This window comes from Amphiura filiformis, chromosome 6 (genome assembly GCF_039555335.1).
Source record: "Amphiura filiformis chromosome 6, Afil_fr2py, whole genome shotgun sequence".
Lineage (NCBI taxonomy): Eukaryota > Metazoa > Echinodermata > Ophiuroidea > Amphilepidida > Amphiuridae > Amphiura > Amphiura filiformis.
Genome location: NC_092633.1, coordinates 16,373,686 through 16,517,864, shown reverse-complemented (window position 1 = coordinate 16,517,864; position 144,179 = coordinate 16,373,686). Strand labels below are relative to the sequence as shown.

General features: G+C 36.1%; 8 protein-coding genes and 1 pseudogene across 12 annotated transcripts; 6 read left to right on the top strand and 3 right to left on the bottom strand.

Moving 5' to 3' along the window:
- Positions 1-955: 955 nt before the first annotated feature.
- Positions 956-8,075, top strand: LOC140154082 (D-beta-hydroxybutyrate dehydrogenase, mitochondrial-like; annotated as a pseudogene).
- Positions 8,076-10,315: 2,240 nt separating this feature from the next.
- On the top strand, positions 10,316-14,196 carry LOC140155071 (D-beta-hydroxybutyrate dehydrogenase, mitochondrial-like). Its single transcript, XM_072177759.1, has 5 exons — positions 10,316-11,094; positions 11,921-12,049; positions 12,351-12,503; positions 12,910-13,043; positions 13,569-14,196. The coding sequence occupies exons 1-5, from the start codon at positions 10,815-10,817 to the stop codon at positions 13,950-13,952; spliced, it is 1,080 nt and encodes a 359-aa protein (XP_072033860.1). The 5' UTR covers positions 10,316-10,814; the 3' UTR covers positions 13,953-14,196.
- Positions 14,197-19,210: 5,014 nt separating this feature from the next.
- LOC140154378 (D-beta-hydroxybutyrate dehydrogenase, mitochondrial-like) lies at positions 19,211-21,287 on the top strand. Its single transcript, XM_072176944.1, has 3 exons — positions 19,211-19,366; positions 20,328-20,461; positions 20,904-21,287. Exons 1-3 carry the CDS (start codon positions 19,282-19,284, stop codon positions 21,285-21,287), a joined length of 603 nt encoding a protein of 200 aa, XP_072033045.1. The 5' UTR covers positions 19,211-19,281.
- Positions 21,288-22,162: 875 nt separating this feature from the next.
- On the bottom strand, positions 22,163-30,999 carry LOC140155070 (lys-63-specific deubiquitinase BRCC36-like). Its single transcript, XM_072177758.1, is given in 8 exon segments — positions 22,163-23,172; positions 24,114-24,292; positions 24,893-24,954; positions 24,956-25,047; positions 26,666-26,753; positions 27,911-27,964; positions 27,966-28,031; positions 30,787-30,999. Coding segments are annotated over 8 exon segments (795 nt in total). The 5' UTR covers positions 30,892-30,999; the 3' UTR covers positions 22,163-23,023.
- Positions 31,000-31,186: 187 nt separating this feature from the next.
- Positions 31,187-41,991, top strand: LOC140155069 (COMM domain-containing protein 2-like). The gene is made up of 5 exons (XM_072177757.1): positions 31,187-31,334; positions 35,711-35,788; positions 36,042-36,124; positions 38,465-38,638; positions 39,196-41,991. Exons 1-5 carry the CDS (start codon positions 31,268-31,270, stop codon positions 39,352-39,354), a joined length of 561 nt encoding a protein of 186 aa, XP_072033858.1. The 5' UTR covers positions 31,187-31,267; the 3' UTR covers positions 39,355-41,991.
- Positions 41,992-48,185: 6,194 nt separating this feature from the next.
- LOC140154377 (uncharacterized) lies at positions 48,186-64,043 on the bottom strand. The gene is made up of 13 exons (XM_072176943.1): positions 63,818-64,043; positions 63,267-63,375; positions 61,059-61,173; positions 57,270-57,406; positions 56,217-56,451; positions 54,922-55,113; positions 53,721-53,921; positions 52,959-53,054; positions 52,376-52,483; positions 51,395-51,511; positions 50,690-50,803; positions 49,863-49,964; positions 48,186-48,701 (listed from the first exon to the last, which is right to left on the bottom strand). The coding sequence occupies exons 1-13, from the start codon at positions 64,035-64,037 to the stop codon at positions 48,459-48,461; spliced, it is 1,989 nt and encodes a 662-aa protein (XP_072033044.1). The 5' UTR covers positions 64,038-64,043; the 3' UTR covers positions 48,186-48,458.
- Positions 64,044-79,570: 15,527 nt separating this feature from the next.
- On the top strand, positions 79,571-99,190 carry LOC140155068 (uncharacterized). 4 transcript variants are annotated; one of them, XM_072177752.1, is made up of 10 exons: positions 79,571-79,764; positions 82,046-82,116; positions 83,944-84,037; positions 87,925-88,103; positions 90,673-90,732; positions 92,545-92,684; positions 93,683-93,835; positions 94,346-94,506; positions 95,645-95,801; positions 96,451-99,190. In XM_072177752.1, the coding sequence occupies exons 4-10, from the start codon at positions 87,926-87,928 to the stop codon at positions 96,811-96,813; spliced, it is 1,212 nt and encodes a 403-aa protein (XP_072033853.1). In that variant the 5' UTR covers positions 79,571-79,764; positions 82,046-82,116; positions 83,944-84,037; position 87,925; the 3' UTR covers positions 96,814-99,190. The 4 variants fall into 4 exon arrangements, with proteins under 4 accessions (XP_072033853.1, XP_072033857.1, XP_072033854.1 ...); XM_072177756.1 differs by lacking the exon at positions 82,046-82,116; XM_072177753.1 differs by lacking the exon at positions 83,944-84,037.
- Positions 99,191-110,804: 11,614 nt separating this feature from the next.
- On the bottom strand, positions 110,805-114,960 carry LOC140154211 (uncharacterized). Of its 2 annotated transcripts, none has more exons than XM_072176816.1 (3): positions 114,535-114,599; positions 112,441-112,590; positions 110,805-111,433 (listed from the first exon to the last, which is right to left on the bottom strand). In XM_072176816.1, the coding sequence occupies exons 2-3, from the start codon at positions 112,577-112,579 to the stop codon at positions 110,994-110,996; spliced, it is 579 nt and encodes a 192-aa protein (XP_072032917.1). In that variant the 5' UTR covers positions 112,580-112,590; positions 114,535-114,599; the 3' UTR covers positions 110,805-110,993. The 2 variants fall into 2 exon arrangements, with proteins under 2 accessions (XP_072032917.1, XP_072032916.1); XM_072176815.1 differs by lacking the exon at positions 114,535-114,599 and adding an exon at positions 114,826-114,960 and having other exon boundaries at positions 110,806-111,433.
- A 3,049-nt stretch (positions 114,961-118,009) lies between these two features.
- Positions 118,010-127,024, top strand: LOC140155067 (uncharacterized). Its single transcript, XM_072177751.1, has 2 exons — positions 118,010-118,320; positions 124,975-127,024. Exon 2 carries the CDS (start codon positions 125,160-125,162, stop codon positions 126,312-126,314), a length of 1,155 nt encoding a protein of 384 aa, XP_072033852.1. The 5' UTR covers positions 118,010-118,320; positions 124,975-125,159; the 3' UTR covers positions 126,315-127,024.
- The last annotated feature ends 17,155 nt before the right edge of the window (positions 127,025-144,179 follow it).

Here is a 144,179-nt window from a genome sequence, read left to right as displayed (position 1 = left end):
GTTGAACTACCTCTGATCAGAGGTACTTGTTGAACTACCTGTAATCAGAGTTTTTGTTGAACTACCTCTGATCAGAGTTATTGTTGAACTACCTCTGATCAGGAGTTATTGTTGAACTACCTCTGATCAGAGATACTGATGATTGTTGAACTACCTCTGATCAGAGTTACTGTTGATCAACTCTGATCAGAGGTAATGTTGAACTATCATTGATCAGAGTTACTGTTGAACTGCCTCAGATCAGAGTTACTGTTGAACTATCTCTAATCAGAGTTACTGTTAGCACTATCTCTGATCAGAGTTACTGTTGAACTACCTCCGATCAGAAATACTATTAAACTACCTCTGATCATATAATGTTTAACTACCACTGGTCAATGGTACTGTTGAACTACCTCTGATCAGAGTTATTGTTGAACTACCTCTGATCAGAGGTACAAGTGAACTACCTCTGATGAGAGTTACTGTTGAACTACTCTGATCAGTGTTACTACATATAATGAGAGGTAACGTTGAACTACCTCTGATCAGAGTTACTGTTGAATTATCTCTGATCAGAGGTATTTTGTGAACTACCTTTGAACAGAGTTACTGTTGAACTATCTCTGATAAGAGGTGCTGTTGAACTACCTCTGATCAGAAGTATTGTTGAATTACCTCTGATAAGAGTTACTGTTGAACTCTGATCAGAAGTACTGTTGAGCTACTTCTGATAAGAGTTACTGTTGAACTATCTCTGATCAAAGGTACTGTTGAACTACCTCTGATAAGAGTTACTGTTGAACTACCTGAGTCTACCTCTGATCAGAAGTAGCCTACTGTTGAACTACTTCTGATAAGAGTTACTGCCTTCTGTGGTGTTCAAGATCAGGGGCGCAGAGGAGCCCTCTGGGGCCCATAGACAAGGAGTAATGCGGGCCCATGTACTGAACCTTTGGTTCCTTTGAGACAGACGATGTGGCTTTTCCCCAACATAGCGTCTTTCATGCCAGGTATATTCACGGCGGCAAAAAAAAAAAAAAAGACTCGCTTGTCTCTAGCACAATTTTTACATAGGCCTATTTTATAGATTTTAAAGTAGGCCTATATGTTTTTGTATTGGAGTGTAATCGTATTTAGGGATCGTTCATATTTACACCAGGGGGAGGGAGTTTTAAGGCGAATCCAATTGTTTTTTTTTGGGGGGTCTTCAGTGATTTGCTTTTTTTTTTTGATCACGAGGGGAGTGTTAAGTTTTAAATGCATGGAGCAAAAAAAGAGTAAAGGAGATTCCGAAAATTTTGAGCGGACGCGAAATCGTTTTTGTCAAAATTTCACCTCTGGCGTAAATATCGAACGGTATGATAATAATTATATATGTATCATATAGGCCTAATTATTCTCTACTTTTGCATAGAGCTTAATAGTATGTGATATAAACTTGTGGCCCTGCGTTATCACGTTATATAAACATCGAACTTACCCTTTATCAAAGTTCAAGCAATGTTGATTATTTTGTATGCACCAATATGGCTGCCGGCCTGTCACTTATTTTACCTGTTCATTTCTGCTTTTTCTTTTGGCCTATCTGGTCATTCTAGTTGAGCAGAGTATTGGTTCATATTTTATTGCGTTGTGTATTGCATGTGGTGGAGTATATGTAGCAGCTAAATTGGTACCTTGCGGACGGGAAACCCCCGCAGGGTCGGGCTGTGTTTATAACAGGTTGCGACACCGGTTTTGGTCACGAGTTAGCGTGCAAACTTGACAGACTTGGCTTCAAAGTGTTTGCTGGATGTCTTGTACCAGGTTAAGTATTTGTTATTGTTTGTGGGTTGGGTCTGTTGGTGTGTGTGTGGAGGGGAGGGGGGTGGCAGGCAAGTTGCTGCAACTTCAGTGACATACATGTGCAAAGTAGCTTACTAACTTTTCACATTCCAACTCGGGACATAACTAAACCGATTGTCTAAAAGCAAGCCAGTGCTAATACCCCCACCCATTTTTAAAATACCGGTTGATAAATATTAACTGTCACCATCGTACTTGGGGCATAAATATGTGTATCAACGATTTCAAAAGGAGTTTCCTATGTGGCAATTTTGTCATCATATACTATTAAACTCCGTCTCATCCTTGCAACATTTAATAGGACAGTTTATCACCACTGCAGCATATATATTTGCTAAGTTTTAAACAAGGGCGGTATTCGTACTCAAACCTTGAGACAAATAAAGCTGACACACAAGAGAAAGGCATGGTAGACCCGGATTCTATACTGCTCCAAGAAAGTATCCTTACACTTGGAAAAATAATCACAATTTCAAAACTGAACCATATTGGGTACATTTGTTTTTTTAATAGATGCACTATCTAATCCGGCACATTACATTTTGACACCATTGAATCCAATGTGACTTCAAGAAGCAAAGTTACAGCCATTTGATTAGACGAAGGTCCAGTTTTAAAGTGACACACTGATCTATTCAAAACTCCACGGACTAGACATCTTGTTTGAGAGTGGTAAATGGTTAGTTTGTGTGCCTTTATAAAAGGAACAAAAGAAAACTGAAATATAAGAGCTGACAAATAAATACTGCTTTAGATAAGGCTTCATTGGAGAAACTGTGTTGTCTCTTTGTTGCGCGTGTTGGAATCTTTTTGCACCAAGTATAGGCCAACTTGTCACTTTTAAAACTGGACCTTCGTCTATTCAATTGTAACTTTACTTCTTGAGGTCACATTGGATTCAATGTGGTGTCATGATGTGCAGGATTAGATAGTGCATCTATTACAAAAACAAATTTACCCCAATATGGTTCAGTTTTGAAATTGTGATTATTTTTCCAAGTGTAAGGATACTTTCTTGGCGCAGTATATAAGGGTGTCATTAACGCCCCATGTGCAAGATGAGCTTTCATGCATGATTTTTCCCTCTGGAGGGGGAAACGCCCAAAACTTTCGTTTTAATTAGCCTGAACTCAAACGATAGTATGGTTCAATACATTTTGGTTCAAAGTGGAGGAGGCAACCTGGGGGGGGGGGGAACATATTTGCCCTGCTCTGTGGTGAACCAGTTTGTCAACTCTGTCCATAAGCGTTCTAACCACTGACCGTTTATGCTCAAGATTGTGGTTGGTGGAGTCAAAATTTAGAAACTGATCAGTGCATTGCTCAAGTAACTGTACGTATATGGTGACTTTGGTGCTACCTCAGCAAACAGAAAACGTTTTCGACATCATTCGCAAAAGGTTATAAAAGGTTGTCAGAAAACGTTTAAATGTCGGGTTATATAAAGGGTATATTAAGAGTATAAAACGTTTTCATAACCTTAAAAACATTTTTGATAATCTACTGCTCAGCAAACAAAAATGTTTTACAGAAAACGTTTAAATGTCGGGTTATAAAAGGGTATAAAAACGTTTTAATAACATTCCTAAAACATTCTTGAAAATCTTGATACAAAACATTCTAAACAGAATGTTATTTTGGGTTGAAAAATATTTTGCGAAAAATGTTTGCCCAAAATATTTTCAATAACGTTTTAAAAACGTTTTCATGACCTTTTATATAACCTGACATTTAAATGTTATTAAAAGGTTTTGAAAAAAACATTTTAAGAACATTTCTGTGTTTGCTGGGTTCAAATATTTTAACATAATGTTATTTAAGTATTGACACAATATTTGGCAAAATGTTTGCAAAAATAGTTTACAATAACATTTTTTGAAAACATTTAAAAATATTGTTGTAGTGTGTTTTCATACAAAACGTTTTAAAACGTTATCATGACCTTTATATAACCCGACATTTTAATGTTATTAAAACGTTTTTACCTAAACCAAAAGCCAAAATATAACTTATTTAAAACGTTTTTAAAACGTTTTTGTGTTTGCTGGGACTGTCATCCTCATCGTCATGTGGATACATGTGTCCAAGAAAGGAGTTTATCCCCTGTTCAGGTTCGTTGGTGAACTTAATGTTCTTGTTGAGGCTATTGGTGTATATACGTTGAAACTCATGTCATATTCGTAGATGAGTACGGAGGTATCGTCGACATAACGAAACCATTTTGATGGGGTCGGGGCGCCGTACGTAGCAAGGACCTTGGTCTCAAAACTCTCAAATTGGTAACAATGGGGGAGAATTGTGAACCCATTGCCGCGCACCGTGTGTTTGCTTGCAGTTGTCCTTGGTGTTGAGGTAGACTGCGCTGCATTCCTTTTTTTTTTGTTAAACAATTCATACGTTTCCATGCATGAAACCATTTAAAATCGAAACACATCACATCTCCAGTGACTGCCCTGCCCAGAGAAAAAAGGACTGCGGTAGTTGGATATGACCTGTGTGACCCACCATATCTTAACACATAGACTCAACCTCTTTCATCCCGAATCTGAGATGAATGTTAATGAAGTAAAAATCAACGTGGGTGGTAAATCTTAACCAATAACAGATAGGCAAGCATACATGTTTATGCATTAGCCCAACCCACTGTGTTCACTGAACCCAACCCACGTGGGGTAGCTCTATCTGTGTCATTCAGATTTCCTTTGACAGCTTAACCATCGCGTATACGTGCGCGACGTCAAGCGTATACATGGACCTTGTGCAAATAATACGCGGTGGACGGCTATTCAAACGGCTTAATTGGTAAAAACCACAGGATATGTGCATAAACAGCCAAGACTGCATTTTTAATGAGGTAACATCATACCCACTATAGAGTGCATAGTTCATTTTATATTCGAAATACAGTAGACTAGTTTTCTCATGGATATCTGAGCTGTTGAATCAGAACAGGAATGATGAGTTTTCCATGGTCAGCTCAGAGAGATTAATTTAGAGAATGATAAATTAAACTGGTCTACTACAGTAGACTAGTGTTGAGGCAGAAAGTGCATGAGAAGTTCCAGTGGTTAATTTTGAGTGGAGTGCGATAGCGTGGCGTTCTTCTCCATCTCCCTTGATTGCTTTAACATGTTCAAAGGTAACTTTTAAAGCAAATGTCAAACAGTCCAATAACACACGCTGATATGCAGACCCTACTATGATATTGTTTCTTGTATTTATGCAGATGGTGCAGGTGCTCGTCAACTCATATCTAAATCTAGTGATCATTTGCTGGTCGTTCCATGTGATGTCACATCCAATGTTTCCGTCAACTCTGCAAAGGATTTCCTTTCCCAAAACCTCCAAGAACACGGTAAGATTGATACTGATCTGAAATCTATGGGAAGCTCAAGAGGAGAGGAGTCAAATAACAGACGGTCAAAAAGAGGGAGGGTCACGGAATTTACGGAACACTGTTACCTTTTTAATAAAATAATATGAAAACGTTCAAATAATATGCAAAATCTAGACCATCAAGTCTTGGGATACATGGCACCAAAATTTGACATGTGCAAAGAGGGTTGAGCGGGAGGAGCAGTCACAATACCTAGACATAGCTTGTCAAATTGGTTTGTTTTTAATCTGCCTTTGTCAAATCCAGAGCTTTGCGCAGTTGTTAACAATGCTGGAATATGGCGATGGAGTGAAATAGAATGGGCATCAGCTGAAATGTTTCAAAAAGTTGCCGATGTTAACATCTACGGAATGATCAGAGTGACAAAGGCTTTTCTTCCTATGATACGACGGAATAAAGGTAAAGGGCACTGCCAGTATGTACCTGAGTTAATAGATATTATGTTATGGGGGGGGGTGCTGGTGAGAATCTTCAAGCCGGGACTTCAGGAGTTAAATAATATTGTGATCGTGCATATTATCATTAAATGTATTGCGGGAAAAGGTAAAACCAGTATTTTCCATTTTTACAGTCCATGCATTTTGAAAACGTATCGCGATCTGATTTAATTTTATGCAGCCTGATGATTTTGTCTCTCTCTTATTAATTTTGTCTTCCTTCAATTTCGTTTCCTTCTCTTCTTTTCCTGTTTCATCTTGTTCGTCTAATCTTTTTCACCCTTCGGCCTCCGTCGTTAACTTCATCTTCTTTTTCGCCTGTTCATTTCTTTGCACCTCTTCTTCCTCCTGCAGGCAGAATTGTAAATGTTGGTAGTGACGCTGGTATTGTGACCATTCCTAACAATGCACCATACTGTATGACCAAATGTGCAGTAGAATGTTATTCGGATGCTCTTAGATACGAGATGCATAAGTGGAATGTTAAGGCAAGAAATTTTAACAACGCTATAATGCTTATAATGCTTTAGATTCGACTAATGAGCAGATATATTGATTAATTGTTAACATTTTAAGATAATATAAATATCTATTTATCAAAGAATCTCAGTCCAAGTTAAAATGCGTTAGTAGTTTGAATTATTAGAAGCAATGCAGATATATCAGGCCTTATGAAATAAAGCAATGAGCTTTCTTCAGATGGAAAAAAACCAAAAACTTTTGATTGGACACGGTGGGCCTCGACATGAGGAGGAGTGTGCTAATCAGTTCACATGCAGAAGATGCGTCAGGAAGAGGGAATGGTAGAGGGGCGTGCATGACTTTGCAATATTTCGATTGCTTGAAAGACAAAAAGACTTAATGCGGAAGCTGTTTAAGCTTATCTTCTTTAGCTTTCTTTTACACTTATTATTAAAGTACTAGGCGGTTACCCGTATTTGGCGGTTCTCGGCTGTCACGATTACCTGGCTGATGGTGACTGTACCCACCAAGTTTTATGCCCATAGGACAGTTTTTACTAATTTGACCTCAGATGACCCCTTATGACCTCAGAATGACCTTCCAAAATTTGGCTCTAAATGTTGACTGTACCCACCACGTTTCATGCCCATACAGTTTTTAGTAATTTGACCTTGGATGACCCCAAAATGACCGTCCAAAAATGTGACTCTAAAAGTTGACTGTACCCACCAAGTTTCATGCCTAGACGACATTTTTTACTATTTTGACCTCAGATGACCCCTGGGTGACCCCGGATGACCCCAAAATGACCGTCCAAAAATTTGACTCTAAAAGTTGACTGTACCCACCAAGTTTCATGCACATACGACAGTTTTTACTAATTTGACCTCAGATGACCCCTGGATGACCTCGGGTGATCTTGGCCCGCTTACCAAAACAAACTTGTTCTGTCTGAGGTTCAGATGCACCCACCCGCCAAGTTTGAGGAACGTGCAACCCCTAGTCTCCGAGAAAATAGGCGGAAAACAGTTTTACTAATTTGACCTCAGATGACCCCGGGTGACCTTGACCCACTAACCAATACAAACTTGTTCCGTCTTAGGTCAAGATGCACCTACCCACCAAGTTGCATGCCCATATGACAGTTTTACTAATTTGACCCCTAGATGACCTCTGGTGACCTTGACCCACTAACCAATACAAACTTGTTCTGTCCCGGGTCAAGACGCACCCACCCGTCAAGTTTGAGGAACGTGCGTCCCCCAGTATCAGAGAAAAAAACAGTTTTTACTAATTTGACCCCTGGATGACCTCGGGTGACCTTGACCCACTAACCAATACAAACTTGTTCTGTCTGGGGTCAAGCTGCACCCACCCACCAAGTTTGAGGAACGTGCGACCCCTAGTCTCCGAGAAAATAGGCGGACAGACACATAGACAGACAGATAGATAGACAGACAGATAGACAGACGATGCGTATTATTATATAGATAATACTTGGTACCCTATAGAAAAACTCCATACAGACTATAATTATACAGATATATTTCTTCTATTCAATTATATAGGTTGTTCTTGTCGAGCCAGGCCATTATGGTTGCAGTACAGCTATCTACCAATACCTTAAAGGCTATCCAGATCAACTCTGGCAAGCGATGGATGAGACATGCAGAGCAGACTATGGTCGAGACTACATAGATGCATGGCAAGAGGACTTCAAGGCAGAAATAGACTCCTGTGATCTTGATCCAAGTCCAGTGGTTGATGCCATGGTTGATGCAGTCACGTCAAGGCATCCAAAACATCGGTATCTTGTTGGCGATTTGTTGAGGACTTATTTGGATGCTTACTGGAGTAGGATGCTGCCTTCTTGGTTGACGGACAGACAGCATGTTAAAATTGCCGACTCTGTAGCCATACCAGCAGCACTTGCTAAATCTAAATCTTCCTAGTGACAAAGTAAAATCAACCTGGTCAGTTGCGTAGCCAGGGCGCAGCTGCCTCTCTGTAAGAAGGCTTGCCCCTCCTGTGGGCTGCTGGTGGCCTAATATTTAAGATTTTTTGCCTTCTTGCACTTTTAGCCCATTTTGACAATTTTCGTTGAAGTTTCCCCCTTAAAGTTGCCTTGCCCCCTGCCCCTCTGGAAAAGTCCTGACTATGCTAATGAACCTGGTACACTCATGCATTAAAATGTAAGGAGTGAGAGTGCGATCACACACCTCAGAGAACACCTTGGCTCATCCAGGTGTGGCAGGGACTGACTCCAACTGAGTTTAAGGTGTGCAAGTGCAATCACTCATCTCACAGCACTCCTCATTTATCTAAGGTGTGCTGTTTGCAGCACACTAGGTGTTTTCCAAAACTTAGTCCCTGTTAGATGTGAACAGGGCCTGAGGGCTGTATGCCTTTTTGATGCTTGCCAATATATTATATGTTTTGTGTGCACTTTCTTTGTGCTGCGAAAAAAAAAAGCTGGAAATGCTGTGTCAGAGTGGAAAACGTTGAGGAGAACAAAACCCAAAACAAAGCTAATCACTTGAGTGGAAAATTGCTGCACAAATGTAACAGACAATCAATAACATATTGTAGATCTATGTCACTCACTGTTTTGAATAGCAAACTTCTTTCGTTCAATAATTTGGTACAGTAAGGATACATTTTGGTCAACTTTCCAAACTTTTTTTTTTTTTTGGGGGAGGGGCAGAGTGACAGGGATAGAGGCCTAAACTTAGTCAAAACAAAAGTGGGTGGGGAAGGAATCAATACATTACAACTATAAGAAAATAAAAAACAATTTCTTTCTACTGCATATGGCATAGCTCTGTGAAAAGTGCAAAAGTTACAAAAGAAACATGTAGCTCTATTATATCTGGAAGGAAGGGCGGAGGCCCATATGATCAAATTTAATTGTCAGGGGTGACCACCACCCAGCTTTTGCCATTGTATCTATGACTTTGTTTCAATTGTTACTCCTTGTATGAAATTACTTGATAACAAACAATTATTATAAAAAAAATTCAATCAAAGCAAGCTAGATACTCCATTTTGAGCTGCACTGACTTTATATTGTTATTTCATTTATTTTACAAGGTTGCACTCTTACTGTTATGTTGGTAGCATTGGTTGTTGGGTGAACAATTAGTAAGCAATATACCATGATACTGCATGTTCATTGATTTGAGAATGTAATCTTATAAATACCGTACATCTTTATATGTATCTCTTTATAGCACAATGACAGGTAGTGGGTAAATATTAATTTTTCCTATATCATTTTATGAATATAATTATTTCATTACATTGTCAAAATGGCAGTACTTCAGACAATTTAAAAATCATAAAATTTGGTCATTTAGGTTCCACACCTACAAAATTTCTGGATGATAAGTGCAACACATTTAGCCAATTCCTGTAACTTCAAAGGTCCCAAATAAACATGGGAAAACAGTGGCATGATCAACCGTAGAAAGCATCTTGACAAGCTGATTTCCATCTGGGTCTGATCACTGGGACAGATTAGGTCAGTTCCCAACACTGAGTGCAAGCTACATGTACTAAGAGGTATTGCTCTTCTATACATGGGATCGACGGTTTAACTTCCTCTCCGAAGGACAGAATTCTCTCATGGTTTATTTACAAACCGTGTTAAGGGATCTAAAATGAGCGTTTATTGCGTTTCGACAGTATTTTTTGTGGGACATGAGAGCACCTCAGACCTATCGAATTGCATTCTGAATACGAAGCATGTCTTTCTGATATCAAATAATTTTCATTTTTGAAAATCACAATATAATACAAATTTTATGACAAATTATAAAAATTTGATATTTTTCAAATTTTTGATATATAACAGTCCTCGAATATAAATCTAATGACATATTCTTAAAGTGTATGTAGCAGGGAGGAAAAGCCGACGGTCAATTGAAAATTTTGACCTTTCATATTGAAGACATGGATTTTTTCCCAAAAGACCTAATTTTTTTTGGTGTTTTGGGAAAAAATCCATATCTTCAATACGAAAGGTCCAAATTTTCAATTGATCGTCGGCTTTTCATCCCACCTACATACACTTTAAGTATAAATCATCAGATTTATAAAGTTTACTTCAAGTACTGTTAAATATCAAAATATCAATTTTAATGATTTGCCATAAAATGTGTATTGAATTGCGAATTTCAAAAATCAAAATTATTTGATATCAGAATGACATTCTTCGTATTCAGAATGCAATTCGATATGTCTGATGTGCTCTAATGTCCCACAATAAATACTGTCCAAACGTTCATACCCCAGCCCTTAAGTCAACAATCATTATGTTGCTCATTTTCAAGAATACTGGTTAACAAAAAGCAGGCCATTGTCTCATTTCGTGAACAAAGGTCCACTACCATTGTTTCCTTGCGTTTCCTTTATAATCGGTTACCCAACTGAAGCTGTATTATAGCAGCTCATTGCTATATCGCACATATAAAACAGACACATGTGCACAGCCAGAGAAGATCCGATTTAATCAGTTGAGCTGTTTCAATGAGTGTTATCTTGGTTTAATAGCTTTTAATGGGGTTTAAGTCCTGCAAAGGTCGAGGTGAATTCTACTGTAGACATGACTGCATCATGCGGGGAAGAAGTTTGATTAATCTTGAGTCAATAGATTGATACCTATAGCTCAAAGTTCAAATTGATATACCAAAATGGCTGTCGGTCCTGTCACCTATTTTACCTGTTCATTTCTGCTTTTTCTTTTGGCCTATCTGGTCATTCTAGTTGAGCAGAGTATTGGTTCATATTTTATTGCGTTATGTATTGCATGTGGTGGAGTATACGTAGCAGCTAAATTGATACCCCGCGGACGGGAAACCCCGCAGGGTCGGGCTGTGTTTATAACAGGTTGTGACACCGGTTTTGGTCATGAGTTAGCATGTAGACTAGACAAACTTGGCTTCAAAGTGTTTGCTGGATGTCTTGTACCTAGTAAGTAGGACTTATTAATATTCTGGTGCACAAGCTGGTTAGGGGGGGTGGTGGGGGGGTGGATTTGCCCGGGTATCATACAGGGTGTCTCTGAAAAAACGGTACCGTCAGAAAAAATATTTGTTTGAGTATTGTAATGCCACAATGAAACAAAACCTGATAAAGTCGTCCGATGTGAGGGAAGAAATATTGTAGGGAGTAAAATGGACATACGTATAAATATAGTGTATGTGATTCATAGGCGTAAATCTGGGGGATAACCCCCCATATTTTGCCAGGGGATGGTCCATACAATCACCCCCCCAATATTGATGCCTGTATGTGGGTTTCGCGCAAATATATTCCGCTTTTGCACCATATTTCATCATTTTAGCCTCATTATGGCAAAATATGGGTTTGCGCGCATTTGTACCATAAACTTATAAATTCTGGATTACTAATTTTTCCCCAAACCCCATCCCACCCCCAATGTCAACAAGAAATCTTCGCCACTGATGTTATTACGAGACAAAGTAGCTGCCACATAATTTTAAATTTTGAAAATTGACCCCTTCGTCCTGGAATTATAATAGGGGGAAATTCTCCCCTGGCTATATGCAACATGATGCATCCCCTCCCCCATGACACCCATCCATATCCGCGAATGGACACATATAAAGCTCATACACGTCAACCCCGGCTTCCCCTGGCTATATGCAACATGATGCCCCGGGCATGATGCATCCCCTCCCCCATGACACCCATCCACATCCGCGAATGGACACATATAAAGCTCATACACGTCAAGCAGATGATACAATATGAGCTCCTTTCTTGCATTTTACAGATGGTGCAGGTGCTCGTCAACTATTATCCAAATCTATTAACAATTTACTGGTCGTTCCATGTGACGTCACATCCAATGTTTCCGTCAACTCTGCAAAGGACTTCCTTTCCCAAAACCTCCAAGAACACGGTAAGATTGATGTTGATTTGAAATCTATGACAAGCCCCAAAAGGAGAGGGTCAAACAATTTGTGGGCGAGCAAAAAGGGGGGAGGGTCAAGCAATTTTTGGAACATAATTTTGGCGACGAAAAAACACGTTAAAATGTGCAAAATTTATCAGACAATAAAGGCTTGGAATAAGAATGCGAGATGGAGGCAAGGACGTTTGAGTACAGCCTCTATGTAAGAGCGTTTACAATTCCTAGATATTATAATATTCACGTAATAATTGTCAATCCGTTTTTTCAATCCACCTTTGACATGATCTAGAGCTTTACGCAGTTGTTAACAATGCTGGAATATGGCGATGGAGTGAAATAGAATGGGCATCAGCTGAAATGTTTCAAAACGTTGCTGAGATTAACATCTACGGAATGATCAGAGTTACAAAGGCTTTTCTTCCTATGATACGACGGAGTAAAGGTAAAGCGCAAACAACCGCTTTGTACGTTTGTGATTTTGTGCGTTTGGAAATGGGTGTGTGGATAGAAAGCGGGTTCTAAAGCGTTAAATGTCTATCAATGGATACTTTCAATTCGAATATAAGGATTGGTAAATTCTTGACAAACTTACCAGGTTGAGCTGATTTTATATTCACATACCTTTATTTATCCCCTCCTAATGTATTTTCCTTTCATTTTTATTCCTCTTCCATTGTTTCTTTGTCTTTTCTTACATTTCATGTCTCCTTCATCTTCACCTTCGACTTCTTTTTTCTTCTTCGTCACCGTTCGTCATCTTCGTTTTCATCCTGTTCTTCGTCATCATCTTCTTCATCTTATTTTCTTTCTTCTTCTGGTCCTTTCTATCCTTCTTCCTCCTTGTGCAGGCAGAATAGTAAATATTGGAAGTATATCTGGTTTATGGACCATACCTACTAATGCACCATACTGTATGACCAAATATGCAATTGAATGTTATACGGATGCTCTCAGATATGAGATGCATAAGTGGAATGTCAAGGTAAGTCATTTGACTAACACTTATGATGTTAGCTAATGCGAATATATTCTAATAAAGTTACACCTGTCCCACTTTCAATTCACCAAATGGCAAATCAATGGCGAATTAAGAAAGGTGCGGATAATGAGAGGGCATAGCTTGTAATACATGAGGAAGATGGTTTTAGATTTTGAGTCCATACTATCTAAATGTAAAAACTCTCCAAAAGAGTAAAATTTAACTTTCCACACGACATACGTCGATATAATATGTGAATAAAGCTCATTCTTTTGGATGCAGTGGTTTGCACTCTTTTGCATGTATAGGATATGTAAGCCTACTTCAACATTATCCCGAGTCCCGACAGCCGATAGCTTCAGTAATTTTGCTGTCGGGCTAGCTGGTGACGCGACTCGCTGATAACTTTTATACAGTAAATGTTTGTATATCATGTAATGTTACCAATCCGACTGGCTATCCGACTGGCTATAGTATAGTGCCAATGTGCTTTCATGTAGGCCTCTAATACCATTTCTTCTCTTTTAGGTCGTACTTGTCGAACCAGGCCACTATGGTAAATGTACAGCAATCGTCAAACACCTTGATGGCTATCCAGATCAACTCTGGCAAGCAATGGATGAGACCTGCAGAAACGATTATGGGCGAGACTACCTAGATGCATGGCAGCAATACTACAAGGAAGCTATGATCGCCTGTTATCCTGATCCAAGTCCCGTCGTCGATGCAATGGTTGATGCAGTCACATCAAGAAATCCAAAACATCGGTATCTTGTTGGTGCTTTGTGGACGACTTATTTCGAGGCTTACTGGAACATGATGTTGCCTTCTTGGTTGACCGACAGACAGCAAATCAGAATTGCTGACTCTGTGGCCATACCAGCAGCACTTACTAAATCTAAATCTTCCTAATGACAAAGTTTCATTGTTTTAACATATTAAGAGGACTGTAGGTTACCTCAACTTGTTTGCCGCTAACTAGGTGTCACAGTGAGAAGCTACCACCAGCACCAGGGCTACCATGGCTACGATATAACAAAATGCCGATATTTGGATTATACTAACACTGATCTAAGAAAATCTTTACTAGCTATACCTGCTGTATATATAATGCGAGCGGGCACTTCTGAAATGTTACCAACACGACAGACAGTAAATTTACCCGCCCGCAATGCATACATTGAGATGAAATAAGACAATATTAATATAATGATATTACTCCGACCTAAATGTCAAAAATTTCAGATTCAGCTCAAACAAGATTATTGAATCACATGTCCCTAAATCATTTGATGGAATTTAGAGCACAAAACGAAGAGCGACTCTTTCAAGATGGACGCTATAATAGGAGTATACAATTTATAACATTTTGAAAGATAATTAAATCTTATCCAAATGAGGAGTAATAATAGGCATTTACGATAACGTATAACATGACCATAATAAAAAGATATTGTGTCATGCATGTATATTGATGCATTATGTACTGAAATTACAACTTACAGACTAGTTTTCTCGTATACGTTTTAATAGTCACGCGAATCAAAGATCAACAGTTTGGATCACTTCTTTCCGTTAATTTGTATTATCTTTAACCAAACTGAAAGTGTCCTTTGATCAGAGTTATTGTTGAATTATCTCAGATTACAGTTGCTTTTGATCTGTTGAACTACCTCTGATCAGAGTTACTGTTGAGATCAGAGGTTCTGTTGAACTATCTCTGATCAGAGGTACTGTTGAACTACCTCTAATCAGAGTTTTTTGTTGAACTACCTCTGATCAGAGTTATTGTTGCACTATCTCTGATCAGAGTTACTGTTGAACTACCTCTGATCAGAGACACTGATGATTGTTGAACTATCTCTGATCAGAGTTACTGTTGCACTATCTCTGATCAGAGTTACTGTTGATCAACCTCTGATCAGAGGTACTGTTGAACTATCATTGATCAGAGTTACTGCTGAACTATCTCAGATCAGAGTTACTGTTGCACTATCTCTGATCAGAGTTACTGTTGAACTACCTCTGATCAGATTAACTGTTGAACTACCTCAGATCAGAATTAATGTTGAACTACCTCTGATCAGAAATACTATTAAACTACCTCTGATCATAGGTATAAAGTTTAACTACCACTGGTCAATGGTACTGTTTAACTACCTCTGATCAGAGTTATACTGTTGAACTACCTCTGATCAGAGGTACAGGTGAACTACCTCTGATCAGAGTTATTGTTGAACTACCTCTGATCAAAGTTACTGTTGAACTACCTCTGATCAGAGATACTGATGATTGTTGAACTATATCTCTGATCAGAGTTACTGTTGAGCAACCTCTGATCAGAGGTACTGTTGAACTATCATTGATCAGAGTTACTGCTGAGTTACTGTTGAACTATCTCTGATCAGAGTTACTGTTGCACTATCTCTGATCAGAGTAACTGTTGAACTATCATTGATCAGAGTTACTGTTGAACTGCCTCAGATCAGAGTTACTGTTGAACTATCTCTGATCAGAGTTACTGTTGCACTATCTCTGATCAGAGTTATTGTTGAACTACCTCTGATCAGATTAACTGTTGAACTCCCTCAGATCAGAGTTACTGTTGAACTACCTCTGATCAGAAATACTATTAAACTACCTCTGATCATAGGTAATGTTTAACTATACCACTGGCCAATGGTACTGTTGAACTACCTCTGATCAGAGTTACTGTATAACTACCTCTGATCAGAGGTACAGGTGAACTACCTCTGATCAGAGTTACTGTTGAACTACCTCTGATCAGTGTTACTACATATGATGGGAGGTACCGTTGAACTACCTCTGATCAGAGTTACTGTTGAGTGTTGAACTATCTCTGATCAGAGGTATTGTTGAACTACCTTTGATCAGAGTTACTGTTGAACTATCTCTGATCAAAGGTACTGTTGAACTACCTCTGATAAGAGTTACTGTTGAACTACCTCTGATAAGAGTTACTGTTGAACTACCTCTGATCAGAAGTAATGTTGAACTACTTCTGATAAAAGAGTTACTGCCATTCTGTGGAGTTCAAGATCAGGGGCGTAGCAAGAGCCTCGGGGCCCATAGACAAGGAGTAATGCGGGCCCATGAACTGAACATTCGGGCCCCTGGACCTCGTCCATCCTCCGTCCTGTTCAAGTTCCTTTGAGACAGACGACGTGGCTTTTCCCCAACATAGCGCCTTTCATGCCAGGCTTTCACGGCGGCAAAAAAAGACTCGCTTGTCTCTCGCATTAATTTTTTACATAGGCCTATTTAAATTTTTAAAGTAGGCCTATATATTTTTGTATTGGATTGTATTGAGGGATCGTTCATATTTACACCAGGGGGAGTGGGAGTTTTAAGGGCGAATCCATGGGGGGTCTTCAGTGATTTGCTTTTTTTAAAACTTCAAGTGAATCATGAGGGGGGATGTTAAGTTTTAAATACATGGAGAAAAAGAGGAAAACAAGGGAGATTCCGAAAATTTTGAGCGGACGCGAAATCGTTTTTGTCAAAACTCTCACTCCCCTGGCGTAAATTTCGAACGTTATGATAATAATTTTATAATGTATCATAATAGGCCTAATTATTCTCTACTTTTTGCATAGAGCTTAATATATAGTACCGTATGTGATTATAAACTTGTGGCCCTGCGTTATCACGTTATATAAACATCGAACTTACCCTTATCAAAGTTCAAGCAATGTTGATTATTTTGTGTGCACCAATATGGCTGTCGGGCCTGTCACTTATTTTACCTGTTCATTTCTGCTTTTTCTTTTGGCCTATCTGGTCATTCTAGTTGAGCAGAGTATTGGTTCATATTTTATTGCGTTGTGTATTGCATGTGGTGGAGTATACGTAGCAGCTAAATTGGTACCCCGCGGACGGGAGACCCCGCAGGGTCGGGCTGTGTTTATAACAGGTTGCGACACCGGTTTTGGTCATGAGTTAGCGTGCAAACTTGACAGACTTGGCTTCAAAGTGTTTGCTGGATGTCTTGTACCAGGTTAAGTATTTATTATTGTTTGTGGGTTGGGGTCTGTTGGGGTGTGTGGGGTGGGGTGGGGTGGGGTGATTATGCAAGTTGCTGCAACTTCAGGGAAATACATGTACAAAGTAGCTTACTATCTTTTCACATTCCAACTCGGGACATTACTAAACCGGAAATTGTCCAAAATCAAGCCAGTGCTAATACCCCCCCCCCCTTTTTTTGTAAATACCGGTTGATAAATATTAACTGTCACCATCGTACTTGGGGCATAGAAATGTGTAGCAACGATATTAAAGGGAGTTTCCTCTATGGGGCAAGTTTTAAACAAGGGATTTTGAAATTTGTAGAAACTATTTACCTATCCAATTGCACGAAGCTAAGGTTGGTCTGCATGGTCTGAGGGAACATGGTCGGTATTCGCACTCAAACATTGAGACAAATAAAGCTGAAACACAAGAGAAAGGCATGGTAGAACCGGATTCTATAAGGGTGTCATTAACGCCCCATGTGCAAGATGAGCGTGCATGATTTTTTCCCGGGGGGGGGGGGGGGGGCCCAAAACTTTCGTTTTAATTGGCCTTAACTCAAATAATAGGATGGTTCAAAGTGGAGGAGGCAACCTGGGGAGGGGGCAAGAAAAATATTTGCGGAAATCCCCAGTACCGCCACTGAGGGTCGTATGGATGATGTAAACTATTTCGGCAATACAGGGCACATTATGCAGAAGACTGTTCAGACGATCAGGAGCTGTGATTTCCCGATGCATGCTACAACCACGTCCCAAATTAATAGACCTCTTTCCCCCTCCCGGCCCATTCCCTACCCCCAACATACACGTATTTAATAGGGCCTACATAGCTCGTAAACGGCGTTAACGTCTCTGATCTTCCTGGAAAGTGTTCGCACATTCGGGGCAGCTGATTCTATAAATTACACCACATTTCAGTCTTATCCTTCGTATGTACTAAGAAAGCCATGGTATCAGTCGGTTTGTGACGGAAGACACGAGATTATATAGTTTCTCTATGGCAGAGGGATGATGATGGTGATTTTACTTTTTTGTTTTTCATGCGATCTTTCCTTTTCTTAGGGTTTGAGAGCTTTTGAGGTTTGAAACATCTGTAGGTTGCCTGTCCTCTGTGGTGAACCAGTTTGTCAACCCTGTCTATAAGCCGCGTTCTAACCACTGACCGTTTATGCTCAAGATTGTGGTTGGAGTCAAAATTTAGAAACTGATCAGTGTGCGTGCGTGGCTCAAGTTCCGTCATCCTCGATGTGGACACATGTGTCCAAGAAAGGGAGTTTATCCCCTTGTTCAGGTTCGTTGGTGAACTTAATGTTCTTGTCGAGGCTATTAATGTGCATTGAAACCCCCGGGTTGAAACCATCAATGTCATATTCGTAGATGAGTACGGATGTATCGTCGACATAACGAAACCATTTCGATGCCGGGCGCCGTAAGTAGCAAGGACATTGGTCTCAAAAATCTCCATGTACAAAATTGGCAACAATGTGGGAGAATTGTGAACCCATTGCCGCGCACCGTGAGTTTGCGTGTAGTACAATATTGTCCTTTGTAAGTGGTGTTGAGGCAGAAAGTTCCAGGATATGGTTACTTTTGAGTGGAGTGCGATCCCTTAGCGTGGCGTCCTTCTCCAATTTTCCCTTGATTGCTTTAACATGTTCAAAGGTAACTTTTAAAGCAAATGTCAAACAGTCCAATAACACACGCTGGTATGTAGGCCCTATTGTTTCTTGTATTTATGCAGATGGTACAGGTGCTCGTCAACTCATATCTAAATCTAGTGATCATTTGCTGGTCGTTCCATGTGATGTCACATCCAATGTTTCCGTCAACTCTGCAAAGGATTTCCTTTCCCAAAACCTGCAAAAACACGGTAAGATTGATACTGATCTGGAATCTATAACAAGCCCAAAAAGGAGAGGGGTCAAACAATTTGTGGACGGTCAAAAGGGGAAGGTCAAGCAATTTTCGGAACATTTGGTGACACCTTTTTAACATAACGCAATATAAACACGTTAAAATGTGCAAAATCTATCAGACAATCTAAAAAGCTTGGAATAAGGGATATATTCGTAGATATGTATATTCATCATGTTCATGTAATAATTGTCAATCCGTTTTCAATCCACCTTTGACATGATCTAGAGCTTTACGCAGTTGTTAACAATGCTGGAATATGGCGATGGAGTGAAATAGAATGGGCATCAGCTGAAATGTTTCAAAAAGTTGCCGATGTTAACATCTACGGAATGATCAGAGTTACAAAGGCTTTTCTTCCTATGATACGACGGAATAAAGGTAAAGGGCACTGACAGTATGTACGTGGGTCAATAAATATCATGTTAGGGGGGGGGGGTGCTGATGAGAACCTTCAAGCCGGGACTTCAAGAGTTAAATAATATTGTGATCATCGTGCATATTATCATTAAATGTATTGCGGGAAAAGGTAAAACTACATTCCTGTATTATTTTAATGGAACAGTATTTTCCATCTTTACAGTCCATGCATTGAAAACGTATCACGATCTGATTTAAGGGACGGGGCATGAACGTTTGGACAGTATTTATTGTGGGACATTAGAGCACATCAGAGATATCGAATTGCATTCTGAATACGAAGAATGTTCTCTGATATCAAATAATTTTGATTTTTTGAAATTCGCAATGTAATTGCACATTTTATGGCAAATGATTAAAAATTGATATTTTTGATATTTAACAGTACTCGAAGTAAACTTTATAAATCTGATATGTAGGTCTTTTGGGGAAAAAAATCCATATCTTCAATATGAATGGTCAAAATTTTCGATTGATCGTCGGTTTTTCCTCCCAGCTACATACACTTCAAGAATATATCATTAGATTTATAAAATTTACTTCGAGGACTGTTATATATCAAAAATGTGAAAAATATCAAATTTTAATAATTTGACATAAAATTTGTATTATAACGTGAATTTCAAAAAATGAAAATTATTTGATATCAGAAAGACATTCTTCGTATCAGAATGCAATTCGATATATCCGATGTGCTCTCATGTCCCACAAAAGATACTGTCGAAACGCTCATTCCAGATCCCTTAATTTCATGCAGCCTAATGATTTGTCACTCTCTTATTAATTTTGTCTTCCTTCAACTTCGTTTCCTTCTCTTATTTTCCTGTTTCATCTTGTTCGTCTAATCTTTTTTGGCCTCCGTCGTTAACGTTATCTTCTTTTTCGTCTGTTCATTTCTTTGCAACTCTTCTTCCTCCTGCAGGCAGAATTGTAAATATTGGTAGTGATGCTGGTATTGTGACCATTCCTAACAACGCACCATACTGTATGACCAAACGTGCAGTAGAATGTTATACGGATGCTCTCAGATACGAGATGCATAAATGGAATGTTAAGGCAAGAAATTTATAACATTATAACAACGCTATAACGGCTATAATGCTTTAGTTTAGATTCGTCTAATGAGCAGATATCTATTGTTAACATTTTAAGATAATATAAAATAAATATCTATTTATCAAAGAATCAGTCCAAGTTAAAATGCGTCAGTAGTTTGAATTATTAGAAGCAATGGCTGCAGATATATCAGGCCTTATGAGATAAAGCAATGAGCTTTCTTCAGATGACATGGGGAGGAGTGTGCTAATCAGGTCCTCAACTTGATGGAAGATGGAATGGTAGAGGGGCATGCACCTGTGCTGTCATTTCGATTGCTTGCAAGCCAAAAAGACTTCTTTTACTCTTAGGCCTATTATTAAAGTAAAATACTTGGTACCGTATAGAAAAACTCCATACAGACTATAATTATACAGATACATTTCTTCTATTATTTATATAGGTTGTTCTTGTCGAGCCAGGCCATTATGGTTGCAGTACAGCTATCTACCAATACCTTAAAGGCTATCCAGATCAACTCTGGCAAGCGATGGATGAGACCTGCAGAGCAGACTATGGTCGAGACTATATAGATGCATGGCAAGAGGACTTCAAAGCGGAAATTACCTCCTGTGATGTTGATGCAAGTCCAGTGGTTGATGCAATGGTTGATGCAGTCACATCAAGGCATCCAAAACATCGGTATCTTGTTGGTGATTTGTTGAGGACTTATTTGGATGCTTACTGGAGTAGGATGCTGCCTTCTTGGTTGACGGATAGACAGCATGTTAAAATTGCTGACTCTGTGGCCATACCAGCAGCACTTGCTAAATCTAAATCTTCCTAGTAATGAAGTAAAATCAACCTGGTCAGTTGCGTAGCCAGGGTGCAGCTGCCTTTCTATGAGAAGGCTTGCCCTCCTGTGGGTTGCTGGTGGACTAATATTTAAGATTGTAGGCTTTGTTTGTACTTTCTAGCCTATTTTTGACAAATTTTGCCAAAGTTTTTCCCCTTGAAAGTTGCCTTGCTCCTGCTCACTCTGGAAAAGTCCCGACTATGCTGCTGAACATGGTACACTTACATGTGAACAGGGCTGTATGCCTTTTCTGAGGCTTGTTGCCAGTACGTTTTAAATGTTTTGTGCGCACTTTCTGCTGCGACAAAAACAGCTGGAAATGCTGCATCAGAGTGGAAAACGTTGAGAACAAACCCTGAACAAAGCTAATCGCTTCAGTGGAAAATTGTGCAAAAATGCAGCAGACAACCAAAAATGTAATGTAGGTCTATGTCACTCACTGTTTTGAATAGCAAAGTTCTTTCTTTCAATAATTTGGTGCAGTAAATCTACATAACTAATTTCTTAAACTTTTTCTTAATTTGTTTTTTTTGGGGCAGAGTGAAAGGGACAGAGACCTAAACTTAGTTTAAAACTTAGTTAAAAAGTGGGTGGGGAAGGAATCAATACATTACAACTATAAGGAAACAAAACAAATTCTACTGCATATGGCATGGCTCTGTGAAAAGTGCGAAAGTTACAAAAGAAACATGTAGCTCTATTATATCTGGAAGGAAGGGCAGAGGCCTATATGATCAGATTTAATTGTCAGGGGTGACCACCACCCAGCTTTTGCCATTGTATCTATGACTTTGACTCCTTGTCTGAAATTACTTGATGACAAACAATTATTATAAAGAAAATTCAATCAAAGGCAAGCTAGATACTCCATTTTTAGCTGCACTGACTTTATATCTTTATTTCATTTATTTTATAAGGTTGCACTCTTACTGTTATGTTGGTAGCATTGGTTTTTGGGTAAACAATTAGTTAGCAATGTACCATGAAACTGCATGTTCATTGAAAATGTAATCTTATAAATACATCTTTATATGTATCTCTTCATAGCACAGTGATAGGTGGTGGGTGAACATTAATTTTTCTTATATCAATTTATGAAAATGATTATTTCATTACATTGTCAAAATGTCAGTACTTCAGACAATTTAAAAATCATAAAATTTGGTCATTTAGGTTCCACACCTACAAAATTTCTGGATGATAAGTGCAACATATTTAGCCAATTCCTGTAACTTCAAAGGTCCCAAATAAACATGGGAAAACAGTGGCATGACTTCACCAAGAAAGCCTCTTGAGAAGCTTATTTCCATTTGGGTCTATTTGAACACTGGGACAGATTAGGTCAGTTCCCAACACTGAGTGCAAGCTACATGTACTAAGAGGTATTGCTCTTCTATACATGGGATCGACGGTTTAACATCCTCTCCGAAGGATGCAAATCTCTCATGGTTTATTTACCCAATTCTGAATGCACCACATAGAGAGCGGTAGTCTGATATTAATCTACGTATGTTGCTAATTAAATTCAGACTTATTCCATGTCAATATCCCAGCAAATTTTCTCACCCCCAGGAATTGAACTTGGAACCTCATGCACCAGAAGTGAGCAACGCTCTCCTCTATAAAATGGAACTGCTACGTACCCATTTGAGTATAAAAGTGCAATACATAATGGTTGGCATGGGTCAATTATAAAGCACTGACCCCTATGGGTTCTATGTTTAGTATCATTTTGTTTGTAATTCTTTACGAAGTTGTTCTTTTTTCATCTGTAATGCTTCCATCTTTCTTTGATTTCTTTCTAGTCTATTTTCCAAACTTTGCATTAATGGTCCACTCATTACATCCATCAGATGACATAGAGACTTGGTGTATACTGCAAAGGAGAAAACACAATAGAAATGACTTATTAAAAGTCTGCATAAAAATCTGCAACATACCAAAACATTAGTTTGTATACATTTGGTAAAACATAAGATTGGGTGTAATATATTTGTTGGATGTGTGTGTGCATATATAAAACGTGTGAAACAGGGATACATTTGCGATCTATTTCTTACAATGTTACAATATCAAATGCAATAAAAGCATCTGAAAATTCATTTTTCTAGAATTTGACCTGATCCTGATCCTTTCTCAGAACACTGACATTTCACAATTAAGATGTCTAAAATTTGTTTCCAATTTATAAATTTCGAATTTATATAGCGCCTCTTTCCAGATCTTGGAGGATTCAAAGCACTGTAAATTTGCTGCCATGGTGAATCATTACAATCAGATCGCATCAACTAGGTTGTGGCTGACCCTGGCACAAACCTATCCACACTAAAATTGTTACATTTGGTGAAGGAAGTTTTCGATAACCAAACAACTAATCACTGATTTTTTTAAAGCAAGAGGAAACCGGAGATCCCAGAGAAAACCTGCGAGAACGAGCATGGAATCGGGATAAACCAAGTGCACATACAGTCCTTGGGCACAGCCGGGCTTGAACCCGGGACCTCTGTGGTGCAAGGTGAGAGAACAACCGAGCGCCAACTTGCTCTCCCATTTGAGATTTGATCACAAATATACTAGAAAACTCATTTGAATGAATGCAGCTGTACTCAATTTGGTCGTGATCATATTTCAAAATACAACATCAACTCACACTCTTGCTACTTATTGAAAATAAATACTAACCAATCATGAGTGAATTGGATTCACTTTCACGTTATACGCATATACCGGCATTAATCACACTGTATGCGGACCATTGTCACACTGTGACAATGGTCCGCATACAGTGTGATTAATGTTTACTACAGTGAACTTTACCTGCTCCATTGTGTACTACTGTCAACAAGTCTTGGTCTCCGACACAGTTTTGTGCTTTACTATAGGCTTCCTCCTCTTCTTGTGAAAGGATTTTAGGGAGTTCAACAAGTGCATCAAGACAGGGCTTACTAACTGTGTCTTTGGGGATGATGTGCAGAGGAATTTCTAATCTCTCATATCTAGAAGTAAAGAATACAAACAAAACATCACTATTCCACTCGAAGAAATACCTTACTTTTATACTTCGTGAATGTTGGAGTGTGATTGATATTTTTGTGAAGATTAAAAAAAATAAAAACATCAAGTTTTCAGGAAAAGCGTCAAAATTAAACTTACACATTTGAAAAATTACCATTTTTAAATCTTCATGCTTATACAATAATATCAGTGTTGACACTAATCCAATAGTTAATATTTAGACTTGATATCAAATCAAAGCATGAAAATCAAGTTGGCTACCAACATTGATATGTTTCATTTCATACAATTATATCACAAGAATTCATTAAACATCCTCCATAAACTGGCCCCCATTATTTACACTTTTACTGCCTCATTGTTGTTGTTTTTAAAAGAATACTCTACATTCAGGCATGAGACTGCACTTTCCTAAAAAAACTGAAAATGCATGTGAAATTGGGCAAAAAGTACCAAAAACAGGCTGAAATTAAATAAAGTTACAAAAATTTTGACTTAAAAAAAAAATGAATTCAGTTTAAAAACTGAAAATTCTCATGCCTGTACATTTATTTCTTTTAAATGATTCCCATTATACTCACAAGGGTGCTTCTCCTTCAGGACTCTGATTACAAGATTGGAAACATATGACCTGGATTTGACCTTGTTTTACTGGATTTGTCCTCATTGAAACAAGAGAAGATAAGACCCACAAAACCGTCATCTAAAAGCTGGTAGGAAGCTTGCGTTCTTACATCTGAAAGAAAACAAAGTAGAATACACTGGATGCACATGATAAGGAACAGGATCATCAGAACAGGACATGGTAAATGAACCAAACCCTTAAAGGCTTTACCATTTCCTACAAATCAAATGAGAATTTTCATACATAAATGTGAAAGTTGGATCTTAATTGGGACACAATGATCACACTCACACTTTGACCTGGGTGGATTCATTGTTGACACATGCAAAAGCTTCAAAACTTTATAATTGTGCAAGCATAAAGGATAGAAATTGGTGGGCATTACTGTACTACAGATGCAAAGTCATGAGCACACAGTCAGCTACCTGCACAACCGATTCTTTTGTTCTGCAAGGCTCACTCAGTCATTTAATGAGGCAATACAAACGATCGAAATTGGTGTTGAAATGAGCAAAATTTTGAGTTACACCTTTTCAATGTAAAAAATTTTTTCTCAGCCAAATGAAAAGCAATAATTTTCATTTTTTCAGCAAATGGCTGGAAAAACTATAATGCTTGATACTGATTTTTTTTTTTAAAAACTTAGGCCTGAAATTCAGTCATTTAGTGTAAGATATTCGATTTTTATAGGCTTCAGCTCGGCCCATGAGCTTTTTCTTGGATCAACCTTTTAGCTTTTCAAAGTAATATAGTTCGCTAATGAAGGATTTTCCCCAACTTTCTAAAGCACATCACCGTGAGCTATATATCATAGTTTTGTCAGAATTTCCGTTTTGATTTCACCATCTTTCACTGTCGGCTGAAAAAATTTCTAAATCAACACATGAAATCTAAAGGCTAGTACTAGCATTTTGGATCGATATCCCTGGGTTTAATAGGAATACCGGCATGGCTATAGTGTTGCCAGAACTTCAATATAGCAAAGAAATTCACAGACCTATAGCGCTCTAACTGATCATGTTTAACCAGAACACCCAATTGGCTATTTAATCGCTGGTCGGGCAATTTGCTTTCAATGAAAAATTGACCTGGATAACAACAAAGGAAATATCGACTATTTCTGCTGGTTGCTCTCGAGATAAAAGTACTCACCATTGCCTACTTTTACTTAGTTTGACATTTTCGGACCGAAATGGAAAAAGGGTAAAACAAAAACGGAAATTCTGACAAAACTATAACATATAGACCCACACGATGTGCTTTACAGAGGTGGGAAATATCTTTCTTTAGCAAACTATGTTAGTTTGAGACGCTAAAACATGAATTCAGTAAAAAGCTCGCAGGCGAATTAAAGGCCTAAAAAAAAAAAAAATATCACACTAAAGACACAATTTGATGCTTAATTTTAACACCAGGATTTTAAAAAATGTATATTCAAGCACCAAGTTTTTAACTGACATTACTGAAGAAAAAAAATATTGCTTTATATTTGACCGAGAAAATTAATTTCATAGCAAAAGGTGTATCTCTGAATTGTGCTGATTTTCACATGTATCGATCGACTTTTAGCGCGACTAAGCATTTCTAAAGAATTGGTTGTCCAGGCGGCAGACTGCACAAGATTTCCTCATACATGTATATGATTGTAATGTTTTGAAATTTGGTAATTTATAAGCCCAGGACCATACAAGTATACAAACTAACAAATTGTTAACAAAAGTTTACTTACCAACATGTGATGGCCATACTGTGATATGCGGATGTGAATGATACCAGCCTATAACTCGTAAAGGTCAACCCATAAGTGTAGCTAACCTGTGTGCTATGTTAAAGAAATTATTCATATTACTGACACATTTTCTTTATGTAATGGTAGATAAGATCTTAGTCATCTTCTTCATGTGTAATCTCGGATACCACTTGGATAAGTTTAAATGGACATAAAATTTGTTGTCCAGACTGACCAGTTGGCAAGTATTATAATATACATGTACAATGACAACAAATATGCAGTCCAGTATGACTCTTACTTTTGAACCCAAAACAGTTTGCACTAAGGTTCAAATTAAATAAATGATTTACTTATGATCTATTGGTTTATTTTTTTAAGGAATCGGATAACAATGTTTGCCCAGTATTTTTGTGGGACCTGAGAGCACATCAGACAAATCAAATTCTGAATAGGAGGAATCCTTCTGATATCAAATAATTTTGATTTTTTGAAATGTGCAATTTGATATTTTTGAAATTTAACAGCCCTCAAAGCAAACTTTATAAATCTAATGATATGTACATAAAGTGTATGTAGCTGGGATGAAAGATAAACATTTTTTCCAAAAAGACCCTTTTTTGGTGGTTTTGGGAAAAAATCTATATCTTCAATACGAAGGTCAAAATTTTCATGATGGACGGATTTTCATGCCAGCTACATACCCTTTAAATACCATACATACAGTATCATTAGATTTGTATAATTTACTTTGAGGACTGTTAAATATCAAAAACATAAATTTTTAATCATTTGTCATAAAATGTGTATTTTATCGTAAATTTCAAAAATTCAAAATTATTTGATATCAGAAGGACACTCCTTGTTTTCAAAATGCAATTTGATATGTCTGATGTTCTCTCAGGTCCCACAAAAAATATGTGAAAACGTCGCTATCCGAGCCCTTTGGCTGATGCTCATCTTTTCTTGAAAAAAAAAATAGGACTCACAATGATATCATATAATTATAAAGATAAATGTGTAAAGTTACACAGCTACATGTACATTTAAGAATATAAAACTGAAAGAACAATCCACTGTCTTGATCATAAATCAATCACTTCTTGAAACTGGAGAATAAATTTAATGCGCCACGAGTAATGGATTCACATGTACTAACAGGGCAGACTGTTTGACAAATGAGAGAGAAAACATGATACATGTATGTTATAGTAGATTTACAAAGTAAAATGAAAGCAAGGATATCTCTGCTTCTGAAGCAGCAAAGGACAGTTGTTCTGGAGATATTTCTACTCTGTCTCTTCCTCTTATCTGATCTTCTCAGCATGATGACAGACACAATGTGAACTGCTCTGTTGGTATCAATCTGCAAGAGAAAATATCATGTTTATCAAATTGATGTACATATAAGACGTTTTAGTGAAAACTTGATTTGATGACTTAAATATAAGTAGTTACCAATCACCAATGCACAAAAAAAGTTCTGCAGTACATCATTAAAAATAGGAAAACAATAAATTGGCAATTAAGTCTGGGGGCACTCAGAATTATACTTGTAAGTATCCGTGTGAAAGAAAAATCTGTGACTGATTAGGGTCTTAAAACATTCATTTTACTGGAAGAAGGGGTGTTTTTTTAAATTTTTTAAATGATCCTCGATTAGGGTAGTTTTTTAATTTATCCTATTAACAGCCATTAGTGGTGACATATTATCAAGTTATTCGGCACAAAAGACTAGAGTAGTTTCCAAGCAATTTTACACACCAGATTTAAAAAAAAAGACTTCAAGTGAGCCTTCAATAGCCAATCATTATCACTGAATGACATTTATGCATGTACCGACACATGCAATGTCTATCCTTGTTTAGGAGCAAATTTCAAACCAATTCCCCGCTCATGGTGTTTTTTAATGCACACGTATCTGTATCTCCTTGTTAGGGGAAATTTCAAACAAATTCCTCTCTTAGGGTGTTTTTGTTTGAGTAAAATCCTTGTTTAGGGTTAGTTTGACAAAATTTCAACATCCTCGCTTAGGGTCATTTTTGAAAGTCAATTCACACGGATGCTTACAACTTTTATGTACATGAGTATTGTTGCATCCACCGATATTGCTGAATAGACCGACCTTGTTGAATTAACCGTTATGCCCGTACTGATTGGCTTTTAGTCATGCCGCTGCCGCTGAGTGGCGTGCCGCTCCATCCCACAGTGTCAACACCCTATATTATAAATATAAACTTAATACTCGTTGGTGAGCGACGGGCGAGTGGTATTTCACCGAATGCAAGAAAAGGAGTTCTATCTGATTGGCTAGCAATCGATCACTAGATCGCTTAGTTCCAGTAACTGTAACTCGTCGTACCTAGAGTTACAGTTCACTCTATTATTATCTTTTCCACAAATAAGAAACATCACAATATGTGGGCTCATTTTGGGCTCTAAGGATGCAGCTGAGGAACTCTCTCAAGGACAGTTTGGGCATGCACTGACGATTTTAATCCCATTGTACCAGGGTTTGGGCATGCTTGGCTGATTTTAATCCCACTGTACTAGTCTATACTCCCAAAGTTGAGGTAATTGATCAACATTGATCTCATCTTTTGGGTGGGTTCAAAATTCCCAGGGTTGGCAAAACCTGCAATCTTCATGGGAGTAATTTACTTAGTGCAAAAGTGGTCAAAATATTGCTCTGCAAAATGTCTTGATTTTCATGATTTGGATTTATCATATTGAGCAGCATTCTACTTGTGATGTTTCTACACTGTGTAGAGAGGGTCTACAGCATCTCTGAGGTAAAACTGACAAATACAAGGTATATTTCTTGATGCTTGAAGTTTGGATTTCTTAAACGTACAGTGCATCCCTATGTACCGCTGCAAGACTTCAGGTCAGTATATGTCATTATGTTTATGATAAAGACTGAAGTCTTGCTGGCAGGACTATAGATCGCTCTGTGGTGAACTACGAGTCGCTCGGCCTATCTCGAACAAAATCGCCATGCGTATCTGTTGAAAAACGAGAGGATTCATCGTACTATCACAGCAATTTTTGACACAAAGATATAGGGATGATGGCACTGTGCATCCGCTTGCAGAAAAATGATGAAGTGTCACACCGCTCTATGCCTGGTCGAGCACCCTCACAGACCCGAACGTAGTGAGGGTGCTTGGTACATGTATATCCGCCATGTTTCAAATACATGGATGGCAAATTTAAGCTTGATGAGAAGCCTATTATAGTTGCAAAATGAGAACACAGAGTAGCTTATCTTTAACCCACATTCTCAATCTCTCATGCCAGAGGTTAAAATAAAACGATCCCTAACTAATTATCAAAAGATCGTAAATTTAATTTCTTGAAACGTGCCGGCGAAACGATTTGTTTACAAGTAACAATCCTTGTTCCGACACCGATACCGTTCATTCGGCTTCATTCGGCAAACCACGTGATCACTCAGGTGAACTAGGATTGACGATCGATTATGTTAAATTTTATCCAGGTTACCGGGCCATGCCTAATGATGATACTGCGTCTTGGAAATATTTTTCAACCACGTTGCAAAATGATCGAAATACACCATCAAGGAGACTCGATCGGTAAGCATCATTCTTACGATGTTATGTTGAGTATTTCTTCTTTTGATTTTTCCGATAAAATTGTAGTTTACAGTTTTGATTAGTTTGATGAGAGTGGATTTAAAAACCAGTCCACTAGCAGACGTTGTAATTGACAGTTTGACAGTTCCGCCGGAGGATAATGTGAATCCATAAGATGTGGCGATCAATTTCACAATTAAAATCTTTCCTTTGGGGCGATTTCCATTTCTTGCTATCATTTAAAGCCTGAAAGCATCAATACTAAAGATAGGCTCTCAGTCGCTTGTGCAGATATATATAAACATTGGATTCCATTTCTTGTTTTTTGTTCACTGTAATCCTGTTCTGTTGTATCTTGTATTGGTTGTATTTCCCATGCATAACACCGCTCAGAGGCAAGCGGTAGAAAGTATGAAACCAGCATTAGGCTTGCTATCATCATGGCTATGCCCATCATGCATGCAATGACAATGCACTACATACAGGGAAATATTAATATTATTTTTGATTTTAATTTAAGCTTACCTCTCCAATGCATAGCCCCATAACTTCCTCCCTTTCTGTTGACAAGGCGTGAGTTAAACACACCATATAGGCATCAGCTGCCAGATAAACACAAGAAGCAGTCATTTTATCAAATTATTCAACATTTAATGAAGTAGAAGTGAACATAACATGAAATTTACATCTAAAAAGTTTAACCTGTGCAGTGTGTTTTCATCTTCTTCCCAATTAACCCTTGACCTGGCCTGAAAAAATTAATAAAAAAATTCTCTTTTTATATGATTTTGAAATTATTTTACATGTATTATCATTAAAATAACATAATAATGGTATTGTTTCACTAAATAAACAATTTGAAGACATTATTTAACCAGAAATTAATAATCCATGGGGATTTCCTTTTCTGACCTTTGAACTTGTGTCACGGGAATTGGTTTACGGAAGTGCTTGTGCTTGAAATCTGTGAAATTTTCCTCGTTTTGCTGAGCTAAACACATAGAAAATGTTGTTAGTACTTGAAGACGAGCATAAGGAGCATCTTGCTTTCCTAACAAAAGTGGAATTGTCAGGTAAGTCTTCTCTGAACGTTAGTTTACAGATGTAAATGTAAGCTTAAGATAAATTAGGCATGTAGGTGTTGAATTCGGCAACTTGAACTTGACTTGGCATAGGATAAACCTCTCCTGTGCCATTTTGCACCCTGATCTGAATTCTGATGTGGCAATGATGCGACGTCCACAGACTAAAGACAACTGCTTATATCACCTTAGTTCGACCCAAACTTGAATATGCAAGCTGTGCATGGGATCCCTACAAAGCGGGACAAATCAAGAAAATAGAAGGGGTTCAGAGAAAAGCAGCTCGCTTCTGCATGAGGAACTACAAGAGGGAAGCAAGCGTCACCAAGATGATAGCGGAGCTTGGTTGGGAAACACTCGAGCAGCGGAGGAAAGTGCTCGACTAAATATGTTACACAAAATTCAAGACAACTTGGTTGGTATAAACAAGGAGACGATATTAAGCCTTCGCAAATAACTGCCACTAGGACTAGGAAGCAGAAAGCAGAAGTGCCGTTTGCAAGAAAAGATGTTTTTAAATATTCATTTTTCCAAGAACATTGAAGAAATGGAACTCCATGGGAGAAGACACGTAAACTTAAAGCAGAATGATGACACTGTAAATTTAAAGCAAAATGATGACACTGTAAACTTCCAGCAAAATGGGGACACTGTAGACTTCAAGCAGAAAGACACTGTGGACTTCAAGCAGAAAGACACTGTGGACTTCAAGCAGAAAGACACTGTAGACTTCAAGCAGAAAGACACTGTAGACTTCAAGCAGAAAGACACTGTGGATTTCAAGAAGAAAGACACTGTGGACTTCAAGCAGAAAGACACTGTAGACTTCAAGCAGAAAGACACTGTGGTTTTCAAGCAGAATGACACTGTAGACTCCAGGCAGAAAGACACTGTGGACTTCAAGCAGAAAGACACTGTAGATTTCAAGCAGAAAGACACCGTGGGCTTCAAGCAGAAAGACACCGTGGTTTCCAAACAGAAAGGCACCGTGGTTTTCAAGCAGAAAGACACTGTAGATCTCAAGCAGAAAGACACCGTGGATTTCAAGCAGAAAGACACCGTGGATTTCAAGCAGAAAGACACCGTGGATTTCAAGCAGAAAGCAACTGCAGATTTCAAACAGAAAGACACTGACTTCAAACAGAAAGACACTGACTTCAAACAGAAAGACACTGACTTCAAACAGAAAGACACTGTGGACTTCAAGCAGAAAGACACTGTAGACTTCAAACACAAAGACACTGTAGACTTCAAGCAAAAAGACACAATAGACTTCAAGCAGAATGATGACACTGACGCAGACTTACAACAAAACGATGGCACACCTGCAATTTAAATGCGCAAGCAACCCACACAAGTTAGCGACTTTATGCGGAAAACCGCCCTGCTGACTAAACATTCAGAAGGTTCAGAAGGTAAAGCTGAATTTATACTCGATCGCTTTTGCAGAAAAGCGATTCTCACGCATGCCTCAGTGTTTACTTTCGTTTCCTGTTTCCAGAGCGTCGCGTCATTGCCGTCAAGCCGATCAATCGATTCAAATCGCCGAGGCAAAAACGATGTCGCTTTTGCAAGTTGAAGAAATCTTAACTTCCCAGCGATATTGCTTGACATGTGAATGCGTCAACCATCATATACAACATGATACAACCAACTGGATCTATTATTTTGCTAATTAATTTTAAATTTACCTCTTTGTCTTTGTCTTTGTTCGAATACTGGCCAACACTCCAGGTGGAGTCAGACGGTCAATCTCTCGATTAACTTTTGGTGATGAATTAATTCAAAAGTCAAAACAATAATTATTGACAGCAACTGATATGTTTTAAAAATGTATTCTGTGGCATTAAGAATATTTTAATTGTCGCCTGCAATTGTTATCGCTGTGATAAGTATACATTGTAAATGCAAAAACGACGGGCAGTGCATCACAAAATTTGGCGATTGCCCATCGCTTTCCAAAAGCGTTTCATCGCAATCGCTCGGCTATCGAGTATAAATTCAGCTTAATGCTTTTAATGCTTTGACACCTTAATTTGACACCTTAAAGCATAGAGCATCTCATCTAGAACTGCGTACGGTACAATGAAAAGGTGAAAAAAAAAATGTGGTGGTTTTTTTTTTTTTTGGGGGGCAAGTTGCTGCCACAAGTGAAATACCATATTTTGATAGAATTCGATAACAGTGTTATGCTTTATAATAAGTTTTATTTGTAGCTCTCTGACATTCAATGGCAGCGTTGAAATAAGTGGTTGTCCGGGACAACCACAATGAACGCCGGACAACCCAAAATGCTGACGGTAGTAACTGTTGTCCGAGGGACAACCATAAAATGTTTAGCAATGTTACCAAGTAAGCTTAAACATAAAATGCATTGCAAAAAACGTGAAATGTTCAGAAGAAATCATGACCAAAAATGTTCTTTTCCCGTAAATTTGTAGCAAGTATTTTATAAACATCATGATAAAATGCGTACCGGTACTCAATTCTAACCTTTGCCTTAGGTGTGACTGTGCAGTATCGATCGGTACACGAGCTAGCACATGGCCCCTGGTAGAAAAACCTGACCAGAGTGACTTGACCTCTGACTCCAAGTCTCTGACGTCAATTTTAGTTTCAAGACCCCCTGAAGCTATACACTGCAGACTGTGCATAAAAACAAATTAGTTTCAAAATACCCATTTTGTCATCCGGGGAAAACCCAATGAGCTCATGAATAATTAATGAGATACTTTATCAACATTTACGTCTTTTGACTTCTTGAAAAGGATGAATTCTGATGGCTTTAAAGCATAAAATCTGGCACAAATATGAATTTATTGATGATAAATAAATGATGGACATTAAACCTGTATTTTCTTGGATATATTTTGATGTTTTATAATAGCAACAAGGTGAGTTTGGGAAAGGTGCATGACATGTGAATACTGGCGGCAGTGTGTTTTTTAAACTTGCAACTTAATTTTTTACGGCTCAAGAAGTTCATATAAATTTCGGTCAACCAAAAATATGTTCGGACAACCAAACAAATTTTTATGGTTGTCCGGCGGACAATCTCAAAATATTTCTTAATTCGAACGCTGTTCATGGCATGCAAAAGTACATGAGTCATTTATTAAATTTATGTGCAAACCTTTTTGTGATGCTCATTTTTATTTTTAATAAGACTTCAGGGAGCCAGGTCAGGAAGTAATCAATTGATCAATCAATTTAGGGTCTGTATTGTAGGTCCCCTATTTACCGTATTCATTCCAATAACCGCCCATGGCGCTTAACAAAGTCATTTTGGGTGGGTGCTTATTTTTTATATTGTTTACATAATTACACAGGTAAAAAATGGCCCAAAATATGGATTTTATGTGTAGATGGTTCCATGTTTGATACATGTGTAGTCCTGTACATGATGGAGGATCATGTGTAGTAAAGTTGCTGGGTGGGTGCTTATATGGACATGGGCAGTTAATGGAATGAAATACGGTACATGTACTATATCACATCATTGCATTTACATGATGAAATTTTAAAATACATTAAAATCCATTGAAGGAAAATGATATGAGGAATATGGTGGGGCTATTATGAAATCTAAGCTCTTCCATTGTAACTTTGCATAGAAGACTAGTCTACAATTCTTGAATTTTGAAGAATATTTTCATGAATGCAATATGTGCTACAATACCATTTGCCTATTTGGTGCAGCTCCTTAGCATAACTGGAATTTTGTAGGCACAAACTTACTCGAGATGTCTAGCCACAAATTTGCTCACCGATAACTTCACTTTTGAGGCTAGAGATCTTGTAGAAATCATTGAAACAGGAGATTTTGTAAAGCAATGGAAGTTCAAAAGTAAACACAGCCAATAATAACAGGCGATCACATCAAAAACGTTGTTAAAATTGAACTTCAACTTAATTGTAGAATGTTCAAAATAGGCAACTTGTCCTAAAAGATACAGTTGACTCATCAAAATAACTACCATCCAAATTGAAACATGAACAGAATAACATGCGTTTCAAAATATGAAAATGCTGCAATAAATATACGATAGCTTCGGACTCTAGGTTTGAATGCATAACTGTTGTGTGCAAATTCGAAGCTGGACTCTGGAGTTCTCCTGTAAGCACAAATTATAAGTGCCCTCCTGTATTAAATCCCACCTGTAAAAATCCCTCAAGCAAATAAGGGCATGGACCTTTAATTTTTGTTAGGATTTTAGAAGGCTGAGCTCTCTAATTTGTACATGATATTTTAATTTACCCTGTTAAGGCAAATATTTACAGGATATGTCTAGCAGAAAAAGTAAATAACTGTAGAATTGACTGCACATTGTATGTGTTTATAATTTCTTGTACTTTTTTATCACCAGTTCTGCAGGAGTTTTGTCACATAGCAATGGAATTCATGAGGAAAGGATCCAATCCAAAGGTTTACCTGACAGCTGCACGTGAGTAGTAATAATATTGAAGAAAAGTCAATTTTAGGACTGGAAAAAACTACCTTTTCTTATAAATTTGTAAACTTTGATCTTCATTATCCCATAGCCATAAATATTTTTGCCTGATCACATACACATAGGCCTACTTTTCTTATTTACATGTTTTTGATCATCATTACCTCCTAGATATTTTTGTTAAATCATAATAGCCATATAGGCCTACCTTTCAATGTTTGACAGAAATTTACGTGATTCATTTCAGAGAAACTAGATGTTGATGCAGATACAGTAAGACATGGAGTGGAAGGGCTGATGTACTTATTAACTGAAAGTGCTAAGTTAATGGTGAGTCACATGTTTTAAATTTAGACTTGCAAACATGGTGTATAAGATAGCTAAATGCTGTTCTTACATAATCTGGCTCTGCTTTACAAAGGTACAATACAATACAATACAATACAATTCAATACAACCAAGCATTTATATAGTGCCCTCCAAGGACCACAGAGCTTTCCAAAAGAACACATTAACAGTAATACCACATACAATGGCATTTTACGTAAAACAATTTCCTGGTTTGCAAAATAAAAAAACAAACAAGTGAGTTTTTAAATTGGTTTTGAAAATGTCTGATGTTTTGGCCTGCCTGATGTTGATTGGAAGAGAATTCCATAGACGAGGACTAGCGGTTTGAAACGTTCTATCACTGGTGAGATGAGTTCCGGTTTTGGGAACAAAGAGAAGTATTGTGTCAAGTGATAAATGAGTGGCGTACTTTGGCTTGTGAATGGTCATGAGTGATCGGAGCTTGTGAATTGACACACTTGTATGTGATGACCAAAAGCTTGAATTTGATATGCTTACGGATCGGTAGCCAATGAAGATGGCATAGCAGAGTGGTACTAGATGTATCACAGCCAACTATTATTGTGGCTCTATTTTGTAGGAATTGTAGACTACAAGTACATTTATACTGCACCTTCTGCACCATTTATAAGTGATATGTTCATATTAGATTGAAAATGCTTTAATATTGTAGGATTATAAGCATTTATGAGTCATTGTTTCTTTGTAGAAGAGAAAATAATTTGTCATTTTGATTTTTAAGAGAGAAATCAATATTGTTCAAAGGAACTGTATCATGAGAATCTGGTTTAGGAAAATCAAAGCTACACCTTCTTCGTTGGCAGTAAGGTGAATGTCTTCGCACTTGCTCTGATAATGTTATTTCTGTGGCTTTATCACCTGGTGTATTGCCATATAGTTCTTTTATGTACTGTATGATAAAATCTTCATTATCCTGTGTCAATGACTGGGGTACATCTTTTATCCAAAAAAACATGTGTGCATAGACAGATCCTCGCTTTTAGAATTCATAATGAATAAAATAATCTTGAACTTCTCCAAGGGGATGGAGTTCTCCCTAAACATACTTGAATAAATGATCAATTCGTCTCTGGAAAAGGAACAGCTGTCAGTAGTGGATTTTTCAACATGTATACCAAAACTACATATAGTTTGTCTTTTAGCTTCTGTATGATATATTTTGTAATGTCTTGTAGCAAGTTCAGGCCAATGGTTATCATCAGCAGAGAGGGTGATAAATAAAGTAGGCGGGCCTAGTGTTTGAAACATGGCCAACAAGTCATACAGCTTGCCAAGAAAATATGCAATACTTCCTCTGATAAAGATGTAGGAATTTTACAACATTTCTGAGTTTGAAGACAAGTAAGTTTCTAATGTCCCCTGCTGTTAAATGTTGTTCTGGTGTTGTTATCTTCATATAAATACTTCTTTTCATGCAGTACATATGTTGTGTGCAGCAGCAGTATGTAACAAAATGTCATGATGTCATGTTTAATCTTCTGTGACTATCTTGCTTGTATTTATTGTTTGAAATACATTGATGGGTTGACTTTTATTGGTCATGGAGAATTGAATCCATTTTGTCCATGAACAAACAATGGTGAAATGCTTTTTCTTCCCCATCTTGTAAAGATAGTACATCTAGTGGTTGAGCCTGTATTCTTGGTCCCGGTAGTTTAATGGTGCTAGATTTGATTACTTGAGATATATTTATATCAGGTGTGTTATAGTTTAGGTGTGTATTAGTTTGTGTAAAAGCAATATCTTCCAGGTTGTCAAGGTCAACATTTCTGGTAACGATATTACTAATATCAGAGAAGATGTAGAATAGAGGTTATTATTGTTACTTTAAGCCATGTAAGTGCTTGGAATAGTTTAAAAGGAGAAGCCATGAAGCTTTTTTACCCATTCCTGTTCACTGGTGTGTGATATCTGTACAATGATCACGCATGCTCAATACAAGTAGTGTGGCAAGTAATAATGAACATGAACATGCTCAATACAATTAGTAAAATCAAGATCTATTCAGAAAACAAACACTAATTTTGTGTAAAAAACACTATTTTCTCCGAAATATTGAAATTTGATGTTTTTATACAACTCAAAATCATTGCTTATATATTTGTTTTGATGAAAGTATCATAAATAATTAAATTAAGTTAAATATAATTTACTTTGTTCAGGCTTTTCTTCAATTGCCTATGCTTGATTAAGAAGTGAATACTAATAACCTCCCCTCCCGGCGCGAGGAATAAAGGTGAGATTATGTATAATAAACTGTAAACTAAACTTGTTTTGCTGGTTTTATTTGACTTTCAGGTGAATGAGATAGATTTCCATGATTCCATTCTGACATTGGGGTTTTCTAAAGACTTGAAAGAAGAATTATTAAGATTATATAAAGAACACTGCAAGGAAATCAGAGCTATCTTATCAAAAATGTCAATGGATTTACCTCATTATCACAACCTGGAGTGGAGACTCGATGTAGAGGTAAGTGCTTTGTTTGTGTCTTTTTTAATGTGTTTTTGTTTGTTCATCAGAGTTTTCAGACAGACATTGACCAAATATTGTGTAGAGGACACCTGCAATTTCTTAATGTACATGTATCATACTTTACCTTATAGAGATATATGTAGGGGCACTTATTCATAATGTTGTTTGATATGAATGTGAAACTGAAGATTTGTGATACAGGATATTAGAAATAGGAACATAGCAAAACATATTGCAACTCAATGCAAGATTTATTTGTCTTTCTTACAAAGTTTTATGTTTAAAGTTCAAAAGGTATGATTGTGTTGATATGCATGGTCAAATAGTTTTATAACACAGATCAAAATTTCTCTCTATCAAATATATGAACCTTCACATCACTAGCTGTAGTATTTCTTTGAAGTATTCAGGCTGCCAAGGTAGTATTTCAGGAGCAGCCAACATGTGGCATCCCCATATTCAACAAACAAAAGAATCTCTTCAGCATTAACAAATATTGTTGGTATCACTCTCCTATGGATAACCTTTAAATCTTGTATTGTTTTCTGTTTCAGCTTGCCAGTAGATCATCAAGTACACCAAACCAATCCATCAGTTCTCCTCAAACTACACACAGAAGACTCAGGCAATATGAGTACACAACTTATGCAGACAGATCCTGTCAATTTAATTCATCTTACACAATCTCTAGAGGGCGCTTTAGCAGAAATTAAAAGTCAGCACTGCAGAAGGATAATACGGAATATCAATAAATGAAACATTTATAGAGTTATATTTTGTTTTAAGATTATTGTTTATAGCTATTGGACTAACAAATTAATTACACAATATAATTCCTGGATGAAGTATTATGGGAATTTACCATTTTGGTATGCATTTTTTCAAGATGGATCAAGCGAAGTGTTTAAATAGCTAAATTATGCAGGAAGTTCTTGAATTGCACAAATACTAACCTCTACAAGGACAATTTGGTCAGACATCATTACCAAACTCAAAGTTCACACAAAGCCTAATTAATTGTTATACTTTGAAAGTATATGCAAATGACTATTAAATAAGTTACATTGCATACTCTGGACCAAATTATGTATTGGAACACAATCTCTGTGTATTGAAGTTTGCTCGGAAGAGGGGGTTATGCGATTTTGTTTGATTCAATAGAGAGTGGTTATGTGAAATTGATTCATTGCAATAGGGGGATTTAGATATTTTTCACCCTTAAAGCAAGCTCAACATTCTCCTGGCCACCCTCTGTCATTAATAATGAATGGTCCCTAAAATGGAGATATCAAATGCAGATCATTATTTCAGCCCTCGAATTAAGGATCTGAAGGGCACGGCAACTTTTTAGGACAAGTTGATAATTGCCTTGGATTTTCACTGAAAAGGCAAGGCAGCACGGCAGTTTGTAATATTTCAAGAGGGCATATCATGGCAACTGTTGAAGATTTGAGAAGGGTACCAAGGCAATTTCTCAAAAGTGAAGAAAACACACACAAACAGTCTGATAGATGATTTTATAATGGCTGGGGCACTGACGGCAACTTCATTAGAGAGCACGGCAAATGCCTGACTGCCGTCGGTAAAGGACATATTTTGAGGGCACTACGGCAGTGGGGATGGGCACCCACAGCATTATGCCGTGGTCGCCATGGGTTAATTTGAGGGCTGATTATTTACCATTTTGGTATGCATCCTCTCAAGCAGATTATGTGTATGATAGTTTTACGCTTGAGAATCATTTCCAGTATGATTAATTACCTAATTTGCATCAACTAAAATGTTTAAAATCATTTATTATCCAAATATACAGGATATAGAGAAAATTCAAGATACTGTGAACATACCCCCAGTATCAAGAAAACCTCTACCAAATAATAGCATTTGCCTGAACAGTATCAGTTAATATGGGGTGACCTGTTGGAAAGCCCCATCCTCCACTGACTTTACCCAATGAGATTTTGGTATCTGGCAAAAGCTCATATTTTAGGCATGAGACATTTCCCTTGGATGGTATTCATGAAGAGTGTTATCATCTTCCTCTATAATCCCACAAGTCATTTTAAATTAATAACCATTTTGCTTCTTATAGCCAAACCACTGGAGCAATTTGGAAACTCAAAATTTGGTGATAGACATCTGTGTAAGTTAAAAAACAGTTTGAAAACTAAACCACTGGCACTATGTCTTATTAAGAGAAACTCAAAATGAATGTACATGTATAATGTTGTAGCGATTGTCAACTTGCTGTTCATATATTGTGCTGTATTTTGATTGCTGTTGGTACTGACTGCATAATGCCAGTAATGAAGCATTCACCAAATTTAAATTCAGTCTGTTAATTTTGGAAATGGCTTGAGGTTCTGTTTCAGCAAAATCCAAAACGTTTTTTTGTAAGAGGACCAGCCCAGGTGCCCCTTTTTGCATCCCATGGGTTCCAAGTTAACAAGGCCTGACTCCCCACTCTCTTGCAACAATTAACAAAAGAAAATGACAACTTGTTTTCTAAGTAACTGTTAAATTAATTTTTTATTTTCATAATCAGTACTGGATTATAAGCACATCTCTATACTATTTGCAATTTACAATTTAATATAATGATGTTATATAATTTTCAAGCACAATTTGGTTATAAAAAGTATTTGTAAAAAAACATTAATAGAATACAATCTTAGATAACTATGTTAATATTTCCCATATATTTCGCTAATTATTAATTGCAACATAAGTATTTGAAACAATCATTACACTCAATGTTAGAGTTCCTTGATGCGACCACTATATTAATAAGTTTCTGTTGCGTAGGACATAATTGTTTTATACATACAATATAATTATGGAATACCTTCGTAATTTCAGAAAATATGTTTACCAGAAAAACATGGTGACAGCACATTTGATTTCATAGAAATGGCACTTGAAAATGAAAAGAAAGAGTACGGTGTATCACAGATGAGTGAGATGACATGCCCTGAAAATGTTTATATCAGCCCTCGAATTAAGGATCTGAAGGGGCACGGCAACTTTTTTAGGGCAAGGTGATAATTGCCTTGGATTTTCACTGAAAAGGCAAGGCAGCACAGCAGTTTGTAATATTTCAAGAGGGCATCATGGCAACTGTTGAAAATTTGAGAAGGGCACCAAGGCAATTTCTCAAAAGTGAAGAAAACACACACAAACATAGATAGATAATTTTATAATGAAGGGGCAGGGCTGGGGCACCGACAGCAACTTCATTAGAGGGCACGGCAAGTGACTGCCTTGGGTTAAGGACAAATTTTGAGGGCATTACGGCAGTGGGGTTGGGCACCCACGGCAAAATGCCATGGGTGCCGTGGGTTAATTCGAGGGCTGGTTTATATCATGTTTTATATTATATCAAGTATATTTTGTACATAGACAATATTAATGTGAGAATGTGAGTTCATACATTCCAGTAACACTTGAAAAAGTATGCGGAACAGAAACATAGGCATATTTTAATTACAGTGTTTGCAAACATTCAGGCATTAGAAAGCAACTTACCACAAGGAAGCTTGATAGTACACTTAAGCTTGCTTAATTGAACTTGGCTTGTGTAATGAGGGATATAGGGGGGTGCAGATTACAGGTGTACAGGTGAATCCAAAAATAATAGCAAACAAGTAATTAATCTGCCTTGGTTTCAGTTCCTCAGACTGTTTCAACCTTGCAAGTTAATAATTATTATAGTATGTAAGAACAAATAAAACCATACAAAAAACAATGAATTATAGTATAGTTATTTTGTTGGGTGGTCATGGAATGGCAACTGAAGTTTCCTGTCACAAACAAAGTCTTTTTTGGGGAGGACAAAGGAAATAACAAGATATATTTTAATTATTGCCTGGGCCTAGGTGTAGTTCAAGTTGGAGATCATTACTCGCTGTAGAAGTAGTTATGTAACATGATTAATTACCGTACCAATGGGTTTACACTATCTTTGAATATGTTACCTCATGCGTTATAGCAGGATGCACTAATCTAGTGTATGTTTGCAATGATAGATTGACTATGATACCGCTCTTTTCTAAGACACCAATCTTACAGGTATGGTGTGAGAATTCAATAGAATTACAATCCAGGTCTTGATCCCTGTACAGTGTCATCTAGTGCAGGGCAATACATTCAAAAGTAGTGTAAACCCATTGCTATGGTAATTAATCCTGTTATATCGCCACTTCTCCAGCGAATAGTTACATTTGAAAGTTTGATTTAGAGTTAAGTTTTAAAGTTACAGTTGAACTCAGTTGATTCAAAGAAGAGTTGCTGGTGCAGTGGCAAGTTAAAATTGCCAGTGGTAATTTAGAGTTCCAGTAATAATGTTGTGGGTCAACATAATCACCATGATAACTACAACAACCTTAGATTGAGATACTTTAAACCAGGATATATATTTCAACGGTCTTTGGATATGCAACTACATAATTATTATGATAAATAACTCCCGGAAATAACTGCATAATATTATGCTTGATGATGCTAATTAATGGGTTGTGGGATAATTATGTGTACCCTCAGGGAAATAGAGGTAAGTATTGAGGTAAGCATCAGAGGTTTGAGAAAATAATTTTTGGTAGAGATTTGTTTTGGGCACATGTTTGGTATTGTGCCATACAAAGATGTAGAAAATATTACAAAAACTATTTTAAAATATTTGAAACAATAGTTAGCAATAGCAGCAGATGTTCCTGGGAGATTTTCATAGCACGAAAATACCTGTTAAATATCCAACTCCATCTGACATCATGCAACCAAAGTATTCTTTTATGCAACTATAATGCTAACATTCAACTATTTTAACTATAACTCTAAAATGCAACTCTAAAATGCAACTCTTAACTCTAAATCAAACTCTAAAATGTAACACCAACTCATAAAATACATTTACTCACTTATTTCAAGAAATCTTTTACAGTAATTTAATTTTAAGTATTGGCCATCTTGGTAGTATTTCAGTGTAGGTTTGAGTGAGGAATACTAGCAAAATGAAATCCAAATGAAATGTCAACTCATTCAGCGTTATGCTGTAGAACGTATGTACCTATCTGAGCTTGAAATGTGCAATATGTTATTTCTTCAATTGAATTTGAAAAACTAAAATGTTACTTAGTCAAAATTACCTTCACAGGAATGTTTCATAGGAATGTTTCATAGCAGAGGACATTATAGTTATATCGACATTGGAATGCAAAAAAGGTAACAATTTGACCTATAGTGTAGAATTCTGCCCAAATAAAAATACTGGCTTGTCACGGTTATTTGATTATTGACACTGACCCCTACTGAATAGGTAGGTGGCTTGGTGTGATAATTCTCTAATCTCTCTCTGATATACCATGATGGAATTCTGTTAACAAAGAGTTATTTCTCCACTATACACTTTAAAACCACAAAGTTTTGTTATTTTTCTCCTTACATACACATTATGTACACAATCTAAAACAAGTGTAAAAGCTAGTTCCAACAAAGTAAGAAAAGTTCTTTAAAATGATAGTATTCTACCATCAAATTCAAAGTGTAAAAATCACAAATATACAGGATGATTAATATCAGACAAATTGCACATCATGGTTAACCTAATAACCTTGTAAACGATATTCGATAACCATAAACACTTCTATGGCTTATGCTTTGGTAAGGGAGTCAAATCAGTTGGTCAAAAATATAACCTGCTGACGAAGTAATGCGTACATTTTATGACAGAAATCTGAAAACTGATTTTGCACAGTTTTAGTATCTAATATTTGCAATATGATTCGATGAATGGTCTGTTACAACCTCCCTTTAACTTAACGCGGCTGTGTACTCTAGACATTGTTTCTTTCGCAAAATTGAGTTTTTTTGAAATGCATTTACTTTGTTATGTTTTTTATAAATACAAGGAAAGAAAATCCAGATTTGTAAACTCAAACTGTTTCTATTTTATGGATTTTATTTCACTATTTCACTCGCTTCCACAATTTAAAAGGAAAGAAAATCTTTGTTGTACCATCGGGTACACGCGCAACAACAACGCCACGCTTTTGTAGGCGCGTAATTTGTTGACGCACAGATACGCTCATGACATGCAACGCTTATCTGCATGAGCGGCGATCTTATGGAAGCACTGATTTCACAAAACCTAGCGGTCAAATGGCTCCGTTTTAGCTGATAAAATGTGAATTTTTTTAAGTTCTTTACAACCGATTTAAACATCAAGATATAAATAGATTTCGTCCAAACTTCTCAAGGGGCTGTGGATTTACCCGATGTTTACGTAATGTAAGGTAGAAAAACGAGAAATGTCGCATTCTCCTGTGAGCTTCGATCAAAGTGCAAAATGTGGCCACTTTAAACTTCAAAGGCCTTTATTTCTATGTTCATTTTCTCGGTAAAATGACGATTTAGGTACACGATAACTCAATAAATACAGCATCTATAGGTAAGCAATTATGATCATCATAAAAAGCAGGATCGACTTCAGAAACGGTTTCTCATTTTCTTATATTTTGGTCTATTTCCGATTTTAGGCATCATTTTGTGCAAATAGGCGTTTGTGAATTTTAAAAAGTTCATTTTGATGCCTTATATGGTCAATAACCCAAAAAATAAGGCCAATATCAAAAAACTAAAAAAAAACGGTTTTGGTATGGTGCCTCAAGACTACGAAAAAAACAAAACAAAAATTTTTGGAAAGAGTGTTTTTTTGTTATGATGTACCTAACAAAAATTGCCAAAATTCACTTTTTTGTGATTTTCTTCATAATTGTTGTTTTTACACCAAATCTGTATTTATATTGAGATTCATTGATGTCTTGCCTTTATAAAAATGTATACTTTTATATGTCTTATGTGAATAATTGCAAAGTTATGGCACTTTTACTACATGCATGTCTGAGAGTACACAGCTGCCTTAACAGGCCTGTCGGAAGTTGTGTTGGCCTGCAACAAGTGTGTATGTACATTCATTTTCTTGTGGAATGCTTCGCTTTTCATTCCTAACTAACCCAAATAGCATGCACCATTTCAAATAAGTACCTTCTTCAAGGTGGTCAACACACATGCATTTTGCAGTAGTCGTACGCATTTTACTTCAGATTTCCTTAAAGCAATCAAAATCTACAACTTCACACATAATGATCTCACAAAATCTTATGTAATTTCTCACTTTCTTGAACATCAAAACATTTTCCCTATAAGTAGTCTATTCAACCCAAATTTTGTATAAATGGTACACCCAATGACTTCAATTGGCATTTCTGTTTTTAAAAAGCATTGCCAACTTCCCTGCTCAGGCGCCTCCCTGCAGGGCCGACTCATCAAAGTTGTGTTAGTGCACCAAAAAAGCACCATTTTTCAATCAAAAGAAAACCTCCAGCTTTGTCTTGCTCAAAAGTTGAGTCTGCTTCTTTCCCATATCTTTCAGATTAGTCATGTGAGAAGAAAAGAGAAAAATATTGCACATGTATGTTGGCCTGATTAACCAATGAAAAGTTTAAATCACCTCTAGAGGCAGTATCTATGAAGTATAAAATTAACACAAATCTGTGCTACATAATTTCATTATAACATATTCACATTTGAATTTGATTATTTACAAATTACTAGAATGTTTAAAAATTACAAAAATATATACAAATCATTTCATTTGTGAGTAAATATTTTGATAATAGTACAACCATTTAAAAGTACATTAAACCAACTTTTGTTATAAAATACAATTGTATAAATGGTTAATATTCTAACACCTTGATCATAAATTTAAAATAGAGCGACTTATTTGACAATTCACCGCCAAATGCTGCAATATCATGCAGTATTCAAAATAAAGATTTACTGTTGTAAATTATTTCAGCCACATGATAGATACTTTGTGTCATAAATAGACATGATCACATTTTGAACATGTGAGGGCGGGCTTCATTAAGCTTACTTGTGCACCAAGATCCTGTCTTAACTGTGTAATCCAATAGGAAAATGAAGAAAATTTGGATTTTGACCCTCAAAACTCCAATGTAGCATGATTTTAAAAAAATCTGCATTTGAATAATATTTGATACTGTCAAGTAATGAAAGCCACATTTCATGAAACATTTGCGAAGGGTTTGTAGAATGGCCCTTCGTGCTCAAAAATTTAGCCATAAAGTACATACACACATGTTATGACATAGGAAGCCATTGATAATGCTGGGACACACAATTTGGCCCATTTTGGGACATTCAGGCGAGCATACTTTTCCTCATAACATTGCCAATTATAGGCCTACATACATGATTGACCCCTCATTTTTTACGTTAAATGATTCTCTTTTTAATGAAAGCAATTTTAGATGAATTTATTAAATTTCAAAATTTTATGAACATGCCTGTCATAAATACACGGTAGGTAGTGAATGATACATATAAACATAATACGCACATACGGGACATTATTGTTTATAGACTGCTCAAATATGTATGGATCAGGCCTATTTAACATTTAAAAACCAGCATTAACTTGCAAAGGGTGAGTATCATTTTATTCAATAATGTTTAGGGCACTGCACACTTGCACTGCCAAGTACTGAAGTCCTGTGACACAGAGAACACTTTAGTCAGTACTACACCATGCGCAAACAAATGAATTTTGTTGAGTATTTTAGTGTATACAAGTTAAAGCATGCAACTGGGAATGCATAATCTTTTGGGATTTACATTCAGATTCAGATGGAATGGATTTTGTACTGTGCTTATAAAAGAAATCCCCACCTACATCTGATCCTGGCATCTAACATGTATGTATTTCCCATCTTTGTAATCCCCCTCTTGCATTGCAAAACTGGAGATAACCATAATTTCAGGTCTATCACCAGATACATGGGGTGTGTCCGTAGGAACGTAATAGATTCACATGTTTTAGAAATTTACATTCACAAGAACAAATCCGTACAAACAAAAATTCTCAGTAAGAATGTAGGTTTAACATACTGTCCTCAAAAGAATAGACCAGGAATGTATTACATGCCTATGAAAAAACATTGATTATAGCACTATGTTCTTAATACCTGTTGGACCAATCCATCCTTCAATTATTTGAGGTGTAACACTCGTAAGTAATTCCTCTACTTCCATCACAATAATTTGGGCATCTAATATGTGTAGGCCTATGTATCGTCTCAGAGGTTGTAGTCTTCCTCTTGCATTGTAAAACTGGGGATAGGTACATGGGGTGTGTCCGTAGGAACGCAATAGATTCACATGTTTTATTAATTTACATTCACAAGAACAAATCCGTACAAACAAAAAATTCTCATTAAGAATGTAGGTTTAACATACTGTCCTCCAAAGAATAGACCAGGAATGTATTACATGCCTATGAAAAAACATTGATTATAGCACTATGTTCTTAATACCTGTTGGACCAATCCATCCTTCAATTATTTGAGGTGTAACACTCGTAAGTAATTCCTCTACTTCCATCACAATAATTTGGGCATCTAATATGTGTAGGCCTATGTATCGTCTCAGAGGTTGTAGTCTTCCTCTTGCATTGTAAAACTGGGGATAGGTACATGGGGTGTGTCCGTAGGAACGCAATAGATTCACATGTTTTATTAATTTACATTCACAAGAACAAATCCGTACAAACAAAAAATTCTCAGTAAGAATGTAGGTTTAACATACTGTCCTCAAAAGAATAGACCAGGAATGTATTACATGCCTATGAAAAAACATTGATTATAGCACTATGTTCTTAATACCTGTTGGACCAATCTATCCTTCAATTAAGGTGTGACACTCATAAGTAATTCCTCTACTTCCATCACAATATCTTATCTTATTGCCATGGTAACTGGCTATTTGCCTCTTGACTCTTTGCTACACCTTCCAGTGTATCTTTGAGCTCAGTCAATGCCTCTTTAGACTTTTCAAATTGTCTATCTGCACATCTTGTTCTCAGTTGTAAATAGATTTGACCAACTATCTCTTCACTTCTCCTCATAAGGTAATTGCTAACGTAAGATTTGCCATAGTATGAGCTCCGGCTTCGAGATGGACGGACATACCAACGCTTTCTCTCCTGGTGAAAGACAAAGATACAATTTATTGTTAGAATTGAATGGCTCTGGTATCATTAGTCCTTACCATGAGTTGATATGCTTATTATTCCACACAGATTATCATATGCGATGTGACACAAGAAATGAAGGTAGTGCTGAAATCAGTATTTTTTTTGCTCAGAAATGTGCAATCAATATGGTCACCATTGGTTTATTTAATGATATTGCCCATAAATAAGAACATGTTTATTTTGAGTATTGGGTAATAACAATTTGAGCTATTCTTGAGCTTTTTGAGTAGGAAGCCATGTGACCGTTAATTTTGATATTTCTTATATAAATGATATAACATTAATATTTCAATTTTGTTTGCCCTATCTTCAATCCTCATTCCATTCCAACTGTGCCACATTCTCCCTCTTGTCCCCAGTACAACAACTTCAATTTCATAACATAATTCTTATTTGAATGAAATGATTGGGGTACACATTTGAGATATTATTTCCAAAAATACTTTCTCACCACAACATATGACCACTGCAACCTTAATACTTATGTTATTGTACATGCCCCAAACCCAACAAATCTATACCAAAAACAGGATTCTGAATAATATTATGAACAATACTGATACTTTCCCAACATCACACATTGCCATATACAAATATTGTACCATGCAAACATTTCAGGTAATACTGACATGCAATATTGGTTTACCTCATGATGATACCATAGGTAATCCAAAGAAGCTCTGGATATACCTCAAACGCTATAATAAAAGAGCCAGAAGTATTTTGTCAACAAAATGTATTAACTCCTGATGAGGTTGATCGTGAACAGGGATTTTGTACATGGGTGAATTTGTTCCAAAAATTTGATGGATGGAGCACCCAAGTTGTTCCTATGTCAGTACAGTTCCTCAACTTCATCCACAGTTCAGTTCTGAGATGCGATTTACCACACTATCCTGCTATAATTTGACATTTATTTGCTTCAAATTTTGTAGATATTGTTCACAATTACTTGTATTGATGCAGAATTAGGTTCTGATATATTCTTGATGATAATCAAGAACTTTTAAAAAAAGTATCAATTTTATTTAGAAAATTTTGTCTTTGTCTTAACTAATTGTGATGACTTATAACTACATGATAATTAAGTGTGTTGCTCTTGATACTTACACCGAGTTGAGTTTTGATGAAAACATCCAATGCTTCTTTATGTTCCTCCCATGCTTCTTTACCACGCATATCAACGTTCTCTTTCAAATCTGCCTCGCACACCTGCATAAGTCAACAACAATGTGTATACAGCAAATGGTTAAATATATTTAGAATACAATAATAACCCCTGAAAGTATTGATCAACAAGTGTTTATAATTACTGCAACCCTTCACTAATTATTGTGCATATTTGAAAAAAAAAATAAAATAAATAACATAAAATTTGATGTGCATGCATTAAATGGTCACAAAATAAAATCATATCAATTGTTGGCTAGTGATTCTTTGTATTTCAAAATATTTCACCAATTTTCATGTTTTTGACAATGCAATTTTGCCAAGCTCAAGACAAGTCCAACTTTCAAAAGAAAACCCATCATTAAACATTTTGGGAAAAAACAGAAAATGAAGCAGGAATCATTGCAAAATGCTATAGGCATCTTATTTTGACCAAATTCCAAAATGCCTAATTTTGACACAAAACCAGTAACATATGAATAATACAAGCAGAAACAGAAGGAATTTCAGAATTTGATAGCTCAGATATTGCAAACAGTGCAAGAATCATTCTTGATTAATGATTCTTCAAATTATCTCCACAATTTTATTACAGGGATCAATTAGGGGTTCATTCATATATTTTCATATATTTTCATGTCTAAACGCTTGTTTAGTTGCACGCCTTTATATAGCAAGTATGTATGAACTTTGATTCGCCAGTCACCCAAACCTTTTTATCTTTGCAAGATGATGACCCTGTCGAGTATTACAAATCCACAACTTACCTCAGCAGCTCCTTTGATAGCCAAAGACAGCTGCACATCCATTTCATATTTAGTACACAAATGAAGTGATTCAAATGCAAGTTGACCAATGCACAGACATGCTGAGTTGATAGCCTGGAAGAGGAGCAATAAAAGATTTGTGATCTAATAACATGAGTATTAAAGGTAAATGCATACTCTGACCCATAAGCGCCAATCCAGCTTGAAATGTGGGTGGGTGGGTGGGGGGGGGGGGACAATCAGCCTAAATTGTCAAAAAGTGGCTGAAAAGAACAAAAAATGGGTATTTTTTCCAAAAGTTGGGGTGTACGTCCCCCCCCCTTTCCCCCTACCCCTCTATATTGATGCCCATGCTCTGACCAACACCATGTTGGTGGGAATCAATGATTGAATACACTTCCAAGCTTTTCATATCAATAATTTGACTATGTATATTGGTGTGGTAGAGAAAATTAATGTAACAGATATGCAAATTAATTAAGTAATCAATGAGTAGTAATAATAATATGCATAATACACAAAAGCGTTTAGCCCACAACTAGTCAAGTTCTACTGGCCATTGTGTTTATTTATTAGATGGTACAGTGGATTAATACTTTCGCTCATATGAACACCATCTACCCACCCACATATATACAAGATGATATACAAATGCACAGTGCACACATCATTTTATTGACATGGTGGGGGAGGGTCAACAATTACCTCAGAGTCCACCATCTCCTGTATCTCCTGTAGGATCTCTGGTGGCGAAATCTGCGCCAGACGCCTCTTTAACTGACGGAACTCATACATATTTTCACTGTAGAAACCAAACTTACACTGAAAACAAAAAGTGAAATATATATCGGTAACTGTGCTAAAGATAGATACTACAGCTGGGAAAAGAACTGCTTGTAGCAGTATTTCAGCACAAGATTTATTTTAACATACTCCTCTTAAGGTATCAGATGTTTGCACATCATTTTTTGTAGGACCTGAGATCACATCAGACATATCGAATTACATCCTGAATACGAGGAATGTCCATCTGATATCAAATAATTTAGATTTTTAAAATTTGCGATATGTGACCCCTCGGCACAAATGAGCCCTGAAGTCGCCAATCATCATTTTTGAGATATTCAACCAAAATATTCTGCTTGAAATTAGCTTTAAAATGATGTATATCATGTCTATAGTACTTGACATTTACGTAGTGAAAAATCAATAAAACAGTCAATAAATCCTTTGTTTTCTATTGTTTATTGTTAAGTTCGATGGAGCATATCTCAATAGTGGCACTGGCGACATCCGGGCTCAGTTGTGCCGAGGGGTCACATATTATACAATGTTCTTTACTCCTCTATCACAAACAAAACAACCCTTTCCCTGATGTAATTTCTTCCTATATTTATGTTAATCCACAATCTTAATGAGTCTTCTTCAAGAGCATAGCCTAGGGAGTCCAACAAACTACAACCAAGAAGCTGTATTTAGTATTTAATCCTGTGTGTCCCAGGCTAACTATAATTATATAAGCTTCAACATGAAAAGTTTTGAGATATTACCAAATATCCCGTATTGGTAATGAATATTTACATTTCTCAATTCACATATTTAATTTTTTTTTAAATCAACTTGTAGTCTGCAATCCACACCTGCATGGAGAGAGTTTAGTTATCTTATAATTATTTGTATACTTACACTGATAAGGCTTTTGACTAACTTGAGTTGTGTACTGGATTGCGGTTTGAGTTTTTTAAGTCGACTAACCATCACCACAAATTTAGTGAAGTTGTCTGATAAATCTCCCTGCACAAATCAAGACAAAATAAGAATAAGACCCTGTTTACAAAGAAAGCAGTTGACTTCAACTGCAACATTAAATTCAGATTGTGACTAAGGATTAGCATAAATTATTTGTTGACGGATGTTTACATGATAGTCGATTTCAAAACAAATTGTGAGTTTGACTTTTATGCCATCACTTGCTCATGCTTTAATGAATCTAATTGCGTGTTAGTTTACACGGCAAAAGTGAAGTTTAAAGTCGAATTTGAATTCAACAAAAGTTGCTCCGGGTCGTAATTAGCAGTTCAAAACGTTGCGATCCTGTTTACACACAAACAATGTCAAATACAAATTTGACTTATGTCGACTTCAGGCTCTGTTGAGCAATTCAAAGTCATGCACCTTGGATTCAATTGAATGAATAAAGTGGATGGTGTGCAATATTACTAAGTTCAAAACAAGTTGTAATATTTTCAAGAATTATTTGCCTTCTTACCTGATGTTTGGCTAATAGCTGCATATTGCTCCTCTGTGATGGTAATGATTTAGGACTCTCTGGTTCAATCTCCATGCCATCTATTAATTGTTTATACTGTATCAAGACAAATCAATGGTAGACAAAGTCGGTTAAACAACAAGTATTACTTACTGGACACTGCAATGAAAAAGATGGGTCAAGCTCAATTGACCTATGCAATAATGATGTGAAGATATCAATCAATTATGTGTCTTTGTTTAATAAAAAGGTAAAGATGGCAATCCTGTATATAAACAGTGATCGGAGTGCCCATCTCTCTTTCATTGGCGATTGGGCCCGACTCCTCTATGTAATGTTGCTGTAGGGGATTGCTGCACCTCCTCCACAGTGAGTCTGTTACCTTCCCAGCATTTAAGAATATCGATATGCTGGTACCCATTTATACACCTGGGTGGAGAGGAGTAATCGAAATAAAGTGCCATACTCAAGGGCACAACACGATGGCGTTGTTGGGGCTCAAACTCGCAACCTTCTGATTATGAGTCAGGGCCCTTTTGTGCACAGGAACAGGGGATATCCTTGATAAGATCCTTCCCTTCAACCAGTTTCATTAGCATCACTGAAGAAAAATTAGAACATCAAAATGATCTCTGATCATGTAGTTATACCATAGAATTTTTCGCACTAATTATGTGAAATGTAACCTCAGAAACCTTGCAAACTTTTTTGCAAAGTCTTTTGATTTAAAATTGTGCATTTTATGGAAATAACTACTGTTACCTCTGGAAGAGCTGCATCTAACTTTTGCTGTACTGCTACAATATTTCTATGCATATGTATCATTCTAGCCATGCAATCAGCTGTATCATCAGCCTCCTGAAGAGACTCATAGTATGCCTCCACTTGCAGGGTCTCAAGTTTCTCACGGCATGGATGGCATACTCTCAGGTACACATGTTTGTCTGGCTCTACCTCAGGGCACTGCAAAAAGAATTGGACAACAATGGATTAAAAATATTTTCTCTCTGTTTTAATATTTTATCTTGTACACACCAATTTCAAATTTGCCTAGTGATTTCAGAATGAAATTCTAGATTTCAGATTGAAATTCTAAAAATTCTTTACATCCAATGAATTTGAAATTCCCATGTGGTGAAATTTGACAAACAAATTGAGAATTTCCAAATTAAACCTGTGTGAAGAAAACTGTCAACCACATCAGTCAACTTTATTTCAATGTATCTTTCATCAACCTATACTAAATCTTTTATCAAAATAGGATACATAAAATAAATATAAATAAAACAAGCTATTGAACCACTTTAATCACAAAAATCTTCACTTAAATTTTTGAAATGGCATAACACTTCATCTTGTGCATTCTGCAATTGTCAGCTATTTCTTGCCAAATTCTGCCTTCTAATATATAAATGGGAACAGTATTAAAACATACAAATTAAATATACAATATTTCATGGTTGTGTTAATGTGTGGGTGTCAGCAGGTTATAGACTATTAATTGTGAGCTACATCCTTGACATCTAACAACATGTTACTAACATGGCAGCAATTATTGAAAGGCACACTGGAAGCTTCCCTGTTCATGTTATATGCCTTGTAATTTTGACAGCTTTAGAATGACACCATTTTGCAAAAGTTAATGTGTAACATTGCATTTATTTTAAAACATCAAATATCACCGAGCACATCCGTCAGTTTCAATTCACAGCTAGTCAATATTGGGCCAAATTTTATACATGTTGTCATTCATGATGTTACCTAAAAACCCTCCTATTGTTCATGCTTTTTACTCTCAAATCTACAAATGTTTTTAACTTGAGAATGCAGGTGTGGCTACCTTATCTCACCCGTGATGAAACAATTACATTTAATAGCTAAGGCCTAGCCTTGAAATTAAAGAAAGTATACACACATATTTTTTAATTTGTGTTATCCTGACAACATTTCTCTTAGTGCTTACCCCAACGATGGCAATAATGGCCCATCTTGGCTGGTTCCCTAAGCGTTCCCTGTCACATGCATCAGCTACATAGAGTAATAGTTTCCTACCAGAGCAGTTGAGACATACAAGTCTACCACAGATGCGACAGTTATGATACTTGTCAAGTCTACCAAATGGAGTATCACAGACTTTACACTCGGTCCCTTCACTCTGTGAAATAATTGAAACATTGATGAAATAAACATGAGCAAAATGTTTCAGGATGTTACATGTGATGATGAAATTACTTTTAGTTTTATGAATGACTATTTTCTTCATTCTCTATCTGTGTTTTAAATACTTCAATGTAAGCTACATTGGTATTGATTATTCAAACTTGGTATTGTAGTTCAAGTTTAAGTTAAAGATGCCAAAACCACAGAGCCATCTTTTCTTTTCCCCAAACACTAAGAACAAAAACATTGACCTCAACAATGGGGTGGTACAAAATTTTTAGAACATACAATACTTTATACTTTTAGATAATGAGTCCAAACATCTCTTTATACCATTAATGCATCATTCACATCAGTCTAACAATAAAGAAACATGATACTTTCTGAAAGCTCTTAACCCCCTGAGCACTACCTGCCGATCTAACATTACCTCTGATTGGTCAATTACATGAAATCTTCATTTTAATCACCAATCAGAATGGAGCTTTGCAAATAATTCACCCCAATTTTTTGTGTGGTGAAATTATTCTAACAATGTTGCTGATTGGTCCAATTGATAATTAAAACTTCTTTTTGGCCAATCGGCAGGTAGTTCTCATGGGGTTAAGGTGCAGACAATTTTCATTTTGAAGTGTTCAGCAAGGATGCTTTACCAGATATTGCTGCATAACCCTCAACCATAATCATAACCCCTAACTCTAAAGCTAACCATAATCTCTTTGAGTTGTATAGCAATTATTTGCAATTTATAATTATGTCAAAAAAAAGGTTATCAATCAAATTTTATAAATGGCTAAACAGTAACATGAGTATGGTATTTTGGAGTCTTGCAAATATGAGCTAACTTTTCCCTTGGCCATCAAGTATGCTATTCATTAGTAGGACTAGAACTGGTACCTACTGATCAGTTTATTCTCTCACTTCCACATCTGGTTTTTTTTTTTTTTTTTTTTCATTTTTCAAAGAGTGGGTTTAAGCATAGGTGTAATTTATTCTGTTTTTCACAACTGACACACAAGTTTATGCATCCAAGCAAGCCTAGTATGATCCTAACAACATGAGCTGGAAATCCATAACAAAAACTAGTGTTTTTCTTACCATCCATGTGGTGGGTTTCTGCCAGTCTGGAATTCCCTTAATAGATCTTGGAGTTGGCAATTTTGGTATAGAAGTTTTAGGAATAAGAATTTTTGGAGTAAGTATACCAAAACCAAAGAGGCCACCAGATTTAGGTTTGCTGTTGTCTGCTTGGTCTTGGGAGTCTGGAGTATGTGATAAGGAATCACGACGGTAACCATCCACCAACCTAGCACACTCTTGTTTTAAAATTGTCCTGGACAAAGATGAAAAGCAAACTTTAAACACATACTGGTAAATGGTGATCGATACACTTGCATTTTATGAAGTACTTACAATATCTTGTCTGATATCTCACAGAATTAAAAAAAGAGAGTCGGGACTCGACCGCCATCTTGATACAGGCATAGAGTAAAAATTGGGGGTATTCGGTTTCCCTCGGAATGCACTCGAGACATTCGTTGTTATGCAAGCTTGACATGGCTGAAGGGGTGTATTTGAGAGACACACTTGATGTGACCTGCACACAAGTATCAAGACGCTTCAGATGAAATGCAGAATTGTTTTTGTTCGTCTCCGCGCACCGTCGGCAAGGACCTGAAGTGAATACCCCCAATTTTGTCCCCATTGCTGATGGTGCGATTGTACATGGCGATATAGGGAGTCCTGGTTCTCCTTCTCTAATTCTGTGGAAAATCTTGATCTTGAGTGTTTACCATACAAAAGATTAAAAGATTAGTATCCCTACTTTTGTAATTCCTAGAAAGTTTTAGGTCGTTTTAGAATTTTGAAATCCTGAAATATATAACACAAAACATTTTCAAAACAGTCTCTTCATGGTTTTTGAGCTGTTTTGCAGCATGGGTAAAGTAGTAATACAGTAGCGAAAGATCTAATCCACACATATTTAGGCTGTTGGAGTTCAACATCATGTACAAGGTCAACTCTTTTATTTTCAAGATTATTTTAATTTTATCATGTAGGGTATATGAATATTCATATTGGAATCAGTATATTTACAAATTTAAATGGTTTGGTAAATCCTCATGTTGCACAGCTTAGTGTCATACTCACTTGGTTGGATTTCCTTGAACCAAAGCATTGGAATTAACTTGAGCTTGAAATTTACTTCTTGCAGTACAGAATAGCTTGGTTAATACAGTAATTCTTCCTATAGTTTGAGTGTCTGCATTGTAGCATACTTCACACACCTATGGCATTGAGAAGAGAGTACAACATTAATTGCGGACTTCTGTAAATTACTACTTGTAACAAACAAGTACACAAGACAACAAAGAAGGAGAGCAACTGGAGATGTTAGACTTTATTTTGGCTTATGCATTTAGATGGATGCAATTCTTGAGTAGGACTGGACATGTATCATTAATGTTCATATCATTATGCTGCTTTCTCTTCATGCATTATTCAAAACTGAAGAAATTCTTTTAGTTGTCAACATATTTGGCTGTTTTAACATGGATTCAGTTGTTGTAACATGGATCAATGAAGGGGAAAAGCCAATACTATGTAGTGGGTCCTGCTGTTTAAGATAGGGTATGCACAACTGCAGAATGCTAAAAAGTGAGAACTTGTTTTTTCAAAATCATGAAGTAAATGTTGCAATTGGCCAATACATTCAAGAGTGACCAGTACTTGCAGGAGGTTTTTTTTGTGCATTACAGCCCATGGCCCAAATGATTACAAAATGTTGAATGCATTCAATATTGCCATTACAGTACTGCACACCAACCTGATTTCCACTACAATTAATACATTTTTGAAGTGGATATGATATATACAGCCTAAATATACCTACCTGGAAGGTTAAAACTGCCCAAATCTTAAACTTAGGCCTGTAACTTGGGTTAACTATTCCATTGTAGACTGAACTAATACCACTAACCAAATCCGATGCATATTCATACAGTGTAACAAATATAGATATTAGTGATTTGACACCCATACTCAATCCCCTGGGGTAGCCATATTTGCAGCCATGCTAGTAATTCAGATGATCATACCATAACTTATATTGCCATATATGAAGTTCAAATAAGTACAATAGTCCTTTGAAAACAAAAGAAGCCCATCTCAAGGAATGGATGGTGATTCTGGGTAACTGCAAGACATTTTATAATCATTTCATCTAGGTACTTTCCAAATGCAGACTTAAATGTAGCACTATGAGTAAGAAGCTTGCAATAGCTAACTGCGCACACACATTTACTGCCACTGCCAGCTGAAAGCAAGTGATCCGTTTTATTGTGTCATTTATGCTTACCATAATTCCAGGTTTCTGACACTAATATTAGGTCAACCAATTAATTAGCATACAATAAAACGTGTGCCATGAATCATCTGATGGGGGAGCCATAAAATCACTCGTTGGAACGATGGATGGGTACGTTCAAGATTTTGAGGCTCAGGTGGGGTCATCAACTCTGTTTTGGCAATTTTTCATTCCTGTTTTTTTTTAAATTTAAAACTTTGATTTGCAGAGATTATGTCTTCCCCATGCCTTTTTAATGCTACACCTCAGATCATCCCCCATTTTTCTTCATCAAAACTGAGATTTTGGTATCAGACAAAAGCTCACATTTTTTTCATTACGCCAGCGAAATTTAATGCCCGAGATATTTTTCATTTAAATGGTGTGAACGTGGTGAATTGTAGTAACCACACCAAAAGTGTATGTACTATATCCTATGGGGCATTGTAAATATATGTTTTTGCTTCTCATATCAAAACCACTAAAGTATTACAACTCAAAATGTGGAAACATACTGTTTTAATGGTATGCCTCAATCTAGGATAGAAAAGATAGAAAATTGGACCCCACTTTTAAAGAGAAGCATCTCTAAAATTTCCATGTTAAAAGACACAGATACAGATTTTGTACATGATTCCTATTGTCGCCACCTGGACAGGTACACTGTTGCCGAGGTACATAACTGGTAATGCTGCTACTGCACAGGACCCACCAGCAGTGGTACTGCATTGGTACTACAATGGTACACCCCTGGTACTGCACATTGGCAATGGTGTACCTGTGCAAGTGGCCGCAATAGGAATCTTTAAAGTGAATGTGCAGCCATATACATTGCTATAAGAACAGACAAACACACATATAACATAAACACCCACACCCCTGCACACACCCCACTCCTTCCCCACACACACAATTATGTGCTGGCAATCTTGAAACTATGTTTAATCAACATACTAAGGACCAAAATGGTGGATGTGTTCAGCTGTGTATGATTGATACATAGTACGATATATGCCTACCAACTGCAGTTTGCATTTTTAATACACCGAAGTGGATATATTTGTAAAATGAAGTTGGCAAACAATTGGGACCTCTAGAGAACCGAGGATGGTACTAGTAGGGATAACCATCAAAATTTCATGTTGACCCTATTGCTACAAAAGATTGTTTTCTGAGTAGAACTAATCAACAGAAGTATTTTGGTGGTTAAATGGTCAAAATCGGTCAAAAACTTTTCAATTATGAATTATCAAAGTTTCCCATTCTGACCGGTCATTGGAACGAAATAAAATGACAAGGTCCAAAAATAGCAGTTGGGAGCAAAATTGGCATTTTATAAGCATATATTTACCTTTATATATTTCTTTATTTTAACATATTTGCAAACATGAAACAAGCATATTGTGAAAGTATCAAAGGGGTTTCTTATGAAATGGCACTTAACTAGTCACTGGCATAACTTATTTTTTCAAACCAAGGCATTGAAATCATGCATTTAGAGGACATTTGCCAAAAATCATCCAAGATAGCCGATATGGCACAAAATCAAAATTGCACTAAGCAGGTGAACTTTTTTTTCACAACCAAGAATTTCAATGTTATTGGGTTTAATATGACCAATTAGTAGGTGTATGTAAACAAAATCTTAAGTTTTAAAGGTCATTGACTCATTCACAACAATAGAGATTATCCTCATCATGCTCATGTGTATTCCTGTAGTATTCCTCATTCAAACCAAAGTAGCACTCAATACATTATGAGTATCTTTGTTCAAACCAATTCAATGCTTGACCTCGGAGTTACCTGCATGACTATCGCGGGCTATTTTGAAACAGTTATGGTTGCACATTCAGGTACTTCTTTTGAAAGTCCTAAACAAGGTATAGCCAGCAGCAAGTTGTAGATGTTATAGGCCTAAATATAAGAAAACGTTTAGGGTTAAGATCAGGTGAACAATACATCGAATGAGCACGAAACTTCACATTTATGTTCAGAAAGGTGTCTTCTTAACATGATTTGAAAGGAATATAAAAATTCCAAAGGGAAGCTGGTGATTTAATTTGTAACTCGAGATCTACTTGTTCAATTTTTAACCTTTTTACAGAGGGTATGATAGAGGTATTACTGGCAACTCTGCCAAATTACAGCTCAGTAGGCCACGTTTTTCACCTGATCTTACTGATTTGAATATTTTGTGCCATTTTTGAGCAGTGCTAAACTCAGCCACTGGCAATTAAGCGCACTGTGGCGATGGACCAATTTTGACTCGCACTTACAGAAAAACAAAATAAGTTATGTTGCTGTAATTTGCAAGATAGTTACAAAATATAATTGGCAGTAACTTCCCCAAATTTTACAGAAAAATATTGAAAAATAAAAGAATGAGATCAATTTAGAAATGTATGTGCAAGCAGTGCACAGTTGAGCTCCCTGCATGTCTATGGGAGTGTTCTAATCAAGTTGATGGTTCATTGGTCATCCCTAGTACTAGTTTGCAGGTAGGTCTATGGTTTAAATGTGAAAAATCTCATGTGTGTCCTCATCTGCAGCCAAACACCAATGCACCCCCATACACACCCACCTACAAATCACACACTGCAACAAGCACATATTTTCACCTGATAGAGTTTTCCACTGGGATCATACTCGGCCAATGGGGACAGATGACAGCGGAACTCAAGACATTGGCCACAAAATACTCCCCCACACCTACAGAAAGAGATAATAATAAGCTTACAGAATAACACAGCTCAGAACACCCCATCTTACACACCCGGAGAGATATTGTAATTATTATACAAAAGAATAAAAGGCACTTTGTAACCAGAGAAGATTTATAAGCAGTCCTATGATACTACTGAAACATCCGGGTACTTGAGAACCAGTCTAGTAATCACAGAGTTTCACACAATTCTTCACTGTTGATTCCCGTTCCACAGACGCAATTTTCAAACACTCAAAATATGTCCAAAACTTGGGTGGATAAGCATTTTGAGATGATCCCTAAAAAGAACATCGGTACCCTGTTCAAATGAGCTCTTTTTTGTTACTATCGACCCACATTTGAATGAGGAATAAAAGTTTGAAAGTACAAGAAATCGGTAATGGATACAGCTGCCAGCATCTGTACACGATGCGAACGATTTCGTACGTCGTGTATTTCAAAGTACAACGTGAACGCACGACCATGGATACAATAATGAAAATACTATCCAATCATGAGTGAGTTGGCAAGGTTTGATTCACTTCTAAGTTACGCACACGTGGGCGTTCATCACACAGTGTATGCAGAGAATCACCACGCTGATGACAGCTGTGTTCATTCAATTGAAATTTCTAGTAGACTGGTTCTCAAGTACCCGGATGTTTCACTAATATCATGGGATCGGCCTATAAATCTTCTCTGCTTTGTAACACTCAAAAAAGAAGTAAAGCAGTCAAGTCAGCTCAATTGGTAAGGCATTAGAGTCTGGTGCACTGGTGTTTGATGATGCGAGTTCAAGCCCCAGTGCAGTCTCTGTTCACATCATGGCTGGGATGGTTTATTGTGGTATGTATATGGTGTGTGTTCTTAGCTGCAAATTCCTGAATGTTATTCAATGATTTGTGTGTCTTGGGCCACAGCAGAAGCCACTGTCTGATATTTGTGGCTCTTGAGCCACATTAGCTCTAGTTATTCTTCCATTTTTGGAACAAACATGCATACACTACAAGATTCCTATTGTGGCTGCCTGCACAGGTACACCATTTCCAAGGTACTTGACTGGTACAAACAGAATACCTACACAGTACCAATGCTGCTACTGCACAAGACCCACCAGTAGTGATACCACACTGGTACTCACTTGATACTGCACAGTACCAGCCAAGTACCTTGGCGACGGTGTACCTGTGCAGGCAGCCAAAATAGTAAGTCATATAGTATACAAATATTAACTGTCTATAAGTGTGATGGTCGAAATATAATCACGAGGTGAAAGATGGATTGTTCCATTCCACGAGCCGGAACGGCGAGTGGAATGGAACAATACATCTTTCACCGAGGATTATATTTCACCATTACACAAATTTAAGACAGTTAATATTTGTTTTATATCACTCATGCATAAATTCTATTACTAAAATACTATTTAAGGTAGGAAATACATTTTTCATCAACATAACACCATGTTTTGCGGTGATATACTTCACATTTTGGGACCCACCCCATAACTAAATCGGAGAGTCCAAGAGTCAGCGCACGGCTTGGCGCAGGCGCACTACAGCAACACATGATGGTAAAGACTATCACACGGAGTGGGTGATGGTAAAAATGGCAAATGGTAATCAACCAATGAACTGTCTAGAATTTATGTATGAGTGATATAATATACAAATATTAACTGTCTATGAGTGTGATGGTGAAATATAATCACGAGGTGAAAGATTCACCGAGTGATTATATTTCGACCATTACAATTTAAGACAGTTAATATTTGTTTTATATCACTCATGCATAAATTCTATTACTAAAATACTATTTAAGGTAGGAAATACATTTTTTCATCAACATAACACCATGATTTGCCGTGATATACTTCACATTTTGGGGTCCACCCCATAACTAAATCGGCGAGTCCAAGAGTCAGCAGGCGCAGTACGCCAGAGCACATGATGGTAAAGACTATCACACGGAGAGGGTGATAGTAAAAATGATAAATGGTAATCAACCAATGAACTGTCTAGAATTTATGTATGAGTGATATAATAAGTCATAAGTCTAGACAACATTTATTGCCACTTGTGGATGCTCAAACACTTACTTTCTGCAATGATGTTTTCTCAGATATAGAGGACCAAATTTCTTTCTGCATTTTGAATTGCTGCAATTGGATCTCTCACTTGACCTTTTCCAGTGACCTTTACTGATATCTGTAGGAATGAAAAAATAGCAGAACTTTAATTCATTGCTTCCTATTAATCAAATGTTAAAAGAGGTTGTGTCATGAATTTTGCAACCTCCCATGTGATAAAGTGGTTTTCTTGTGATCAGTTTGTGCTGTGCAGTGATGCTCAAATATACATGTAACATATCACATTTTGATTAGCTACTACAAAATGTTGTACCAAGTTTACACCAATGACCTAAGGTTGCAGCAACTCAACAAAGATTGTGGTCCATTAATTGCTTCAGAGCCTAATGATATGACAGTCAGGTCCAAGATTTCAAGTATTTGAAGCAAGATCCATTTTATCACTTATGGCAATTAATGATTTCGGTTAAGAATACAGTCAATGATTTACAAAACTCTTTCAATTCGACTTTCCTTTGTGTACAGGATTGGGAAACAATCAATGAATAAACAACATGTACCTCCACTTGGTAGCTGTGAATCATCCTGACTGCCCTTCTCTACAAATGTATCAATTCTAGCTGTAGTATGCTGCCACTCTCTAGCTTCTGCTTTAGATAGAGTCATACTCTGATTATACTCTAGTGAATACTGGTGTGGATGATGGCTGAATGAGAAAGCCCCCCCTGGAGAACCAGGAGAGCTACATGGGTAGCCTCCATGTGGCGATTGAGGCTGCATTTTCACCTGAAAGCATCAAAAAACATACTTGTACCATTATAAAAGCTGATGATCAATGAGGTATAATACAAAAAGCACATCAAGATTTTATCATCATGTCATTGCATGTATCAGGCATGGATGGAAATGTAGCGGAAAATACCCCACTCAGATGGGAAATAAGTGAGAAATACTAAGATTTAACAATACGGTCAATCAAGCAATTCAAGTCCAAGAGGAATTAATGAGGTAGTGTATTCGTTCCATACCCCCATTTGCACCCACACAATGACTTTACTACACACAGTACTCTATCATTATGTGCAGGATCCATGCAACTACAAGTACAAGGTGTCCCATAAAAAGGTTACATGTAGAAAATGAATTACATTTTGCGATGGTACAACAAAACAATGTCATTCTTTCAGATATTCTTTATTTATCCTACTTGTAATAGCCTGTGAAGTTTCAATTCCGTATTTTAAACGCAACTTAACTTATGAGCGCAAGATGGCAGGTGTACATTTCCAAAAATCTCTGTACACTTCAATGGCAAAATCAGCAATTTGCCCAAAATATATCACCTTTTATGTTGTATTAAAAAATTGTCGAGACAAAATTTTTTAATTTTATATATGTTATGAAAAAGAAAAAACTCTATAAAATCGCGCAAAAAAAATTGGGGGTACCGGACCTAGTTTTACGCGTAAATTGACCAAAATAGGTCAAAATGCATTTTTTCTGCGACACCATGCGTAGTTAATTGCGTGCGTGGATATTTTGGTGCGTGCCAGCACGCGCTGGTATGAAGCGATCTGATGCGGATCAGCGTTCATTTACGCATATGGCCACAAAAGGAATTGTCTGTTTACGCAGGGAATTTTTCACTGTAAAAAAAAAAGTTACCTATAGGTAAAAAAAAAAAGATACTTAGGCTAAGAAGTGTCCATAATTAGGAACAATTATAATGATGTCGACTATTATAATTAAGGCTAAGAATATTTTTTTAAAAATATCATTTGATGTATTTTGGTCACAAACGGTGTAAGAAAGACTCCCATTCTGCAAAGATATTGGGCCAAAGAGTTATCAAGTTACACAAAGTGAGTTATTTTCAGCTTTATGTTCACCTGACTCGAATGACCAAAAGAGGATTTATTAAAGATGTTAAAGCGGCGTTTGACACCATGGGCGGAAGTTTTTGACTATAATAGGCCTACAATTATTATAGGCATAGGCCTACTTAGCATCCTTAGTGCCTTTTACCGAGAGGAAAACTTTTTGGTCACAAAAACAATAGGCCTACGGAAGTATTTCGAGGTGGATTCATATCATCAATTGTTGCAGTTCAATTAAAGCAAAGTTAAACGCTGGGTTGCCTATAGCTGTAGAAAAACGTTTGGCCAATTATGATATCATTTTTGTAAATGTATGACACATTTTTTAAACCGAATAGTTTTGATGGTGTTGCCTATATCGCATGCATTATGAATTCAGTGCACGTAGTAGGTCTTTACCCAATAACACAAAATGCTTTAAACATTTAAATGGTGGATTATAAACTTTTAAAACATTTTAAAAATAACAATCAAAAACATTGAACACTTGCTGCAAAACATATTCTTAGTTGGAACAATGTTGCCAAAATAATATATGTCTACAATAACATTTTCACATGTTTTTAATTTTGTTGTAGTGTGTTTCATTATGAAACGTTCTACAAACTTATATCCTTCAATAGGCCTGTAATATACCGTAATGCTTACCCAACATTTAGGCCAAAATACTATTAAAACGAATTAAGCAATTTAACCAACACTCGTTTAGGCCTAATGTTAAAAAACCCCTGATTCTGTGTTTGTTTGGTAGGCCTATAACTTCATACCATCTATTGGACCCTACTGTCGTAGGCCTACTTTGAGGTCCGTTATTACTGGAAGCACGCTGGCAAGATTTGGTTTGTACATGTATTTAATATATTAGAAGCGACCACTTTTTTTTTTGCGCTCAGCAAACATTGTTTTCTTTATTTTTTGGCCCTAGTTATCGCGGTGCAAAAAATAGCATTGACACGCACAACACGCATCGTTCTCTGCGATGTCTGCAACGCAACGCCGAACACGACGCGGCGCACGCACGCCTTGAAAACAGGCGCAATAGTCAAGTCGACTCGACTGACGACGGTAAAACCTTAAAGGGACCATTGAAAGAAAAACACAATTGGTATCAAAATAAAGCTAATAACATATAGAATCCATTTCTAAAATGATAAACGCAATTTTCCTTCATTTTACCCCCCAAATCAGCAAATAAAGACAGAGCGCCCAATGTCGCGTCGTTCCGCCCAATTCATATGTGCAGAGACACGTGGCAACCCATGTGACGTCAAATTGGTTATCCTTTCCGCTGCATGGCAACACTGCATATGCCAGACTTGGTCCTAAACCGGGGTCCTAAACCAACGCATGAACGTGTTTACAGCAATGTGCCTTTTAGTTTTAGGCCTAACAAGTCTTATTAAAAAGGATATTATAATATAAATTACAAAGCTACAATGACTGTTGCAAGATGCCGACCATGAGACGGACACTAGACTGGTAGGCCTACTATGATAGGCCTATATAAATTCTAGCTACAAAATTGGCCAACAACGGGGAAACATATGTAAGTTAGGCCTACATATTGACAAAGTCAAAGCTGTCAGTGCTAGCTGCTCGGCTTTTGCAAGAGAGTATCATTTGTTTTGAGGCATTCTGATATAGTAACTCTTTACTTATATTTCCTCTGAAATAGCTGGTGAAGATGGGAAAAAGAAGGCAATGATGTTTCGGGTTAGCCCATGACATGCGACTTAATTTCTTCCGGCCTAATTAGCCTACCTCCCGGGCGTGCGGCCTAGGTTTACAACCGCCGGGCCTAAAACGCATAGCCGATCATGACTCAAGTTTGGAAGCTGAATTGCAGTGATTAAAGTGTGTTTGTTTGTTTGTTTAAACGGTCGCTCCGTGTAGAGACACACTTTAAATATGGGACCAGGTTAAAAACAAAAGCCAGGCTCGGGAGGTCCCGGGTTCAACTTCAAGCCCCGGCGCGCGGCCCAAAGACTTTTGCGAACTTGGTTTATCCCGATTCCGGGATCCCGTATCCATGCTCGCTCTCGCAGGTTTTCTCCGGGATCTCCAGTTTCCTCTTGCTTCTCAAAAATCGGTGATTAGTTGTTTGGTTATCAAAAACTTCCTTCACCCAATGAAATTTGGGGAGCTGAAAAGATAATTGGTGGATGTTACAATCCAAGTGCGGCTAGGTTTGCGCCAGGTTCGACAGCATCCAGCCTAGATGATGCGATCTGATTGAGATAGCCATGGCAGCGAAATTACAGCGCTTTGAACCGTCCGAGATCTGGGAAAAGGCGCTATATATAAATTATAAAACCCGAAATTTATTTTTATTTATTTTTAAAAGCCTATGAAAAATGAGAAATAAATTTGAAGATAAAGAACCACGAGAGGAACATATAAAGGCCACTCCAAACAATCATATGAACAATATTTACTGTCAGCCTTTAGTTTGCGTTTTCAGAAATGCTTATAGGCCTAATCCAATCTCAACTCCCACTGAAACTTGAAAGTGCAAACTGCAAAGTTTTATCAAAGGTAGACCTACAGTTTAATACAAAGTTTATGTTGATTGGGTAAATGTTGTAAAATACAGCGCGCCCGGCTGACTTCAATTTCGCATAGCCTAGGCCTACCCCGGTCCTAACCATCCATGGATTAAAATAAGTGTAGGCCTATAATATTTCCCATTTGATGTTTGTACTTTTATTTTTGTAGCATAGGCTTTTTGAAAGCATTTTTGAATGTGTTTGTAGGCGCTCCTCGTAATTTATTTCAAGAACAGCTTAATGCATGTCATGTTCTTCATCAATCTGCCGTTCAGCTACTGCCCCAGTACTAACGGCTCAAATAATATTGGCAAGTGTCCCGTATAACACATGGTATAGGAGGAATAAATTTGCAAAATAAAAGGGCCTAGGCCTACTTTGGCATGTTTGGGGTATGAAAATAAGCACTTTTGAAAGTTGACTTATGGAAGAAAAGGGTTTTTTTACCAATTGTCAGGTTTTAGGACAAATAATCATCTCTTGAATATTTTAAGGTAGGCCCTACGGAAAAAATATACAGGCCTATAATAATAATACACACGGGGCCCAGCTAGGCACGGGAGGTGCTCGCGCCGGCATATCATCTGCAATTTATGTGTTGCGGCAAATCTTGGCGACATTCCCTTCGTCATCGTCACTACCGGTATATCATAGGCCTAGGCCTACTCATAATTAGTTTTATGGTTTTATACATGCCATGTATGGCCTACATAAAGTCATCGGAATCATATCTTGGTCATGTTGACAAGGGGTTGAATTTATGAATAAGTAAAATAGGAAGCTGCATGCTTGATGATGATAAAAAAAACAAAAAAAAAAAACAAACAATTGATCGTCCCCTCCCCGCCCGCTTCCTTTCGCATGGCATTGCCATTGAGGGAGTCTGAAATGTTTAATGCTATTTTCTTTATTATAAGGGAAAACTTTTTTTTTTAATTAGTTAATAATATTGTCAATTGATTATATTTCTTTCTTTTATCATCCTCTCAGAGAACCATCAAATAACAAGAGCCTCGATCCTATCATCCTCCTCTACAAGTTACACAACCAATAATGTTCGGGAATAATACATAGGCCTAAATGATCCATTTGCATTGTAAAAAATAATAAATGATAAATAAAAAAGGCCCTCTACTTCCTCTTTTTGATAACATGTGGACAATCAACTGGTATTTTGTTTTTACTTGACCTTAAAATAATTATATAAGTGGTTGTATTATCATGATTATTGCATCCGATATTTAGATCGCGATCGCTGTTGTCAAATTGTCCCGGCAAAAATGCCAACACGCGTAACCACAATGACGTCATCGGGAAAGCGCCCAATTTTCTATTTTTGATAAATGACGCGCGATGTAGCGTCGGAAGGGGGTAAATCGAGTACGTTGTTTTCATTGTATTTTTATTTGTAAAATAGTTAGTTCTTCAATTGTTTTAGATATTGATTCTATATTTTATGGGCTTTGTTTTGATACCAAATAATATTTTCTTTCAAGGGTCCCTTTAACCATCAAAATATACTAAACAAAAGTTGTACACAGGCACATCTATACTTAATAAGTAATTAATAATAATAATAAAAATGTTTGGGGCTATCATTTTCTTCGGAAGAAAGGGTCCCAAATATACGGGGGTGGGTCATAAATTTTTGGAAAGAAAAATAGGGGGGGTCATAAATTTTTTGATGACAAAATGTAGGGAGTCACAAGATGACCACAGATAGTGTGTTTATTTTATTCAAAGACTGAGTTCAATACAATATCGGTGGTGGGGGAGTCATAAAATTTTTGTTGCCGAAATAGGGGATCGGAATTTTGATTGACGCCAACTTTTTGTAAATTTGGGACCCCCTTCCAAAGAAAATGATACCCCCCTTACCTCGTGCCTTTTAAACTAATTTGAACAGTAAACTAAGAATTTAATTTGAAGGGGCTTAAGGGGGTACTACATCCCTGTGGTAAATTTGTGACTATTTTTTATTTTTCTCAAAAAATAATAACACACTGGTAACAAAAGTTATGTATATTATTGGGGCAAGGGATCCAATTACTACACTGAAATTTCAGTAACTCAAGACAAGCGGTTCAGCATATATGATAGGAAATGAGGTACATCCTAGCGGTACCTTATTTCTTATCATAAATAACGAACCGCTTGTCTTGGGTCACTGAAATTCGTGTAGTAATTGGATTCCTTGCCCCTATAATACACATAACTTTTGTTACCAGTGTGTTATTAGTTTTTGAGAAAAATGCAAAAATAGACACAAATTTATCGAGGGGTGTAGTACCCCCCTTAAAATATGAATATATAAGACAATAACCAATTTAATATTACAAGATGAAAATATAATTTATCCCGTATTTGTACAAACAAAAAAAAAGCGCAGTGATTTATAGTGCGCTACGCACAGGCGCAACGCCTAGACGTTGATCCACAAGCCTCAGCACACTTTACAGGTTGTCACTGACTACTACGGCCCCACATCATTCCATAAACCATTTAACAACAATACAGGGACTTTGCTGCTTCAAGAGCGCACACCCTTGACATTCCACAAATAACCATCGCAACCAGGGTCAGCTCCCCGAGTTTTGTACGGGCAGATGAAAACATTGAAGAACTTCCATGCTTTAGAACAACTGGAACGCCTTGTGTTAGATAGCCCGAGGTACTCACACCTCCGTCACTACGATTTCCACTGGCCTTCTCCGCGTCGAGGTCTGAGACTCCTGGGCTCGTATGGTCCAGGGTACACAGTATCAAATTTTATTAACAAAATATCACTTCTTACCGTTCATCACGTGAAGATAAGACTTAAACAAAACATATTTGGTGCATGTGTGAATTTTACCCCATGTGAAATTTTTTGGGTACATTTGAAGGTGTAAAATTAGCAAATTTATGATCATGTCGATCGTCACCATTTAAAATAACGGTCTCATAGAGATAACACAGTGGCGAAGAAAATTGCATTTTTTGGCTGTGAAATGCAGATTTAATGAAGAAAAGAGGTGCAGGAAGTCTTCATAGTATTATTTTTAAAGATTATATCACAAAACAGAACATGTGAGTACTTCCTTTTAAATCGCGATATGAGTTCATAGTTCTTTCCCACGGGGTGCCCCGTTTTCTTTTACGTAGGGAAGTCATGGCCCTTACTGTGAGGAATTGTTCGAGCATATTCTCTAACACGCAATGCGAGGGCATCCGTGAGCTGTCTGTGATCAAAACCTGTAAAGGACCGAGGCATATAGGCCTTTATCTTTCAGACAGCCCCTTTCAGTTTCATTATGAAGGCTTATTTTGGCAAAAATAAGGATACTGATTTTTTCAATTTAGTCGCCAGTATAAAAGTAATATTTCACAGCTTTCCAACTTATTATGATGATGAATTAGTAATGATTTCCTTTTGTTGATGACGATATAACAACAATTTAATAGGCATGATATCCTGTTAAAAGCTAACAAAACCAACAGAGATGGTGAGTTGTCGCATCCTTTGCTTTTGTTCTTTTTGTTTGCTCCGAAACTGCCAAAACAAGGCTAGTCTTATAGTCTTATAGTTGCATGGTGATTGAGTGTGAGTACAAAACAAATCAAATCAAAAACAAACTAGACTAAATAAACGAATTTCTTCACCGTGTACATGCCTTCTCGTACATTTTACCCCGGACTTTAACCCTCAAATTTTTGTTCATCTCCCCAATATTAAGGACTGAATTTTACCCCCCCTTTTTAGGACCAATTTTTACCCCCTCACCCTATATTTTCCACCCCCCCCACCAAAGTATTTATGAACACTCCCTTAGGCCTATAGTTAGGCATCATGCATGTCAAGATATTTCTGCAGCATTGAATCTCATGTAGGCCTATAGGCATATGCCTACTAATAGTAGGGGGAAGTGGGGCAAATTGGTCCATGCACCTATTAGGGGAAAATGGGACCAGATTTTACCACTGTTTACTCGGCTATAAATACTGACAAGTGACCACTACAAAACAAAATGTATATCACCAAGAGTCCAGTAGACTTACGTTTCACAAAAAATGATGCCCGTCGGCCTCCTGCTTCATTATTTTATTATTATTTCATTAAGGCGTCCCATTTTACCCCATGTGAAATTTTGGGTACATTTGAAGGTGTAAAATTAGCAAATTTATGATCATGTCGATCGTCACCATTTAAAATAACGGTCTCATAGAGATAACACAGTGGCGAAGAAAATTGCATTTTTTGGCTGTGAAATGCAGATTTAATGAAGAAAAGAGGTGCAGGAAGTCTTCATACTCATAGTATTATTTTTAAAGATTATATCACAAAACAGAACATGTGAGTACTTCCTTTTAAATCGCGATATGAGTTCATAGTTCTTTCCCACGGGGTGCCCCGTTTTCTTTTACGTAGGGAAGTCATGGCCCTTACTGTGAGGAATTGTTCGAGCATATTCTCTAACACGCAACGCCGAGGGCATCCGTAAGCAAATTCGTGGCTAGTGTTTCTCGAGCAAGTGAGGAAGGAACAACGTAGGGCCATGATGTGTCGGGCTATGTGTTAGATGCCTTGCTGGATTTCACTGAGAAAAATGATATTATTTCTTGAGTTTCAGAAGAAGTGTTCGTGTACTACTCAATTACTTGAGTGTATTTCCGATTGGACAAAAGCCTATGATGAGGATCCAGTTTCCCATTTATTCACATCATCCATGTAGGTATGCTAGGTGAATTCAAATTTGCCATCAAACTGCATCATTTTATATATCAAATCAAAGCCCTTGAGTAAACAAAGCCAAAACTGAAAACCATTTTTTCATAGCACTTTCTGTAGCAAAGTTACATCTTGTCAAAGATTGACTTTCATCAAAAAGTTTCAGCTAGCAAAATTCCCCAAAACGGCATTTCGGGGGTGTTTCTAGATCTTAGTCTCATTATGATAGTAGCTTTTTTAATGGAACTGCTATCCAAATCCTCTAAAATTCCATGTCTTGAGTGACTTATCACCATAAAAAATCATATATTTGGGTCAAGTGAAGTATAGAAAACATATTTATGTACGTTTCCTTCTTCGGTCAGTTGTTTTAAATTTCTATGTAAATATGCATTGACATTGTCGGCGAATTTGGCTGACTAGCAAATGTGTTAAAGTTAATCCATGCACATTTACGCTGAAAATGATCTCGTTTTTTCACAAAGCTGCATAAAGGGGACAATATTTGATATTGTATGTAAGTTTACAGACAATCCATATGCAAAACCAATAGGGTTACCCTTACCCCCCCCTTTAACTTAAGTTTAAGCTTAGCAACATCATCATCATGATCATCATGCCAAGTCTGCAGAATTTTGACCTGAGTGAGAGCGCGTCCGCCACATCACCAAAATTAATGTCTTTCGGAAACTTGAAACACGATCCGAAGAGCCAAATTGAACCAAAAATGGCCCCAACGAACATGAAATATGTCACTCTTTACCTTACCGGTTAATATAATGAACAATATCAAACTGAAACTCTATTCACAGTCAGAGCTCTACATGTTTGTCTGCTTCCGTGTTTACATTCATGACATTTCGCTGGTGATTGATTGGTTGAACAATCTCCTTTTCCAGTCGCTTTGTTAAAAAGTTTGTTTTACTTCCGACAAGTCAGTGGCATGGCGCGGCGTATAGGCATGAATGGTATAGGGGCGCGGGGCACGTGCCCCCCCCCCCATCGATTGCAAAGATTAGAAAATCTTTAATCTTGTGAAAAACAATCTCATAGGAAAATTGCTTGCCCCCCCCCCCCCAGGGGCGTTTATTCTTCCGTTAATCGCCCCCGGGGAGGGAATAATTTGACCCCTTTGGAAAAAAAAGAGAGGGGAAAAACAGAAGAAAGTCAACAGGATTCAAGGAAAATTAAAAATAAAATTAACTAATTTGGGGGAAAATGTATAACTGGAACATGTATTATTATGTTTTATGGTATTTTTGGAATGATGAAATAGATGGCTGGCAGTGACTGCTCTACAGGGTGGGTGAATTCATCAAGTGTCATTTAGGGAAGAATTATAATGGGTAGGGGCCCTACATAACATTAGCATGTTTATGTAGTGGTCCCTTGGCTTTTACCCATCCCAAAAATAATTATTTGATGGAAACCATGGACCGGGCCATGGACTTTATCATAAAACAGGGAAAAGTTGGGTCAGTAATTCTTCCGTGCCTGGGCAATAGTGACTAGTGGTCATACTACAGGTTATGCACAGTTTGCACACTAAGATTAAGGGAGCTCTGCTTTGCATATTTTACGGTGTCTGATCTCCGCCAAACCCCCCCTTTTATAATTCATATCCCCAAATTTTTAGTTTTCCCCCTTTTTCAAATATTTCCCCCTTTTAACTTTCCCCCTTTTCAAATAGTTTCCCCCTTTTCGACTTTCCCCCTTTTCAAATAGTTTCCCCTTTTCGCCGTTCCCCCTTTTCAAATAGTTTCCCCTTTTCGACTCTTTCCCCCTTTTCAAATAGTTCCCCCTTTTCGACTTTCCCCCTTTTCATATAGTTTCCCCCTTTTCGAATCACCAGTTTCAAATAGTTTCCCCCTTTTTAATTTCCCCCTTTTCAAATATAGTTTCCCCGTTTTCGAATTACCCCTTTACAAATAATACCCCTTTTTATTTTCACCCATTTTGTAAATAGTTCCCCCTTTTTACAAATAATCCCCTTTTAACTTTCCTCCCGCTTTTCACAAATAGGTTCCCATTTTAAATAGTTTCTCCCTTTTTAAATAATACTCCCTTTTTGTTTTTAATACTCCCTTTTTGTTTGGGTACTCCCCGTTTTCCGTGCGTAGGCTTTACCAGTAAGCCTGGACCCTGGAGAGTACCGTGCACTCACTAGAGCTCATTCCGCTACATCCATTATTGGAAAGGCGTTCTACATGAATTTGGATACCAACGTAGGTAGATTTATAGCCTGTTGTGCAAGCGCCCGCTAAATTCAATGGGTTAGGGATCCGTCAACTTTTATGTACGTTTATAGAGGGGCTGTACAAAGAGCAAACCCGATATGATTGATAAACCAAATGATGTTCAGAATGTTAAACGGGTGAAATGGCATGCATAAATATTTATGCTGGTCAAATTCATAGCAATGATGTTTGAAAGTATGTGAAGAACTTGTCTATAAACAGGGATATGTCAGAGACAACAAACAACTGGCTGCCATTGTTACAGAAGCCTAGATAGGCCTAATAATAAGAATTGTTTGTGCTATATATATTCAAAAGTGTTTTTTTAAAGTTAGCACCAAAGTTTAAAACAAGCGGTCTTAACAGTGAAATGACAATAAAAGCATACATTTATAAAATAATGTGCTTTCTAATCAAAGGCTCTATGGCATATATTCAATTGACAAGACAAATGAACCAGGGACTTCGGTCAGTGGTGCACGCCTCAAAAATCCAAAAAGAATTAGTAGGCCCTATTATGTTATGAATTCCAATCTCCTGGCCTTTTCCTGGGTCTATATTTTAGTTGCATGATATAATTCAGATTATGATTTTTCTTAAATGTAGATCTATATCCTATAGAATTAGAATTCATAAATTACATAATAAGTATCATTTTATTCATTTTATTTAGCTCAAGAATTTGTATCAGACAATCACGTGCTTTCAACGTGTAGGCTGGACCTATTTCAATATCGAAGTACATGTATGCACGATCGAAGCATGAAGGCTGGCACTATAGATGGTCGGTGCCTACTGGTAAAGCCTACGCATCGTCAAACGGGGGAATAAAAAAAGGGAGTAAAAATTTAAGAAGGGCCTATTTTAATGGGGGATATCTGTTTTTAAAATGGTATTATGTAAAAGGTGAAAAGAAAATTCGAAAAGGGGGAAACTATATGAAAAGGGGAAATTCGAAAAGGGGATACTATATGAAAAGGGGGAAATTCGAAAAGGGGTTCTATGAAAAGGGGAAATTCGAAAAGGGGGAAACTATATGAAAAGAGGGAAATTCGAAAAGGGGGATACTATATGAAAAGTGGGAAATTCGAAAAGGGGGGAAACTATATGAAAAGGGGGGAAAATTCGAAAAGGGGAAACATGAAAAGGGGAAATTCGAAAAGGGGAAACTATATGAAAAGGGGGGAAATTCGAAAAGGGGAAACTATATGAAAAGGGGGAAATTCGAAAAGGGGGAAATTCGAAAAGGGGGAAACTATATGAAAAGGGGGAAATTCGAAAAGGGGGAAACTATATGAAAAGGGGGAAATTCGAAAAGGGGGAACTATTTGAAAATGAGGAAAGTCGAAAAGGGGGAACTATTTGAAAAGGGGGAAAGTTAAAAGGGGGAAGCATTTCGCAAAAGGGGGAAAACTGAAAATTTGGGGAGATGAATTATAAAAGGGGGAGTTTGGCGGAGATCAGACACCGTAATATTTCATACAAAATCCATTTTCTTTTTAGTTTGGACTTCTGCCTATCTAGGGAAGCATTTGGATTCTAAGGAAGAACCATCAATTAGTTAACAGCTCTATTGTCCAAGTTTATCTTCCCTTTTAAACCTCGGCTTCAGATCCAAATCCTTGATTATTCTTCAAGTGGCATTCTCCGAACTCTGCAACAGAAGAATTTTAATTCTAAGGCTTTATAAATCAGGGGCATGCGAGTCACCACATATATAAAAGAGCTGAAGACGCAAAAACCAGATAGCAAAAAGCTCAAAACACCTAGCAAGAAGCTGCAATTTGGGAAGATCCTATACTTTTATACAGAGCAAGTGTACGGTACTGGTACAAAAAAAAGCTGAAAATCAAAACAAAAAAGCTGAACTCTCACACCCCTGTAAATAATAAAATAAAATATGAATGAATGAATGAATGAATGAATGAATGAAAAATAAATCACAGCTAGCTCTGAAAATAATAAAGAGCCTAGAGGTGTTTACCAGCCTGTCTTCCCTTTGAACCTGATTAGTCCGTAGATGCAATGGTTCAGTGTCCAAACTGTACCATCTAGGAAAGAATTTGATGTTTTTAGGGAAGACAGAATAGAACAACTCACAACACACCTATGTTCCGTCGGGGAAGGGAGGGAACAAGAAAATAAGGAAAAGTACATGTAGATAGCACCCGGGGGAGGCACTCAAATATGAAAGTGACATACCTGTGCCCACCAGCGTATGAAACTAGGGGTCTATCAGTGTGGAAATTTTCAGAAAAAACTGAGGGGGTCATTCGGTGTTGGCAATGTAAAAAATGGAGTGATTTTGTATGGGAGCGCCTAAAATTTCACATCATTGACAATCTAAAATAGCTTTTTACCCAATTTACAGTACAACATAGACAAAACTCATTTATTTTGCACAAAATGTGTGTGAAGTGCGCCAAAATTTCAATTACTGAAAAAAAAACAGGGTCATTGGGTGTAGCCTAGGATTTGCCAAAAATAACGGGATCTTTTCATGGGCTCATGACGTATGTCATTATATGGGAGTGCCCCCCGGAGATAGCAACCAACCTAAAATTTTCCCTTTTTGGTCCATTTTTTTGGTTTTCAGTTGGGGAAGAATCTGGGGACGGATGTGACACCGCGCGGTAGGGTGAGGGAATAATTTCAATTTTCTGGAAGAATAGACACCCCTGCCCCCCCATCAGACCCGGTGCTCCCCCAAAAAAAATCTTGATAAAACACGTAGAAAGTCTTTCGGATGAAAACTAATGAACAGGAATCGGGAATCGCCTGTTTTCTAGAAAAAGGGTTAGGCCTACCTACCATGGTTCTAGTTGGTCCGTTTATGACTTGTGTTCGGGCCGACGTTCTAAGGACCATCATTCATCACCCGAGCACACCCCAGAATCATAGAATCATGTAGGCCTACTAGTGCTTGGCCTAACTTGATAGGCTACTAAGGCTAGTATGTATCATAGGGTCTGTGATCAAAACCTGTAAAGGACCGAGGCATATAGGCCTTTATCTTTCAGACGGCCCCTTTCAGTTTCATTATGAAGGCTTATTTTGGCAAAAATAAGGATACTGATTTTTTCAATTTAGTCGCCAGTATAAAAGTAATATTTCACAGCTTTCCAACTTATTATGATGATGAATTAGTAATGATTTCCTTTTGTTGATGACGTATATAACAACAATTTAATAGGCATGATATCCTGTTAAAAGCTAACAAAACCAACAGAGATGGTGAGTTGTCGCATCCTTTGCTTTTGTTCTTTTTGTTTGCTCCGAAACTGCCAAAACAAGGCTATAGTCTTATAGTCTTATAGTTGCATGGTGATTGAGTGTGAGTACAAAACAAATCAAATCAAAAACAAACTAGACTAAATAAACGAATTTCTTCACCGTGTACATGCCTTCTCGTACATTTTACCCCGGACTTTAACCTCAAATTTTTGTTCATCTCCCCAATATTAAGGACTGAATTTTACCCCCCTTTTAGGACCAATTTTTTGCCCCCCTCACCCTATATTTCCCACCCCCCACCAAAGTATTTATGAACACTCCCTTAGGCCTATAGTTAGGCATCATGCATGTCAAGATATTTCTGCAGCATTGAATCTCATGTAGGCCTATAGGCATATGCCTACTAATAGTAGGGGGAAGTGGGGCAAATTGGTCCATGCACCTATTAGGGGGAAAATGGGACCAGATTTTACCACTGTTTACTCGGCTATAAATACTGACAAGTGACCACTACAAAACAAAATGTATATCACCAAGAGTCCAGTAGACTTACGTTTCACAAAAAATGATGCCCGTCGGCCTCCTGCTTCATTATTTTATTATTATTTCATTAAGGCGTCCCATTTTACCCCATGTGAAATTGTTGCTGTAAAGAAGCTGGGGGTAAAATGGGCCAGCTGGGGTAAAATTGTATGCAATTGATTTACTATGGGATTTTTTCCCAGTTTACACCAATTTGGCACATTTCTAAAAGGAAACTTTTTTTAATTATTTTTCGCAGAAAAAAGTAACAAATTTTGTCTTATTTAATTGAAAATGTAGCTTAGAAGTTATTTTATAATTTGAGAAACACTAATCCGGGCTATTGATTCAGATTAGCCTCAAGTCGTGACCCTTGATGATGATGGAATGTTTATTTTGATGTTTAAGGCTACGGCCCTCAGAAGTTCCTGTTTAATGAAGAATGGTAGGCCCTACTAATTGGTTGGAAATATAAATACACATTTACATAAAAGTTCTTTTGTTGCAAAAATGGGCAAATGCCGAAAATCACCGTCCCATTTTACCCTGTGTCCAATTTTACCCCAGTCTACCCTAGGCCTACTCAGTCAAATGCAAAGTTACAGTTTCAGAATGTTGGTAGGCTCTAATTGTTATTAAAACATGAACACATCAATTGAACCATAAATTGCACTCCTCCTGTATAGGCCTACAGTTGTTGAAAAACTGGTTTTGTTTTATACAAAAGTTCAAGAAAAGTTGAATAGCATACATAGGGAACTGACTGGGGGAACTGTCATATTATCTGCACAGTAGCCATCTTCCCATCTGCATCATGGCTAGTCAAAAATAAAAGAACGATATTTATAGTCCTGACTACAAAATACACACAAAGAAAGCTAAAACCGTAATGTAAATTTGTGATGTGGCACATGTCTTTCCAATGTAAATGCAACGGACCATACTCCAAAATTGATTGAATGAACCCGCAAGTTATGGGTCATAGGTCGTAATGAATATAACTGTCCAATAACAACAAGGGAAACTCTGTTGTCACATGAGGTAATGGGAAAAGGTCAGTCAAACTCAACGCTCATTGGCTGAGACACTGATGGGGATTCCCTTGTTTACATTTTGGCTGGTTTTCATAACCTCCAGTGTTTGACGCCAATACCACGTAAATCAATAGGGAAGTGAAACAACCGTGAATATGAACCAGCTGATCGCATTGTGTCTTTGTCCAAATACACACACGGTGTGCTAGTTGGAGGCATAGATTCGGGAAACAAGGTACCACAACAAAACATCGGTACTGATGGGTCGTGCAAGGGGAACATAGTATTGAAATTTAGACCCTAAGATCTAGGCAAAACGCACAGGAGAGCAGCGGATTCAGGAGAATCAGTAAGTACATTTATTTTTCATTAATTTATAATTATTTGAACAAAGAGATCGATTGAAATCTTGCTCGTGATGATGATGATCATGATGTTTTCTACACAAGTCAAATAGGGCCAAAAGTTCAATACACCACAATGTACCCCATGGTCCTTCTTTATCCTCTATTTTCTTTTATTCTGTGTTATTTTTGCCAGCGAGTTGGGACATGTGCCAAAACCTTGAGACAACGGTTTGTGAAATTGCTTTGTTAAGATTTTAAGCAAGCACTTCCAATATAATCTAGTGAGGCCATTTGTATCTAGACCATAGGCCCCGATATCAGTTCACAAATATTATATTTTGACTGAGGCAGGCAGATGTGATTCTTTATTAATTCTGATTTTCTGTGTTTATCAATTTACTCAACTTCATATGATTTTTTAAAAAGAAGATTCTATAGACATATTTGTTTATTAATTGTTATTGGCATCACGATGCCTCATTTTGATTTTTTTTAAATACTATTTTCTTATCAATCATATTGTTGGTTGGAAAGTTTTGATATTTCTCATTAAATAAATATTTTGCATATCCCTGTATTAAAGAAGCAACATTTTAATCTCGAAGCATCAGAATATTAACAATATAATTATCAGAGATATATAGTACCGCACTTTCACCATCTCAGAGCTTCTCAGGTAGGCATTCCATTACACTACAGTAAGATTTTTTTTCATAACAAATAATTTATTGCTGTGTCAATTTTGCTACCCTATTTATTTATTTTATTCAAAAGTTGTGAATTTTGTTCACGTGAATTCCAAATGGTCGCTGGTTCTGTTAGAGAATTTTTGCTATTTTAATTGGTTGTGTTATACAAGCACCATCTAGCCCTACTACAGGGCCTTATTTTCTTTTTTTTACATACTATATACTCCGAGACATCATGCTATAAACTGAGAACTGCTAAAAACCCAGTGATAGCTCACAACCCACTAACCGCTGTCCCCGAGAAATATTTCTCGGGGACAGCGGTTAGTGGGTTAAGCAGTTCTCGGGGTATAGCGTGTCTCTGAGTATAGCATGTAAAAAAAAAGAAAATAAGGCCCTGTAGTAGGGCTAGCACCATCAGCCAGACTCAGTAAAACCTAGTCCGACGTGTAGGACCTTTTTTTCTTATTTACCAGACAATATTCACCTCAGACTATGACCACTATCTCATATCTCTGGCGTAAGAAAGACGAACCGCGAAAGTCCAGTGACCCTTCGGTCGGCGCTGTCACTGGACTTTCGCGATTCGCCTTTCTTGCGCCATAGATATGAGATAGTGGTCATAGTTTGAGGTGAATATTGTCTGGTAAATAAGAAAAAAAGGTCCTACACGTCGGACTAGTAAAACCAAACTGTTCTGTACCAGTCGTGCTAGATTTGCTCCTTGGGTGTTTATTTGGCAATATTGAAACTAGAACCAGAACCAGAGAAATGAGAATATGTATACATGCTCATATTGATGGCAGTTCAAACACCTCACTTATTATTGAAATAAGTAGTTGACCTCACTATGCCATATTAGGAAATATCTTCATAGTAAATTAGAGATATAATTAGTCAAACTCAAGTAGGGTACCTAAAAGGTATTGTGTACAATGTATTGTTATTATTTTGCATGCTTGGAGGCACCTTATTATGTATGCATTATTAATTTTAGGTTTCCTGTTTCCAGGTTTCAAATTTAAGGTTTCAAATGATATTTTCTTTAGCTTGAAAAATATAAAGGTTTCTTATAATTACTTATTCATTCATATACATGTAATTACTTTTTCAGATGACCTTTATATATGATATTTTCATGTAGATTTTAATTTCTGGACATGTCATGTAAAAAAAATCCCTTTAAAAAGGGATGGACCGGGACAGTATTGATTCTATGTGAAGTATTTAAAGTAATACTTTTGATATACGTGACCCCTCGGCACAACTGAGCCCTGAAGTCGCCAATCATCATTTTTGAGATATTCAACCAAAATATTCTGCTTGAAATTAGCTTTAAAATGATGTTTATCATGTCTATAGTAGGGCCTACTTGACATTTAAGTAGTGAAAAATCAATAAAACAGTCAATAAATCCTTTGTTTCCTATTGTTTATTGTTAAGTTCGATGGAGCATATCTCAATAGTGGCACTGGCGACATCCGGGCTCAGTTGTGCCGAGGGGTCACATATTAAAGGACACACTTTCACTCACAATTGAATCAAACATATTTACTCAAGATAAAAATTGTTATGACACAAATTTGTTGAACAGATTTCTGATTGATAGCTGATAAAAGTGCAAAAGCAAAACTTTTATTATTGGATTTACAACTCACCCAACAGGTATACCATAATTTTGCTTGATATAATGCACTTGATGTATTTCATTTAATAATTATAATTATGTTGTACATTTTCATTCTAACAATTTTTCATTTACAGTAATAATAAACCATATAGCAATTAATATTAATGTCCAAAATTGACAATCAAATTTGTGTATGCACTTTCATGAAATTCATGTACTACTGTAAAAGTGGGAATTTTCGCGCTACATTTATTTTCACGATTTTCGCATTCCAAGCTGCCACCGTGAAAATAACAACGCACAAATATATTCCTTTTGTGTATAGTTCAATGTAAGGAAACTTAGAATTGCAAATTTAAAAACAATGGAAACAGTTAAAATTTGGCAAAGCGCAAGAAAATAATTGTGTGAAAATTTCCACTTTTACATTAACTTAAAATAGATTGGATGAAGATGATGATAAAACCGTTCACATTTTGTCGCTGGTTTCAAGTTAAATCTTAGTGTATCCTAACCTTCAACACATTTTCCACATAAATATTAAATAGCACTTAAATTCTATTACAATTTTAACCTTTCCTGTATTTTTGTGTCCCTAACTTAGTACGATTTTGTCACGCACTATATATTGTGACTGATAATTCCTAACTTTCACATTATTTCACTACTAATTTTTCAATTTTTGTAATCTATGTATATTGTGTGTGGTAATCATTTTGATGTATTACATTCACTTCACCAGCATGATTTACTGTAGTACTCACTCACTGTCAAAAATACCAAAGCTTTTTCTAAAATGCTAAAAAATGTAGTAAAGAGCATACCACCATTAGATAAACAGTACAAAACTTTTAACATAGTGAATGCATTTCACAATATTATTCTAACTTTAAGACCCATAGCCAGTGCCCAGTTAGTTGGACGAGGAGATAAGTGCAGGGGTGTACCTCCAAATTTACCAAAATTCCACTTTTTGTTGACATTGCTTTGATCAAAAGGTCCAAATTTTACCTCAAAATCCCCCCTTGTTTTCCCCAAACTCAAACCGAAATAAGCCAAGATGCTCGGAAATTTCAAACTTGCAATCTTATTTTCATAATGAAATATTTTCACTCAAGTGTGTAATCACACAATATTATACCACCAATTAATGCTTTAAAAACCTAATTTTACTGACATCATTTTTGGTATGAATAGTGGGGAAAAGTATCACAATTTCTCCAAGACAAATGGCAACTGCAAAACGAATGTGTTATGCAACTTTGAGAGTGAGACATTTTTTTTTGGGTGGGGGGGGGGGCTACACAACAAAATTAATTACACAAACAAAATACTGGCTGTGGTGGGTCTGCTAACTTCTATACAGTATCTGTACAAGTAGAAAAGTGGACAAAATTGCATATAGGCATAATTATGATTTAGTTGAGTAGACATAGCATACATGAACTGTTTTTTTCTGGGTTTTTTTTGTGCAAAATCTTGAGATTTCTTTTACTCAAAAACTAAACCATATCGTCAGCCTACTACACTAATTGCCTTAGTCATTTTTTGTAATTTTGAATTACAAAATATGGTTCAAGCATGCATTTAAACATATTTATTCACCAATCTTTGAACGAGAATAAATGATAAGGATACAAATTAAAGGGAATAATCTGAAATAATTAGGGTGATTATGTATTAAACGGACGCATGCTTGAACCACATTTTGTACTTTGTTCTCAAAATCACAAAATTATATGGCAATAATGCTGAGTACATTTGTATCACTGATTTGCACCTCCTTCCCCTTTAATATTCATCACCAAATGACCCAATTGTGTATCACCAAATGACAGAGACCTTTAACCATTTGCCATCAGATGACAGTCCTGTTTGACCCTGTAAGCCCAAGTCCGATTCCTGTTTGCGAAGGAGATTTCCCCTCTCTTGCCAAGAAAAGTTTCCCATATTAGGGTAGGTAATGATTCCTTGTTAGCTTGCTTGCTTGCATGATCTCATGCACAGGGTTGGTGAGAGGCATGTTAATTCATCATTAGCTGGTTTTGTTGGAGAACTAACAAAATAATTCCTAAAACAGTTTATTTAATGTTTTGTTGTTGTTTTGTATGATGTGATAGCTAATGTTTTCATTTTTTATGTTTGAAATATAATGCATGTGGTCCAGTGTGCATGAATGTGGTCTTTTTTGCACCAATAAAAATTAAAATGATTTTGTTCAAAGAGTAGACACAGCAGGAAATTTTAATCTTTTATTGATGAGGATTTGTATTTGTTTGCTATTTTCTGCTGCTCTACTAGCAAATAACCACACCACAAAGATTTTCACCATATACGGCCCACATCCATCATAATTCCATTCCATATTTTACTGTTATTTTTGCTTGGTTGATTTTAACATTTTACTAACAATTCCATTTGCTTTGTTATTGATCACCTGCTGGGAGGTGGTATCATTTGTGATAAAACTGAATGCCAGCAAAATGTTGAACTTGAATTATTGTGTGTTACTGTAATTTTGTTCCACATGAACTTTGTTATGTCTCTTTGTTTTGTGCATGTGTAGACAAAATGTTGTATCTTGCATACTGTGCAATATGTGTGTCTTTGTGTTTGCCTAAATAGGGGGTGTATGTAAGAGGAATGAACAAACAAATAATAGATGATTTAAAAAACAACAGCAAATAAATCAATAAATTCAAAAGTATATTAAATAAATCAAAAGTATGTAAATAAATATTAAATAAAGAATGAAATTTTAATAAATATATCTATAAAAGAATAATGAATGAAAGAATAATGAATGAATGAATGAATGAATGAATGAATGAACAAATGATTCAAATGATTCAAATTTACAAACAAACCCATATTACAGAGAAATAATCCCGTAATAGTAATATATCGATAGTAATGTGTCTGTGAAAATAAACATCTGCTTTCAGTCAATACAATTTCTTCATTTATTTCTACCAAGGAAAATATTAGTTGCTTTGTTCTTGTAATCAGATCAAATAATTCATGACAAATCATCAAAGGATGGTTTAATTTAACCCCGTCCAGGCATCCACAAGACATGACAGGGCTCTCTGCTGAGACTTCATGGCATCTTTCTGGCAGAGAAGACAACATTTAAGACAACACATGATGGGTCACATCAAACTTCCTGTTGGCTAAAGTGACACACTTTATTTGTACCTTGTAAATATACAACTTTTCCCACCTTTTTGTTATTCTTTAATCCTATGAATCATGAATATAAATGGTTTTCTGCTTGGTTTAGTTAGTTGTTTGGTAACCACAGTTTTATAAAAGGCTCTAAATAAAACCAAGTTAATACCAGCTTGTATATTTCACAGACATCCCGAGACATGTGAACAATTGATGAAACTAAATTGTTTTGAATGTGTTTATTTTAAAGCCGGTTTTAAAGTTCATAAATTTGGAACCACAAAAATTCAAGCAGATTATAGCAGAGGAAATAAATAGCAGTATTAAAATTACTTAACTACACAAAATCCACAAAATGTAATTAGGGAGATGTCATTTTCTTGGCAGGTGGGTCATGAATATGTTGGTATAACAAAGATTGTGCGCACATTTTGATTGTTAAATTAAATAAGAATGTGTGGAGAGCGCGCACAAATTTTGAGTCACCAGCCCTTAATAATTCGATAACCCCCTATTTTGGATGTTAAAAATTATAACCCCCCTATATTTGGTCTAAAATTATATTACCCCCAGTATATATTCATGACCCCCCTTCCAAAGAAAATGACAGCCCCCTTAGGGCCTATATAATTGTGTAATTTGCAAACAAAAGTGAAGACTGTCAAGGTTTACCGCGATCATAAAAAAATTATATTATATTAAGAAAAAATAAATGAAGAGATAAATGACTATAACAAACAAACAAGCAGGAAAGCATGTGAACTCTCAACAAAACAATAACATTGATTTAATACAGCTAATGAGTCCATATGTCACCCAACACTTTGCAATTGTAATTTATTCTAATATTATAAATCAATCAATATGAGCTTCAATAGCTTAATTACCCAAGTCTTGTTTAAATCAACTAAATCTTTCCTAATGCTGTGGAAATAATGTAATCAGTTATCCAGTGATTTTATTATACCAAGTTTCTCAACACTCCATATGCTGCATAAGAGTAAATCTTGGTTTGCATTAATTTAATTAATAATTATACTGAGTTCTTTAGGAGCAAGAAAAAAAACCTACGTCAGTTTTTATTAGTATGTTCATTATTTTCATTGTATGTTTAAAAATAAATTTTAAGAATAATTAACTGAAAAATACCATGCTCAGTTGCTCATACATGATGAAAAAACTGGAAGAAACAGCAATTACAACAAATTCATCCATACAGAGTAATATATTACAGAAATACATTTTTTCTTGCCTGATTTGAAGTCAAATCAAAAAGCTTGTTAAATCAAAGATACTCAATATTTTTGGTTTAATAAATTGATTTCCTAGTTCAGTGTTCACTGCAGGGTTTAGGTGGTTAAACCAAAGTGTCAAAATATTAATATTGTGTATAGATTGAAGGATAAGTCATTAAAATTGTCAATAATAAGTATTGTTAAAATGGAAAATTTGGCCAAAATTTTTTTAAAGGAAAACAGCAGTATTTATAAAATTGAGGCCCCATTCAAATACATGTAGCTAATTTGCAATTCCATGTAAAATGTCCTATTTTGTCTTTAAATTTAATACACAGCTTTCGGCTTAACTGCAAGCTGCAGGCTATGATAGCCCATCTGTGCTACTGACATAGGTGTAAAAACTGAATTTTGATGATTTTTTATGATTTTCTGAATGAGCACATTGCTGTATATCCTTTTTATAAAGTGAGACAAAGAAGAGCAATGCTTTTCAAATTAGTCCCAGTGGGATCCACCTTTGACTTAAAATGATGATCTATGACATTATTATTAAAATAATTTTTTTATAAAATGCAAAAAATAGTAATTATGTCAGTAACAAATACTGTATATTTGATGAATATCAATGTCATGCCAAGGTTTTTAAATCCAAATGTTATATGGGGTGGGAGGGGAGCAGGGTGCTGAGAGGATGGCCAGCAGTTACCCCAATTTGCACATATTCAGAAAGCAGGCATTCGCTATGAAATAAGTCATTCGCAAATGTTGCTTTTTCCTGTGTGTGGTGTGGAAAATATCTTGCAAGGTTGTGTGTTGGTACAGGTGGGGTGAATTTGCAGTGGCGGCATCCATCTTGAAAAGTTACATTCAGCCTGAATTGTCTGAAAGGGCCTGAAAAGAACAAAAAGTGGCTAATTTGGCCAAAAAAGTGCATGGGGAGGGGGGCATGGCATGTTCCCCAGTACCTCTGGCCATGGAGGTAGTAGTGCTCTGGCCTAACACCCATGTGCGTGGGGATGTGGGGTGTGTGTGTGGGGTGAGTTTGCTCATATTTGTGTCTGTATGTGTTACTAATCAGTTTGGCTGTCTGTTGATTGTCTGCTTATTGTCTTCTTTATGTACACATAGAAAGTGCTGGTTGCAGTTTGTAGCTTTTGGTCATCATTGGAAGATGGAAACACATCTTGTGGGTCATTGTAGGTGTAGCGGGCAGTATGCAAGCAACCAACCCTAAATTGATAAATATTTTCTCAATCTTTGTACTTATCACATTATACTCTGCAAAGCATCATCTTGGGACCATCATCTTGGGACCGTCTTGAAGATGGCTGGTGAGAAATCTGGTGGATGGATTAGTACAAAAAGATGAAATAAAAAGAAGTAAAGAAAATGAGCTCTCTTTATCTTCTATATACTTTTCCTTCTTTTATACAGTATGGCGAAAGGCCCAAATGGTGAAATTGCATCTGACGTCTCCAACGACGTGGTGTGTCGGAGAATCTCTAAGATATCGGAGGCTAGCACATTGCCGCCTGAGATCTATGAAACAATAAGCAGATCAACACCAACAAAACAACTCAATCCTGACGATAAAATCACTGTAGTCTGGTGCGGTAAGTTTACTTGTGAACTCAAATCCATGGCCAAAATTATGCAACTGTATGAAAGGAATTTAAATAAAGTAATGTTTACAAATTTTGAATTAAAGATTGTGTAGGAACTGAACATGCTAAATGCAGTTTGCATTGCAATTTGATTTCATTTCCACTATTAAATGTAAATAGTGACTAGGATGAGAAAGGTGAACAAAATGATGGCAGTATTACACCGACGTGTCCAGGATCTGTTCCTGCTGGGGGCTCAGAGGGGCTTTCAGAGTTTGGGGGGCTTAATGGCTAAAATCGCAAAAAAACAGCTGATTTTACATGATTTTTAAACAAAGTGCAGGGGCTTCAGCCCCCAAATCACCCCCTGGACACGCCACTGGAATAATCCAATGAAAACATAGGGATTGAATGCCAAGTCAGCCTGTCACTCAAAAAATACTCAATTGAAATGCATCCCTCATGATTAAATTGAGATCATTGTCTGAAATGATATATCAGAGATACATACAATTTACTGTTGATGTCAAATGATATAAAATACATTGCACAAAAGTGCAATAGAATAGTAAAACAAAAACATTTATTAGAAAGAGATGAGAGATTCACTTCTATGACTATAAATAGACTGCATACATCAAAATTTATTAACTTTAAGAAGAAAGAATATAATAGTCTGTATGCCTGCCTCAAGACAGATTTAATTTTAGATATTGTTTTTATTATATGTCTAAATGTAATGAATGCAAAGAATCCATCTATTAAAGCAGATTCCTGTTGAGCAGTTTTTGAGAAAATCACACAATTTGATTTTTACTGCTTCGAGGAAGGCATACGGACTATAGTTATTTCTCATCTTCATAGTTACCATGATTTCATCAGAATTCTTTGTGACAGAGGAAATCAAGAAAATAGCATATCAGTGCAGTATCAGAGAATTTATCACAGCTGCCATGGGCCATGTTCAATTATTACTTTATATTAAAAATATGTAGATTATCAAAATGGACGCAAACAATGAAACAGTCTAAATGTCAAGTCATTTTAAATTCTTTCATTTATATTCAGAATTTAAATCTTTTTAAAAGCTGAAGGGTCAATGCCACCTTTAGAAAAAGAATATTATATATGTATGCAGCAAATTATAGCGCAACAAATTCTTCCTTGGCAATCTCTATGATTGCTGAGTTTGGCTCCTTTATCATATAGTTGCTATTTTTGTAACAATCAAAACAACAAACATCATGTCCTTTGTGTGCCACTCACAGTCAAGTCAGCTGGAATCAGATCCAGCCAAAATGGGATTGTATTAAAAGTTCAGTCAAAGGTGATGCTTTGTATTGTTATACAGAGCAAGATTTATGAGTTTTGTTATTGGGTGTCTATTTTATATGAAAGGTGAGAGTACAAAAACACAAAGGATTTAGATACTAATTACTAGACATGTATTTACTTTTTTGGTTTTAATTTGTATCTTAACTTTTTGTTCAAACAAAACTGTATGTGATGTACAGAATGAAGAAATATAATTATTTATAATGACATGATTTCTAATGTGACATCATTTTGGACACAAATGTTTTATTGTTTTTGATGAAAAATGTATTTTTGTTTTTTGGGTGGTTTTTTTTTTGGGGGGGGGGTCAGTTTACATGCAAATTTTATTTTTTCCCTCAAACTCTAAAAATCCTGCTTAAAATGATGTAACTGAGGAAATAGTTAATTAATCTTGATAAATAATTTAGAAAGGATGGGCAGGCCTTAAACAGTTAGGATGTGCAGGTTTTGGAAACAAGATTTTCCACTCAGGAAGTTGTATTATATTTTAAAACTTGAGATGAGGAAATCTATTGTCTGCTTAATCTAATCTGAAACAGAACAGGAAATGTTGTGTCAATTGAACATTATTTAATTGGGGGTCTCTCAGCAATTATTTTTGAAGGGAAATGTGAAAAAAATGTTGTAAGTTTTATACTCTCATCCTTTGACATCATCCCTCTTTAATTCTTCTCTCACTCTTTAATATGCTACATCCTCTCATTTCAATCTTGTATTTTAACACAGCTGTGATATTTGTAACTAAATTAACATGATTAACATATTATAATCACAATGTTGACAAATGTGTTATAATGTTTCATCATAAAGAAATACTAGTAGTAACTTTTAATATAACATATGTTATATAGTATGGCCATATACTGATAACTATAATGTTTATTTACTATGGATGAGTAAAAAAGAATATCTTAATTGAATAATTGTACCACAATCTGGTCCATGGGGGCCAAAGGAGGCATTTTTGAAAATTGAGCTACTGTAATTATTACATTATACATACAATAGGCTATTATTTACTGAAAACACCAAAGGTCTAGCATACTTGGTTCTAAAGTTATGGAGCTTTTTGATGTCTATTTTCTTATGTATTTTTTTGTTTTTTTACTCCATATTTTTACCTTTATCTCAGTTTCAAATTTACCGCCTTTGGCCCCATGGACCAGATTGTGTCACAATTAACTTATCAGGCACGTCATCATTTAAAGGTCTTGTTTTGTTCTGGTTTGTTTTTCAACAGTTGACGAAGGAGCAGAAAAAAGTAACATGGAACCAACCAGTGCCGCTGCACACCACGCAGGTATAAACTGATACAGTGTTTAAAAAAAGCAAATACATCCAAGCCTAGATAAATTGATGATTTCTTAAAATTAAAAATTATTCTAGACCAAGACACTTGAACAGACTACTAGAAAAATTGAAAAACCAGGGAGAAAAACTTCAGCCATACTCTGCATTAATTATTTAAAACATCATTATTAAAATAATGACTTTTTTAATTAGGGCCTAACACTTTGTGTGTGGCTATTATGATGAATACAGCAAGGCTAGGTTATGCATTAATTTGTGTAGTGCTGATTTAGGGTTTCTTTTAACAGGAATTTTGTCAGTAAGTAATTTACTTTTGATACAGACAACAAAGGTAGAACAAGGTACTTCTTGGTTTATAACAACTTGATAACTAACTAAGAATCATATTCATAATGTACCTTTCCAAAAGCTTTAAGGGCTCTGTAACCCTTTCCACAGTATTTTTGTTGGACTTGAGAGCAAGATCAGATACACCAAATTGCATTCTGAATATGGGGATGACCTTCTGAAACATTTTTTGAAGTACTTGACTTGAAGTAAACTTTAAAAATCTAATGATATGTACTGATAAAGTGTATGTATGTAGTTGGGATGAAAAGCCAACCATCATATGAAAATGTTGACCTTTTGTACGGGAATTTCAAAAAATTTAAATTATTTGATATCAGAGAGACATTCCTCATATTCAGAATGCAATTTGGTGTGTCTGATGTGCTTACAGGTCCCACTAAAATACTGTGCCAAGGTGGATGACTGAGCCCTTAAGGCACTAAAAGCAACATAAAAATAGCAAAGTAGTCAAATATAACTTACATTAGTTTCACTATAGGGGTCCTACGCTTGTAGTATATTCACAAAAACAAGATTTTAGTGAATGTGTCAAAAAGGTCCACAAGATGTGACATATCATTCATAGTGGTTTTATGTGTTATAATGCTCCCAAAGAAAAGGCATATCATAGGTCTGCTGAGAACTGGTTCTGGCCCAAGGGTGTGGGGATTCAGGTTCAGTAGAATAAAGTGATATCAACACATGGAAGATAGGCTGCATGGTTATTAAATGTCCATAAAGCATTAAAAAAATTACATTTAGTCCTCCAAATGAAACCTTGATTAAATCCAGGGGGGTACTCACATATATGAAGTATATGGGGATGTGCCGCTTTAATGGGTCACTTTTTTTGCAAGAAAACCATAAATATGGATCGATTTGAGAAAAAAATCCCTAAACATAAACATGTGTCCCGATTTTTTTTTAAATGGTAAAAAACTGTCAAATCGGCTGTTTCTTAGGTAAAAAATCCCCTAACATGGGTCCCAATTTGAAAAAAATTGCCAAAAACTGTCAAATCAGCCGTATTTTTCCAGTGGCCCAACCCTGTCAAAATATCATTCTAGTAGCCCCCCCCCCCACCCCAGTTTGAAAAAGGCTCTATATGAGCTTTTGGCCTCAAGAGACCCCATAAGGCCCAGGCCCTGGGGATGTGCTCCCCCCACCCCAGTTATCCATTCTGCTTGTTAACAAGCCTGATAAGTGTTTCAAAGTTACACTGATCACAGCCAAGTTACCACTTTACTTACAGCAAACAGATTCTACACTAAAGACTGTGAGAAGATTATATTACCTCCTTGTGGATGTAACACCTATGCTTATCTTGTATAGCCCAATGATTTTGAAACAAAAACCGTAAAAGTTTTTCGTAAAACATTGTTGAGATAATGAAGTAACGTGCATATTGAGGCAAAGTTGTTTTTGTCACCAGAGTATAATATCCAGACTTGATTATTTTTCTCGTAAACAGATCGCAAGAGGAGAAGGAAGGTTGCCATGGCAGCCTGCATGATCTTGTTACTTTTTGGTGGTGTACATATAGCACAAGCTACAATGGCATTCAAGATGGTCACCAATATTAATGCTGGAGCATTCTGGGCTACTGCAGTGGTAAGTTTACAAATGTAATGTAGGTATAACTAGCGGTATAACCAGAGGAGTTGCATGGGGAGATCAGAGAAGATCTTCTCTGGGGAGATAAATGCAAACTATTTTGGGAGAGGGTTTGTAAACACCTGTATAACTGCCAGCTCAGGTCATTGGATCAGAGAAGTTGTCTTTTCTTATGATTAGATGATTAGATCATTTTGATGACACTTAACCTAGTGTTGTTAGTGTAAGATCTTTGTATTGTTTTTATTTTGGACTCATTTTTATTCACATTTTCAAAGAAATTTTTTTTTTTACAGATTTGTTGGTCTTACAGTCCTGTTTCACATACCAAAAGACCTTTTAAAACGTTAAACTTAAAAGTTGTTGTGTTAAATTGAGCATAAATAGTTTAATGAAAAATGGACATAATATTTTCATCACTTTAGAACACAACTATATGCAGACTGAGACCCTTGGTTTGGAGTCACTGCCAAAGCTGCAGCACATTATAATAAACATCAAAATGTGCTGGTTGAGTTCAATTTCCCACCAGCGTTTATCCAGGCTTATTATCGTTATTTAAATTTGCACATATATTTGTATTTGGGCCACCCCACATTAACATTGCTATGTACAGCCCTGAACATCAGTATTGATAGTTTGTTTCTTTGCTGTTGAAAATGCAGCTTAAATTAATATCTGTGAACTTTTGGTTATGTTAACTATATGTCCTGGTAGATCAGGTAGATACAGTGGCGTAGCGTGGGTCATCACATTGGGGGGCACCGACCATAATTGGTTGGGGGGCACAAGCTGTTTTTCGACAATATTTCCCTGTGGGATTTTTAAAATTTGAAATCGTGCCCCTATGACGCTACGCCACTGGGTAGATATAAAGGAAAAACATAACAAATTTCTCAAAAAGTGGGCAGCTATGACCTCCCCGGCTGCCCACTCGCTACGGCTGATGTTGAGGTCCAAGATGGGGGATTCATGTCTTTAATTTTGTCTTTCAGTTAGTATTTGGAGGCCTCATAAGTCTACTAGGAGTGTACAACAAGAAAGAAGGCTTGGAATGGATGTCTCGTGGACTGACACTGCTCTTAGTAGGCATAGTGTTGGCTCTTATTGGTGCAATTATAGATGGTGTCACAGCAGCTGCAATATCAGTAAGTTCTGAACACAAGACACATATAAAGAATCAAATCTTGTTGTTTATCTCATCTGCTGCATACAATTTTCACTGCTTTCATTCTTGACAATGTGAGAAAATACCATTAGTTTTTCAATAACCTTACATTGGCTTCTAAATGTCTTTGGCAGTGGCATTAATATGTCTTAAAAAGTTGGGTTGGGGCATTTGGCCTGAATTGTCAAAAAAGTGACTGAAAGAACAAAAAGTGGGTAATTTTGCCCAAAAGTGGGGAAGGGACAAGATTGACAGTACTCATGACCTTTCGTCATATAGGTCTGGTGGAAGGGTGGGGAAGGATATACAGTGACAAAATCAACTGAAATTTACATAATTAAAGGTGGAGTTGGTATATTAAGTTTTGCATGACATCTCATTTGAAAGTGTTTTGCCTAGGGCCTGACAAAGTTCCATAAACATGCTTTTAAATGTACACGTATCATTAGCATACTTATAAAGAAACATTTTTGTTTGTCCTAATCTACAGGAAATAGACTTCAGGAAGTGTACGTATACAGATACAGGTAAAACGGATTGTAACAATGCTGGCTTCAGTTGTAATACTACTACCCTAAGTCACGTTAATAGTTGCTTTTGTTGCTACATAGCATCACATAGGAGTGATGAATGCAGCTTCAAATCTGTTGGGTAAGTACCTTACTGATATGTGATGCGATCATGCTAAATGAATCCGATGTTGATAAAAATTTTTTTTTTTTTTTTTTTTTCAATTTTATTACATGACCCATTTTTAGAGCTTTATTTTGCTGAAAATCATCATAATTAGACTTATGGTTCAAAAGATATGGCTATTTCCATGTTGCTTAAAACAATAAAATAAAAGGCACTTGAATACTGTTATTGGCTATATCTCAAAATCAACATTCCTGACATCGGACTCATTAATTGCTTGATCACATCACATATAGTCCCATCAATATTTTATATGAACAATGTTATGGATTTATGTGTGTGATGGCCAATTTTGAAATACATGTAATACAGTAATGTCTGGAATAATTTGAAACATAATAAAAACATATGGTTATTCTAGAGGTAGATTGATAAGGTTCTGCACCTGTACTGAGCTGTATTCCTATCCTGTATGATACTGAATGGTTTATTATATCACAGACTGCTGTGCTCATCTACTTTCTGTAATCATATCATAGAATTATACACTCTATGGCCAGGGCCGGATTTACCATAGGGCCAGATGGACCCGGGCCAGGGCCCCCAACTTTTGGGGGCCCTGTCCTGTTATATAGCAACATTCAGTTTCAATTCGGGCTAAAACAGTCTAAAATTGAAATTTTTTCTCGTTCTTCGCGCGCAAATGTCCTAGTAGAATCTAAAAACCAGAATCTAAGTGCACTGCCTTCCTCACGGTGCGTTTGGGGCCTCCAAATTTTGGCCTGGCTCAGGGCCCCAAAAAGGTAAATCCGGCCCTGTCTATGGCTCGCGTATGGTTTAAATCAGGGTTGTATCCAAACTCCAGCATCCATGAGATGCTTGTATCTGGATATGATTCTTACCATAAGATCACACAGAGTGGTATCCCTGCCAAAAAAGAAATCTGTTCAAAAGTATGAGGTAAGCTAAAAATAACCACATTATGTCTAGCATAGCACTAGTGTAGTACTGGTTTGACAGACCGTCTCTTGCAATAACCATTGCACTGACATTAGTGGGCATCAAGTTCCTTCACAATCAACTGAACCAGATCTAGTCTAACATATATTTCAACATAAAAATAACTAATATTGAATCAATTTTACCCTTGCAGACTAGCTAAGATGCCATCTCATTTTGGAGGCGTGACATCCTGCAGGCAGGTCAGCTTCATGTATTTGAACCTTTTATGGTCATCAGTAGCTTTCAGTACAATTTCTGCCATCTTCGCTATAGTTGTAGCTGCAGTGGTTGGAGCATACAAGAAAATGGTAAGAATAGGAAAAAAGGTCATGGAAAAGTTTCTAAGGGATGAAATCAAAACTCGACCGGCGATTGTACTGCCGGCTCCATCCGGTTCCGGTTGTTTAGAACAATAGCAACCGGACAGAACAAGGCGGAACCGGCGGTCAACCACCGGTCGTGTTTTGATTTCATCCATAAGTTTCTTTGTCCTTATGTTGGTTCTTCTGAGCAAGCAGCATGTTATGTCCCATTGGGAACCATTTGCTTTTTTTAATGAGCATGTGACTTTTTCCTAAGTTATGAAGTAGACAATACAGTTACATAAACCAATTGTATACTTGTATACCTGATATAAAAGAATAAGTAAAAGCAGAAGTATACATATACTTTTTATCTGGGATTCCTAATAATGTTGCGTTTGGATCACTCTAGAGTACACACATCGAAATCACACATATTGGTACTGCACTAGTACTCTAGAGAAGCCACAAAGTAGCTGCTGAGCAGCAGTGTACCTCTGAGATCTGAAAGTGTACCCAAGTATTTGCCAGCTATAGCTAGATTAATAGAATTGCACATTTATTTTTACAAATGCCCATTATTCACAACTTTTTTGGCACTTCATTGAAATAGCAATTAACATATCAGTTTTTGTGTTTTATCTTTGAACTTCAGGTCAGCACAGCAGCTGTTGTCTACACAACCTCCTCCCCAGTACCATCAGGGACCATCTCTACTACCTATGCATTTCCAACATCTGCCTCAACAACTACATTACCAAAATCTGCCTCTACTAGTACCATGAATCCACCTGCGAGACCACCACCACCAAATGTGGCCGGACCCAGCACATCATATCCAGTCTACGCACCAGTAGTGAGTGAGGTTATAGTTCCACAACGAGAGGAGAAGTTAGGCGTGGCACCAACAAGGTCTCGCCCCTATCCAGTTCAGCAGGTGATATATCCAGCTCCGCCACCAAGGCCAACAGCGCCCCCTACACACGTATCTTCTGCACCACCTGCTTATCATACTTGACGTAAGATGTCACAAACTAGTGTGTTTTGTGGTTGTTTTATACTTGTTGTAAGTTATTGACCATTCACTTCAAAGAGAATCAAACTATGCATATGGCATCGATGTCTGACATCAGGCTTGTGCTTAAACTTATATTTCAGTGTTTCTTAACGACTCTACACATCGTTGTGATGTTTAGTTTTGAATATTGATCAACTGGTTGCCTTTGTTTTGTAATGTCTTAAATAAGCACAATCTGAAGGGAAAAGATGTGCTAAGTGTCAATAACAGGCTTTGTATGGCCATTTGTTGAGAACAGTTTTATACCAATCAGTTTAGAAAAAAAATCACCTGGTTTTGAAAACTGATAATTGTTAATATTTTGTAACTGAAAATAACTGTGAAGCAAATCAATGCAAGATTTATATTGTAACATTTTGTGAGTTTTCCTATTCTATACTAAAAACTGTTTAATTCTATATTAAATGCCTTATTAAACAGGGATAGTCTTATCCAAGTAACTCAATATATTAAACTACAATAACAATTCACAAAATAAATTAGACTTAGCAAGTGCAATAAACTGATTTTTATCAATGTGATATTTAATCCTTTTTTAAACCATACTTTTTAAATGCTTTTTAGAACAGATACATAACCAAGAATCCAGTACTCTAGACCCAGAAGTGAGAGAAAAAAATATGAAAATGTACCAAAATGAAAGAAATAACTACCATATTCGTCCGAGTATAGTCCCACGTTCGAGTATAGTCCCACTCCCCATTTTTGGAAAAATTCCAGAAATTATAAAAAAAAAAAATGGATGGATGGACTGCTCTAATGCTAGGATTTTTTTTACAGGATGGATGGACTGCTCTAGTGCTAGGATCTCATTATTGCATTTTGAAATCATTAATAGTTTATGACATGAATACAAATAATCAATTTTCATATTAAAAACACAAACAATCATGCAATTTTTTTTTAGGTCAACCATGAATAATCCTAGCATTTAGGTCTAGGTCCAGGACACTCCAAAACCGAAAAAATAAAAAACTTAAAAAAAATATTTAAAAATTCGAGTATAATCCCACCTCCCCCCCCCCCAATTTTGAAAAATTTCACCTAAAAAACGGGTGGGACTATACTCGGACGAATACAGTAATTAATTTATTTACAAAATGTCCACCAATGGTTACTTACCATCTAAAAAGGTGACAAGTAACACTAACAGCAATGTCAAAATTAGTCCATTTTGTATTTTCCACCAGGTTTACCTCAAAGCCACAAATGAACATACTTTGTAGTGGTAGTGTGTGCCCCATTAATCATATCTCATTGTGCCTTGGACCAAGTTTGATTTGTATATCTCCAGTAGTATATGAGATATGTAGCTTACAGTGCTTTATATAGTTGTTATTTATGTATTATGTACAAGTTGTCCTGTGCAACTTACATGAAAACTGCATTGTGGTGCTAGTCTAGTAGTTGTAGATTATTAAACCACAAAACTCTTTTGGTGTGGTATTACAAAAATGACTAAGACTGTTGGAGTATATTGGTATCAAAATAAATATATACATGATATTTGCAAATATCATGGAATTAGCATAATTATCAAATCCAACAAACATACTCTAATTTAGATTTATGTTTGTAAAAGGTAATGTCACATTTTCAGGACTTTAGAACAGTTTAGCACCGCATTTTATGACTGTCAGTGAAATTACTCAATTCAGTTGCCCTGTAAACTGAAACCAAATATAATGTATGTAACCTGTGGGCTGGTCCCATAAGGCAACACTGCTTTTTCCCCATGTCCCCATATTTTATCATCAAGAAAAGTTGAGAAGATTTTATACCCAATCTTATTGAAGATGTTTTGACCCATTTTATACTGTGATATTCCTTGTAAAATATTGTTTCAAAGATGCTGCATATTGAGTCAAAACCAAATTATTTGTGTTGTTATTAAGAGCCCTTCAAGGACACTAATAATATTTTACATTCCCTCTTTCTTTTAATGTTGTTTATGATTAACTTTATGATTTCAAACAAAATAATTATTTTCGTTTCAGTTATCTCCCATATGATAGCCAAGCAAGTTATACAAAATGATTGAGTACAAGAAATTAAAAAGAAACAATATAACGTTTAATCCCCCCTAACTCAAAAAACAATTTTCTCAACATTTTCATTGTGTTGCTCAATCAGATAACAAAAGTTTGCTTGATGTGCTCATGGTGCTGAATATATAGTAGCCAATAATGTTTTGTACAATCTAACGATGAGTCTGCGATGTTACTCATTTTAGGGATATGGAGTCTTTTTGCCAGCAAAAGAGATTTCAATTTTGACAATCCTTTATAGAGCTGTTCACATTTAAAGTTCAAGTGAAGGGGAAAAGGAACAATACTTAGCACATGATGTAATAAATGGTACACAGGCTGGTTTTTTTAAGGTGCTGTATGTTACTTATATGAAGGTAACATTTTCAAGTCAAATTCACTAGCAGGGTTAGTCTTATATTTTTGGTGTAAAATGAAATGACTTTTCATTTATTCATCTTGTAGACTTGTCCTAGTTTCAACAAATCACTTCATTATTGGATTGGAAATGACCAACAACAAAATAGATGTGCAAGTGTGTAACATTTCCCTCCTTTACTTTTATACTAGTTGTTAGATAAAATTAAAGAAAATTTGTTCAACATTTTGTTAGCAGCAAAGTACAGAAATTAAATTGTTAGCTACAGTTTGACACATTACATGTTCAGTCAAATTACATGTGAATAAATGTTGACAATGACAATTTGAATAATAATTTAATGTGTGGTTCAAATTTAAACAATTGACTTCAGGGGTGCAAGAATTCAGCTTTTAAGCTGATTTCAGCTTTTTTTATTGCCAAAATTTATGGTTTTTTTTAATATTTAGCCCATATTTGGCATTTTTACCCTGATTGTACGCTGTTTTCAGCTTTTATAGTAATATCCCCCTTTGTTTGTCTGAAGCCTCTCACACCTATGTGGCTTACACTTACACTGATGGACATTTTGCTTTTAATAGGTTGACACTATGCATATTTTTAGCTGGAGTTATGCACTTTATATAAGTTAATTACATTACATTACATTACAATGTAGACTTTTACTATTAGATTACAGAATTTTGCCCACTATTTTGTTGTTGTCTTTTTCCTCTCCAATCAATGATGTTAGACTGTTAAACTAGGACCAAAGCGTAGACATTCATTTTGTTTATTTATCTTGTGTGTATTGTATTATTTTACTTTATTTACTGATATTATTTATTGATTATTTTCTTTGCTTTCTGTAACTTAACTTATTTTTTGTCAGACTATCAGATAGAAATCATCCACATTCTTCCTTCTAAATAGGATCATGAATGTGCATCATTTCTGCAAGTAGTTATAACTTTCTTATATTTCATACATTATTTATTGGGTGAAGGAGACATTATTACTTAGTGATTCTTTGTGTGCTTGATTTGTAACCAACTAGCAAAACATATAAACTAGTCAGTCTTATACATTGATGGCTATATATGATGTGTGATATCATACCAAAATGCCAATATTTGACAGGGAGATTATTTTTAAGATACTGAAAGTATATAGCTTATTTTCATTTGTCTTGTAAACTAGCTCTTAATTACTCAAGTCTCTTGAAGAAATAATTATACTTCATTAGTAGAAAGAAATAGCTTTAATTTGTAGCTAATTATATGTTAATAAGAAATTATCTGCGATTGTCCTGACACAATGCATGATTTGGTTACAATGTATGATATTTTGCTGTTTAATATGGGACATTTCCCATACATATTGTAGAAATATATAGTTTCCAAGATGCTTTCATCCAATCAGGCTGCATGATTTGGTTGCCATTAGTGGCCACTCTGGTTGCCATGGTTTCTCAGTTCTTTCCTTAAAATAATTAGCATAAAGAAAGAGAGTTTATCTATGAATAGTTTATCCGTCTACTTGTAGTAATATATTTACTTAATAAGAGACACAATAGTGTGTCACATGAGAGAATGCCAGAATATACAAAAGTTTTCGCTATTTCCCCCACCCACTGAAAATTATGCACATGGGTGAAAAATAAAACCATTACAGTGAGCCTTTGGATCTCACATACTGAACCCATACCTTTTCGCCCATGGGCTTTATTTTTCTCAATATTTGAGCACAAATACCGCAAGCTCGGGCACCGCTCTGACCCACACCCAGGGAACCACCTTAAGCATCGTGTTAATGTATTATAAAGAAGGAATAACTTTGAACATTACATTTAGTTAAATATGATTCTCAGGTTAAATGGGTGCCACCTGCTCAGTTATTTTAGTTTTTTTTGTTTTTTGTTATAAAGTTTATTCATGTTTGTTTATTTATTTATATTTTTTAATTGAGTAACTTATTCAGTGATTTATGCCATTTTACTTCAACATATACCTAAATTACACTCAAAGTAGTTTTTCAGACAAAAACATCAAGCTATAATCAAAAGCAATGCAGAATAACAAATATCACATTAAGATATAAACATACTTAATTGACTATCTGCGGGACTATCTGATCATGTTAGGACCCTTGTTAAGGGTTCCTATTTTGGCGTACTGTATCTATTTATTTGTAATATGCTTGTTGTGTTTTCTATCTGCGATGTCATATACATATCATGTAATACTACAGTAAATGTAAGGGACATAGAAGTAGTGAGGCATAATTATATTTACTCAGAAAAAAACAGCTCATGTTTATTTATTCTATTTGCAATTTAGCCTAGACACTAGAGTAAAAATTTCATTTTAATGAACACAGCTGCCATCAGTGTGATGATTGTCCACGTACATTGTGTGACGAACACCCGAGTGTGAGTAATGCATAAACGTGAAAGTTAATCCAACACACTCGTGATTTGTTAAGTATTTTCATTAAGTAGCAAGGTAGTGCGTTCGCAGTTGTGCGTTCGCGTTGTATTTTGAAATAAGATCGGGGTCAGACCACATACAGCTGTGGTCAGGCTGTCAGCTGTATTCATTCAAATGAAATTTATACTATAGCAATGTGTATACTTACGGTGAAGTAATTTGGTTATTTTGTGTAACTTTGTATGTTCAAAGTAGTAAACAACTGTTAAGGCCTAAAAAAAGTTTGTATTGCCCTTGAACCCCAAAGATGGTCAGTCGGTCGACCAATTTACTTTTTTTTATAAATATTTTGCTTCATACAATATTAAAAAATGCAAGTTCACCAAAAAATACAATAATAAACAATGATTTATCTGTTGTGGTTTTTTTTAGACTATTAACTTAAGGTTTTTAATATATCAGAGTTGTGAATGCAAATTACAAAGAGGCAAACATTTTGTAAATTTTACACAAAATATATGAAAATTCAAATATGAAAAAAATGACATTTTAGGGTTGATCGGAAAGGGCAATAGAAATCTTTTTAGACCTAATTAAAAATGGTAGACAAGGTTCTGCCTGGCTTTTATTTTGCCTTTCTTGGTGGAAAGGATTTTTGTATTCAAATTTGAATAGAAATAGGCTTTAATGATGAGTTTTCATATTACAAATTGAGGATTCACTGTCAGACAAGCAGTATTCATACTTGTCAGATGATCACAGACAAGTAGACAACAATTGCAATCCTCAATATGTAGTTGATAAAATGTTACCAATTTTGAGTATATAGAGAAGAGAATGTGGGCATCTCATAACTAACACCCTTGGTACAGGGCCTAGTATCCCATTTGTTTATCACTTCATCTGTTTTTCAGTCATTCAGTAGCTGTACTAATTTGAAGTTAAAACATGTGAGCCCAGCAAACAGAAAAATATTTTTAAAATGTTACAAATATGTTATAAAAAGGTCGTTTTATTGAAATGTTGTGTTATGTATTGTCAAAGTCATGAAAACGTTTTTATATGAAAAAAACTACGAAAACATGTTATTGTAAAATATTTGTTGGCAAACTCAACACTGATAACATTATATTAGAATGTTTTGCAGCAAGTTTTCAAAAATGTTTTTGAATGTTATTAAAACATTTTATACCCTTTATATAACTAATATTCAAAAGTTTTTTATCAATATGTTTTGTGTTTGATGGGCAGAATAGGTGTGGAATGAATGGGATGAGATGTCAGAAAGTGAAATGCTGTAATGATCAAAATCATTGTAAAAGGTCAAATGGAACAGTACAGAAAAGTAGAACAGTACAGCAAAGTAGAGGACAATCAGTGCAAGCAGTGAAGTATAAACTGAAAATAGTAATACAGTACAAAAAGGGTACAGTACAGCTTTATAAGTAAAATATGGTATTTTTCACTTGGTTGAGCCAGTGATGCAAGTGTATCTTCCAATGCATTATAGTGCACATGACTCATATAGATACACACCTTAAGGCGCTATTTTCAATAGATGTTCACAATGTGCATCAAAGCATTGACATCACTGACTGAACTGAGCTGAAAAATATATCAATATAATATTATTGCTGTAGCGTATCACAGCCAGAATAGAACAAAGTATAGTAGAGATTGCCATTTTAGAGATTGAGATTTCCTACTCCAATGATAACTTCAATAAATTCAAATATCTATCTATTGTGATGGATTTTACATTTAATCACATACTTTATAGGAGTTGGCGTTGGCATCAAAAATCACAATCTCTGAAATATAGTAGCCTACCTTTGCCTGCAAGTTTTGCATCATTACTCATAACTTTTTGTGCATAGTCCTTTGTGCAATATTGGTATTGACATTACACATTTGATGAAGTCTATGTAAATACAAATATTTTATGTAATACTGCAATTATTTTTTTAACAAAGGTACCTCTTCAAACCCCTTCAAATTCCTCAACTTTTAAATTATTTTCAATCGCCCCTAAATTAATTCAAAAGGTCTTTTTTTCTTAAGTATATGCTGCTGGAAAGAAGAAAATACAGACTTTATGTGTATTTTATATGGACTATGCATAGAAAGTTGTACAGCAGAATTTGATATTGCGCTATTCCAGTTGAAATCCATACACCCTATGGAAGACATGACCTTAATCTTCCACGCATGGGGTTTCTTAGATAGATGAATCCATTTGAAATCAGCATGCACTCCCTGTGTGGGAGATTCAGATCATGTTATGTACAGGGGGTGTATGGATTTCAACTGGAATAGTCCATTGTGTTACAAACTTGTAGGTAAGATGAATGCTCAGGCCAATGTTGTTGATGGATTTATATCAAAATTCGTTGTCTGCATCGCATACTGTCATATCTCAAAAGGCTGCCTTGTGTGTTTTTTATCATTGTTGTATTTCATATTGTTATCTCATATTTCAGCCTGCTTCTTTCTCTTATGAATGGACATGGATTTGTTTATTTGTAATATTGTGGTAATACCTCAAATTTAATATATAAAGTAAATTTTACAGTGTATCTCATCGCAATTGTATGACAATAATAAAAAATCACACAAGGCCGCTTTTTGAGATATGACAGTATGTGATGCAGACGACGAAATGTAATGGAGTTGTATTTATTTATGATTGTTAAAAGAATGGGTTATGCAAAAAATGTGGAATATTATATTGAACAGAGATGTTAAGAGATGTGCTTTATCAGTGTTTATAACTTTGTATACACTTGATATGTATAAAATGGAGTATTATACCGAGATGTATTTTAATAATTTAGTATCATATATATAATAGAAAAGTACTAACTGGTAGCTTGTGAATTGATTCATTGCTATACCAATGTGTAGGAATTATGTGTGCCATGGTTTATAGGAACTATCAACCTGATGTTATTAAGTAGGATTCATGTCTATTTTCATTTACTGAAATTATGAATGAACAACAGAGTGAGCTCTGTGCTCACTTACCTAATCATACACTGTAAAAAGAATTATGTAAAATGTTATCCAAGATTTCCAACCTAACAATGTAGTTAGGTGTTTTGGCTTTGTTTAGTTAGTAAAAAGTGTCCAAACTGGATTTGGGGTGATGTAGAAAAGTTGAGTAAAATTTTACTCATTTTTTTTACAGTGGAGATATTCAAATAATTTCAGTAAGCTGACAAAGATATGCAAGGTGTGACAAATCATATGTAAAATATGTTTTGTTTATTCTGGTGATTGAATGATGTGTAAGTATTTATGCTAGAAAGGAGTACAATATTACAATGTGTACATTGTTTGTTTTTCTTGTAATATATTGACTCGTTTGTGATATATGAATAAATTTGCTTAATATTTATTGAAAGGAATGTTGTGTGTGTCATTTATTTATTTATTTATTTATTTATTTATTTATTTATTTATTTATTTATTTATTTATTTATTTATTTATTTATTTATTTATTTATTTATTTATTTATTTATTTATTTATTTATTTATTTATTTATTTATTTATTTATTTATTTATTTATGCACTGATGCCATATTTGCTCTGAGACAGCTGTGTGAAAGGAGTATTGAGTACAACCAAGACCTGTACACTATATTCATAGACCAAGAGAAGGCGTTTGATCGAGTAAACAGAGATCTACTCTGGACTGTGCTAGAAGACTACGGTGTAAAAGGGCAACTGCTGGACAGTGTGAGAGCCATCTACAGGGGCAGCCTCTGTACTGTCAGGACAAGGACCGGACTCACCAAGTGGTTTCCTGTGAAGTCAGGTGTCCGACAAGGATGTGTCCTCTCGCGTCTCCTGTTCCTCATTTTTATGGACAGGATCACCCAAGAAGCAAATCTAGATGAAGAAGCTCTCAATGAACTACTGTTTGCAGATGATCAATGTCTCATCCACCAAGACAGCCTTAGCTTACAAAACCACACCAACAGACTGCACGCAACCTGCCAAAAGTATGGCATGAGCATAAGCATCCCAAAGACAGAAACCATGCTGATCAGCCGATCCCAAAAGACCTTGGACATCAAGATTGACAACACAACCCTCCAGCAATCAAAGGAGTTTAAGTATCTGGGCAGCATCTTTTAATACTGAAGACGGGAAGATAGACCGAGAAATTGAAACCAGATGCCAGAAAGCAAACAACATCACCTTCATGCTTGGGCCTATACTTTCCCACCCAGCTGTGCCAATGGATGCAAAAAGAACAATCATCAACGCAATCTATACCCCGACTCTCTGCTACCAGGCACAAACATGGGCTATGAACAAAAAGACTGAACAGAAGATCACCACCTGTGAAATGAAATGCCTACGAAAAGCTGTAAACAAGACACGACGGGACAAAATTAGGAATGAAGTCATCAGAGACATGGTTGGCACCAAGCCTATGCTAGACCAGATTGAAAGCCATCGCATCAAATGGTTTGGTCATCTTATGCGCATGCCCACAAATCAACCAGCCCTACGGTCCTACAACAGCAAACTGTCCGGTACCAAACCTGTCGGAAGGCCAAGAAGAAGATGGATTGAGGGGGTCAAGAAAATCCTGACAAGGCACAATACCAACCTGACAGATGCTACCCATGCAGCCCAAGACAGACGTCCCATCATTTCCCCGCGACTCTGAGAGGAATAAGCGGAGGACAAAAGTAAAAGTAAAGTAAAGTATTTATTTATTTATTTATTTATTTATTTATTTATTTATTTATTTAAATTATATTCCTTTGTATGGAATGATCACCTAAAATATTCCTATCAACTATAGTTGTGTCAATCTATGCTGAGACCGGGTGCTGAGATTGAATCAGTCATATTGGAAACAAAATTTAGGGGTGTCTGATTACTTACTGAACCAAATCTATTGTAACATGTACAAATGCATGACATATTCATATAGTAAAGAGCCCATTTTTGGAATTAGCTGTAGTGGTAGTAACAAAAAGAACAACATTTTTATGTAGTCAAATTTGATAACAAAAAAATCCACATAATGGTTGCCTCCCCCCCCCCATCTCAAAAAAAAACCCAGACCCATATTTGTAAAGCCATATTTGAGTTATTAACCAATTCCCAGCTGAATTGCTGACAGCTGCAAATACATCATCGAAAATTCAAAATCACAAGGAAGATGCAAATTCAAAATTTGCAGATTCCCCCATTGGAGTCTAATCTATATGTAGGCCTACACAATGCGTTCTTGAACAAGATAGCACTGTGCTTTATATTTATTAAAAAAATTAAGATGCAACTTCTGATTTTGTTTCATTCTTGGGTTTTCGGGCACTGTTTTTTTTTAACTCTCAACCAATTTCAACAAGTGAGGTCTTAAAATCAGAGAATACTGATATTGACTACTAGTTTTAATTTTGATATAGAGTGATGATCCCAGGCCGGGGTGAGTGAACATAACTGGTGCCTTCATTCTTTTCTTGACTTCATTATAGAACTGATACTTTGCCATGGTTTGCACCTTTTGCAATGGGCTATTTTGCCAGATTTGTGTTGCTTTGTTGTTTTATCTGCAGCACATGTATTCACTTTCTAATAAACAAACAAACAAATCACAAATTGCAGCATAACCCTAATTTAAAGGCATATTCAGTGATTTGCTCATCACGAGGATCATTTATTCAGATTTTGTCACATATGTAATAGTGTCCTGATGCGCTAACATGTCTGCTAGTGATTAGGCCAAAAGCTGTGTATTAAAGATGCAATGAGACATGAAACTGTAATATCTAGAAATTAGCTACATGTACTTGAATGGGGCTTCAACTTAATATACTGCTAGTTTCCTTGTGTTTTGCCAAATTTTTCATTTCAAAATGACAATTATTGTAATGACTTATCCTTAACCTTTGAGCAATTTATACACAATACAGAAGTGTAAATTTGTTTTACACTTCTGGGACCACTGAATGGGCCTTAACTAGGGGGTTGGTCGACAAGGTAACATCCTTGGTTAGATATGTTGTAAAAATTCAGGCAATGGTTAATATTGAAATACAAATGCATGATGCGTACATCGTGTATGTCGATGTCGTCTCTCTCCTCTCTTGTTTTTGGTTTTTTGGGTTGTTTTGCCTTTTTTATTAGTACAACGCAAATAAAGCAGCATCGATGATTCTTTTTATTGAATTAAAAATAGAAATTGTTCAATGAATGCGCATGATGCTACGAAGATGTTCAACAGTATCTGCTTTTGATTTAAAAGGTCGCCATGGTAACATATACATCAGATATCCGTAAGTGTTGTCCTTGCATGTTATACAATCAGTATACAAAGATTTGTATAGGCCCTACTATTTATTATATCCGGTGATTGAAGACTCAACCTGAACACTGACATATCCAAAAATACAACGTTATATTTATGATAAAGGATCCAAAATCTATAGGTTGATGAAATGACATGATAACACTTCAAGGGGACTCTATACAGTCTAGAAGAGACAGCCTTTTCAATCAACATCAAATATCGGTGGGTGCAAATCATTTTGATACATACTGTATACTCTATTCATTGCGTCTTTGCTAGATTATCAGGCAATCCCCTTGTCGTGTCAAAGTAAAGCAAATATTAACCAGAGGAAGATGGAGCACTATTTCCGAGACATATATTTTTTTTTTATTTTATGGTTGTTAGCCATATGGTAACAAATTGTAAGTAAGCTGTACCGTATTATACTAAAGAACATTTTTCACACGATTTGTTGGGAGTGGCCTTCTTTTCCTTGTTCCGTCCAATCTCTTTCTATCTTAAAAGATCAAAAATTTCATTCAATATTTTTCAAAAACAAAATTATCTTTCCAGATGTTTTAAGTGCCAGATGAAACAGCCATGACGAGACTTTTTACAGTGTTTAATAGAGCATGGACAAGGTCAGATAATATAAATATATATTTCGATTTATAGGATGATTTTTTTCATCCTTTAATTACTTTGAGGAGTGTATAATAGGATAACCCTGGAATTACAGAAACTTTTTGAATATAAAAGTAGGATATTTTTAGAATGGCAAAGACTTGATGAATTCATATGTGAGTTCAAATTTGAGCAAAAATGCCCATTTTTGGAACCCCCCCCCCCCAAAAAACCGGTTTTTGGTCCATTTTTTTCGGTCAACGTAACAACAAAATTCTTGGGCCAAAAAATGTTTTTATTCATATCTAGTTTGAAGACTTTGTATACCGCGTAAAATGAACTTTCATGCTTATCATTTATAAGATTTCCCAAAGCAAATGTTTTTTATGTTTTTCTCTCATTTGATTGACTTTAGTAAATAAATAATATATTTATTTCAAATTTATAAATTAAAATACCACTTCAAATGCCCCATGTTTTACCCATCTTAAGAGCACCGACCAGATGGTTCACGATTCAACTCAATTCAGTCACTTTTGTAAAAAAATCTAAACATCGGGCCTACTCTTTTCTAAATTGTTTGTTAGCTTTTGTTTTATTTTATTATAACTTGTATATACTCCAAACCTTGGATTGGATGTTGAAGATTTGTATGTTGGACGTCCGTGGTTAGGTATGTATTTGCGCATCTTGCTATTCATAATATCCTTTCGCTAGTAATATCTTCATTTACTGCTATGTCAACTTTCCTGGATTTGGACTTCCTCGCAAAAACAACACTATTTTCCCGGAAATTAACCTAAAGCCGTCATGCACACCGGGTCGTTATGCGGCAATGCCGCAACACGGAAACAAAATGACAAGGTGTATTATTAAAAATGTATTTTATTTGTCCATTTGAATAACTACTTCTTTACAAAACAATGTGTAGGCTAGATATGTTACAAAACATCAAGGCATTGTTACTTTGATATGTCAAACCATTTAAAATCTATGGTCAAACCTATAGTCTCCATCTGGTTATACCGGTTCAAATGTTTGATTTGTTTTTTGTACATGGAAATCCCTGTGTATAAGCTTATACATATGTTTGTGTTCCTTCTATTGAGAACTACCAAACAGTTAATGTTTGGTAGTTCTTTATTGGGGGTTTACGCGAAAGTGTCATTCAAATTTGAAATGACACTTCGCGTAAACGCCCCATAAAGAACCTTAAAAGGTTATATTTAAAGATTTAAATAGGCCTAGTGATGTTCTATAATTAATTTATTCAGGGACTCATTGCAAAGTTAAGCAATGTAAAAATTAGTGTTAATCCTTTTTGGTACTAAAAATAATTTTCTTAGATAAAGAAGCCTTTCTTCTGGTATCTTCAAAACATTTTATTTAAATGTCGGGTATATAAGGTCATGAAAACGTTTGATTATAAAATATTTTGGGCAAACATTTTTGCAAAATATTTTATCAACACTTAAATAACATTCAGTTTAGAATGTTTTGCATCAAGTTTTCAAACAAGTTTTTTTGAATGTTCTTACAACATTTTTATACACTTTAACCCGACATTCATGTGCGTCAACCCGGGGGGGGGGGCACCGGGAAGCGTCCCGTCCGCCCCCCCCCCAATAGTTCATGCCGGATTGGCGTTAAAAATGTCACCATTAACGGACATTTAAACGTTTTCTGTCAAACGTTTAGTGTTTGCTGGGTTGGTTGCATGCGATGATGGTTATTGTTTGAATCAAACAAGAATTTATTCCCAAGTACTGCCGTATGATTAGTGATATCTCAACGTTGATTTCATTTTGTGTGAGGTAGTCCTTTCGAAATATATAGGCACTCAAATACAATAAAGCAAACGAACAAACAAACATTCTATCACTCAAACAAACAGATACATGTACACACACACACTTGTCTCATTTGATATAACAATCGTCATTTGGGCTGTAGAGTACCGAAGTGATGACGTCTGTCACAGAAAACTTTTTTTGCATTTCAGCGTTTTGAATACCATAGGTGGAGCAACTGCATGATGAAAAACATCCACAGTCCAAATTTGGTGGGAATCGGATCATCATGATCATGAGGGCCCGAGATATGGCCACATGAATACCTAATTAGCCCCATTGAAACTGTTTGGAACCAGGCCAATTTACACCGATTTCAATGGGGCTAATTCATGCGGCCATATCTCGGGCCCTCATGATCCGATTCCCACCAAATTTGGACTGTGGGAGTTTTTCATCATGTTCTACTGAAATATGGTCATGAAAATGCTGAAATGCAAAAAAGAAAATTTTATGACGTCACACTTCAGTACCTAATAACGATTAAGCACACTGTACAGAATAATTTTCCAGGCCAAATTTTGGTTTGAGATGTCTATTTTTTTGAAGTCCCATGCCCAACAACAGACTTCTTCTCTCCTCTCTTAGCTTTGCTGTCCTTCCTTGATTTCAATGGGTGTTTTCCTTTCACAAGAGGGGTAAAATTCACGTGTGAATAATCATACTCAGGCGCAACAGGCGATGATGACGTCATCAATACAGTTGATGTTTTCTTTGACGGATGTGGACTTGGCGGGAATTTTAAACCATTCCTATAGTAGCGTGATTGTTTTTGTCTTTCCTGAGATACTACGTTACTATTTTGACTCGTTGATGTTGGACAGTTACTTGAGCTGCTTGTTTCAGTTGAAATCGCATCTGATGATTCTAAATAAGTTGAACGTCCTTTATCTGATGAAAGCTTTGATGTCTTGTCAGCAATGGTGGACGGCTCTTGCGGATGTTTATGACTACTTGACGATTGTTCTTTATATTCTATAAAACACAGATAATAAAGGAAATAATTAGGTATTATATTGTATAAATTGACTAGTTGAACATTTGGCTTTCATGGCAACAAGAAGAGCATCACTATCAATATAGTTTAGTTGGAAGAAGGGACACGGTTTTCATTATACGTCAATTTATATTTTCTTTTTACCTTATTGTTTTTATCAATGATTAGACTTCTCCGTAGTCCACTTGCCCATTGTGCATAGGCCTACTCTTAAAACTCGGATTTAATTAATTTGTGCACAATTGATAGATTTTCACATCTGATCTTTTTAGTCACCTTATACTCTCTGTTTGTTGGCTTCCCAAGTGGATTTTAACTCGGGCTTTCGCGATTATTAAACTGATAGATTCTAAAATTAGAACTGTTCAGTATTGATGTGCCATTATACATGTAATATGTAGCATTCAATAAGCCTATACGTATACTTTACTGTTACTGTCACTAATATAATTATATAAACTTTTTTCATAACCATTTACTAGTATTGTGATGTAATAAAATAATATCAGTATAATATCGAGTTCAACTGAATGCGTTCATAATGATTAAACAACATATGTTTAATTATCAAAAATCGACTATGGCATAGTCTAATCAATGATCAGTGTAGTTAATGAGCTAAAATGACTGAAAAGGCTCATTAATATGTTGTTTTTGTCAATATGTTGCGGAAAAGCCATGCATAAATGTTCAGGGTACTTTTATTTTGCATATTTTTGCCTTGAAACTTGGTCAAAGTGTTTCTATAATAAAAAGTTATGTTCTAATGTATGCAATTTAAGGCAGAAAAGGGTCAATCTTCTATAGCACGGGGTCTCCAATAATTATTTTAGAGTCTAGATTTCTAGAGTTTACTGCCAATCCATACAGCAATTGTATATTTTACAGTAGGCCTACACTTTACTTGTTAGCAAAATAGCCCAGGACTGCACGGCATTTTACTGTAAAACTATCTGCCGCGTCTGTATGAATGTTAGCTTAATACCTGATTCTGATTTGACGTCGGACCCATCCGGTTCACCCCTGTTGTCACGTGATGAAATCATCGTTGAACAGGTATCAAACTCGCTAGGTTCTCCGTACATTCTTGCTATCTCCTCAATTCGACTTGAACCACACCCCATGGTGAATACACCTGTTGCAAATTTAAAATTAAGTTAGGTTCTCGTTCAAGTTCAATATAAAGTGGTGTCTAGATTTAAGCACAGTTAACGAATCAGGAAAATTATAGAACATAAAACTACCCGATAAAAGCTGCAGCTTGCACAAGCTCGTATCTAGGCCAATCTTAAAGTGTGATATTCATTGGGATCACACAATGAATGAATGGTTAATGCTCGGTCTGAGATCATGAAAAGTGTAACTTAAGGCCATATTATAACATTTGCTGAGGAAGACGCCCACACTGAATTTTTAAAATTCCTTTTTTTACACGATTAAATTGTACTTTATTAAACCAATATACCCTGCAAAAATCAAGACTCTAGGTGCTGTAGTTTTGTCAAAATCCGGAATCGGCGCTTTATTATTACGATGGAATTATTAGTCGAACGCATACACGATGTTCATAACACACAGTACGTACACGGCGTGCAGGACGGTGATATACACAACAAAGGGTCGTACCACAACATGGCGACATGTGCGCTGGTAGTAAATTCCAATTTTCTTTGCTTTGCCGTAGTTGTAAGGCAAAAAAATAAAAGGATATATCTTACAGTAAAAGCTAACATTTTATGGCAAAGAAATGCTAATCTATTTTGTTTGAAAATGTTATAATATGGCTTTAACTTGGCTTATATAGACCCACAATACAATGTAAATCGTCGCGTATCCATCCTCACACAAAACACACGTCAAGTCGTCAATAAACCCCACCCACCTACATGACACACACACATCCCAACATACATGACATACCCCACACCAGAAGCAATTCTCATTTCTCAAACAAAAAATTATTAACACTTTCGTACATTAATACAACATTTAAGAACAAATGATAAAAGTTATTGCAGGGACAGGAAAGTCTGCGGTGCCGCTGCATTTTAATGCACAGCCATTAATGTGAGCACTATACCTTTGGTTTATCTGTCGCATTAAAAAAACAGACTTGTCTGGGACTACTTCGTATAGTCTCTTTTTGGTCAACAATTTACCCCATCTGCTCCCTTCCAAAAACACTTAAGATTCTTACCAACATATCAATTTACATTTTCTCCACCAGCTACATTTCAATATTTTTTGTCTTTTTTATTGTCTTTACAATATTCTCTACCAAATAACACTGTATTACAAAGGTTTTTTAAAAATCAAATGCAATAAACATGATAAAACATGCGACAAAAGCGGCACACATGCGTGTTGACTTAATTCATAAAAATATATGGTAAACAAGCTTACTTCTTAGAGCATCTTATGCAAAAGACAAATCAACAAAGTTGTTATATCCTTGAAATCTGCTGAAAGCATTTATATATTTAGCTCAAAGAAGATGCTTACGTCAGCGATGAATTTGCAACAGTTTAGTATTTTCAATTGCTGTGATCTTGACATCTCAATAGCATTATCCATAAATGTTCTCTCTCTCCCTCTCTCTCTCTCTCTCTCCCTAGCTAAAAGATGGACATGAAAATGATACTAATCAAACTCATGATAGCTTATATGTGTAATCGATTTTGATGAATAAAAATAATACTAAACACGGGCTACGTAATTTAGTAATTAAAAAAACAGCTGGTTGAATTGCTCCTTCGTTATAATTAGGGGTACAAGATTCGTTATTCATAAATGCAAGTTAATTGTCGTCACAGGATTAACGCTAGTTCCTATCAGTAGGTATCAGTTCATAATCATCGCCATTTTCTGTACTTGCCAATCTATCATCCCGACGGAGGATCGAGGAGCAAACACAGAAGTGCAAACATTGCAATATTTTCTTGGAAACAACCGATCTGCAAATTTCATCGCGATCATCGTGACAAATCACAACTCAACATCAAGGACAAAAGATCAAATGGTTTGAAATTATAATATATAAGACAAAGTATGACACAAGTTAATACAAAATCATACTTACAGGTGTAGAATTGAGAGATATTTCATCCGAACCTCTGACCGATATATGAAGCAAGTATTATATAGCACTGACTTGTCACTAATCAAGTATATATTCTAATAACAAGACAGAGTCAGCGTGGGCTGAGCTATACGTTGCTTTTGTAAGTAATACCATTCAAAGGTCACTGATATATCATTAATACTCTTTTTACTAGTTGAAATTGAGCTTGAACTTCTAATTCAACGAAGATTTTGTTACAACCATGTACTTCCATGTTACAACGAATAAAGAAACAAAATGCCGACATACCTTGCTTCAATCCGCGTCTAAAATAGCAGCATTTGTTGATGTTGACGAGAGTAGTGCAACCACCGATTACTGACGTCTTAAACTGTTGTTACTGCAATGAGCGTGATGAAATTGTATAGACAGAAGCAGCGTAAAACAAACTTAATATAGCATCTTTATCCAATTATTTAATGACGACACACGATATATCACCGTTATTTGCATAACTAATAAGATTTGTCGATTATTTAACACATAGTATAATAGAATTACGAGGGAAAAGCGCTGGTTAATTAATGAAAATTACAACATCACGCAAATATAATGTTGATGTTCACAGTGATCATCGGAGTATAGTTTTCTCAACGCTATACATGCAACGAGAAGGTTATTTAGTAGGCCTATGATAAGGTAACTTTCGAGCCAATAAATCATCAGTATTCCCATCGTGGTCATAGAAAAACACAATATGACATAGTGCTGTTCTGCATGTCAAAATTACAAATATCACACACAAAATAAACGTCGATTTACCACACCCAGGGTGTTCTATCATTTGCTATGTGTAACCCAGTAGGTTAATACGCGAATTGCGAGTCGGCCTCGGGTGTCATAATAATAAGGCTAATTGTGGTGTTTGAGGTATGAAGGACTTCATTAGGTGATATTGTCTACCACAAGGGACGCACTATTAAATATTATCGGGGGGGCTAGTGAGTTTTTTGAAGAAAAAAAAACTTTGCCCAAGTGAGACGGAAAAAAAACTTTGCCCATCAGTGAAAAAATGCCCCCCCAGGCAGCGAAAAAAAATCTAATGGTGCGTCCTTACATAGCATTTTGGTTTGCTTGTACATGCTTTTAGTGACGGCAACCGGTACACTGACCGTATTTTTTACGGTAGAATACCTGACAACTTCCCAGCATTCTATCCCGGCATTCTACTACTAGCATAGGTTGATAACATTTCGGTTATAATGGTTATTGGTGCTGCCTACTTGAAAATAGATCTGGATATATTAACATTTGTTTTATATGTGCCCTGTGACTCAATTGAAAACATCTAAAAGATTTGAGATGCAAAGAATTAGGCCCTGCCTAATTATCATATCTTAATCTTGCTATCTTCAGTAGATAGCATGTGGTTAACAATGCACATGCTGTATTGATTTGAGTCAGCATCATACTTAAACTTGATTAGTGTACATTATGCGAAATAGGCTTGTTCAAGGCCCTCTAAGTTTCCTCCCTCATGACCAGCACTTGAATCCTAGTTTCTAATCTGCACTGCTTTTGGAGCTCACCAAGTCCATGATGAGGGCACAGACTGCGGCTACCTATACGGTATATAATCATGCGTAAGTTGAAAGATCGAACTAAGCCCAAGTTCGATTTTTCAGCATACGCACGGTAATATCCGTAATCTGTGGCCCTCACTGACTTCGCGAACCCCAAAACAGTTCAAGCAGCAAGGAAATCTTAGAAGATCTTGAACACAATGCGAAATAGCATTTAAATACAACCTGTCAGGACAATACGGCTATTTACTATTTATAAAATTGGAAGATGCAACACTTTACACACCCCACCCCCTACCCCGGCCCACCCCACCCCACACACACCCACACAAATAAACAAACAGTCTAACGGTACTAACATGCCTATTTTCAGTAAAATAGTTTTCGGGAAAGTCAAGTTGTCTACTCCTCCCGGCCAATTTTCACACACATCACCCAAAAGCATCCAAGCGCCCTCTACACATGCATAATGTCAAATCCTTGCTATCTACTGAAGATAGCGAGTAAATTGTTCCTCTTCAGGCCTATCACACGCATTATACATGGAGCACATGACATGCCTGCAAATACTTTTGATGCAGTTTCTTATCTCTGGACCCAGCTAGCAGCAAAATTGTTATTTGATTGTTGAGAGTGTTGGGAGTATCTGCTTCTTTCTATTTTGTCTTGCTTTTAACTATATGAGCCAGCATGATTTATATGAGGTAGCCTTACTTGTGCATTTTTCATAGGTCTCAGGTCTTAAGTGAAGTTTTTTTTTATTGTATTCCTTATTTTGTTCTCATTCATTTGACACCGTGTAATACTAGACACCACTGATCCACCATTAAAACCCTTGACCACTTGACCAACCTTTGATTTACCATGACACCTATAGCTCATAACCCACCATGACACCCCTTGACTCACCATGACACCCCATGACCCATGGGTTCCACTAATGTAGGAATAAGAAATCCCAAACCCATAGCGCCCTGTACTATAGGGTCTATGAAAACGTGGTGTCTATAAACTTGTTCATATCAGGAGTATGCAATATTAGTTCCAAAATTGGCTTGTGAATGTTCAAAAAATGCCAAATTAGTGTATAGATATTAACTGTTACCATGAAAAAGTCGACTGATTTTAGCTATGAAATACGAAAAAAATGACTTGGATGGATTGGTGGGTAATCAAAAGAAGTGCAACGTCAATAAAGTAAATGAGTTAGGGACCGTTCACAAACACTTGTTAGGGGGGCCTGATGCAAAAAGGGGGGCCTTAAATTTGTTTGACCCTCCTAAGGGGGGGCTGAAAAATGACCACAAATTTTCCTGGGAAAATTGAGTTTATATGCTTTTCTATGGGGTTAATTGACCCATAGTTTTCATGTCAAAAAAAGGGGAGGGCCTGAAATTTTTGAGATCTCGAAAGGGGGGCCCGAAAAATTTTCACGATGAAATTATTTTGCATCAGGCCCCCCTAACAAGTGTTTGTGAACGGTCCCTTATTACTTTTATTCTATCTTTTGCCCCGACGTATTTTCAGGTTCATGAACATTACACCATTATAATGTCAAATAAGAATAATGTTGATTTGCAAGAATAACCGTGACTCAATAAGTCATTATGCATTACATGTACGCCCGAAGGTCACGATGAGACCATAGACCCTAGACAATACACATAAAAAATGTGTAAAATTTCACATTTTCCCTTCAAAAATATTTTCCTTTGACTTTTTCATGAATAAGAATAGACTTAATATAGTTTTGTGGCTCTGTTCTGGAAACACTTTGAAAAGTTTTAACTTAGTTATAACTTAGTTATGTTTAAAAACATATATCATAATGGATTTTGGTACTTTAGGTTGTAAGTTTATGATTATTATTATGTGATTTACTGTTGACTGGTTCTGAGGGCAAGATATGCTCATTGAACCGTTCATTAAAGGTACAATGTTCGTTCATATGTATCAAAAGCAGTCGAATCATTCTCATGTAAGAACTTAACCATGTTATAGCTACTGTAGTCAGTGGCTCGATGTTAAAATCATTCTCGCTTATTGAACAGCATGCAGTGAACCTTTACGTTGGTGTTGGTATACTTGGGTATGTTCTAATGTCTATCAATTTATATAACTGCGACAACCAGGAACTCAGTGCAGACTTCTAAAAGAGATTGGCCTATAGAAATGAAGGACTGGGTCCTAGTTCTTTTTCACAACGCAGCCAAAATAACAGGTAATTAATATCTATTTCATTTTAACAAACTGAATGTTTACGAAGTCATAATATCAGGAGCAGCGGAAACATTTAAATTTAGGGGGGGCATATTTTGAGCTGCCGGTTTTACTGGGACATTTCAGATTAATTTAGGCCAAGTAAAAAGGTGAATTTTGGTATTTGATGGGCCAGTGCGCGTAAAGCGGGTAAACCTTTGCAATTTTGCATTGGCCCTTTTTTTGCCCGTTTTGGATATGTTGTTCAGGCATGTTTAGAGTTAGTAAACAAACACATTGGTGTTCCATTTTTGTCTAGGTACCATTTTGGTATTTAAATTGACTCGTCTATAAATAACCAAGGGAGCTCAAAGGGAAGGATTTATCGGGCATTGATTTTACCCATGCCATGACGCTTCCTATTTGACTTTTGCTACAACTTAAAGTTTAAGGGTAGACGAGGTATTGTTGGTCGAAGCAACCTAAAAATCGATTTTTATTATCTATATGATATTATTGAAAATTAACACCTTGATGTTTTGCAAAAGTTCATTCTACAAATCGTATACATTGCAAACTTGCTTAATTTATTGTTGTTAATGAGTTATGTATACGTTTTACAAAAGTGTTGTTGTTTCAGCCCTCTTTACAACGTAACTCAAGAACCGCAGCACTTATAAAAGTATATATCTGTGATATTTTAATTCTTCTACACGCTCGCTATATGAATTGAGCAAAACATTATGCAGTTTTTGCCAAAGCTCACTACCATTCGTAACATGCTGTGAATTACCAAATCACAACAGTTTAAAATAATTAATAACCTTAAGGTTACTAGGTTAGCAACTATTTTAGGCTGTTGTGATTTGGAAGTTCATAGCATCTTAATGCGAATGGTATAGTGAGCTTTGGCAAAACTTGCATTGATCAATTCATAGCGAGTGTGTTATAGAAGAATTCAAATATCACAGGTATACTTTCGTAGCTAGGTACTGTGGTTCCTTATAAGTTATGTTTTAACTCATTAACAACAATAAATTAAGCAAGATTTCAATGTATATGATTTGTAGAATGAACTTTTGCATAACATCAAAATGTTATTTTTCAATAATATATTGATTTAGATAACAAATCTGTACAATGCGTTGGAAGCAGCATTTATTTCTGCGTATTTTGACACCTCATTTGATCTTTGATACGATAGCCCAGAAAACAGTAAAACACCGGTCAATTTAATGTCGCGAGGTCCAGATTTGAAAGTCGTCACCCTCATAACCAAAGTGCCTAAGTCATTATTATCTTTTGATGAATTCCACAAGTTAATGAAGAATGCGGCTGGAAATTTTATTAATTATGGGTTTATTACTCAGAAAATCAAAATTGCAAATGAGAAACATGTAATAATGACTTAGGCACTTTGGTTATGAGGGTGACGAAGTTGTACTTACAACAATACAAACACAGTCAGATATCGTTACACAGATTTCCCTCCATTATACCAGAGAAGATGAGAAGAAATACAAATCAATAAAATTTACAAATCTGTAAAATGCGTTGGAAGCAGAATTTATATCTGCGCATTTGACACCTCATTTGATACGATAGCCCAAAAAACAATAAAACACCGGTCAATTTAAGGGTAGACGAGGTATCGTTGGTCGAAGCAACCGAAAATCGATTTTCATTATCTAAATCAATATATTATTGAAAAATAACACTTTGATCTTTTGCAAAAGTTCATTCTACAAATCATATACTTTGAAAACTTGCTTAATTTATTGCTGCTAATGAGTTATCTACCTTTTACAAAAGTGTTGTTGTTTCAGCCCTTTTTACAACATAACTCAAGAACCACAGGACCTACAAAAGTATATCTATGATATTTAGATTCTTCTACAAGCTCGCTATGAATTGAGCAATGCAATTTTTGCCAAAGCTCACAACCATTCGCAAGATGCTGTGAACTACCAAATTGCAACAGTTTAAAGTTGTTGCTAACCTTAATGTAGTGAGGTCCAGATTTGAAAGTTGCACTTACAACAATACAAAAACAGTCAGATATCATTTACACAGATTTCCCTCCGCAATACAAATCAATAGAATTTACTGCAACTTTCAAATCTTGGGTTACATTGATTTAAATGTACGATGTGACGTCAATATTTAGTCAATTGCTACAAATTAATGAGGTGTCAAAATGTGCAGAAATAAATTCTGCTTCCAATTCATTTTATTGTAATACAATCGCTCGCTTTTGAATAATGGCCATTATTTAAGGGGGGGGGGTAGTTACTTTTTTGAGATGTTTATATGCACAACGTATTGTAATAATTGTAATATTTTGTTTTATATGGTAGTTTTTTAAAGTCCCATTCAGTCTCAGCGCAAATGTAAAAAAAAATGTTTATAAGATAAAGATAAGATAAGGCATTCAAATTGTCATTTTTGAAATGAACAATCTTGGCAAAAAACGAAGAAAACAACAGTATTATTGACGAAGTTGAAGCCCCATTCGAATACATGTAGCTAATATATATATAAATTATATACTGTCAGTGTATGAATTACAGATTCATGCATGTAAATGCCTTATTTTGTCTTAATACGCGGCTTTCTGCTGAACCATACTGGCATCCATGCAACAACCACAAAACGTTTTCGACATCATTCGCAAAAGGTTAGAAAAGATTGTCAGAAAACGTTTAAATGTCGGGTTACATAAAGGGTATAAAACGTTTTCATAACATTCAAAATCATTTGTTGATAGCCTACTTGTTGATAACCTAATATTCTAACATAATGTTATTTAAGTGTTAACAAAACAGGTATTTGTAATTTCATACAACTAGTCCAAAAATTTCCACTTACTTGCAGACGTTTCGGAAACTCACAGTTTCCTTTATCGATGCTATTGTTGCAGTGACGATCTGTGTACAGCAGATGATTTTTGCTGCTTAGCAACCGAGTTGCCAGTTGATTTCTCAGCTATCAGATCGTCAAAGACGTGACTCAAGTTGTATTGCCCCTCGTCTCGGTTCATGGTTTTTCCCCGCTTTCTGATAGTGATTGCCTCCTTAATCCATCTCTTATATCTATCACTCTCTTTGCCTACGATTCTGGCCTCCTCCCAATTGATGACGTGGTTGTTGTCTACTACGTGGTCGGTGATGGCTGATTTGTGAACTACCGATTGGGATGCCTTTCTAGTGGCTCTGGTCTTTATATTGTCACCAATTTTTTCAGCCTCAGTTTTATGCTCTTCCAAGCGTTTACCGAACTTTCTTCCTTTCTCCCCAATGTATGACAAGTCACAATTTTTACATGGGATAGAATATATCACGTCCGTGGAATGATGGGGATCTCGCTTGTCCTTAGGATGAACCAGGAGATTCCGCAGCGTACAATTGGGTTTCATGGCGGTTGAGATATTGTAAGATTTAAAAACTCTCGAGATGCGCTCTGAAACACCCTCCACGTACGGTATAACAACTAAGCCTTTAGACTTGGTGGAATCGTCTTTCTTTGGTCTGTCTTTCTTAGGTTTAGGCTTAGCCATCTGGTCTTTCACTTTTTTTTTTTCCATTCTGGGTAACCACAATTTTGGAGAGCCCCTTTGATATGCGTTTCCTCCTCTACTTTGTCTTGCTCTTCCGTGACTATTTTGTTCTTTCTGTCAAGGAGGGTACGCACGACGCCAAGTTTCTGGTGGAGAGGGTGATGTGACCTAAAGTTCAAGTATTGGTCGGTGTGTGTTGCCTTCCGATATACCATTAACTTAACTGACCCATCATCGCGGCGAACAATCAATGTGTCCAAAAATGGGATCTTACCATCCGCTTCCTTCTCAAAAGTGAATTTAATGGAGTCCGTGTCGTCAGCTTGATTCAGGTGGTCAGTGAGATTATTAACTTCATCCTTGCAAACAATTTCTAAGATATCATCCACATATCTCTTCCATAGCTTAGGTTTACATTCCAAAGGAGCAGTGGCGATAGCAATGTCTTCCAGGTTTTCCATAAAAATATTGGCGGCCAAAGGTGAAACGGGGCTGCCCATCGCTGCGCCGAAAAGCTGCCTGTAAATCTTCCCACGAAACGTAAAATAAGTGGTAGAGAGGATGAAATCAAGCAATTCCACTACATCTTCTGTTGTTAAGTTGAAGCCTTGAGATTTATTATACTCTTTCAACCAACCCTCCTTCTGTAGCCTTTCTTTAACAATGTCCAGAACTTTATTGATGGGCGTGCACGTAAACAAGGAAACCACATCATGGGAGTTTAATATGTCCCCTTCCTCTATCACTACATCCACTAACTCCTCAGCTAAAGACTTCCTACCATGGGGGCCAGGATGTCAGCGAGCCACCGAGACGTTTCATATCCTATGGTGGAGGTGTAATCAACTATGGGTCTAAGCGGCGCGTTAGGTTTGTGTATCTTCGGAGTACAGTAAAGTCTAGGGACATTCTCCGCTGTCGGATATAACTGTTTATACTTTGTCTTACTGATTTTCTCCTCATTGGTCAACCTAGTCAAGATAGCCACCAACTTCCTCTTGTATTTTTGCGTGGGGTCAGACGGTAACTCTTCGTACGTTTTCTTATCGCTTAACAAGATTTCAGCCTTCTCATTGTACTCCTGTTTATCCAGGCTGAAAAAATTGGTGACAATATAAAGACCAGACCCACTAGAAAGGCATCCCAATCGGTAGTTCACAAATCAGCCATCACCGACCACGTAGTAGACAACAACCACGTCATCAATTGGGAGGAGGCCAGAATCGTAGGCAAAGAGAGTGATAGATATAAGAGATGGATTAAGGAGGCAATCACTATCAGAAAGCGGGGAAAACCATGAACCGAGACGAGGGCAATACAACTTGAGTCACGTCTTTGACGATCTGATAGCTGAGAAATCAACTGGCAACTCGGTTGCTAAGCAGCAAAAATCATCTGCTGTACACAGATCGTCACTGCAACAATAGCATCGATAAAGGAAACTGTGAGTTTCCGAAACGTCTGCAAGTAAGTGGAAATGTTTGGACTAGTTGTATGAAATTACAAATACCAGTTTAACATGAACAGTCCTGATGAACATCTTCAAGAATGTTAACAAAACATTTAGCAAAAAAGGCTTGCAAAAATATTTGACAATAACATTTTGAAAATATTTTACAAATATTGTTGTAGTGTGTTTTCATACAAAAGGTTTTAAAACGTTTCCATAACCTTTATATAACCCGACAGTTTAATGTTATTAAAAGGTTTTTTATCTAAACCAAAACCCGAAATATAACATGTTTAAAACGTTTTGAAAACATTCTTGATCTTGTGTTTGCTGGGCAGGCTGCGTTTCCAGCAAACACAAAACGTTTAAAAATATTTTAAGCGGGTTATATTTTGGGTTTTGATTTTGGTAAAAATATTTCAATAACATTAAGTTGTCTGGTTATATAAAGGTCGTGAAAACGTTTTAAAACGAGTTGTTTAAACACGGTAGGCGTTTAGGATGCGTTTAGATACAAAATGAAAGTGTGATAACTTGTAAACCAAAGAGACGGCGTTAATATTATTTTGGATTTGTGATGTGTAGAAGAATATGTTTCAAAATATGAAAGCTTTTTACGTACATGTAGATAATAATAACAATTTGGCTAAACGCCCTAACGTGTTTAAAAAGTGTTACAGCTAGTGTTTTACAGTATAGCCCATGCAGACATTGCGTTATCACTGCAAAAACAGTGTTTAGAAAGTGAAGGCAAGAATGTCTTTAGAAAAGTTGTGTTTAGAATATGGATATCATATGGTTAGAAATTGAACACCGTCACTGACTGACCAATGTACAGAAATTTGACACATAATGTTTAGCTTCTAAACGTGTTTACAAAGTGAAGGCAAAATTGTGTTTAGAAATGTGTTTAATTTAATAAGCATCGTTCACACCAATATGTAACACTTACGCGCTGTTGATACCTTCAATTTTGTTCTCATTAGCTAAGGCTATACGATGAATCGAATCTTTTAAGTGCTGAAGCTTGAAGGTAGATTGGATTTAGTCCGGAGTATAAGAAATCTACGTTAGATGGGGAGGTCCAAGAAAGTAGAGCCATAACGGGCACAGAGGTCTGTCCACCCGGGGTTAATGAACCGGAGCCCTACCCTTCACTGCAAAAGTGCTTTATTGTAAACGAGTGAAATCCACTCGTTTTATGAGTTAAACGAACGACAACACTTTTTCGAGTGGAAAAACCTCGTTTCAGAGTGTTTTTCCACGCTTCAGAGTGTGTTTTTTTCCACTCGAAAAAGTGTTGTCCTTCATTTAACTCCTAAAACGGGTGGATTGTATTTATTTATTTATTTATTTATTTATTTATTTATTTATTTATTTATTTATTTATTTATTTATTTCCTAAAACGGTGGATTGTATTTATTTATTTATTTATTTATTTATTTATTTATTTATTTATTTATTTATTTATTATTTATTTATTTATTTATTTATTTATTTATTTATTTATTTATTTATTTATTTATTTATTTATTTATTTATTTATTTATTTATTATTTATTTATTTATTTATTTATTTATTTATTTATTTATTTATTTATTTATTTATTTATTTATTTATTTATTTATTTATTTATTTATTTATTTATTTATTCTTTTCTTTCAATAGATCATCATGAATAACTGCAGTAGTTATCAACGGATACCGCATACCTGCAAGTATTGCAAGAGACACTTTTATGACACATCTGAATGGATATGTCATCAAAATCGCCATAAATCAAAGATCCAATCTTATTGGTTCAAAAGAAAGCTCCAGATCACAACGACCAACCAGACTCCGCAACAGTAAAGATGCCCGTTTGTACCGAAACTACATTCAGTGAGGATAAACAGTGCAAGCAACAAGTTACTAAAACGATAAATATCAACAAACCTAAATCAAATAAGAAATCGGAAGATAGAGATTTCAAGTGCAGCTACTGCATCAAAACGTTCCCAAAACGCGTTGGCTTGCTAAGACACGAGAGAACACATACTAAAGAAAAACCGTACGAATGTGTACATTGCCACAAAAGATTCTCAGATGCTGGTAATAGAAGTGTTCATGAGCGTATCCACACCAACTTGAAACCATACCAATGTAAGTTTTGTGCTAGACGCTTCACACAGTTGAGCAGCTTGAAAACTCATATTCGTGTGCATACGTTGGAAAAACCATTCAAATGTCATTATTGCGCCAAGGGCTTTCCATCTTCCGGTAATCGCACCAAACATGAGCGTATCCACACTAACGAGAAACCCTACGCATGTCGATTTTGTCAAAAAGCTTTCCGCATACACAGCAACATGACTGCGCATGAGCGAAGACACACCAAAGAAAAACCATATTCGTGTCAGTTTTGCAATAAGCAATTCCCATTCGCGACGGCTAAAAAACGACATGAACAAAACACAAATGGTAATGCTCATATCTGTAACCATTGCGGAAAGCAGTTCTGTTCCATGTGTTCGTTGCGGAAACACAAACGCACCCACACTTTTGCATGCAAATATTGCAGTCGAAAATTCTCCATCGAGATGAATTTGAAAACGCATGAAAAATCACACACAGAGGATTTAAATTATTTTTGCTCCATATGCCAGAAATCGTTTCCAGGTTCACGTGGACTCAAAGTTCATATGCGTTTTCATGGTACAAAGAGGAAATCGACAGTCCGTAAGAACGTAACCAATATCAACGGTGCTGATAATCAAACACTAAGACAGTTGCTGTGTGGGCAATACTCTTGTAAACATTGCGCTATGGTTTTTAACACTCCTCAGGAGTTACGAACTCACGACTTAACGCATGCACACCCCGATTTATGCCGTTGCATATATTGCAGTAATGCCCGGAGTAATACTCACTTTGGACATGTTGGAGAGTATCTGAACACCCTGATAACATTGGATCATTTCAACGAAGTTTGCCACAATACCAGCCCGGGGAAAACAAGTAAAACTTAGCTTTTTGGCAAATGTTAAAAACATCTTGTATTTGAGGTTTAGGAGCACTAACCAGAATTACTACACATTCTTCATGAAACATCAACGAACACATGATTTAACGCATGCACAGGACAATTTATGCAGTTGCATATTGCAGCTCATGCACATTGGAGAATATAAAAAACCCAGATAACCATGATAACTTGGGATCATTTCAACGAAGTTTGTCGAATATCAAACTTAACTTCTAATAACAATGGTAAATGTTGCCAAACACTTTTTGTATTTGAGGTGTAGGAGCACTAACCTTAATTACTTTGTTCATGAGACATCAATGAGCACACGACTTGACGCTTGCACAGGGCAATTTATGCCATTGCATGTATTGCAGCAATGCTCATCTGAAAACCCCGATAACCTTTAATCATTTCAGCGAAGTTTATCGCAATACTATAGTCAAACTTTTAAAGAAGTTAACCCAGCAAACACAAAAACGTTTTTAAAACGTTTTAAATAAGTTATATTTTGGGCTTTGGTTTAGGTAAAAACGTTATAATAACATTAAAATGTCGGGTTATATAAAGGTCATGAAATCGTTTTAAAACGTTTTGTATGAAAACACACTACAACAATATTTTTAAAATGTTTTCGAAATGTCATTGTAAACTATTTTTGCAAACATTTTTGGCCAAATATTTTGTCAAGACTTGAACAATATTATGTTAAAATATTTGCACCCAGCAAACAAAGAAATGTTCTTATAATGTTTTTTACAAAACGTTTTAATAACATTTAAATGTCGGGTTATATAAAGGTCGTGAAAACATTTTAAAAACGTTATTGTAAATATTTTGGGCAAACATTTTTTGCAAAATATTTTTTCAACCCTAAAATAACATTCTGTTTAGAATGATTTGTACCAAGTTTTCAAAAATGTTTTTGGAATGTTATTAAAACGTTTTTATAGCCTTTATATAACCCGACATTTAAATGTTTTCTGTAAAACATTTGTGTTTGCTGTGCAGTAAATTACCAACAAATGTTTTTTAATGTTGTGAAAACGTTTTATACCATTAATGTACCCTTTATACAACCCGACATTTAAACGTTTTCTGACAACCTTTTATAACCTTTTGCGAATGATGTCGAAAACGTTTTGTGTTTGCTGGGAAGTTTATCGCAATACTAGTCAAACTTTTAAGTTAAAAGAAGTTAAAACTTCTAATAACAATGTAAATGTTGCCAAACACTTTTTGTATTTGAGGTGTAGGAGGAGCACTAACCTTATACACTTTGTTCACGATCAACGAACACATGACTTAACGCATGCACAGGACATTTTTTGCAGTAATGCTCACGTTAGAGTGTATCTGAAAACCCCATAACAAAGTTTGTCGCAATACATCTTAATAGTCAACCTAACTTTTGATAACAATGGTGAATGTTGAAAAACACCTTTTGCATTTCAGGCGTAGGAGCACTAACTATAGTTATTACAAATAGATTGCTGTAAATTGATTAAAGTAAATGTCTCCAGGGGAGTAGTATAGGTGTTTTATGGTGTGCGTTTCCATTGGGTGCTTGTAGAACCAATTAAGGATTCAGGTACACTGTTAGAAATAATCTGTAAAATTACCGTCGTTTGACTGGCAGTCTGGACGCCAGTCGCGTACCGTAATGTTAAAAAACAGTAGAATACTGTAAAAATACCATCCTTTGACTGGCAGTCTGTGTTAAAAAACAGTTACCGTTAAAAGTAGAATACTGTGAAAATAGCATCCTTTGACTGGCAGTCTGTGTTAAAAAACAGCTACCGTTAAAAGTAGAATACTGTGAAAATACCATCCTTTGACTGGCAGTCTGTGTTGAAAAACAGCTACCGTTAAAAGTAGAATACTGTGAAAATAGCATCCTTTGACTGGCAGTCTGGACGCCAGTAGCGTACCGTAATGTTAAAAAACAGCTACCGTTAAAAGTAGAATACTGTGTAAATACCATCCTTTGACTGGCAGTATGGACGCCAGTAGCGTACCGTAATGTTAAAAAACAGCTACCGTTAAAAGTAGAATACTGTGAAAATACCATCCTTTGACTAGCAGTCTGGACGCCAGTCGCGTACCGTAATGTTAAAAAACACCTACCGTTAAAAGTAGAATACTGTGAATATACCGTCCTTATACTGGCAGTCTGGACGCCAGTAGCGTACCGTAATGTTAAAAACACCTACCGTTAAAAAGTAGAATACTGTGAAAATACCATCCTTTGACTGGCAGTCTGGACGCCAGTCGCGTACCGTAATGTTAAAAACAGCTACCGTTAAAAGTAGAATACTGTGAAAGTACCATCCTTTGACTGGCAGTCTGGACGCCAGTAGCGTACCGTAATGTTAAAAAACACCTACCGTTAAAAGTAGAATACTGTGCAAATACCATCCTTTGACTGGCAGTCTGGACGCCAGTCGCGTACCGTCATGTTAAAAAACACCTACCGTTAAAAGTAGAATACTGTAAATATACCGTCCTTATACTGGCAGTCTGTACGACAGTAGTGTACCATAATGTTAAAAAACACCTACCGTTAAAAGAAGAATACTGTGAAAATACCATCCTTTGACTGGCAGTCTGGACGCCAGTCGCGTACCGTAATGTTAAAAAACAGCTACCGTTAAAAGTAGAATACTGTGAAAATACCATCCTTTGACTGGCAGTCTGGACGCCAGTAGTAGCGTACCGTAATGTTAAAAAACAGCTACCGTTAAAAGTAGAATACTGTTAGCTGTAAATATACCGTTCTTATTCTGGCACTCTGGACGCCAGTAGCGTACCGTAATGTTAAAAGGCACGTACCGTTAGAAGTAGAATTCTGTATAAAAACAGCTATCGTTAAAAGTAGAATTCCGTAAAAACCACCGTATTGGACGCCAGTAGCGTACCGTAAATATTTTTAAAAAACAGCTACCGTTAAAAGTAGAATATGTTAACTGTAAATAATACCGTTCTTATACTGGCACTCTGGACGCCAGTACTAGCGTACCTTAATGATAAAAGGCACGTACCGTTTTTAACATTAGCTGTTTTTAACATTAAGGTACGCTACTGGCGTCCAGACTGCCAGTCAAAGGATGGTATTTTCACAGTATTCTTCTTTTAACGGTAGGTGTTTTTTAACATTATGGTACACTACTGTCGTACAGACTGCCAGTATAAGGACGGTATATTTACAGTATTCTACTTTTAACTTATTACAAAATCACATTAACAATATTAAACAATCAATCATAATCTCTGTGTCAATTCTGTATGATTTATTTATATTTATTTTTATTAAATAGGAACTGCAATGAAAACAAACAATAATGTACACAGGCACAACAATACCAATAATTATAAGATAATAATCTAAGCTAAAGCTATCAATGCCAATTTTTGCCAATACAATTTGCAAAAAGTAAATTGCACTAAACTAATCGTTCTTGTTTGAAAACAAATTCAATCATAGCTACTAAACAAATGGGACTTTTACATGGCACATCAGATTCATATTAATCAACAATATGATATATCCATCATTATTATTTTAGCAATTTAATACTAGGCAACAAATATTCAAATCCTTAACTAGGAATTACAGTAACACTACAGGTACAAGCAGCTAATGGAAAGCTATGGAATTTTATAGTCAACAAATATTCAAATCTTTAACACTGGCACTCATCATCTGCATCAGTATGGTACTTTAATTACCTATATTTTGTATCACCGCTGAACCCTACATTTTTGTACGACTTGACAAATAATTATGTGTGTATAAGCAAAGGCTTCCTGAATTTTGTGTAACTTTTAGTAAATATTGTAATAAAACGTGTAATCACTGTTGCAGGACTCAAGTTTTTCCAACGTTCGACATGAATGTGAATCAATGTGACATACAAATAGAAGTCCTCGTTATTCTGGATTTCAGAGGTAACATAGCCCATAGTGATGCAGATTTGGCGTGCCAACAGTGCCATGCACTGTTTCCCAATATGAACCACTTCATCATGTTCATTGTAGGTCTAGCTGTAATGGCAAAATTCTCAGAACAGAGTCATGTGTCATTATTCAACATTGCCATGTCCTGTCAATAATGTGATAAAGATCGGTTACTTATGATGTAACGTGATAGAATTAGTGTACATATGTGGTTCAATTTGGACATAAATACTGAATATTTTGAACCATTAAGTCTAAGAATAAGATCCAGCTTTCTGTGACAGATTAGGATGCCTTCTCATAAATATCTTGCACCAGCCGACCTTCTCAAGCTTTGTCGATGAGGGATTCTTCATTCTTGCCTCTTCAGCCAATTCTTCAGCCATATCATGTAAACTAAAATATCAAATAGCATTAATAGCCTGCAAGGATTGCCATCATTATTTTGGAAGTATTGGACAAGAAGTTGCACATCACAGCAGTCAACAGTGAATGTAGGTGTGCACATCCGCAGTCGTACCTTTGAGTCAACTGCAAATTTGCACCTCCAGAAATGTCCACACCTGCATGTCCACATCAGACATATCATGTCCACACTATAGCTCCGCTTCCTGCCGTACTCAAGGAAGCGGAGCACCGTGATTCAAGCTTTCTATCCTCCATGGCTATGACACGGTGCATGGCTTCTGCTTTCCACTTTTGGTTCACATCTTCTTTCTTGGCATAATCAATCTGTCATATTAAAATAAAAAACAAAACAGTGATTAGTTTCTTTTAAACACAAAAAAGTTTTGCAGAAAACGTTTGAACGTCAAGTTATATAAAATAACATTTAATAACATTCAAAAACATTTTTGAAACTAGAAAACATTCGAACAAAATGTTATTTAAGTGGAGACAAAATATTTGACAAAACTGTTTGCCAAAAAACGTTTTACAATAAAATTTTGAAATACCGTGCTGATGTAAAAAAAAATAATTTGGTATCTACAAAACCTGCAAATTCAGATATTTCCAAAACGGTAGTATCACAATGTAAAAGAACGTGGACGGACGTGTATTTACATATATGTGTGTACTGTATTGTTACACTTGAAATACCGTGTTAATGTAAAAAGAAAATATTGCTATCTTCAAAACCTGCAACTTCACAGATATTTCCAAAACGGTAGTATCACAAATTATGTAAAAGAACGTGGTCGGACGTGTATTTACATATGTGTGTACTGTATTGTTACGCTTCAAATACCGTGTTGATGTAAAAAGACAATATTGGTATCTTCAAAACCTGCAAATTCACAGATATTTCCAAAACGGTAGTATCACAATGTAAAAGAACGTGGTCGGACGTGTATTTACATATGTGTGTACTGTATTGTTACGCTTGAAATACCGTGTTGATGTAAAAAAGACAATATTGGTATATTCAAAACCTGCAAATTCACAGATATTTCCAAAACGGCGGTATCACAATGTAAAAGAACGTGGTCGGACGCGTATTTACATATGTGTGTACTGTATTGTTACGCTTGAAATACCGTGTTGATGTAAAAAAGGCAATATTGGTATCTTCAAAACCTGCAAATTCACAGATATTTCCAAAACGGTAGTATCACAATGTAAAAGAACGTGGCCGGACGTGTATTTACCCATATGTGTGTACTGTATTGTTACGCTTGAAATACCGTGTTAATGTAAAAAAGACAATATTGGTATCTTCAAAACCTGCAAATTCACAGATATTTCCAAAACGGTAGTATCACAATGTAAAAGAACGTGATCGGACGTGTATTTACATATGTGTTACTGTATTGTTACGCTTCAAATACCGTGTTGATGTAAAAAAGACAATATTGGTATCTTCAAAACCTGCAAATTCACAGATATTTCCAAAACGGTAGTATCACAATGTAAAAGAACGTGGTCGGACGTGTATTTACATATGTGTGTACTGTATTGTTACGCTTGAAATACCGTGTTGATGTAAAAAAGACAATAATGGTATCTTCAAAACCTGCAAATTCACAGATATTTCCAAAACGGTAGTATCACAATGTAAAAGAACGCGGTCGGACGTGTATTTACATATGTGTGTACTGTATTGTTACGCTTGAAATACCGTGGTGATGTAAAAAGACAATATTGGTATTTTCAAAACCTGTAAATTCACAGTTATTTCCAAAACGGCATTATTAGAATGTAAAAGAACGGAGTCGGACGTGTATATAAAGGGGATAAAACGTTTTAATAACATTCAAAAACATTTTTGAAACTAGAAAACATTCGAACAAAATGTTATTTAAGTGTAGACAAAATATTTGGTAAAACTGTTTGCCAAAAACATTTTACAATAACATTTTGACAAAATTTTAAAATTTGTGTTGTAGCCCGACATTTAAATATTACTAAAACGTTATGACCAAAACCAAAGCACGTTTATAACTTGTTTATAACGTTTTAAAATTTTGTGTGTGTTGGGTAGTTATCGATATATCATATGAAATGTATGAATTTTCATTAGGCTACATAAATCTATAATTAATTATACAAAAATCATATACATTTGCATTCTAAAAATCATTAATCAAGACAGGCTACATGGCAAAACGGTATTACACCAACTGATTTTTTTAAAACTTTACCTAAAATGCCACATACCATACCGAGCCTCATCCTTTTATACTTATAGCGGCCACACCTTAGATTCAGCTTATTATTATTAACACTGTATATGGCACATCATGCTCATCAAACTCTGCACTGCAAAAACAAGTGTTTATATTTAAACACCATATTGTGTTTATCAGAGCAACACTTAATAAACACATAATTAATGTTAATGGTCTAACACTAATGTTCATAAATTAACACTTGGTGTTATATTACAAACACTAATGTTTGTAATATAACACCAAGTGTTAATTTATGAACATTAGTGTTAGAAAAAATTAACATTAGTGTTAGACCATTAACATGAATTATGTGTTTATTAAGTGTTGCTCTGATAAACACAATATGGTGTTTAAATATAAACACTTGTTTTTGCAGTGTGTAGATTTAATTTACGCCAATAATTAAAGCTTATCAACATTACCGTATATCACATATTGATAAGGCGCATCAAACTCTATAGATTTCTTTTACACTAATAATTAAAACACTGACATCAAACCATAAGCTTACCTGTCCGTTGTGCGTGGGATCTTGGCCTCAAATTCCACGATTCTAACTGCAGTTGCTGACTCCAAAATTAAACCCATGTTTCCCCTATATGATAATCATTGCTATTTGTAGGAATGAAGCCAGGAGGCTTCAATAGATGGTTACAATACAATGTGATTTATGCGGGAATTAAATGTTGTTGAATACAGACTGTTTCCCTCCATTTTGATAGAAATGTTTGTTTGTTCTTTCAATTCTCCAGTAACAGTTCCGTAAAATTACGGTATCTTCCGTACTATTGATATCACTGATTGTTATAAAAACGGTTAAATTCCGTTATTTAACTCAAAATCCGTACAATATATACATTTCTTGTAAATGTTTACATGTTTTACCTTAGTAACTCTGTTGTAAAAACGTAATTACACGTGAGCTTATCGTTCTGAAGTGTTAAAACAGTATAAAGCGTTATTAATGACTACAAACTTGTAAAATTACGAGTTTCTAAAGTAGACAGTTGTAATAAAAAAATATATGCCAGATCGTTAACTTACTTTTGAAACACTTTCTCGTATACAATTCTGTACCTTAAAGCTTATTGTATGAATAAAGAAAGACATAAAATGTATATACCAGCTCTTTTGCAAGACACTGACGTTAAATAACTCAATGTTGATATTTTCACTGTCACAAAACAGCAACCGGTGTTATTTTACTGGTATTTTACCATATTTATATTTTAAAAAGATAATTACACGTCAGTTCACCTTATTATTATGTTAGAATACCCTTCAGACTGGTATAGCTGTTAAGTTAATGTAGTTTTACACGTCATTACCGTTTTGATGTAAAAAGACAATGTCGACCGTGTTAATACATCTTTAAAATAATACTTACAGTGGATTTCTAAAACGACGGTATCAGACTGTTAAAAAACGTAGTCGGACGTGTATATGTAGTTTGTGTGTTGTATTTTTACACTTGAAATACCGTGTTGATGTAAAAAGACAATGTTAATATCTTCAAAACCTGTAAATTCACAGGTATTTCCAAAACGGCAGTATCAGAATGTATAAAAACGGTCTGACAATTGAATACATGAATCCAAAACCCACCCAAGTCCATGGGAAGTGATTTTGAGAAAAAAACCTGTGTATCATTTTAATTCCTTCAGTTAGATTTACCTGGTCAATATGGTAAGTTGTACGTTCAAATGGGTGAGTTAAACTGTATTAGGTATGGCGATTAGCATTTCAGGGACTTGGGGTTCATTTTAAATTTTGGACTTGGGTGGTTTTTTGATTCATATACAAAGACAATACTGTTGGAATGAGATTACCACTAGTAAGATAATACAACATAAAGCACACAGTTATGTATAATGTTGATAAGCATTCTGCCATGTAATATAAACCACACACTTTCCTTGATTAAACCCATTTTTTTCAAAAGTCACTCTCCAGCAATGAATGTGTTACAAGTGGACTTTTATATACATACTGGATTTCAATCAATGTGTTACAAGACTCAAATCATGGACTTGGGTTGATTCTTTCATACATGCTATTTTTCACATGCTCAATAGACACAGAGGATGAATTTGAGTTGTTCTTTCATGCATATGACAGGCCTATGTATAGCAACACTTTCCCATTCTTAACTCAATTTGGCCAAAGTATGGACTTGGGTGGCTTTTGTATTCATATATTCAATTGTAAGTAGTCTACTGTATTATCACGCGTGAATTACCGTTTTAATGTATTTTTACCCGTGAAATACCGTGTTGAAGTATATAAAAAAGCAATGTCAAACGTATCATAATTACGTCTTCGAAACCTGCGAATTTACATTCATTTCTAACAGTGTGGCGTGTATTTATGTGTACTGTATTGTTACTCTTTAAATACCGTGTTGATGTAAAAAGACAATATTGGTGTCCTCAAAACCTGCTAATTCACAGTTATTTCCAAAACGGCAGTAATGTAAGAAAACGGAGTCGGACTGTATTGTTACACTTTAAATACCGTGTACATGTAAAAAGACAATATTGATATCTTCAAAACCTGTAAATTCACAGTTATTTCCAAAACGCTAGTATCAGAATGTATAACTACGGAGTCGGACGTGTATTTACATATCTGTGTACCGTATTGTTACGCTTGAAATACCGTGTTGATGTAAAAAAAAGGACAATATTGGTACTTCAAAACCGGCAAATTCACAGATATTTCCAAAACGGTAGTATCACAATGTAAAAGAACGGGTTCGGATGTGTATTTACATATGTGTGTACTGTATTGTTACGCTTGAAATACCGTGTTGATGTAAAAAGACAATATTGGTATTTTCAAAACCTGTAAATTCACAGTTATTTCCAAAACGGCATTATTAGAATGTAAAACTATGTGTACCGTATTGTTATGCTTGAAATACCGTGTTAATGTAAAAAGACAATATTGGTATTTTCAAAACCTGTAAATTCACAGTTATTTCCAAAACGGCATTATTAGAATGTAAAAGAACGGAGTCGGACTTGTATATATTATGTGTGTACTGTATTGTTACACTTGAAATACCGTATTGATATAAAAAAAAAAGAAGACAATATTGGTATTTTCAAAACCTGTAAATTCACAGTTATTTCCAAAACGGCATTATTAGAATGTAAAACTATGTGTACCGTATTGTTACGCTTGAAATACCGTGTTGATGTAAAAAAGACAATATTGGTATCTTCAAAACCTGCAAATTCACAGATATTTCCAAAACGGTATCATAATGTAAAAGATTGGGGTCGGACGTGCATATAATTATGTGTGCACTGTATTGTTACATTTGAAATACCGTGTTGATGTAAAATGACAATTTTGGTTTAAGTTAAAACCTGTAAATTCACAGTTATTTCCAAAACGGTAGTATCACAATGTAAAAGAACGGGGTCGGACGTGTATTTACATATGTGTGTACTGTATTGTTACACTTAAAACACCGTGCTGATGTAAAATAACAATTTTGAAAGAAGTTAAAACCTGTAAATTCAGTTATTTCCAAAACGGTAGTATCACAATGTAAAAGAACGGGGTCGGACGTGTATTTACATATGTGTGTACTGTATTGTTACGCTTGAAATACCGTGTTGATGTAAAAAGACAATAATTATTGGTATTTTCAAAACCTGTAAATTCTCAGTTATTTCCAAAACGGCATTATTAGAATGTAAAAGAACGGAGTCGGACTTGTATATATACTGTATGTGTGTGCACTATATTGTTACGCTTGAAATACCGTGTTGATGTAAAAAGACAATAATTATTGGTATTTTCAAAACCTGTAAATTCACAGTTATTTCTAAAATAGCATTATTAGAATGTAAAAGAACGGAATCGGACTTTTATATATTATGTGTGTACTGTATTGTTACGCTTGAAATACCGTGTTGATGTAAAAAGACAATAATTATTGGTATTTTCAAAACCTGTAAATTCACAGTTATTTCCAAAATAGCATTATTAGAATGTAAAAGAACGGAATCGGACTTTTATATATTATGTGTGTACTGTATTGTTACGCTTGAAATACCGTGTTGATGTAAAAAGACAATATTGGTATTTTCAAAACCTGTAAATTCACAGTTATTTCTAAAACGGCATTATTAGAATGTAAAAGAACGGAGTCAGGCTTGTATATATTATGTGTGTACTTTATTGTTACACTTGAAATACCGTGTTGATATAAAAAGACAATATTGGTATTTTCAAAACCTGTAAATTCACAGTTATTTCCAAAACGGCATTATTAGAATGTAAAACTATGTGTACCGTATTGTTATGCTTGAAATACCGTGCTAATGTAAAAAGACAATATTGGTATTTTCAAAACCTGTAAATTCACAGTTATTTCCAAAACGGCATTATTAGAATGTAAAAGAACGGAGTCGGACTTATTGTTACGCTTGAAATACCGTGTCGATGTAAAAAGACAATATTGGTATTTTCAAAACCTGTAAATTCACAGTTATTTCTAAAACGGCATTATTAGAACGTAAAAGAACGGAGTAAGGCTTGTATATAGTATGTGTGTACTTTATTGTTACACTTGAAATACATAAAAAAGACAATATTGGTATTTTCAAAACATGTAAATTCACAGTTATTTCCAAAACGGCATTATTAGAATGTAAAACTATGTGTACCGTATTGTTACGCTTGAAATACCGTGTTGATGTAAAAAGACAATATTGGTATCTTCAAAACCTGCAAATTCACAGACATTTCCAAAACGGTAGTATCACAAAGTAAAAGAATGGGGTCGGACGTGCATATAATTATGTGTGCACTGTATTGTTACACTTGAAATACCGTGTTGATGTAAAATGACATTTTTGGTTTAAGTTAAAACCTGTAAATTCACAGTTATTTCCAAAACGGTAGTATCACAATGTAAAAGAACGGGGTCGGACGTGTATTTACATATGTGTGTACTGTATTGTTACACTTGAAATACCGTGATGTAAAATGACAATTTTGATATAAGTTAAAACCTGTAAATTCAGTTATTTCCAAAACGGTAGTATCATAATGTAGAAGAACGGGGTCGGACGTGTATTTACATATGTGTGTACTGTATTGTTACGCTTCAAATACCGTGTTGATGTAAAAGACAATAATTATTGGTATTTTCAAAACCTGTAAATTCTCAGTTATTTCCAAAACGGCATTATTAGAATGTAAAAGAACGGAGTCGGACTTTTATATATACTGTATGTGTGTGTACTATATTGTTACGCTTGAAATACAGTGTTGATGTAAAAAGACAATAATTATTGGTATTTTCAAAACCTGTAAATGCACAGTTATTTCTAAAATAGCATTATTAGAATGTAAAAGAACGGAATCGGACTTCTATATATTATGTGTGTACTGTATTGTTACGCTTGAAATACCGTGTTGATGTAAAAAGACAATATTGGTATTTTCAAAACCTGTAAATTCACAGTTATTTCCAAAACGGCATTATTAGAATGTAAAAGAACGGAGTCGGACGTGTATATATATGTGTGTACTGTATTGTTACACTTGAAATACCGTGTTGATGTAAAATGACAATTTTGATATAAGTTAAAACCTGTAAATTCACAGTTATTTCCAAAACGGTAGTATCACAATGTAAAAGAACGGGGTCGGACATGTGTTTAAGAAATAAGAAATCGGAAGATAGAGATTTCAAGTGCAGCTACTGCATCAAAACGTTCCCAAAACGCGTTGGCTTGCTAAGACACGAGAGAACACATACTAAAGAAAAACCGTACGAATGTGTACATTGCCACAAAAGATTCTCAGATGCTGGTAATAGAAGTGTTCATGAGCGTATCCACACCAACTTGAAACCATACCAATGTAAGTTTTGTGCTAGACGCTTCACACAGTTGAGCAGCTTGAAAACTCATATTCGTGTGCATACGTTGGAAAAACCATTCAAATGTCATTATTGCGCCAAGGGCTTTCCATCTTCCGGTAATCGCACCAAACATGAGCGTATCCACACTAACGAGAAACCCTACGCATGTCGATTTTGTCAAAAAGCTTTCCGCATACACAGCAACATGACTGCGCATGAGCGAAGACATACCAAAGAAAAACCATATTCGTGTCAGTTTTGCAATAAGCAATTCCCATTCGCGACGGCTAAAAAACGACATGAACAAAACACAAATGGTAATGCTCATATCTGTAACCATTGCGGAAAGCAGTTCTGTTCCATGTGTTCGTTGCGGAAACACAAACGCACCCACACTTTTGCATGCAAATATTGCAGTCGAAAATTCTCCATCGAGATGAATTTGAAAACGCATGAAAAATCACACACAGAGGATTTAAATTATTTTTGCTCCATATGCCAGAAATCGTTTCCAGGTTCACGTGGACTCAAAGTTCATATGCGTTTTCATGGTACAAAGAGGAAATCGACAGTCCGTAAGAACGTAACCAATATCAACGGTGCTGATAATCAAACACTAAGACAGTTGCTGTGTGGGCAATACTCTTGTAAACATTGCGCTATGGTTTTAACACTCCTCAGGAGTTACGAACTCACGACTTAACGCATGCACACCCCAATTTATGCCGTTGCATATATTGCAGTAATGCCCGGAGTAATACTCACTTTGGACATGTTGGAGAGTATCTGAACACCCTGATAACATTGGATCATTTCAACGAAGTTTGCCATAATACCAGCCCGGGGAAAACAAGTAAAACTTAGCTTTTTGGCAAATGTTAAAAACATCTTGTATTTTGAGGTTTAGGAGCACTAACCAGAATTACTACACATTCTTCATGAAACATCAACGAACACATGATTTAACGCATGCACAGGACAATTTATGCAGTTGCATATTGCAGCTCATGCACATTGGAGAGTATCTAAAACCCAGATAACCATGATAACTTGGGATCATTTCAACGAAGTTTGTCGAATATCAAACTTAACTTCTAATAACAATGGTAAATGTTGCCAAACACTTTTTGTATTTGAGGTGTAGGAGCACTAACCTTAATTACTTTGTTCATGAGACATCAATGAGCACACGACTTGACGCTTGCACAGGGCAATTTATGCCATTGCATGTATTGCAGCAATGCTCATCTGAAAACCCCGATAACTTTTAATCATTTCAGCGAAGTTTATCGCAATACTATAGTCAAACTTTTAAAGAAGTTAAGTTTATCGCAATACTAATCAAACTTTTAAGTTAAAAGAAGTTGAAACTTCTAATAACAATGTAAATGTTGCCAAACACTTTTTGTATTTGAGGTGTAGGAGGAGCACTAACCTTATACACTTTGTTCACGATCAACGAACACATGACTTAACGCATGCACAGGACATTTTTTTGCAGTAATGCTCACGTTAGAGTGTATCTGAAAACCCCATAACAAAGTTTGTCGCAATACATCTTAATAGTCAACCTAACTTTTGATAACAATGGTGAATGTTGAAAAACACCTTTTGCATTTCAGGTGTAGGAGCACTAACTATATTATTACACAAAGATTGCTGTAAATTGATTAAAGTAAATGTCTCCAGGGGAGTAGTATAGGTGTTTTATGGTGTGCTCTATAAAAGAAAATTGAAAAAAATCTAAGAACATTATCACAAATGTGTGATCTCCATTATAGGGTACATAAAAAAGGGAGTTCGCGTATGTGTGTTCGTACAGGGTGTATCAAATAATCAAAATAAAGTATACCGTTTAAAAATTCCACTAAAAAGTATGAGGTATTTGGTCAAAATGCCACAGTTGATAGCTGAATCAATATCTTATCCTCCCACAACTGTAAAATCACTGGCGTGCATGGGCGTCAATCCGGGGGAGGGGTTCCACATTTTGGGGTTGCGGGAGAACAATATCAAATGCCCACCCTCCCCATCCCTACGTTTCGGCAAATACTTCCCTGATCTAAATAGGCTCACACAGGCAATATCCGGTTTTTTATACCTTGATTTATGGCTAAAATAGTATGAAATTAAAAATCTTCATCTTCTACATTCAAATTCACATGGGACTAAACAACTATTTGTACCATAAAGTTATTCTGTCGCCAAAAGGGGCTGGATTAACTATACTTTTTTTTCCAACCCCATGCCCCATGTCAAAAAGAACTCTTTGCCACTGGCCACAATTCCTCTGTATGCAGATATTAACTCTCTTCAACATGACATTCACACGTCTTATGAGAGGTAGGCCTATAATGTACTGTCTGGGGATGTCAACTTGTGCAATTATTTGTCGAGCTGGAGGTCTACAGGACGACTTGTGAAAACCTTTGATTTCAGATAGCCCCACAAGAAGATACCCAGAGGTATAAGGCCAGGAGATCTTATAGCCCATTCCACTTGGTACTTTAAAGCAATCGCACGATTGCCAAACAGTTCTGCAAAATGGTGAAACCACAGGTGAAGCTGAGTCCGTTGGTCACACGCCAGTGATTTTAGGGGGAGGGAAAATATGTTGATTCAGCCAAAGAGCTTTTATAAACATAGAGTGGCAATAGATTACGTAATGCTTTGTTCCGACAGGTTATTCATATAAGTGGTGCCATTGTTTCCAGCATATTAACGCTTTACACAACAGGCGAGTATCAATAAGTGGCCACGCAACAGTCATGTGTAAGGGCAGTGGTACCATTGTTCTCACGTTTCCCAATGTGTGCTTTTGCGGGTCTGAAGTCTATACGCTGGCGAAGTTACGTAATAATCGGATTAACTACCATTGCAATAGGTGAAAACAATTTTTGAATATATCGCCCTGCAGCCTGCACTGATACGTTCACGCGGTACTTCTGCATTGCATTGAACCATATCATGCTGATCACTTGCACATGTAAGATTAGTATCTTTGAAAAGACCAGTATTGTATTCAATAAGTGTAATCTGCTTGCAGTGCAGCGCGATACATTCAAAATTGTTTTCACCTATTGTTATGGTAATTAATCCGATTAATTACGTAACTTCGCCAGCGTATACGCCGTAGAAGTGACGTCATAATCGGATTAACTACCATAGCAATAGATGAATACAATTTTTGAATAAACCGCCCTGCACTACAAGCAGACTGAACTAATCACCTGTGTATATCAGCAAACATAGATTGAATACAATTCCGCTCTTTTCAAAGATACTTATCTTACAGGTGTGAGTGATCAGCCTTTCTTTGACATCTATATGGTTCAATGCATCGGTACCGCGTGAACGTTGTAGTGCAGTGCGGTATAGTCAAAATTGTATTCATCTATTGCTATGGTAGTTAATCCGGTTATCTACGTCACTTCTCCGGCGCATAGAGGAGGCTTTATCTGTCAATGTACACTTCTTTATCACCCGCCTGACTTTAGGCGCTTCATTTAAATAAATTGAAAGGTCTTGTTGATCTATCGCATATCAGAATGCATTAAGGCTGCCATGTACACATGTTCTATAGTATACTGTATAATGGTACCGGTAATCGCTACGGATACTAGTACATGTAACACTGATGTATAAGTATAGGCCTATAAAGATTTTATCACAAATTTCCATTTATATCTTTTATATTTTAAGAAGGAAATTAGCCGCACAGAAACAGTGGCGTACCCAAGGGAGGAGGAGGAGGCAGCTTCCTGTGAAAAATCTTGGAAGGGGATGAGGGAGGAAGCGGGGAGGAGGGGATATGGAGAATGAGAGAGGGCTGGAGGAAGGGAGAAAGAGGAAGAAATGAAGAGAAATAAATAAAGAGAAGTAGGTAAATGGAAATATAAGGATAATGATGGGAATGGGAGAGGGAGAGTGTCCCAGCAAAGGCATTGCAATATTGGCCCAGTAATGGCTTAAACCGGTCCACTTCTGGCAATACCGGACACGGCTGACGGAATAACGCCAGTATAAATCCGATACTGGTTAATGTTTGCCCGCCGTTTTCTTATCAGGATAAGCTGTGCCGCACTTGGTCCATTATTGGGCCAATTGAAGACTACCTGAATATGGCATCGAGCCGGCATGTACATACAGGCCCAGTTGCGGCAGAAACTTGTTGGCCGGGCTTGTACGCCCCGAGTACCGGCCCTGTATTGGCCAAATGTTGCATTAATGTGGGCGTGGTTTTGAAACCCTGAAATTTTTTACTATCAAAATACAATATTTGATCATTATCATCTTTATTTTGAAGGGCCATATGTTATTATTATTATAAAGAAGAGGCAGCGAGTTTACGCTTGTTCCGAATATTTCATTTACTGCCTTGTAAAGAATCTACGTGAGCAAGGCATAATTGTTATCTAATGACACCATAGAATATATATTTCATTTATCAATGGCTCAGTTTTGTGAGCTTAGTTTGTTATCGAACTTTAATACTTTGCACATCAGGTAATAGGGGCCTACCAATTCAATTATGCTGAGTGCAAGTAAGTTTCCTTTTCAAAGGAAATATCTGGTTGAACAGGTGAAACTGACCAATAATGCCTGAACCGGGCGAAAGAGGAATAGAAAAACACTGCACAGCTAGACGTGGACCAAAAAAAATAAAATAAAATAAAAAGGAACAAAATTGGACCATTACCGTTTACTTACGGTTTCATAATGGGAATATATTGGCAATATTATATTGGCCCAGTACAGTATTGAATAAATTGGACCTGTACTGGGCCAATTTCAACCCATTTTGGCCCAGTGCTGGCAATATCTATTGGGCCAGTCGAATGCCCGTGTGCACGACCGTACCGGACCAATACAGGCTGCCATTCTTGGTCCATTATAGCAGCTTTTATAGAGCCAGTATCGGGCCGATTGTATAATGTTTGCTGGGGAGAGGGGACAAGGAGAGCGAGGGAGTGATAAAGTAGGAAAGAATATAAGTACAGAGAAGAAAAAAAAAGGAATGGTGAATACATGTAATAATAATTATTAGGCCTATATAATAGAAACTAAACACATATCAGCAATAGGCAGCCATTCGATGATGTCAATGCCTTTATTCGTTACGTAATTAAAACACCCAGTCAGATGTATTTCACACCTGCCAAACACAGGTCACCCAATTTCGGAAACTGGACGTTAAATGTACACTGTCATGAATATTGATTGGCAACATTTTCCAATATGTCAGCGCTCTAATCGGAATTGATAGAACAATAAACCCTGCAGAGCGTTGGATTCAGCTACATTATCAACCTCATACTTTTTGATCTTGTGGAATTTGTCAAACTTTGTACTT

What these genes read in the sequence shown, in the direction of transcription:
- LOC140155071 (XM_072177759.1), top strand. Translation starts at nt 10,815, where the DNA reads ATGGCTGTCGGTCCTGTCACCTATTTTACCTGTTCATTTCTGCTTTTT. An exon ending in TGCTGGATGTCTTGTACCTA is followed by an intron (nt 11,095 to 11,920) that starts GTAAGTAGGACT and finishes TGCATTTTACAG; the next exon opens with ATGGTGCAGGTGCTCGTCAA. An exon ending in TATGATACGACGGAGTAAAG is followed by an intron (nt 12,504 to 12,909) that starts GTAAAGCGCAAA and finishes CTCCTTGTGCAG; the next exon opens with GCAGAATAGTAAATATTGGA.
- LOC140154378 (XM_072176944.1), top strand. Translation starts at nt 19,282, where the DNA reads ATGTTTCAAAAAGTTGCCGATGTTAACATCTACGGAATGATCAGAGTT. An exon ending in TATGATACGACGGAATAAAG is followed by an intron (nt 19,367 to 20,327) that starts GTAAAGGGCACT and finishes TTCCTCCTGCAG; the next exon opens with GCAGAATTGTAAATATTGGT. An exon ending in TGCATAAATGGAATGTTAAG is followed by an intron (nt 20,462 to 20,903) that starts GCAAGAAATTTA and finishes TTATTTATATAG; the next exon opens with GTTGTTCTTGTCGAGCCAGG.
- LOC140155069 (XM_072177757.1), top strand. Translation starts at nt 31,268, where the DNA reads ATGTTGTTAGTACTTGAAGACGAGCATAAGGAGCATCTTGCTTTCCTA. An exon ending in GGTTTACCTGACAGCTGCAC is followed by an intron (nt 35,789 to 36,041) that starts GTGAGTAGTAAT and finishes GATTCATTTCAG; the next exon opens with AGAAACTAGATGTTGATGCA. An exon ending in CTGAAAGTGCTAAGTTAATG is followed by an intron (nt 36,125 to 38,464) that starts GTGAGTCACATG and finishes TTTGACTTTCAG; the next exon opens with GTGAATGAGATAGATTTCCA.
- LOC140154377 (XM_072176943.1), bottom strand. Translation starts at nt 64,037, where the DNA reads ATGCAGCCTCAATCGCCACATGGAGGCTACCCATGTAGCTCTCCTGGT. An exon ending in AAATATGTGCTTGTTGCAGT is followed by an intron (nt 57,407 to 61,058) that starts GTGTGATTTGTA and finishes TCAATGCCATAG; the next exon opens with GTGTGTGAAGTATGCTACAA. An exon ending in TAGTCAAAAGCCTTATCAGT is followed by an intron (nt 51,512 to 52,375) that starts GTAAGTATACAA and finishes TTTTGTTTTCAG; the next exon opens with TGTAAGTTTGGTTTCTACAG.
- LOC140155068 (XM_072177755.1), top strand. Translation starts at nt 87,926, where the DNA reads ATGGCGAAAGGCCCAAATGGTGAAATTGCATCTGACGTCTCCAACGAC. An exon ending in CATTCTGGGCTACTGCAGTG is followed by an intron (nt 92,685 to 93,682) that starts GTAAGTTTACAA and finishes TTTGTCTTTCAG; the next exon opens with TTAGTATTTGGAGGCCTCAT. An exon ending in TCACAGCAGCTGCAATATCA is followed by an intron (nt 93,836 to 94,345) that starts GTAAGTTCTGAA and finishes CCTAATCTACAG; the next exon opens with GAAATAGACTTCAGGAAGTG.
- LOC140154211 (XM_072176815.1), bottom strand. Translation starts at nt 112,579, where the DNA reads ATGGGGTGTGGTTCAAGTCGAATTGAGGAGATAGCAAGAATGTACGGA. An exon ending in CGACGTCAAATCAGAATCAG is followed by an intron (nt 111,434 to 112,440) that starts GTATTAAGCTAA and finishes TGTGTTTTATAG; the next exon opens with AATATAAAGAACAATCGTCA.
- LOC140155067 (XM_072177751.1), top strand. Translation starts at nt 125,160, where the DNA reads ATGCCCGTTTGTACCGAAACTACATTCAGTGAGGATAAACAGTGCAAG.